The sequence below is a fragment of the Bos mutus genome, chromosome 25 (assembly GCF_027580195.1).
Source record: "Bos mutus isolate GX-2022 chromosome 25, NWIPB_WYAK_1.1, whole genome shotgun sequence".
Taxonomy (NCBI): Eukaryota; Metazoa; Chordata; class Mammalia; order Artiodactyla; family Bovidae; genus Bos; species Bos mutus.
Genome location: NC_091641.1, coordinates 41643703 through 41757684, shown reverse-complemented (window position 1 = coordinate 41757684; position 113982 = coordinate 41643703). Strand labels below are relative to the sequence as shown.

The 113982-nt window shown below is 57.8% G+C and overlaps 7 protein-coding genes and 1 long non-coding RNA gene across 20 annotated transcripts; 4 read left to right on the top strand and 4 right to left on the bottom strand.

Annotated features, from left to right (window-relative positions):
* The first annotated feature begins 11574 nt into the window (after positions 1-11574).
* Positions 11575-31629, top strand: FAM234A (family with sequence similarity 234 member A). Of its 4 annotated transcripts, none has more exons than XM_070362724.1 (13): positions 11575-11674; positions 22981-23028; positions 23314-23611; positions 27246-27446; positions 27640-27831; positions 28511-28641; positions 28835-28967; positions 29111-29240; positions 29542-29682; positions 29898-29973; positions 30077-30232; positions 30505-30607; positions 30696-31629. In XM_070362724.1, exons 3-13 carry the CDS (start codon positions 23347-23349, stop codon positions 30905-30907), a joined length of 1740 nt encoding a protein of 579 aa, XP_070218825.1. In that variant the 5' UTR covers positions 11575-11674; positions 22981-23028; positions 23314-23346; the 3' UTR covers positions 30908-31629. The 4 variants fall into 4 exon arrangements, with proteins under 4 accessions (XP_070218825.1, XP_070218828.1, XP_070218826.1 ...); XM_070362727.1 differs by having other exon boundaries at positions 11576-11674; positions 27327-27446; XM_070362725.1 differs by having other exon boundaries at positions 11587-11674; positions 22981-23032.
* Positions 31630-32788: 1159 nt separating this feature from the next.
* Positions 32789-40093, bottom strand: RGS11 (regulator of G protein signaling 11). The gene is given in 18 exon segments (XM_070362728.1): positions 32789-33221; positions 33295-33377; positions 35061-35199; positions 35277-35364; positions 35456-35571; positions 35646-35712; positions 35715-35758; positions 35866-35927; positions 36002-36031; positions 36830-36898; positions 37920-38001; positions 38119-38195; positions 38355-38413; positions 38527-38578; positions 39179-39285; positions 39390-39440; positions 39519-39615; positions 39989-40093. Coding segments are annotated over 18 exon segments (1395 nt in total). The 5' UTR covers positions 40052-40093; the 3' UTR covers positions 32789-33112.
* Positions 40094-42122: 2029 nt separating this feature from the next.
* ARHGDIG (Rho GDP dissociation inhibitor gamma) lies at positions 42123-44799 on the top strand. Its single transcript, XM_070362176.1, has 6 exons — positions 42123-42491; positions 43554-43733; positions 43804-43887; positions 44120-44196; positions 44276-44339; positions 44423-44799. The coding sequence occupies exons 1-6, from the start codon at positions 42419-42421 to the stop codon at positions 44620-44622; spliced, it is 678 nt and encodes a 225-aa protein (XP_070218277.1). The 5' UTR covers positions 42123-42418; the 3' UTR covers positions 44623-44799.
* Positions 44800-44843: 44 nt separating this feature from the next.
* PDIA2 (protein disulfide isomerase family A member 2) lies at positions 44844-47996 on the top strand. 2 transcript variants are annotated; one of them, XM_070362175.1, is made up of 11 exons: positions 44844-45187; positions 45752-45958; positions 46038-46171; positions 46245-46382; positions 46456-46572; positions 46650-46775; positions 46844-47041; positions 47122-47242; positions 47319-47500; positions 47614-47724; positions 47847-47996. In XM_070362175.1, the coding sequence occupies exons 1-11, from the start codon at positions 44962-44964 to the stop codon at positions 47919-47921; spliced, it is 1635 nt and encodes a 544-aa protein (XP_070218276.1). In that variant the 5' UTR covers positions 44844-44961; the 3' UTR covers positions 47922-47996. The 2 variants fall into 2 exon arrangements, with proteins under 2 accessions (XP_070218276.1, XP_070218275.1); XM_070362174.1 differs by having other exon boundaries at positions 44844-45958.
* A 332-nt stretch (positions 47997-48328) lies between these two features.
* Positions 48329-86551, bottom strand: AXIN1 (axin 1). 5 transcript variants are annotated; one of them, XM_070363029.1, is made up of 11 exons: positions 86299-86551; positions 81559-82519; positions 62587-62727; positions 60276-60372; positions 59470-59607; positions 55612-56141; positions 55009-55179; positions 52740-52985; positions 51299-51406; positions 49661-49828; positions 48329-49033 (listed from the first exon to the last, which is right to left on the bottom strand). In XM_070363029.1, exons 2-11 carry the CDS (start codon positions 82434-82436, stop codon positions 48907-48909), a joined length of 2604 nt encoding a protein of 867 aa, XP_070219130.1. In that variant the 5' UTR covers positions 82437-82519; positions 86299-86551; the 3' UTR covers positions 48329-48906. The 5 variants fall into 5 exon arrangements, with proteins under 5 accessions (XP_070219130.1, XP_070219132.1, XP_070219131.1 ...); XM_070363031.1 differs by having other exon boundaries at positions 55612-56138; XM_070363030.1 differs by lacking the exon at positions 86299-86551 and adding an exon at positions 85947-86085.
* Positions 63852-70001, top strand: LOC138985632 (uncharacterized). Its single transcript, XR_011462684.1, has 4 exons — positions 63852-65666; positions 65887-65957; positions 69449-69672; positions 69756-70001. It is a non-coding gene; the product is annotated as an uncharacterized lncRNA (long non-coding RNA).
* A 10538-nt stretch (positions 86552-97089) lies between the features above and the next one.
* On the bottom strand, positions 97090-99817 carry MRPL28 (mitochondrial ribosomal protein L28). Of its 2 annotated transcripts, XM_005886841.3 has the most exons (6): positions 99663-99816; positions 99188-99485; positions 98487-98639; positions 98053-98187; positions 97877-97963; positions 97090-97490 (listed from the first exon to the last, which is right to left on the bottom strand). In XM_005886841.3, the coding sequence occupies exons 1-6, from the start codon at positions 99707-99709 to the stop codon at positions 97383-97385; spliced, it is 828 nt and encodes a 275-aa protein (XP_005886903.2). In that variant the 5' UTR covers positions 99710-99816; the 3' UTR covers positions 97090-97382. The 2 variants fall into 2 exon arrangements, with proteins under 2 accessions (XP_005886903.2, XP_014338779.2); XM_014483293.2 differs by lacking the exon at positions 98487-98639 and having other exon boundaries at positions 99663-99817.
* A 1216-nt stretch (positions 99818-101033) lies between these two features.
* On the bottom strand, positions 101034-110319 carry PGAP6 (post-GPI attachment to proteins 6). Of its 4 annotated transcripts, none has more exons than XM_070362268.1 (13): positions 109893-110319; positions 106384-106561; positions 106115-106301; positions 105507-105601; positions 105072-105340; positions 104674-104993; positions 104192-104282; positions 103988-104111; positions 103457-103593; positions 102881-103059; positions 102663-102809; positions 101795-101911; positions 101034-101442 (listed from the first exon to the last, which is right to left on the bottom strand). In XM_070362268.1, the coding sequence occupies exons 1-13, from the start codon at positions 110005-110007 to the stop codon at positions 101146-101148; spliced, it is 2256 nt and encodes a 751-aa protein (XP_070218369.1). In that variant the 5' UTR covers positions 110008-110319; the 3' UTR covers positions 101034-101145. The 4 variants fall into 4 exon arrangements, with proteins under 4 accessions (XP_070218369.1, XP_070218368.1, XP_070218367.1 ...); XM_070362267.1 differs by having other exon boundaries at positions 106109-106301; positions 109893-110318; XM_070362266.1 differs by having other exon boundaries at positions 105507-105634; positions 109893-110318.
* Between the last annotated feature and the right edge of the window lie 3663 nt (positions 110320-113982).

Genomic DNA, 113982 nt, shown 5'->3' with positions numbered 1-113982 from the left:
AGTAGTAGCGGTGCAATCCTATACGATGTGGAATTTTCCCAGATCAGGTACTGGACCCTTGTCCACTTCACTGGCAGGTGATTCTTAACCACTGGACCGCTAGAGAAGTCCCAGATGCTACCTTCTGATGTGAGGACCAGCTTTTGTGTATAAAGATGGGATTTTTCAGTAGTCATATTTGAAGCCTCTGACTGCAGTCCCCAATACCCAAGTCATCCAAGGCTTTGGAATCAACGGTGGGAAGCCGTACTGACATCTCACCACTGCTCTCAGTAGCCGCATCACGGAATTTGCACTTCTTGCCCCACCAAAAGGCTTCCCTTGTTGTCACTGAGGCCTGACATGACCATGCATGCGCAAATCAGAAGCACAGAGGAGTTATATTCTATGTGATGAAACTTAAACTTGGACCAACTGGAGGTATAATTTGGCAAATTTTTGACTTTTCCCATAACACTTCCAGCACCCACTGGCTACCTAGAGCCCAGGAACAGTCCTCTGGGAAAGCAAGGTACCCAGCATAACACCACGAAAGAGCAAAGGCCTGACACTGAGTCGGGGCAGCGACGCCTGCTCATTTGTGCTCTGCTCCTTCCATGCCTCACTGCTTTCCTCCCATTCCTAATTCCCTGCAAATGAGGCCCTTAATAAAATAGTACCAAAGCTTTGCTGTCAAGCTCTGCTTTCTGGGGAACTAAAGCTAAAACAGCACTAAATCTAGATTTGCACTAAAGGAATGTATAAAGGATGCCATTCAGAAAGAAAATTATCTCAAAAGACAGTCTGAGATGTATAAAGGAATGATGAGCAAAAAGGAAAAAAAAATGGTGAACATGTAAAAATGAAAACAAAATCATATATATAACATACACTGACCTCACACACTTCTTTGGAGCAGTTCTGAAGTTCAGAGCTTATTGTCTTCAGGGTTACTGTTTTCAGTAAATCCCAAGTAAGACTGAACTCCCTGCTCTCGTATTGTGTGTATCTGTGTTGCTGTTTTTTTTTTTTTTCTTCAACATTGCCCAGAACTTCACCTCAGTGTCTGCGGTTTCTTTCTGTCCCTTCCTGCTCTAATTAGTGGGATTTTATGCAGCATTAAGATATTAATAAATCTTAGTTTAAAATTCTTCCTCAAAGAATGCATCAGGCCTACCTAGTTTATACTGGTGAAAAAACTGGTTTTCAACTCAACTTTTTATTTCACACTTTCAAGTCCTTTTAATTAGGTGCTCTAAGAATAGGTCACCCTGCTTATTTAACTTCTGTGCAGAGTACATCATGAAAAACGCTGGGCTGGAAGAAACACAAGCTGGAATCAAGATTGCCGGGAGAAATATCAATAACCTCAGATATGCAGATGACACCACCCTTATGGCAGAAAGTGAAGAGGAACTAAAAGAGATGAAAGAGGAGAGTGAAAAAGTTGGCTTAAAGCTCAACATTCAGAAAACGAAGGTCATGGCATCTGGTCCCATCACTTCATGGGAAATAGATGGGGAAACAGTGGAAACAGTGTCAGACTTTTATCTTTTTGGGCTCCAAAATCACTGCAGATGGTGACTGCAGCCATGAAATTAAAAGACGCTTACTCCTTGGAAGAAAAGTTATGACCAACGTAAATAGCATATTGAAAAGCAGAGACATTACTTTGACAACAAAGTTCCGTTTAGTCAAGGCCATGGTTTTTCCAGTGGTCATGTATGGATGCGAGAGTTGGACTGTGAAGAAAGCTGAGTGCCGAAGAATTGATGCTTTTCAACTGTGGTGTTGGAGAAGACTCTTGAGAGTCCCTTGGACTGCAAGGAGATCCAACCAGTCCATTCTGAAGGAGATCAGCCCTGGGTGTTCTTTGGAAGGAATGATGCTAAAGCTGAAACTCCAGTACTCTGGCCACCTCAAGCGAAGAGTTGACTCATTGGAAAAGACTCTGATGCTGGGAGGGATTGGGGGCAGGAGGAAAAGGGGACGACAGAGGATGAGATGGCTGGATGCCATCACCGACTCGAGGGACATGAGTCTGAGTGAACTCCGGGAGATGGTGATGGACAGGGAGGCCTGGCATGCTGCGATTCATGGGGTTGCAAAGAGTCGGACACGACTGAGCGACAGAACTGAACTGAACTGAAGAAGAGGTCAGAACAGCAGGCAGCATAGGGAAGCTGGTGCTTCTTAAGCCCCTTCCAGCAACCAGTCTTCATCCTCTGGCAGCTGGATCTTGCTGGGATCATGGAAGCAGTTGGATTCCATGATGGGGAGGCCATTGGCCTCTGGGTATTTCACAAGCCTCTCAGCTTCCCGGCAGGCCCACTGCTGCATCCTGTAGTCAGGCAGATAAGCCACATTCAACCCAAGTTTTTAAAGGAACAGATCATTCCAATCCACAAACCTCTCCAAAAAATATAAAAAGGTCACTGCCCAGTTCTTTCTGTGAGGCCAATAGAGTCTTAATAACAAAACTAGACAAGGATAGGAAAATGAAATGTGGTATAATCCAACCTCATTCATTAACATAGAGGCAAACATTCTACACAGTATCAGCAAGTGAAATCTAGCAGCATGTATAAGGGTAACAGACCATGAAAAAATTGGTTTAATCTAGGAATACAAGGATCAGTCATCTTTAGAAAGTTAATGGCATTTATTGCTTTAAAAGATTAAAGAAAAAAAAAAGATTAAAGAAGAAAAACCACATAATCACCTTAAGGGATGCAGAAAAAAAAGCCAGTTAATAAAATTCACTACACATTGATGATGTTGACAAAGAATAAATCAATTGACCTGAGAAAGAAATGAAAAACTTTATTTAAGTCAATTTGAGGATTATAGCCCAGGAAGAGCATCTCAGAAAACTCTGAGAACTGTTAGAAGTCAAGGAAGAGTTATATAAATTTTTTGAGACAGAGGGATGTTCATCAATGACATATTATTGACAATTTACATGGTAACCAGATCTAAGTGTCATCATGGCAGGTCATGTGGCCCTATACAAGATCAAGAATGTTATCTTTTAAGGAGTTATCTTGTTGGTGCTGGGAGAATGCTGCTCTTTATGGTTGAACTGGTATTCCATGAAGGGGAAGGCTGGTCCGTGTATAACACAGATACACAATGCACAGTATGTGGGAAGAGGGGGCCAAAGGGCAGACAAGAATTTTTCATGTTTAAATTTTTCTTGTCTTGTCATAAAATATTAATTTTATTTCACAATGGTATTAGGAAATCAGGAATAGAAGAAAACATTTCTAACCTGTTTTAAAAAAGAAAAATTAGTCGCTCAATCGTGTCCAACTCTTTGTGACCCCATGGACTCTAGCCTGCCATGCTCCTCTGTCCATGGGATTCTCCAGGCAAGAATACTGAAGTGGGTAGCCATTGCCTTCCCCAGGGGATCTTCCCAACCTAGGGACTGAACCTGTGCCTCCTGCATTGCAGGCAGATTCTTTACTCTCTGAGCCACCAGAGAAGCCCAAACCTGTTAAAGAATATCTAAAAAAAATTTTGAATTTTCTCAGAATATAATCATAGCATCTGAACAAAGACCATTTTCTTTCTTCTCCTTTTGAAAGGTTGCTGTTGAATCACGCGAATACACCGGGATTCTTGGCCCCCGGAGGAGAAGAATTCAATCCAGGGCCAGAGACGAGGCTTGATCGCTCAGAGCTTTTGTGTAATAAAGGTTTATTAAAGTATAAAGGAGATAGAGAAAGCTTCTGACATAGGCATCAGAAGGGGGCAGAAAGAGTACCCGCTTGCTAGTGTTAACAATGAGGTTATATAATCCAAAGAATGTCTGGAGGTTGTAAAGACCTCATCAGACCTACTCCCATAATTTACATTTTAAGATAACAGAAGGTTGAATCCAAAGACTGTCCTTAGGCAGGATACATTATTGTTATATAATCCTAAGGAATGTGGAGAAAGAAAAAAAGTTCGTCCTTTCTTCCTCCTTGAGAATTCCAGACCCCTCTCTCCTTGGGGACCCCTAGACTCCCTATCAATCTGCCTAGGAACTGACTCTCTCATTCCCCCCTTTTCTTTTAGGAGAATTATGTTGCCTACGGAAAAGGGGCGTCCTTCTCGTTACATAACTGCTTCCGAGCTGACAAGGGGCGTTGTCCCTAAATTGGTAAAGCAACATATTCTCCTAATCCTCATATTAAGGATATCTGATCCAGGGGCCCCAAATAGTTGTTGGAGGAAGCTACAGCAGTAGCAGGAGTTTGAGCAACCATTTGTAACTTAAAAGCTTTCATGCGGCTAGAAACAAATCCAGTTATACAATTACAGATGCAGGCAACATAGTCATTAAAACAAGTTAAAATCGAAATTAAAAGTCACATTATGTCCATAGTTAAAGTACAAAGTGTTGCACCAGTCCATTTTAGGGTTGGTAGATGTCATCAGATGAAGAAGAGGCATCCCATGTGATTGTTGTTGAAGGTATTCACAGACTTGGAGAAACTCTTTTCCTTGAAGTGGGGATGTCCACCAAGGGACGCCTTCCACTGACGAAGAGGGGAGCGCTCCGCAGACCCAGCAGTTAGACTGATTGTGGAATGTAGCATAGGAGTGAGCCCAGGACAGGAAGACATTGTCTTGAGGATCCAAGGGCAGACTCAGGATTTTTGGAGTCAGCAGAAGTAGACTCACATAGATTATCAGGCCCATCCGCTGCCCTTTGCTTAACTCTAGAGCTCGGGTCAGAGCCAAAAGCTCTGCTAACTGAGCACTGGTTCCCTGGGGGAGAGATTTTGCTTCCAAAACCTGTTCAGCAGTCACCACGGCGTAACCTGCTTTACGCCTTCCATCCCGAACAAAAGAACTGCCATCTGTAAATATTTCCATGTCAGGATTGTCTAATGGGGTATCCTTTAGATCCTCCCGAGCTGCATAGTTCAAAGTTAGGAATTGAAAACAATCGTGATCAGGTGTTTCATTTTCCTTCTCAGGAAGGAAAGCAGCAGGATTTAAATTTCCACAAACTTTAAGCTTAGTTACTGGTCCTTCTAACAACAATGACTGATACTTAAGAAGCCTACTGTCTGTCATCCAAATATTAACCTTAGAATTTAAGATTCCACTCACATCATGAGAAGTCAGTACAGTAAGGTTTCGTCCATTAATTATTTTTAAAGCTTCAGGTGCTAATAAAGCCACTGCCCCAATTACTCTTAGGCAGTGGGGCCACCCACGTGAAACTACATCTAATTCTCTGCTTAGATAAGCAATAGGTTGCTGGTGAGGCCCTCGGGGTTGTGTCAAAACTCCCAATGCCACACCTTTTCTTTCAGTGACAAACAAATTAAATTCTGACCCTGTGGGCAAGCTCAGAGCTGGAACTTGCAGGAGAGCAGTCTGAAGAACCTTAAAAGCCTTTTGAGTTTCTGGAGACCAAACCAGTTTGTCGGTTTGGGCCTGCTGAGTTTCAGCTATAAGTTTATATAAGGGCCGGGCAAGTTCCCCTTAACCCGGAATCCAAATGTGACAGTAACCTGTGATTCCCCAAAATCCTCTCAATTGTCAAAGTCATAGGCAGGGGGTGATTTAGTATAGGTTTAATTCTCTCAGGGCCTATGGCCCTAGACCCTTCTGATATGATTAGGCCCAGATATCTAACCGATTGTTGACAAAGCTGAGCCTTTTCTCTTGATGCCTTGTAACCACAGCCTGCCAGAAAGTTTAAGAAATCTTCTGAGGCTCGCGAACAAGCTTCCTCTGTCTCAGCACAGAGCAAAATATCATCTACATATTGTAACACCACTGCTTCAGAGCTATTAAAGTTTTGTAGATCCCGTGACAAACTTTGTCCGAATAAGTGAGGAATGTCACAAAATCCCTGGGGCAAAACTGTCCAGGTTAACTGAGAAGCTGGCTGCGTAGGGTCTTCAAAGGCAAATAGAAATTGACTTTCTTCCACCAAAAGCACTGAATAGAAGGCATCCTTTAAATCAATTACTGAGAAATATTTGGCCCATTCAGGAATTTCAGACAATAGAGTATAAGGATTAGGCACCACGGGGTGTAAAGGAACTACAGCCTCATTTATTATTCGTAAATCTTGAACTAGTCTCCATTTACCATTCGATTTCTTTATACCCCAAATAGGAGTATTGCAAGGACTGTTACAGGGAATTAATAGTCCCTGCTCCTTTAAATTTTTGATGATGGGTTTTAACCCTTCCTTAACTTCAGGTTTCAGTGGATACTGCTTCTTATGTGGAAATACGTGTGGGTCTTTGAGCTTAACAACTACAGGAATAGCATTTTGTGCTCGACCCACAGATTTTCCATCAGCCCATACTCTAGGATTTACATTTTGTTCAACTAAAGGGAGAGAAAGGAAGGGCTCCATATTCACGAAAACAGAGGCATGGACTTTGCTCAGTATATCCCTTCCCAAAAGGGGTGAGGGAGATTCTGGCACGATCAGAAACTCGTGTGAAAACAGCACAGAATCCCAGTTGCAAGATAAAGAATAACTGAAATAATACCTTTTGGCTCATCCAGACAGTCCCATTACGGAAGCGGATCAGGAAGAAAGTGGGCCAGGGGCTTCAGTAAGCACAGAATAAGTTGCCCCAGTATCTAAAAGGAAATCGACGGATTGGCCCCCCACAATTATTAATACCCGGGGTTCCTCAGGTGTAATTAGGACAGGAGCTTGTGTGGGGACCCCCGGGCACCTTCAGTCCTGATTGTCTTGAGAGTCCGACCCGGAGACCTACGCCTCTGGGGGCGGTCTCTCTTCCAGTGTGGTCCTTTGCAGACCGGACATGGAGCCGGGGGCGGCTTAGATGCCTGAGGGCAATCCCGCTTGAGGTGCCCCTCCTTTCCACAGTAATAGCAAGCCCATCCCTTTTCACCTGGGCCCCTCTGGGCATTTTTCTCAGGCTGTTTAAGAACGTTTTTCACAGCCATGGCGAAGGCTTCCGCCTTTTCCTTTGTCTTTTTTTGCCTTTCTTTCTTTTCCTCATATTCCCTACCATAATAGACTATCTGAGCCAGTTGTAACAGAGTATCTAAAGACTGATTTGGTCCATACGCCTGTTTTAATAGCTTACTGTGGATATCTGGAGCCGACTGAGTGAGAGATCTATCCTTTAAGATCACTTTTCCCTCTTCACTTTCGGGATCAATCTCAGTGAATCTGCGAAGGCCTTCTCTCAGTCTATCTAGGAATTTACCAGGAGCTTCCTTCTCCTCCTGTTCTATGTCTGCCAATTTGCCATAGTTTAAAGGCTTAGAACGCGCCTAAGTCCTTCAAGAATACATCTAACAAAATGACTCTGATCCCATCTTCCTTTAGCTGTGTTGTGGTCCCAGTCTGGTTCTATAGTTGGGACCGCCTGATTCCCAGTGGGGAGGGCTGCTATTTCGTTCTCCCTCTTCCCTACTGATGCATTACCAAGCCATTCATCTCCATAAGCAACCGCTTTTTCCCAAAACTCAGTCTTTGACTCGGGAGTCAGCGTTTGTCCCAAGATATACATCACATCCTTCCAAGTGAGGTCATAAAGCAGAGTAACACCTTTAAAGGCTCTAATACATTTTTCTGGGTCCTCTAAATAGTCTCCCAGATCCTCCTTGATTCTTTGTATTTCTTGATAAGAGAAAGGCTTATTAACTCTCACAGACTGATTATATCTCCTGGTGGGTGTTTCATAAAGACGCAACAGCTTGTGTGGCTGTTCCTCAGTCTCTCTGGCTGCTCTGCACATATGATCCCAGGGATAGATTGGAGAAACCTGTTTTTCCTCTTCTCTTTGTCTCCTGTCCTCCATCTCATCTCTTACTTCGATGGTCTGAGTTTCTACTGAAACCAGAGTAGTCTGAGGTCATACTGAGATAGGAGTTGTTTGGACCTCCACGTGGGCAGTTTGAATCCCAGTTTGGAGTCCCAGGTATGGGGGCAAAGTAAGAGGACAGGAGGGAGCTGAAGGTTTCACGCCCAAATCTATACCCTTAGGACATAAGTCTGGCATATTTCGCAGACAGAAAAAGGGCAACACATATGCTACTTCTACCCATTTCCCTTGTTCCTTACCGAACCGGTCTAATTGTAGAACAGTATTATACTTAAGAGACCCTCCAACTGGCCACCATTCGCCGTCCTCCAATGGATACCGCGGCCATGCAGTATCACATAGGAAGAAAGACCAGGTGTGTCTTCTTTAAGCCCTGGGGATCAAATCTATCCCAGTTTTCAGGATACAGTTCAAAGGAGTGAGGCTGGAATTGTTAGCTCCCATCTGTAAGAGAGAAAAAAAGCGACCAAGGCCATTTTTCTACTGGAGGCGTCCCTCCCTGCTCTAGATGGGGGTGTAGACAGACGTTACACCAAAAGCTTTTTCTTCCTGGTTGGACTTAGTCTGTCCCTTACTGACGCAGGCGCAGTACTCGTCCCTCCCGGTTCTACCACCGAGATGGGGTGGGGATGTACCAGGGGTAGACTTGATAGCATCCCTACTTGACGTCCAGCTCTTCACCTTTAACCTTGCTTGCCTCTGATGTCACCCAGAGTAAATCAAAGTAACCTTCCGGAATGCCTCCCAAGCTAAGACTACTAGGGGAAACATTCGTCACCTGAGTGCCTGTGCACAACGCTGAGTATTTCCTGACTACAATAAGACCGACGCGAACATAAAACTGAGATGTTCTTTCCAAGCATCACCACACCAGTATAATAGCCTCCTCTGATCCACTAAGAGCCGGCGTTACCAAAGAAAAAAAACCCATCGCAGTACCAATCTGAGTAACCTTTAACCTCAGAGATGTTCTGGGAGCTAGAGCTCCATCTAGCTTCCGAACTTTCGATTCCTAGCGAGGCTAGGCGCTTTATTGGCTACCAATCCAAGTTTGGGACCTAAGCCACAGTACACAGTAACAGTATAGATCACAAGTCCCTTGAAAGTCTATGATCCAATAGATTAGGTTAGTACTTCTAATTCCCAAGGAGTTATGAAATGGTCAAAGAGACCGAAAAGTTTGACTGAGAAAGGAGAGTTCGGTCCACACGCTTTGCCCATTTCTGGTCGGTTCCCAAAGGAGACATTGGGTGCCTCTTGGCATTGGCAGGTCGGTATAACACCCCGACAGGTTTCTGCCATAAGCCCTATGAGATCACTGTGGAACTGCAGAGCAGGGCTCCTTACTTGCTTCTCGCAGGGCATGCCATTCATTCTCACAAGCACACGGTAGAGTTAGTAAAGCACAGCAGAAAACGTGTTCGCTAAGAGAACAAAGAACTAAAGCTCCAAGCATCCTTACCTTGTCCTGAAGGATCCTGGACGAGCCCCCAAGATGAAAGGTTGTTGTTGAATCACGCGAATACACCGGGATTCTTGGCCCCCGGAGGAGAAGAATTCAATCCAGGGCCAGAGACGAGGCTTGATCGCTCAGAGCTTTTGTGTAATAAAGGTTTATTAAAGTATAAAGGAGATAGAGAAAGCTTCTGACATAGGCATCAGAAGGGGGCAGAAAGAGTACCCGCTTGCTAGTGTTAACAATGAGGTTATATAATCCAAAGAATGTCTGGAGGTTGTAAAGACCTCATCAGACCTACTCCCATAATTTACATTTTAAGATAACAGAAGGTTGAATCCAAAGACTGTCCTTAGGCAGGATACATTATTGTTATATAATCCTAAGGAATGTGGAGAAAGAAAAAAAGTTCGTCCTTTCTTCCTCCTTGAGAATTCCAGACCCCTCTCTCCTTGGGGACCCCTAGACTCCCTATCAACCTGCCTAGGAACTGACTCTCTCACTTTGATCCTTAACTCTTTATTCTCTTTATTGTAACTGCTGTCATGTGGCCCCAGCACACCGGAATACATACTGATCCCAGAAAGAAGCTATGAGCAAATAAGACTTCTCTCCATTTCCCAGTGCTCCAAAAAAAGCCCTAGTCCCCTGAGACTCTTCACATACTTAAAAGAATTGCGTCAGGGCTAAGTCCCTTCAGTAGTGTCCAGCTCTTTGCAACCCTATAAACTGTAGCCCGCCAGGCTCCTCTGTCCATGGGATTCTCCAGGCAAGAATAATGGAGTGGGTTGCCATTCCCTTCTCCAGAGGATCCTCCACACCCAGGGATGGAACCTGGGTTTCCTGCATTGCAGTCAGATTCTTTACCATCTGAGCCACCAGAGAAGCCTGGTGGAGAATTAGGTCTGTAGTTATTTGTCTAGTTAATTGCTGTGATTCAAAAATATAATAACTTGCCTTATCTCTCTGAGAGGGTCAAGTAGTTACAGCCTGGCTTGTGTGCCCAGGTACTGAGGAGAAAGGCTGGTTATCTTGATCCAAGTGTTTACATTTCAAGGATAGTGAGGTCCAGGAGTCTTAAAAGTCTAGACGTAGGAGCCTGGGGCTGCCTGGGTCCAGAGAGATTCATCTACATACTAAAGGACTCAAATCTGGAGGGGATCCAGATCCCCTCTCCGAACAGATAGAAGTGATTTTTCTGAACCTCTCAACTGCATAGCATGTGGCCACTCAAAAAAGACAAATTTCCATCTGTTCTCAGTGGGCTGGGTGGGCATGGGGAAGGCCTGTGGAGGGTGTTTCATAGTTACTGTTATTGTGGGGTAATTGCAGAAGGCAATGGCAACCCACTCCAGTACTCTTGCCTGGAAAATCCCATGGGTGGAGGAGCCTGGTAGGCTGCAGTCCATGGGGTCGCTAGGAGTTGGACACGACTGAGCTATTTCACTTTCACTTTTCACTTTCATGCATTGGAGAAGGAAATGGCAACTCACTCCAGTGTTCTTGCCTGGAGAATCCCAGGGACGGGGGAGTCTGGTGGGCTGCCGTCTATGGGGTCGCACAGAGTCGGACACGACTGAAGCGACTTAGCAGTGGGGTAATTAATAAAAAACCTAATTTAATGCGTTGTGTGAGCATTAGGACAAAGTTAATAACACTTAATATTAAAAACCCAACAGAAACCCATGCATATATAGATTTTTAAAAAATATGGCAAGTGCCATTGCACACTGCTGGGGGAAAGAGGGACTAATTCAATAAATGGTACTAGGAGTGTTGGTTATCCAAATAGGCAAAAAATGAAGTTACCTATTTAGCCCATACTAAAGCTATTCCAAACTGAATTAAGGACTTAAATGTTAAAATCAAAACTTTAAAATGTGAGGGAGTAACTTGGGGTAGGAAGGATTATTTAAACAAGACAAAGAAGGCACTTATCATAAAAGACTGGCACTTTTTATATTGAAATAGAGATCCATAAAGTGAAAAGACAAGGCGCAAAACGAGATACGTAACGACACAAGCAACCGACAAGAATTTAACATTCCTGAGCGCTAGGAAACAGTACGGAAACACACCCCACTGAGAAGAAAACTGGACCAACGACCAGAATAGGCACTTCCGGAAGAGGAAGCGTCGGCGAACACACGGAAAAGCTACGAAAGAGGCTCAACGCGCAGACAACCGCGGAACCGCAGCAGAGCAGCCAAAGCCCCAGGTGCAACTCGCCGGGCGGACCCGCACCGCCGTCGTCGTTGCTCGGCAACCATGCGGCCGCAAGGCGGGGCCGGACCTGGGGCGCTTCCGCCTGGCCCGCCCCACCCGACCGGAAGTGACGCCAGAGGCGGGCCCGAGCGGCCTGCGGCGGCGCGGCAGCAGCTCCGGCAGCCTCGCGAGGGCGCGGCGGCAGGTGAGTAGCGCGTCCTCGTCCTCCTCGCGCGTGCGCGCCGCGGGGCTAGCGCGGTCCTCCTCCTCCCTGCCCGCAGATTGTGTCCGCGCCGCCGCGGGGTCCCAGGAGACCCCAGCCCCCAGGGCCCGATCGTGCTCGCGCCCAACGCCCGGCATTGGGGTCCGCGCTTGTCCGCGCCGCCCGGTGGGTGGAGGCGCTCTGAGCAGATCCGACTCCCGCAGCCCAGGCTTCAGTTCACCCTCAGGACAGGATTAACTTCCACCCCTCTTTAGCTGCTCGGGAGGCGAGCCAGCCATTGCTTCATGGGTTGCCTGGGAGTAATTTTAAAATATGCTAAGACACGATATCCGTGAGCTGCCGCTACCCACAGTCAGAGATCCACGTCCTGTTACTAGGACAGCGCCTGTCAGACGACCGGCCCGGTAACCAAAGCTCAGCTGACGGTTACTTATCTATGGGGTGATCGCTGTCTGCAGCCGGTCTTCTAAGCAAAAGCAAGGCAGAGTTGAAAAGGAGGAAGAACGCTGTCGTCTGTGAGACTTCAGCTCCCCCGTGAACTGACCGCCTGGGAACTGACAGGCAAATCCTTGCAACCCTGTAATTTCAGCCGAGGAGCTTGTGCGATGGGCTTGCCTCCTCCTAGGCTGCAGATTGCCTGGAGAATTCCATGGACAGAGGAGCCTGCCAGGCTACAGTCCATGAGCAAAGAGTAGGACACGACTGAGCGACTCACTCACTCAGGCTGCTGATACCTTGAGCCTCACGCAGACCTCTCCCCTCCTCTCTTGCACTTTGACTGTGAGCCTGAAGTTACAGCAGCTCAAGGGAACTCAAAAAGTGCCGGGGAGAGTCGGGGGCGGGGGGGAGGCATGGTTGTCTGTGCTGAGGATATAGCACTTACCAAGGAATTCCTGTTCTCAAGGAGCTTCAATTCTATGGTAAGATACAGATAGTAAGTACAATAAGTTAGCTAAATTAGGAGCAGGAAAGGGTGAAATGAAAATGGCCCTGTTAACAACCAAGTGAAGATTTGCTTGGGCATTTTACCAGTTCTGTGAGCCCATGTTGCACTGGTTCTAGTGCTTTCGGCTTCGAGTGTCAAGCATCTATTAAAACTAGTTCAACCTCTGGAGGGACTCCACTGCCTTTCATTTAGGAATGTCCAGGGGACCAGAAGCAGATGGGGCCAGCAGCTTAAATGAGACCATCAGCATCTGATGATGGCACATGGGGTCTCACTAGTATCACCTCACGTAACTCTTTAATCTGTTTATGTGTTGGCTTTCTTCTCAGGTTCCTGACTCTGTCCTACCTGCTTGTATTAGTTATCTGCTGCTCTGTAACAAATCAGCACAAAGTTTAATGGATTAAAACATCAAACATTTATTATCAGTTTCTGTGGGTCAAGAATTCATGAGTGACTTAAGTGATTATGGTTCAAGGACTCTCATGGGGTTGCAACCAAGGTACTGGCTGGGGCCACAGTCCTCTGACATCTTGATTGGGACTGGAGGTTCTGACTCCAGGATAGCGTGCTCACTCAAGCCCTCAGTGCCTTCTGGGCTGTTGGTTGGAGTCCTAATATCCCAGCTTGGGGGGCTTTTGCACAGGGCCCATGGCCTCCTCGCCTCAGAGCAGGACGTCAGAGAGGAGAGGATGGTGAAGCCACCACACCTTTATGAACTTGTTTTGCAGTTTTGCTGGTTCTCCCGCCACATTCTATCCGCTAGCATCACTAAGCACAAAAGACTTCACCTTTTTATTTTTTAAAAAAACAATATGACCAGGGTATATTGGATATACCTAGAATGTATCCGGTGGGTCTCTAACATATCTAGGAAGCCCCGGTCTAAGCAGAATTTTGGGTGGTTCTGGGTAGTCATAATGGGAAGGAAAGTGTTTTAGGGAAGTTTTAAGGGGCATAGTAGGCATTTATTTATTTACTTACTTATTGGCTGTGCTGGGTCTTTATTGTGGCATTCGGGCTTGGTTGCTCTCCAGCATGTGGGATCTTAGTTCCTCTGCCAGGGGTGGAACCCACGTCTCCTGCATTGAAAGGCAAATTCTTAACCACTGGACTGCCAGAAAGGTCCTCAAAGACTTCACCTTGAAGGAAGGCACATCAAAGAGCTTGTGAACTTATTTTAAAACCACTTCTATGGGAAGAGTGCCTCTGTAATTCCGGTTGGATCCTAACCCCTGTTAGCTAACTAACCCCTGTTAGCTAACTGATAGCGATGGCACCCCACTCCAGTACTCTTGCCTGGAAAATCCCACGGACAGAGGAGCCTAGAAAGCTGCAGTCCATGGGGTCGCAAAGAGTCGGACACGACTAAGTGACTTCCCTTTCACTTTTCACTTTCATGCATTGGAGAAGGAAATGGCAACCCACTCCAGTGTTCTTGCCTGGAGAATCCCAGGGACAGGGGAGCCTGGTGGGCTGCCGTCTATGGGGTAACACAGAGTCAGACACGACTGAAGTGACTTAGCAGCAGCAGCAGCTAACCCTAGACAAGGAGCTCTCCTCAGAGTTATCAGAACCACAGTCAGCTTGTGGAAAAGTGCATTTACCCAGAGAAAATCCAGGTGCTCTTATAGAAAGAAGGAGTAGATGTCAGGTAGTCAAACTGACCCCGACATCTGATACACGCTATATATTTTAAAGGAGGTTTTAAAAGTCACGTGCTCCTGCACAGTGTATATTTCAAAATAAACTGTTAATAAATGCATTTATGAAAAAGCCCACAAAAAGAAACACAACAGCAACAAAAAATGCATTTATGAATTACTCTTGCAAGAAAAGCTGACAAGCAGAGCATAGGAAGAATTGGACATTTATTGACAGGTGAACGTGTGTGTTTATTTTATGCCATGCACTATGCTTTATCCTGGGAAAACAAAGGCCACAAAGAAGGGATACCCTCTGAAGTTTCTGCCATCTGGGGCAGGTCTCACCGGTGGCTCAGTGAGTAAGGAGCAGTGGCGGGTGCGGACGGGGTGGTCTGGTTTGAGTGGGCGTTTAAGGCCTTACGACTGAGGGAACAGTTGCTTGGTGTAGGGTTTGGGGAGAGATGACACTACAGGTTGGCAAAAGCCAGGTGGTGAAAAGACCTGCAGGCAAATTGTGAAGGGTTGGTCAAGAGTTTCAAGCAGGGGAATGATATAATCAGATGTTTTAGAAAGATGTCTCTTGCAGCATGAAGGCAGGGTTTTTTTTGTGTTTTTTTTTTTAATCAAGATTTGAGATGACTACAGAAATCCAAGTGAGAAATTATGAAAGTATGACCTAAAGTAGTTGCTGTTGGTAGGAGAAGCTAATTGAAGAGCTAAGTCAGAAACTACAGGGTTTGTTGGTTGTTTCGAAATGTACCAGATACCTCGTTCAAAATCAGTCTTTATAAAACCCGCAAACTTGGTGAATTTTGTTCCCTCTCTCACTGTGTTAAATCCTTCATGGAATTTGGATATGGTGTCCGAAAAGAAGAAGAAGAACACTGATTCCTAAATGAATAACCAGGAAGTAGATGTTGAGAGAGCAAATGGCATGTCTCCACAATCGGAGCAACTTTTTTAAAAACTGGAGGTGGGGCATGGTGGAGAAGAGTGCTGGTCTGTAGACGGAAACGGTTGGCTCTGTTAGAAATCACTGAACTGGGTGAGAGGAAGGATGGGGCTAGGGCTCTCTGCGTTCACGAATATCTAAACGTTTGTGTGCCAAAAGCTCTTAAAAAATAAGTAAATTCAAGTGAGGACCAACTTATAGGATTGATGAAAGGTGATCACATAAGAGTTATTCTTTATCGTCTTAAAAGCTCTGCCTTCCCTAATGTGAGGACAAGAAGAAACACTGGTTTGTGGGGGAATCAGAGGAAATTCAGAGAAGGCAATGGCAACCCACTCCAGTACTCTTGCCTGGAAAATCCCATGGATGGAGGAGCCTGGAAGGCTGCGGTCCATGGGGTCGAGAAGAATCGGACACGACTGAGCAACTTCACTTTCACTTTTCACTTTCGTGCATTGGAGAAGGAAATGGCAACCCACTCCAGTGTTCTTGCCTGGAGAATCCCAGGGATGGCAGGGCCTGGTGGGCTGCCGTCTATGGGGTCACACTGAATCGGACACGACTGAAGCAACTTAGCAGCAGAGGAAATTAAATCTGCCTTAGAACTCAGGTAAAAGGCTTCTTCCATGTGATTTTATGGATAAATCTGCAAAACCTTGTTCTGTGCTCATCTGAAATGCAGGTGGCTAGTCCTTCTTAGCTCACTCTTAGGCAGTGTTCCAGCCACCCTCACCCGCTCTGACAGGTGTGGTCTTGAGTCTTGTGAAGGAAAAGGATTGTGCTGAGGTCTGGTCCCTAAGCACTGACCTGCCTGTGAAACACTTGTCTTTATCCGGGAACCGTGAATGATCTTAAAATTTGACCTCATTTGAAAGCTGATGAAGGGCGTCGTCTTTGTCTTGAGATTATTTGCTTAGTGACAAGAGGAAATAGTTGTTCGGCTGTAAACAACTGAACACTGAAGTGGGCATTGTCTGACTTCTGCTTTGCTCAGCCGAAAACCCAGTTTGCCCAGTTGGGTTCTGTGGGCGTCTCTCACATGCATACCTCTGGTTGAATGCTGTTGGAGCAGCCCTGATGTAAAGACATTCCTAGGCCGCTTGTGTGTGTCACAGCTGGCTTTGGGGACAAGCCTTGGGGCACTTGTACGTAAGGTGGATTCATGATTACAGGTCAGGAGGTCTGAGCACCAAGACAAGCTCTTGAGTGAAGCTTTCTCCCCACGTAACTGACACTTACCCAGTGTCTGCCGTGTGTTTGGCACCGGGGAGTCTGCCTGCCCTAAAATAGCTCCCGGTCAGTGGCTGCGGGAGGAGTATGATGGGCGCTTTGAAAGAAAAAGGCCGAGTTCTCTGGTGGAAGGTGGCCCGCCCGGTCCATGGGGCTCGCGCAGAGCTTCCTGAAGTTTGACGCGGTCCAGCCGAGGCTCGGAGGATTGAGAGGGCCTCCTGGCAGGGGACCCAGCCCCACAGAAGACTTGAAAACCAGCCCCCTTACTGGTCAGGTCACAGCACGGCCAAGTGAGCAAAGGCAGTGGATACACGATTAGATGCTGTGTGTTCTGTCCTTTATGATTCCTGCGCCTTTGAAATATAAGCCCGGTGAGTGTGAATTAGGGGGAGAGATGCCGGTGGAGAGAAGTCTGCTTCCCCCTCACCCCCACCGTAAGAGTCTCGCTGGACCTGATCAGTCCTCGATTAAACCTTTTCCTGGTTTAATCCAGTGACAAAATCCTTTTGGTTTCTCTCACTAACTGGTGAAGCTAAAAGAGTGAGGTTAATCTATAGTCAGAGTTTTTCCTGAGTTTTCCCTGCATGTTTTTCATGTTTTCTAATTCGCAGTTACCTTTGATTAAAATAATATCTGCTTTGTGAGGCTGTCACCCTCGTAAGGTCAAGTAACAGAAGCAGCTATTCCTGCATGAGTGGAGGAAGGCGGTCTGTGTCTCCACCAGGACTTCTGGGCAAATACCAGCGGTGCCTCCTTCCTTCTTCCCTCACAAAGCAGACTGTGCTTCCATGTTCTGAAAATTCTCAGCTAAAACCAGAGTTAAGATTTTAAGGCAGGCAGTTTAAACAAAAATTTACTTACTTTAAGCCAATTTTTAAAAATATGCAAACAGCCTTTCTGTTTGAAGTGCTTAATTTTCAACGTCTGACCTCTTTGAATCGTAGTCTGAAAATTCCTTTAAAAGAATGCTGTGGGGACTCCCCTGCTGGCCCCAGTGGCTAAGAATCTGTCTTGCAATGCAGGGCACATGGGTTCGATCCCTGGTTGGGGAACTAAGATCCCACAAGCCTCTCTGCACAACCAAAAAAAAAAAAAAGGAATGCTGTAAATTTGAACATTTTAAAATTGGGCAGGGGGTGGGGGTGGGGGACACGTTTCTTATTAAACTCCTCTAAAATGATCTCTCCAAAAAGAAGTTACCAAATTTTAGTTTAAAAAGTTAAGCCCCTGCTTTCATAATCCCTGTAGAATTGTCAGGTCTTTGTTGGGGCAATTCTCCCTTGTTAGACTCTTTGTTAGCCTTGTTAGACTCTGTGCTTTCACTGTGCATCAAAGTTAGGGTGAAGCTTTTTTATTTTTGACTTTTCTGTTGTCTCTGACTCAGTAAACTCTTCTCAGAGAAAGAACTCTTGGAGGAAAAGGAGTTATTTCTTTTCTCCAAATACTGCATCTTCTTGCCCCTCCAAATGTTAACTCTTGCTGGGTGTTCTGTCCTTCCCTGCTGGGCGGGTGCGAAGATTTGGCCTTGAGCAGACACACCCAGGGGAGCTGGGTGAGGCTTCTTAGTGCTGGGGGTGGTGGCAGGGCAGGCGGCTTTGAAAAGCCTCACACAGTGATTGCGTGTTTATCTCAAGCAGGTGATTCTTAGACTCATACCTTTTACCTTAACAGATATCATCTCCATGCATTTTCTTTCTTAACCTCTCACTTTTCCCTTCATTTCTTTTTTCTGTTGGTTTACTTCTGTAGTTATTTGGGAAGCTCAGAAGCATCAGGAGAAAAAAAACCCAGTGACCGAAAATCCTGTGAATCAGCTTGATTTCTGTCGTTAAGTCCCAGAGCAGCTTAGAAATGACAGAAAAGGACAGGGCTGCAAATGAGGTCAGGATTCAAATCGCTGAGCCTCAGGGCCTTGCCCTTTATTATCTTTGCTTTCTCTGTTGTATCCTAACAGCTGTTACTTGAGGTGAAACTGAAAGTCACTCAGCCGTGTGTGACTCTTTGCGCCCCCATGGACTATACGGTCCATGGGATTCTCCAGGCCAAGAATACTGGAGTGGGTAGCCTTTACCTTCTCCAGAATCTTCCCAACCCCGGGATCAAACCCAGGTCTCCCACATTGCAGGTGGATTCTTTACCAGCTGAGCCACCAGGGAAGCCCAAGAATACTGGAGTGGGGGTAGGCTATCTCTTCTCCAGTGGATCTTCCCGACCCAGGAATTGAACCGGGATCTCCTGCATTGCAGGCGGATTCTTTACCAGCTGAGCTATCAGGGAAGCCTCATTTGAGGTGAAAGCGGCTTCATTCCTTAGGTGTCCGTGTGCCCAGCGTGGGCTGTGCTTTCCTTCAGTATCTATTGCCGTGATACTGATGAGGATGCGTACACAAGGCTCCCACGTTGTTTTGCTGACGTAAAAAATATGCATTCCATGCCCAGGCTGGTCTGTCTTTCCAGCGGGCCTGTTACTGAGAGCCCATCGGTGGGGGGCTGTGGGTCTTTCCTGTGTTGGCAGGTGAGGGCTAGTTAATCAACACACCTGGGTTTGGGCTTCGTTCCGGGGTTAGGGTTGCAGAGGCTTCATTGCGGTATTAGAGGCAAAAGACCTGTTAAGTTTCTCTTATTCCCCCTTTGTGTGGAATTGAACCAGAGCAGCTGCGACCTGAAAGAGACTGGAAAAAAGCCTGACGTTCACCGACTGACTGATCCGGCTCCGGGGAGACTTTGGGCACTGTACTCTGCATCTGCCAGGCTCAGGGGTCGGGCTGACACCCTGAGCCACTCTCAGCGCCTTCAATTGTGAGCGGTGCTGTGGGCACCCAGGCCAGGTCCAGGTGTACCCTTGGCTTTGGGGACCCTGGAGCCCCGCCACGCCCTCACGGGCTCCCCTCCTGCCCAGGCAGGCCCTTCGTGACCTCAGGCACCTGTGCTGTCTTCTTCGGGGACTCGCTGTACGTGAGCAGCAGAGAACCAGAGGGACGTTCTCCCCATGGTGGGGAGGGAAGTGATTGCCGTGGGGGGCCTGCAGAAAGGCGGTGATTGGTTTGAAACAGGCGGGGGGATGTTGGCTGTTCTCAGAGGTCTTTGCAGAAACTCCACTGTGGTTGATGTTCTGCCAAGAACAAGCAGAACAAAGCACAAACAGTTCTCTGACTCTGGAGCAGAAGCCTGGAGATCAGGCAGCTCCAGGGCGGCGCCAGCACTGGCAAAGCTCTGACCCCACCTTCTTTATTATTTTTTAAACTGTGTACTTGGAACTAATTATAGGCTCACAAGATGTTACAGAAAGCTCGCAGGGCTGGCCCCAGCGCTGGTGACGTCCAGCGTGGTGTCGGAGGCGCTGTGGTGCAGACCCGCCTCCCCCGGCCGCCAGCCCCGGCATGCGCTCCCTGGTCCGGGGGTGGGGGGGGCTGTCGGCAGGCAGCGCGGTGGGCGTGTGGACCCCCCCACCTGACAGGAGAGCCCCGCCTGGCCAGCCCTAGGGACCCAGGAAGGAGGAGGAGTCCAGGGAGTGGTTTAGAGTCTTTCCCCAGTCTTCCCTCTGTGGGTGGTTTGTTTCCAGGTGAATCAAGTCTTGTACTTGGTAAGGTTTCTCTCCTAAGAACACAAACCTTCCCCAGGAAGGAACACAGTATCCTTCACCTGTTTGTTACAAAGTATCTTTAACTTGGAACTCTGTTAATGATTAAAAGGAGAAAAGTTATTCAGAGTAACTAGAGTCAGCTCTTGACTCAGGGAGGTGCCTGGAGTTCTGGCTCCTAAGGGAGAAAGGCAGCAGGGCGGAGGGCCAGCCCTGCTCCGGCCTCCAGCCAGAGACACCCTGGGCCCGCCCCGGCACACTGTTACCTCACAGGAGCTGAAACGGCTCTCGAAGACGCTGCAAGGTAGAGCTCAGTGTTTCACTTTCCGGAGTGGCTTACTAGTGGCCCCTGAGCCATGTGTGCAGGCTCTGCCTGAGGTGAGGGCGGTGGCCTTTGGCCTTGCTTGGGGCCTGTGTGGTGCACAGCAGGATGGAGAGCCTGTGCTTCCGCGGGGCTAGTCTGTCTGCGCCTGCAGTGCTGTCTCCGGACTCCTCCAGGGCCCTGTTGGGAGGGTGCAGGGCTGGAAACGGGGCCAGCCCAGGGGGTGGGCGGTCCACAGTGGATGCACAACCGGAGGGGTGACCAGCTTGTCCCAGGAGCATCCCACTGAGAGAGCCCGAGGCAGAGCATGGTGCCAGCGCCGACTGCCCCCAACTGTGGGCCCGAAGAGCCCCGGTCACCTCAGGTCCCTGGTGCCCACCGATTTCTGAGTTTGGCTCTCCAGCTCCCCTCCATTCTGGCACTGTCTGTGTGACTTAGCCACTGAACCATGCAAACAACAACCTCTTTCCAACAAATTCTCTTTCTACCAATATTAGCTGCTGTATTTTGGCAAACAGGAACCTTGGGTGGTGTAGCGAGGTCGGATGGGTACCTTGGACAGGACACCAGAGAGCCTGCACCTGTCATGGGCCGCAGCTCTAGGGGCAGGCGGTAGCCTCCTGAACATGGTTTTTCATTAATGGTCTTTAGACGCTGGGAAGGCTTACGTGTAAGAGAGGGATTAGATGTGACTCCACAGCACAGAATCTGGGCCGGGAGCTGGTCTCGGAAGGCAGATTTCAGCTCGCAATACCACAGGTTCCCAGCAACCAGGCCTGTGCGTCCCTGCCGTCTGCAGGCCCCACACCATTTCTGTGCCACCGCCCGCAGGACAGCAGTGTGCTCAGTGTCATCTAATACTTTCCTTTAGTCAACTCACTTTTTCTGGGTTTAATACACTTGACGAGAACTGCCCGCGGGGTCGGGGACACAGAGCTTGAGAGGGGGCCGCATCCCAAGTCCCCAATGGCCGGGGGGGCCGGGCACAGCACCCGCACCCTGACTCCCAAAGCTCTGCTGCTGCTCCGGATACCAAAGCGGGGCTGAAAATGCCCACCACTTGGCAAAAGAGGTAAACCTCCCAGCATGAGGGCGCCCGTTCAAAACACCGGTGTTGACGACCTGTCTGTGAGCCGGCTTCCCAGACCCTCTCTCCTAGCGCCCCCCTCCTCCCCTGCAGTCAGATTCTGGGCTGAGAGGAGGCCCTGGTCACAAGCCTTGCTCCATTTCCTGTGTCCGGCTCATTTCCTTGACAGGCTCACTTTTTCACGATGTGAAAACTCCTGTCTCAACATTGAGGAGAAGGCACAGACATCTGGTTTTTTCAGTTGTGGTAATGTACACGTAACATGGAGCTTACTATCAGTGACATTTAGTACACGCGTGAGGTCTGCAGTCATCGTTACATCACAGGACAAAGCAACGCCCGATAGCAGTCGCCTCCCCTGCCCCTGGCACTCACTCACCTACTTTCTGCCTCAAGGGAGCTGCCTGTTCTGGACACACTGAAATGAAGCCGTTCAGTGTGTGACCTGTGTCTGCATAGTCTCACCAAGGGAGTGTTCACAGCTGTGTAATACTCCATCACGTGGGCAGACCCGTGCTGCTTACCCACCGCCTGTAGAGAGACACTGGGGTTGTTCGAACCATGAAGCTCTGAGCCTCAGTGTGTAGGGGCTCTGGGTCTCCTGGGGGGGCGCCCGGGAGTGGCGCCGCTGGGTCAGACCGTGGCCCCGTGGCTGACCATCCGAGGAGCCGCCAGGCTGCCTCCACGGCAGCTGCCGCGATGCCCGCCCCCTCAGCCGCACACGACTGTTTACCCAGGGTCCCCACCTCCTCCTCCACGCTTACATTTTTTCACTTTATTACTAAAGCCGCTCTAGTGGGTGTATACACAGGTTTTTATTATATAAATAGAGAAAAGCCATTAAAGGGGGAAAGTAAAAAGTTTATACAGGGAATCGGCGCTCTCTGTGGCCTCTTCCTGCTTCCCTCACCCACCCCGTGGGAGCCCGTCACACCGTCCTGGTTTTAACCTCCAGCAGGGCCTCCCTCTCGGGCAGATGAGGATTTCACCCACTAAGACCCTGTGATCCCCCGCGTCCTCTCAATGTGATCTGTGTCTGTTAGGACACTGGTTTGGCTGTTTAAAAAGAATCAAAATAACAAATACCTGGCCTTCCACAAGACGGAAGTGTGGGACTTCCCTGGTGGTCCCGCGGTTTATCTCCACCGCAGGGGCTTGGGTTCGATCCCTGGCAGGGGAACTGAGATCCCACGTGCCAATAGGCATGGCCAAAAGCTAAAATAACAGCAGTGTGTTTCCTTCTCACACAACAAAGAGCTCGGGGCTTGGTGGTGGTGGTGTGCAGCTGTCAGTGGGTCACCTCTTCAGAAGGGTTTTCCCCTGTGTTTTCCGAGCCAGCCTTCCCGGGTTGCCTCCCTGCCCACGCCTGGTGCACTCGGAGATGGGGCAGGAAGGAGGGAGGTGGCCGACACCCTCATTTCCAGCAGCAATCAGCTTGCCGCTCTGTGTATCAGAAGCTGAACCTGTGCTCTCCGTGCCTTTAGCACGCTAAGCCTCAGCCTCCTGAACACTGTTCCCTTTCGCAGGGACGGACGCAGGCCCCAGCAGGTCTCACCCAACGCCCAGGTCACACCGTGAGTAAGCGCAGCCCCTCCCTGGGGTCTGGCCCTCGCTTGGGGCAGGCGGGAGGCCAGTCAGAGGTGCCTCAGTTCATGGTTAATGTTTAACGCGTGCTCTGCTGTAGTCTTGCCTAGCTGGCCTACCCGGGTCAGCAGGCGGGAGCCGTGGTGTCTGCTGCCTCTGAGACCACAACCTCCCGGTTCAGAGCCCTTCTCCAGAGGAGCCGTGATGCTGTCTCCTGGCTGATGGGCCACAGCCACGCCAGCTCCTGACCGCCTCTCCTTCTGTCGCCACTGCAGTGGCCGGGAGGTGAACTCAGGGATGTGCACACGATGACGGACGGCAAGGACTTGGAGGCCGAGATCCACCCGCTCAAAAGCGAGAACAGGAAGGTACCAGAGAACACGGGGGCCCCGGCAGGAAAGGAGCCCCGCGGGACGCCGGCCCCGCAGACTCGCCTCTCGCACTGCCGGACCGCGGCCTTCTTCCTCTCCCTGTTTGCCTGCCTCCTCGTGGTGTTCGTGGTCTCCTTCATCATCCCGTGTCCGGACCGGCCGGTGTTGCAGGGGGTGTGGAGGATCGATTACAATGCGGCAGGTGTGGGCGGCGGGGTCGCCAAGGGACCCCGGGTTCCCTGGAGTCTCAGAAACGGGAGTGCCCTCGGGATAGGGAGTGGGGTCGGGAAAAGAAAGGGGCCCGTGTGGTTACTTTCCTGACTTAAAAAAAGATATTAGCAAGAGAGCCCTGGCAGAATAGATGCAGAGAAGGCCGTCCCAAAGGTGAGAACCAGGCCGCTGGTCTGCTGTGGGCCTCCTGCCGGGTTCCAGCCCTCCCTGCCGTCTGGTGCCCATGATTTGGGCCTGCAGCTGAATCTGCTTCCTGGGCACGCCCCTGCCCACTGGGTGCCGTCCCGCGTCGGGGGCCTGCGTGCTCACAGCCTAGCAGTGCTGCTTTGAACAGACTGGAAGCCCTCTCTGGTGGAATAGGGCTTCCCTCATAGCTCAGTTGGTAAAGAATCTGCCCGCAGTGTGGGAGACCTGGGTTCAAACGCTGGGTTGGGAAGATCCCCTGGAGAAGGGAAAGGCTACCCACTCCAGTATTCTGGCCTGGAGAATTCCACAGACTGTATAGGCCTTGAGGTCACAAAGTCGGACACGACTGAGCAACTTTCACTTTCTGGTGGAATGAGGGAAATTTCTTCCATGAGCCCCACTTACAGTCGGTTCTGTTCAGAATTTGGTGCTTAGTTTTGAGAGCGAGTGGTAACATGTGCTTCTGTGTTGATTTTTATCGGGTTTACTGAGAGATAATTCATGTATCATTATATCCACCTGTGCTGAGCGCATGACTTGGTGACTTTTAGTCAGCTGAAGGCCTGAGCACCTGGGCAGCTGTCTCTGCATCCAGCACTGAGACCGTCCCCTCATTCCTACCCGGCTCCTCGCCGTGGCCTGTCCCCACCAGCAGCTCCTGTCCACATCCACTTGCCAGTCCTGGACATTTCACGTGAATGAAATCCTGTAAGACGCGTCTTCGCTTCTCTCACATGAGTTCATCCGTGTTCCTTTGTGTGGATAGGGTGTTCATCCACTGACCAGCTAGTGACCATTTGCATCATTTCAGTTCCTGACTTTCATGAGTAACACTGCTGTGAACATTTGTGTACAAATCCTTGTGTGGACATGTCCTGTTTTTCTTGGGAAGACCGGCAGCAACAGGGTTGTTGAACCTCACACTAAGTCCGGTTTGACTCCAGTCCCTTCCAGGCCTCCGTTTCATGTCCCCACTGGGCAACGCTCGTCATGGTCTTTGCCGTGTGGCCTTCCTAGTGGGTGTGAAGTGGTGTCTCACTGTGGTTCGCGTTTCCCTGGTGGCTAGCAACGTTCACGTGAATTATCGGCTGGTCTTACTCCTTCTGTGGTGAGCGTCTATTCACATCTTCCGCTCACTTAAAAGTATGATTGTCTTATTATTAACACAACATTGTTAATCAAATATACGTCAGTCAAAAATTTTTAAGGTTTTTATATTAATATCTTCCAAGTACAAGTCTTCCGTCACATATATGATGTGTGAATATGTGTGACTCATCTGGGGCTTGTCTTTTCATTCTCTTTAGGGTGTCTACTGAAGCACAAAAGTTTTAAATTTCGATGAAACCAAATGTATCCATTTTTAGTGTGGATTTATGCTTTTGGTGTCTAAGAACTCTTTGCCTAAGTTACGGCCATGAAGATTTTCCCCGGGTTTTCCCGTTATAGTTCTCGCTCTGCCATTGAGGTCTGTGATCCACTCTGAAGTTGCCCACTCCCCCACCCGCCCACCCAGAGGGCACTCGCGTTTTCAGTCCCTCTGGCGGGAAGCTGCTGCTTTCTGATCTTACCGCCTGTGGTCCCCGGCTGACGCAGGGTGGGCAGCCCAGAAAACTCTGGTTATGTGTCTTAAATCAGTGCTTTTCCAATAATGGGGGAGAAGGCAATGGCACCCCACTCCAGTACTGTTGCCTGGAAAATCCCATGGATGGAGGAGCCTGGTGGGCAGCAGTCCATGGGGTCGCTAAGAGTCGGACACGACTGAGCGACTTCACTTTCCACCTTCATGCATTGGAGAAGGAATGGCAACCCACTCCAGTGTTCTTGCCTGGAGAATCCCAGGGACAGAGAAGCCTGGTGGGTTGCAGTCCATGGGGTCGCACAGAGTCGGACACAACTGAAGCGACTTAGCAGCAGCAGCAGCAGCAGCAGCTCCAATAATGTGCGCCTTCAGTCTGCTCCCAGAGTCCTGAAATGGGAGCTTTTCACAATTCTATCTCATTTTACCGTTATTTTTGGAGGAGAGGGTTTATTTGCCAAGCTCTTCACCACTTAACTATGAAAGTCTTTTGTCCGGTATTCAATTTTTATTTTTGTGGTAAAACACATATCACCAAAAAAAATTGCCATTTTAGAGTAAACAGCTGAGTGGCGTTCGTTCAGAAGACCGCGTGACCATCATCGCTTTTTCAAAACTTTGGTCACCTCAGAAGTTCTATAGCCGGTGCAGGGCGCCTGTCCACCCGCCTTCCCGCCCAAGCGCTCCCGCTGTCTGAGCTGCTTCGTCTCTGGGGGGGGCCTGTGCTTAGCCCCTCACGGGACTGGAGGTGTCTTTTGTGACTGAGGTGTCTTTTGTGACTGAGGTGTCTTTTGTGACTGGCTGACTACACTCGAGGCTCATCCATGCTGCAGCCTGATGCAGAATTTTGCTCTTTTTTTATGAGTGAATAACAATCTGTTTTATGGATGGATCACATTTTGTTTATTCTTCGAACCATGGACACCTTGCTTATTTCCATGTTTTGGCTTTTGTAAATAACGCAGCTGTGAACGTTCCTGTACAAGTGACTACTTGAGTCCCTGCTTTCGGTTATGCTGGCTGTTCACCCAAAGAATGGGAGTGCCGGAGCCCAGGCTAATTCTGTGTTAACTTTCTGAGAAACTGCTGGGCTGTTTTCCATAGCAGCTGCCACATTTTACATCCTCAGGAGCGAAGGACAAGGGCTCCGGACCGGAAACTCCGGTTTTCTTTTATTTTAATAATCGCCGTCCTAACAAGTAGGAGATGGTGTCTCCTCACGGTTTTGGTGTGCTTCCCTTATTACTAGTGGTGTTGAGTGTCTTTCTGTGAGCTTATGGGCTATTTGTACATCTTGTTAGGAGAGACATCTTTTCCAGTCTTTTGCCTATTTTTGAGTTGGGTTGTTTTTGTTGCTGTACACTCTGGATCCTCCTCGTCAGGTGCGCAGTCTGCAGACGCGTCATCCCTCTCTGTGGCTCTTCTTCCCCCTCTCCTGACAGTGCCCCCGATCAGGTCCAGTTTGCCTGTTTTTCCCTCTTGCCTGTTTCTTTTGTTGGTTTGCCCCAATGTTTCTTTTTCTAAGAGTTTTATAGTTCTGGCTCTTCAGTTTAGGTCTTTGATCCATTTTGAGAAAATTTTTGTATCCGGGGTGAGGTAAGGGCTGCATTTCATTCCCTTAGATGTCTGATTTTAAAGCATGTAGTTTGTCGTCTGAATCCTTGAATGGAGGAAGGGTAGCCCCTGTGAGCATGGACTCCAGATCCCAGGCTGATTAGGGCGGGCCTCGGCCCTGATACAAGGTGCTGCCCAGGTGTCCTTAGCACCTGGTGCCCCCTCTGGAGGGCATGGGGTCGCCAGCCCACGGAGGCGGCACTGCCCTGCTTCCCTCCATGCGCAGCCGCACCCAGCTCCGGTCCCATGGCACAGAGCGGGGCACGCCAGGCCTGGCCTGGGAACGTGGCTGGTGTTTCCTTTCCAGTCGCCTATGACTTTCTGGCCGCAGAAGACGTGAACAAGGACAAGATCCAGGATATTCTCTTTCTTTATAAAAATACCAACAGCAGCCGCGGCAATTCCAGCTTCTCCTGTGCTGATGAAGGTACGTTTTGTTTTTATCCCAAAGCTGAGCACTCCCTGCAGGAGGAGGAGGGGTCCCCTGGCCTGCTCGGGGTTTGGGGAGGCAGCTGGCGGAAGTCCTGGACACGCCCACATCGCCCCCTCCCTGTCTGACCCCTGGGGCTCGGGGCCAAGGCCCGGGGTCACGCTGCAGCCAGCGGCTGCCCTCCCTCCAGGTTTTTCCTGCCCCTGCACCTTCGTGGCTGCTGTGTCCGGGGCCAGCGGCAGCGTCCTCTGGGAGAGGCCTGTGGCCCAGGACAGGGCCTTCGTGGAGTGCGGCATCCTGCAGCCCAGGGGCAGCGCGGCGCCCTCTGCCTGCGTCGTCCTCGGCAGGCCCGGCTCTCTTGTTGCCGTGGACACGCTCACAGGTGGGCTGCTCCCTGCAGCGGGCCCCCTGGGCTCGAGGGTCTCAGGGCTACACACTCCTCAGGGGTCAGCTCGCCCTCCCCAGGGGCAGTGAATCTGGACAGGAGGGAAGGCCTGGGCTTGGGGGTCGTGAGGAGTCACACTCCATTGTCCTCCCCTCCAGTGCGGCTGCGGGCACCTGGGGCTGGGGCAGCCAGTTGCTGCCCACTCGCGGGGCAGGTGCAGGTGCCAGGCCAGGTCCAGGGGGAACAGGGTGTGCGCAGGTCCATCTCAAGCCGCGAGGCGCACACACGCCTTAAAGACAATAGGCCCAGGTCCCCTTCCAAGGCCCTGAGGAATCCTGCACCTTGACACTAGGGTGGTTCAAGGTGGCACTTGCTTTATAAGCTGTGGTTTTAAGGACAGGCCGGATGTGGGCAGGTTGTACCTGGGTCAGACGCCGTCAGGTCAGCACCTGCAGCCCCCGGGTCCCCACCAGCCTGCACCTTCATTCTTGCCCGGTGCGTGCATGTGTGTGACCCCAGAGAGCAGCAGTGAGCCATGCCCTGCCTACCTGGGAAGGGGAGGTCCACATCGGCCAACCTGAAAACACGAGGCGGGCAAAGGAGGACACCGTTGACTGTGCCTGCGGGCCACCCAGCGGTCACGCACACAGCGCTTGTGTCCTATGTTCCGTTTCAGGGAAGACCCTGTGGAGCCAGCCTAGCAGCTTCGGGGGAAATGCGTCCGTCCTGAGCCCTCTGCTCCGCGTGCCTGACCTTGACGCCGACGGGGCCCCGGACCTGCTGGTCCTTATCCAGGAGGAGAACCAGGTACCGCCCCATCCCAGTTGTGCGGCCTCCCCATCGGGGCCTCGTTCGGGGCCCTGAGACGGGCAGAGAGCACACTCCCCGCCAGAGCCGCAGGCGCAGCTCTGAGAATGCGCAGGCAGCCCCACAGCCTCCAGCCTCAGCCCTGGACGCCCCGCCAGCGGCCTGAGCCCCGTCTCCTCCGCTTGGGCTGCAGGTCAATGGCTCCATCTACTCAGGTGGCACCGGGCAGCAGGTCAGCCCCCCAGACAGCCTGGGTGTGGACGGGACCAGCGGCTCCATCCTCCATGTCACCAGGGCGGGGGCCCACTACGTCCTCATCCCCTGCGGTACGTGGCGCCCACGGCCCCAGGATGGCCTCCTACATGGGCCTGCTGGCACCCGGGCGGAGACGGGTGTGGGGCTGGCTGTGCCTCCAGGGATGCGAGGGCCTCACCCGCTGAGAGGGGACAAGGCTTGTCTATGTTCCCAGGCACTGCCCTTTGTAGCCGCTCCGTGAAGGGCCTGTACGAGAAGGTCAGCAGGAGGGACAGCCCGCTCAAGAGCGACCCTCTCTGGGAGGACATGCTCAGCGCCGCGTCACACAGGCTGGTTGTGCACAGGTGTGGGGAGCGAGGAGCCGTGGGGGGCACAGGCTGTGTGCCAGGGATCTAGGGTCACCCTGGGCTCAAACTCAGACACTTGGCGCATAGAAATGGAATAAAAACTGGGAGAAGATGGGTCCCCCCAGGCTTGCTGGTCCCTGCATCCAGCGAGGGTCTTGTTATCCTGAAACTGGAGAAGCAAGAAACGTGAGGCTGCGCCCTGGGAGCCCCACAGGCGCCCCGGGGAGTGGGGAAAGAGGACGAGGAGCATCCCGCCCACCCCTGTGGGGCCCCCACCCCACCCCTCCCACCCCTGCAGCTCTGGGGCCATCCGCTACTTGATGAACGTGCCAGGGAAGGCGGGCGATGACCTGCTGCTCGTGAGCACCGAGGCCTACATGCTGCTGGACGGGCAGGACCTGACGCCCAGGTGGACCTTCGGGACAACCCAGGTCCTGAGGTATGGGGTCCTTCTGCAGGGAGCCGGGCCCCCCAGCCTGTCCCCCTGTGGAGACCTGGGGACAACGCCACTGCCTGTCACCTGGTGCCACCCTGCTGGGGGGGGGGGCGGTGAGACCCCCCTGATGACAGCAGCCCCTCCTCGCTGGCATGCCCCCATCTCGGGCACCTCCTCACAGAGGCCCTACATGAGCCCCCTCGTGGCTCTCCTTCCAGAAAACCTGTTCTTGGCTACTACAAACCCGACACCCCAGCCGTGCTTGTCGAGAATGGGACCGGCCCCGACAGACAGGTCAGCGGCACCTCCTTCAGCCTCAGCTCTACTCGCAGCTGGGAGCAAGACCAGGGCCCCGCGAGCCGCCCCCAGGGCTGCAGCCTGTCCTATGCCCCGACAGGTGCTGCTCCTGGACCTCGGCTCCGGGGCCGTCCTGTGGAGCCAGGCCCTCCCGGGCCTCCCTGGGGACCCGCCGTCCGCCAGCCTGCCCACCGCAGACCACCGCTCCGCCTTTTTCTTCTGGGGCGTCCACGAGCCAACTGACTCCAACCAGACGGTAGAGTCTTGGGTTGTGGCTGACAACATGGGGCAGACCCAGTGGCTGGGGGCGTGCAAGGAGACAGAATCCCCTGGGGCGGGCAGAGACGAGGGGGACTGGGAGGACGGGGGGTAGCACCTGGAAGACCCCGAGAAGGGTCAGGCAGGGAAGGGGGGCAGGAAGTGGGTGCAGTGCTGGCACTGGTGTTTCCCGGGACCCCAGAGGACACAGCTCCGGGCAGGGCCTTGGTGGTGAGCGTTGGCCTCACCCTCCACCCCGCACTCACACAGGAGCCTGGAGCAGCTGGGCGCCGCCTGTACATGCTCCACCCCACGCTGCCTGGCGTCCTGCTGGAGCTTGACAACGTCTCCGTCCCCATCGTCGCCTTCCAGGGTGAGTGCGCCCCCTGTGGGCCCAGGCCCGCCAGCTGCAGGAGGCACGCGCTGGCCAGCCCCCCGCCCTGATTGCCGTGTCCCCGCAGTGGTTCTGCTGGAGCCGGGCCGCCACGCTGCCTGCATACTCCTGACGGGCCCAGCCAGCCCCAGCCCGCCCGGCCTGGTCTCCGTGACCAAACAAAAAGTGCAGGACCTCGTCCTGGCCGGCAGGGTGGTCCACCTGGCCGAGGGTGGCGCCGAGAGCGACCAGGCCGTCCGGGACCGGCTCTCCCGCCTGCGGTACCGGAGCGAGGCCTAGACAGGCCGGCAGAGCCCACGGGGAGGAGGCCGCTGCGGTCACACGTCCCGGGACGTCGGTCCATCACTGACTCAGTCTACGTGCTGACTCCTGACCCGGCCACACACTCTGCACGGGTCCTGCCACCCCAGGGACACTCAGGTCCTCACTCAGCCCCCCGTCCAAGCCCCTCGGGGTTTCCCTGGGCAGGGCCCCGGGCCGACAGCAGCTCACCCTTGCCCCTCCACGCCTGGCCAGAGACACAGCCGCCTAAGTCCCCAACCCCCTTCGGTCTGAGCCTCGTCTTCTCTGCACTGTCTCCCGGGGTCACAGCTCCTCAGGGGGTGGTAGGCCACTCCAGACCCCCACATGGTTGTGGTGAGTTGCCCGGACAGCCCGTGACAGGGCGACGAGTAATGGGCCTGGCAGGAGGATGTGCCGTGTGGAGCTGTGAGTGCCCTGAGGCCCTGGCTCCACATACCTGGCTCCACGTGCACCCCTGATGCACACCAGGGCTCCTTGTCCCTCAGGGGTCCCTGCAGCCCTGACTGTGGCCAGCGGCCCCTCCTTCCTGGTGCTGGGACATCTCCCCACCCCAGATGGTGTCACCTCTGTGCCTTGTTCGCCCCAGACTTCCTGGTGCTGTGGGGCTCCGCCGTGACCGGACAAGAGCACGCAGCCTGATGGCCCTGGGCACCTCGGGAAGAAATCAGAGTAAACACTGGTTTTGCACCATCGGGAAAGCCCTGTATGTGCCTGTGTCTCTGCTGAATCAGTGGGAAGTCTGTCTAGAGGGAGGGCGTCCAGCACCCAAACTGGCTGACCAGTTGTGGGGGGCATCCAGCACAGCCTCCAAGTGCGCCTCGGGGCCCTGCTCACCCAGAACAGGGCAGGGGCCTGGCCTGTGGGTGCACTTCCCTCTCTGGGACCTGCGAGGGGTCCCCTAGCCACCCAGCAGGAGCAACCCAGGCAGGAGCTTCAGTGACTCGCGGGTCTGGGCACAAAGCAATGGGGCCATGTGGGGAATCCTACAAGAATTTACTAAAAGTGTTTATATGACGAGCCTGCTTCCAAAACCAGCTCTGCTTCTTGCAAAAGCCTCGGGCATGGCAACGCGGCTGGAGTTGAAGGGGTGCATCCCTTGTTCCTGTGAGAAGCCACAGAGCCCCCAAGGCCCAGAGCAGAGCTCACACCGCAGAGAGAGGAGCCTGTCCCAAGCAGCGAGCAGCCTGCAGGCCTCAGGACTGTGTGCCGGCAGCCAGGAGTCAGGGCCCAGAGACAGCCTCCCCCGTGCACCTGGGCCTGTGAGTGAAGCCGCTGTGCCCGTGGCCACTGCGCTTCCGGGGGCTGTGGCTGGCACTGTGCTCCCCACAGGGGTGCCTTCAGGCACAGCTGGCCCTGGAGACCTGGGTTCAGCACCACCCGGCCCCCTGGAGAACTTGGCATCCGTGTGGCACCAGAGCACAATATTCTCGCTGGATCTCCCCCCAAGGCCCAAACCCCAAGTCTGCAGCCTGAGCTCTGCCCAAGGCCTGTGGACTCTGCGTACGGGACCCTGAACCCACAGCCTCTGACACCCAAACTGCCCACTGCTCACTTCACCAGCGATCGCCGCCTCCACACCACGCGCACACGCACCACCAATGGGACCACAGCACCGCGGGCTCAGAGGGAGGGCCCGGAGGCCTTTATTTCTGTGCTGGAGGCAGGAGGGTGTGGGCCGCCCTGAGGGCGGTGGCGCTGCCCCTCCAAGGAGCAGCTGGACCTTCACCCCGAGTCTGGGGGGCCTTCCGGGTGGGGAGCCCGGGTGTCTTTCCCCAAAAGCTCTGCTGCCCTGGCCATGAACCGGGCCCGGCTTTCCGAGGACCAGTGGTGCTGGAGCAGCCTCTGTGCAGGTCAGGAGAAGCCCTGGAGGCAGGGAGGCCCAGCGGGAGGCCAGGCCCCTGCAGGCTGGCGCCCCTGCTGGCGACCACCTGACTGCGCCCGGAGTCTCTGGCCGGGTGGGCGCCAGCACAGGACACCCGGACCTGCCATCTCGTCTCCGCGCAGGGCACCCCTGCCCTGGGAATCAGCGCCCCCAGGGAGGGTGTGACAAGGGAACAGGACGTTGCTGGCCCTGGATGCTCAGGGCCTGCGGGGACGCCTGCACAGCGGGTCTCAGCAGCTGCCAGGGCCCTGGGTGGAGCAGCTGACAAGGGCCAGATGGTGCCCCCTCCCCCAGGCCCCCTAGGTCTCCCCATCACCATCTCCACCCACGGGCTCCCCAGAGGCCGAGGCGGGAAGGAGAGCAGGGCTGGGGCTGGAGTGCCGGGGCTTCCGCATGAACGGGAACACCCTGCGGGCGAGAAGGGGCCTGAGCGCTTGGCCACCGGCCCCCCGCCCGCTGCCCCGGGCACAGCCTGGCTCACCGTCGCTTGGTCTCCAGGGGCACCACAGCCTCTGCCCGCAGGTCTCTGTACAAGTCTGACTTCAAGAAGCGCGGGTAGGAGTCCTGTGAGAGACAGCATCCCGCCCTGAGCCCTTCCTGCTCCTGCTCAGCCATCACGGCCGGGCTCACCTGGGGCCGGGCCTCGGACAGGGGCCTCCCCCGCCAAGACCAGCTCAGACTCGGGGAGACTGGCCCCCATCAGGCAGGAACCTCCGGCGACAGGGACCCGTGTCCCTGGTTCTCTGAGGCCCGCAGAGAGAGGGTGAGGGCGTGGGCCAGGATGACACAGGATTCAGTAAAAAGGGACAGGAAGCTATGAACCCAGCTGCTTATGTTTCAAAAAGAAAAACAAATACACATTTACATTGTTAACTTCAGGTGGAGGAACAGGGATATAAACGATTCAGTGGAAGGTACTTTGCTTTATAGGTTAGATTCTGAAGCAGTGCGGATGTTTCACGTGATCATAAAATAAACAAGTGATCTAAACAAATATTGAAAGTGAAGCGGGGACAGGTGAAGCTGGGCGTCAAGTGGGTGACATCACCCTGACCTCACGTAACCAAGCATCCGAGGGGCTACAGCCAAAGGACCAAGAAAAAAAAACAGTAAACGACTTTCAGTGACTTTGAGTGGTAGCGCTGTGATCCTTGGCTCAGCTACTGAGTAACTCTAGAGGAAAAACGGTACCACTGAGAACCCAGATTTTCAGAAGGGGAGTGAGAAGAAAGAGGTTAAAGGAATGCTATAATCGTGATTCCAAAGTAGAAGCTTCAGTACGAACTCCTGGTGTTTTATTTCAAACACGCCCTGATTCTGTCCACCGGAAGGCCTGGTAACCATGACTACCCCTGACGCTACCGACCAGTCTGGTTTGCAGGTCAAGGCTTCCGAATGCCACTACAGGGGGAAGGCCAAGGCCTCGGGGAGCTGCTGGCTCTGGGGCAGGATGGCCCCATAGAAAGGAAGGAAGCACCACAGGTTTCAGACACATCAGAGGACTCGAGAGCAGCTAGCCAAGAGGGGGTTTCTGCACCTCCCATGAGATGAGGGGCCCAAAAGCCATCCCATACAGTGAAAATGTGAACAGTGGCATTAAAAACATCCCGACATCACCAACTGCCCTCAGCAGATACCAGGGCTCCAACCGCCTATTCTGAAAAGTGGTAGAGGAGGAACCAAGTCCATCTCTCCGTCCTGTCTCTCCTCTATGATCGGCACCGCTGGGCCAGCAACGTGGAGAGAGGAGGCAGTGGTGTGTGAGACTGAGGGCCTGGGTGGGGCTGTCAAGGTGGGGCTTCGCCACGAGAAGAGACGGCTGGCCCTGCGTCCCTCCTGAGTGGAGAGCACGCAGCCACCACCTGTGCAGCAGCAATAAAGACCCAGCGGAGTGAAACATAGAAATAAATTTAAGATCCCATTGTGCCACACCTGGAGATGCTGCTTGCTGTAGCTAAGACCCGGTGCAGTCAAATAAATAAATAAAAGTAAAAAATATTTTAAAAATACAAAAAAAGTAAATAAAGAACACTGTTGGTGTTTGGGATGTGAGGCTGGCCTCTGTGGCCACATTGAAAGGAATTAGAGGTGGGCATGTCCTTTAAGGGAACTTCCTGCAACACCTACAGACTGGGAGTCTGGAAATGGCTTTCAAGTCAAGGAGGGCAGTGGGCAGGAGGGGCGGTGAGTCTGGACAGGCCTGGGCTGCAGTCTGACCCCAGCTCCCAGGGGGGTGGGGACACCCACCTTTTTCATCAGCAGGTAGATGTGCCTCTGGGCGTCGTCCAGCACGTGGCGGTGGGGCTGGGTCAGGCCCGCCAGAGTCTGCTCCATCGTCCGGCTGTCAATGTTGACCCAGCGGGCGGCGCCGGGGGCCAGGAACTGCCTGTGCGGGGGCGGGGAGCCTGGCAGATCAGGCCCGCGGGGCTGCCCACGGCTGCCACCCCAGCCCGCAGCACTCACTGGTACACTGCGTCCACCAGGGCGGGGACCTGGGCCTGGCCTCCGTGGCGCAGCTCCTCACAGGCCTCCCAGAAGCTGAGGTTCTCGGCTGGGGGTCCAGGCACCAAGTCAGGCCCACCACGGGCTGCTGGGCATCTGGGGTTGGGGCTCAAGCAGGCAGCAGGGTGGGGGCTTCTCACCACTGAACTCTTGCCCGAGAAAGTCCATGAAGTGGGCCCGTCCCACGGGGTCTTCCAGGAGCTCCCGGAAGCTGAAGGCCCACTGCTCCACACGGAGCCTGGTGGGCATGGCCACGCTGGTGAAGGGCGGGCGGGTCAAGAGTGTGAGGAATGGGGTGGGCACTCCTGCACCCCTGGCCCACCTGCTCACCTGGGTGCGTTCATGGCCCAGTAGGCATCGTCGTCTGTGACCCAGGGGTTGCTGGGCAGGCACCCGACATGATGGGGTCATGTGGCCCATGCTGGCTGCTAAACTTCAGGTACCTGGGGGTGGGGTGGTGCCAGGGCTGCTGCAGGGGGGCTGTGGGGACCAGGGCGCAGGGGGAAGGGTCTGGGCTCAGGGTGCCAGCCGCCACCCCCATCCCACTCACGCCTCGAGGCAGGTGGAGGACTTCACCCGGGCTCGGCCCAGCGCCCTGCGTAAGCACTCGACCTAGGACAGGAGGCCTGTGAGGGAGGCCAGGCCTGGGAGCCGCCGGCCCCCCGCCCTCTCCTCCCCCCACCTACCTCCCGCCTGTAGAAATCCAGGGTCTTGGTCTGCAAGGGGCCGGTGGGCTGCAGTTAGAAGGCAGGCCCCTCTGGGGCCTGATGTCCCACCCCTGGCCTGCCCCTCAGAGCCCCTGCCTCTATTGCAGGGTCTGACTTTTCAGGAAGCTCCCTGGGGCCCCAAGTCTGGAGGTTCCAGGGTGTTGACCAAGCCCTTGGATGCTCAGAGCTGCCTGAGGTTCCTCAACCGTCACTACTTCCTGCTTAAACGTACCACGGGGAGGGCAGAGGCATGGCACCCCCAGGACACCTGTGATCTGACCTTCCCTCTCAGCTGACTTTGATGGAAGTGATAAAACCGTGACCACAAAGCATGATTCTTAAATCGGGAAGACCAGAAGAATCTGCCCTGTTTCGGGTGTCATGGGATCTGACTGAGGACTCAACAGCGACCAAGTTCAGACGTGTGTCCTGGTCCAGTCATGCTCTGGAGAGCGTGGTTCTTTCTGCCAGGGTCCCTTGGGCCCCTAGCCCTGCCCACCCCCTCCAAGGCCCTGCAGACTCTGATGCTGCCCTGGCTGGGGGAAGCCCCCCGACCATAGGGCCCGCTGTACTCACTTCCACCCAGGGCAGCAGGTGGGAGGCAAGAGAGAACAAGTTAGCAGGGGACTGAGGTGGGGGCATTGAGGCAAGGAGCAGAGCAGAGCAGCCGAAGTGACCGAGTGCCAGGACTGGCTGACGGACAGGTGGGTGGGCAGTCCACAGCAGGTCCCCGGTGGTGAGGGGGTGGGGGAGGTGGGGGCACATGGGGTGGGGTGGGGGGCGGGGGCGAGCCCGCAGGGCCCTCACCATCGGCACTCGCCCGGCCGTGCAGGGGCCCCGTCCTGGCCCCTGCTCCAGCACGCTGGGGGCCCCTGGCTGCAGAGACAAGAGGAAGTGGGGACACAGCTTGGGTGGACTGCAGAGACCCTCCTGACCCCCGAAGCTGAAGCTCCGACCGTGTCACCCACACCAAGGAAACGTGCTCAGAGGAGCCTGGGCCCCGTCTCCTCTCTGCGAGCCAAGCCCACCCCGTCTCCTCTCCTGCCCTGACCCAGCTCCTCAAGTGAAGCCCATGATCTGCCCCAGGCCTCTCGTCCTTCCTCGCCTGGGCCAAGCTCACCCCAGGCTCTGGGTTGCTCAGACCGGAACCCCGGGAGGCCCTGCTGAGCCCGTGGGGTCCTGCCGCCCCACCACCATGGGTGCCCACCCCGTGGGAGGTGGCGGCTGCCCTCCCAGCTAGTGGCCCAGGAGCCCTCATGGCCCTCAGTCCGCTGCTCGGCCTCGGCCACACCCGCCCGTGCCACCTCCCCGTCCTGAGTTCGGGACCCCCAGGTGGAGGGTTAGGGGTCATCTTCCCGGAGACGCCAGCCACACCTGATGGAGTCATCACGCCCCCGGTGCCTGCTCCCGCGGGGACGTCCCCCAGCGCACCTACTGTGGTCGGCTGGCACTGCCCGCACAGCTGATGGCCACCAGGCTCTCCAGCGGGGCCTCAACCCACCTTCCAGGCCCCAGGCCAGCGCCCCAGGAGCCTCTGGCCTGCAACCTCAGACCTTCACGCTGCAGCGAAGCCTGGTCCCCACTTGCCCCTCAGAGCCTTCAGGTGACCCCACCCCTCACACCCCCCCAGGGCAGTGTTGTCCTCGGTCAGATTCCTTAGACCCAGAGAGAAGCAGGTGTGCCCTGGTCTGCGGGCAGGGGCGGCTCAGGCCTGGCCTTGTGACCTCTGGGTTGTGAGGAACCACAGAAAGAGAACTTCCTATCACCCGACAGAACCCCTAAAAGCATGTCCTTCCCAGGGGTCAGAAAGCAGGTCCTGCTCAGCGAGCACATGAGGCAGCACACTGACCCTGGGCAGGACCCCACGGCTGTGCAAGAAGCTCCCCCAGGGGCTCACCGGGGGCCTGTTCACCAGCCAGTACGTCTGCTCCTGGCACGCGATGACCAGCCTGTCCCCCTTCCTGCGCTGCTTAGCTGCCCTGGTGGGGGTGGGCGAAGATGGAGGGACACCGTGTCCACGCCAGCAGCCCCACCCTCAGGCCAAGGCCTGGACAGTCCCGCATGGGAGGGGGCGGGGGCAAGCGGGAGGGCCTCACCGCAGCTGCTCCCGGGCCTGCATCATCACCAGGTCCCATGCGTGGTTGATCTTCCTGTGCAGCTGGTGGTAGTGCTCCTGGGCAGGGTTGAGGTCTCCAGTGGGACCCTCCCTCCTGCGCCCAGCTCTGGGGCTCAGACGCCCACCTCCCTTTGAGTCACCCCGTGTGCTCCAGGGCCTCAAGTGGGGACTGGCATCCCCAGGCTGGCTTCAGCCTGTGAAGGGAAGGATGCCCACCTTCTCGTGGTCCACCAGGGTGCCCTGCTTTCGGATGTTCTTCTTGGCCAGGTAGATGGCTGGAAGGGCAGGCACGGGCTGCAGAGGAACGTCGGCTCCCCTCCCCTGCAGCCTCACACCCAAGGCCACCAGCCCGAGGCTTCACCCGGGCTGGCCCACCCCCCTTACTCACCATAGTCCAGCTCGGCGGCTGGCCACAGGGTGCTGGTCCAGAAGTAGGGCGTCTGGCAAGGGGCAGGAACAGAGGCTTCTGGGACTTTCTGGGATGTTCTGTGCCTTCCCCACCCCGAGAGTTTGTCCCCACCGTCTCAGCTCCCTTGGGAAGAGACTGGGCCAGCTGGGGGGCATCTGTCGACCACCCCCAGGCTCAGCTGACCACCTGCCATTCCCTGACTCCAGGCTTCCTGCCCAGGACCCTGATGCAGTTGCTGTGCTGGGGTCTGGGACTGAGGGCAGGTCCTGCCGGGGTCCCTGGTGTGGCCAGGAGGGGGGCCCCATCATGACTGAGAACACACACTGAGATGCAGTGCTGCCTTCTTCAGGGCCCTGACGGTGGGGGAGGCCTCAGGACCCGGGTAAGCTGGCGGGGTCCTCAGCAGGGACCTGAGGGGGCCCCCCTTAGGGGACCCTGCTAAAGGTTCCTCCTCTTGACCTGGTCTTTCTGTCATGGGGACACTTCCAGTCCAGGCCTTTTGGGGAGTGGCCAGCGGACCACCAGACGGGCAGTGCTGCTCCAACCACAGCCCCACCCCTCCCTGGAGTCCCCGACAGGGTTGGGGGTGCAGCCACGGGGGGCGCCCCACCTGCTCCCAGTCCAGGCTGACCTGGAATCTATAGGGCGTCTCATCGGGCCGGAGCTCGAGGCGGCGGGGGTCGCGCAGCGGGTAGAGGTAGCCGTGCTGCACGAGGAGGCTGCCCAGGTGCAGGGCCTCTGGGAAGTCAGGCGGTGAATTCTCAGGGGCGGGAGGAGCCAGCGGGCTTGGCCCCGGCCCCAGGGCCGCGTGGGGCGCAGGAAGAGCACCGACGACCCCTTACCATCCTCCGCGATGGAGTACTTCTGCATCAGCCACTCCACGATGTCGCTGCCTGCGCGGCAGACGCCGGGGTGAGCCGAGGCCTCGGCGGGCACCCCACCCCCCCCACCCCCGCCCTCAGCGGCCTCACCGTTCACCGCGTGCGGGATGACGGTGACGAGCAGGCGCTGGCTCCGCATCCTCACGCCCTGGTCGGGGTCCTGCATGGTCACGACCATCCGCTCCATCTGCGCGGAAGAGGTTGAGGGGCTACGGCGGCCGGCCTGCCCCACCCCCAGATCCCGATTCCCAGGAACCGGCCGGGACGCGCCGGATCAGTGTGCCGGGAGATTAACGCGCACTGATGGTGCGATTTCAGGCCAAGGCGGAGCGCGGAGGCGCGGGGCCGTGGGGGTAGGGGGGCGCGGGCGAGCGGCGACCCCAGCCCCAGGGTCTCCGTCGCCCCACCCCGCTCGCACAGGGCCATCGCCCCTGACCCGCGGCCACACTAGCGCGCTCGCGTAGCGGCCACACTCGCGCGCACCCGCACTCACTGCTCTCCGGCCCCTCCCGGCCTCGCGTGCCAGGAAATCGGGGGGCGGGCGGGACCCCGGCACCCACCTTGCTCAGATGCGGCCTCTGCACGCGGGGGTGCCCGCCGAGGGGCGCGGGGCTAGCGGCCATAGCAAAGGCAGGCCGGGCGCGGCGAGGGTGTCCGCGCGCCCCGCCCCGCTCCGGCCGCCGCCCCGCCCCGCCCGCGTGTTCGCCCGCAGCGGCCTCGAGGTCTGGGGCTGGGGGGCGCGCGGGCGTCAGAGCATCCGCCTCAGGACAGGCTCCCCTCACGACACGAGAAACCGATGTCCGTGGGGACTTGCCTGGCGCTTCGAGGGGGTCTTGGCCCCACCCGGACTACGTGGGGGATGAGAGAACCGGGATTAGCTGGGAGGAGGTTCAGAGATGGACGAGGACTCGGGAAAGGCTGGGGCGCAGATACAGGAGAGGACTCTGGGAGGGGAGCGACTCGGGAGAGGAGACGCGGGGGAAGGCGCCTTAGGTGGGGGTGCTGTGACCCCTCCTCCATACCTGCTGGGTGCCAGGAGGTCAGCCGTGCGGGGGCTGTGGGGGCTGGGTGAGGGGTCGAACAGCCTCACAAGTGTCCCTGCAGTTGTGAACCTGTGCCTGACCCCCGCGGTGCTCCCGGGTTGGGGGGACACTGTTGCGTAGGGGTGCAGGTGGGGGTCCTTGAGGCTTGGGGAAGACTGCAGGCAGCACCCTTCCCCTCAGCTGCACAGGGGCCTGAGGGGGCCTTTGGAGAGCAGAGACCCCACCCAGGTTACCCTGCGGCTGTGGGAGACTGGGATGGGGCTTTACTGCAGAGAGATCTCAGCACCTGCTCCTGAGATTCGTGGGCATTCTCTGGGCTGAGGGCCCAGCCTGGCCATTTCTCTCCCTCCTCCAGCATCTTGGCTTCCCACACCCCTTTGTTGGGGCTTTTCTAAAGTGTGCAGACAGGTCTATTTCTGTTTTTTAGGTGCTGGGGGGTGGAGCAGGATGTTGGCATTGGCCTTTGGCCAGAAGCCTCAGTCATGGCGATCTGAATCCATTTCCACTGCTGGCGAAACCAGGTCCAGGATGAGCTGGGGAGGGGCCTAGAGGAGGCTCCTACCCCTCCAGGCATCACTCTCCCCTAGATCCCAGTGAAACCCACCCACCCAGCCCCACCCACATTGGTCGGGTCAGGCTGACCGTAGGCCTACCTAGCTGTCCTCTTCCAGAGAGGTTGAAAGCCACCAGAGGCCACAGCTGTCCCCGGTCTGAGGACAAGTGGCCTCCTGGGCCCCTGCAGTGGGGGAGGTGGGTGGGATGTGACCCTCGAATGGCTGGGGAGATCCTGCCTCGGAGAGATTGTAGGCAGGTGGGCTCCAGGGGGGACAGTCCCCGCCCAGCCTGCGTGCCCCCAGCACCACGGCCGGCTGGCCTCCTCCAAAGATAGACGCTCCTTTGGGCAAGGGCAGATCTGAGCTTTGGGTGTCCTCAGAAACGGGGTGGGGGGGTGGACTCAGGGGTGTAAGGAAGCAGGGGGACTCCAGCTGGTGTTCTGCACCCCCCAAGCTGACCTACAGGGCCCCAGCCTGCAGCCCAGCTCACCCAGCCCCCGCCCTGCTGACCCCAATCTGCCTGCTGCAAGGTCTGTTTAGGCATCGAGACCAGAGAGCCCTTCTGTGTCCCCTCTCAGCTCTCCACCTCCACCTGTTTTGAATCAGTCCCTTTTCTCCCCCTACCAAGGACAGGGGCTTCGGGAGCACAGAGCATACAAAGGCCCCTCCACCCAAGCCGCCCTGGCACAGCTCGGTCAATAAACACTCGCATCGTGGCGGGGTGTCTCACTGTGTGGGGGACCCCGGCCCTGTGTGTGGACGCTGGCCCGTCTGCGCTGACGCCGGTGAACCTCTGGGGTGCGCAGCTCCCCCACCCCCCGAGGCTGGGCACACTCCAGGGGTCCCCTCTGCCCAGACTGAAGCTCCAGAGGGTGTAGGAGGAGGGGGGGCCCCCAGGTGCGGCCTGCGCTGCCGTCAGGTAACAAGAGCCTGGGGACTTGTGGGGGGGACGCACCTGCTCCCCTCGGCGCCCCGGGCCCCAACCGCCCCGCCTAGAGGGCTTCCCCGGAGACTCCCCAGACTCCCGGCGGCGCCGCGGGGGTGGGGCCGCCCTGATGGCCAGAGCGGGGTGCAGGCGGGGCGGAAGGCTGGGACCGTGACCGCGGCCGTGTGCGTCTGTGTCCGCGGCTGCCGTGCGGGGTTCGGGTGCGCCCGCGGCGGGGACGACCGGGTGCCGGCGCCGAGCGGGCGACACGCGCGTCTCTGCGGGGCTGCGCGGGGTCCGCGGAGCGGCTGGGGGCGCGCGGCGCGGGCGCGGCGCTGGGCGCGGGGGGCGCTCCCGGCCGGGATGAGCTCACCGCAGTCGCGCCGGGGCTGAGCGCCGAGCCGGGCGGCGGCGGGGCGGGCGGCGGCTCCTCGGCGGCTCGGCGGCGGAGCCGGGCCGCGGGCCACCATGCTGGGCCTGGACGCGTGCGAGCTGGGGGCGCAGCTGCTGGAACTGCTCCGGCTGGCGCTGTGCGCCCGAGGTGAGCGGCCCGGCTGGGGCCAGGGCGGCCACGTGGGCGGGGGGCTCTGGGCGGGGGCGCTCAGCCCAGGGCGGACCCGCTTCTCCCCCGCGGAAACTTTGGGGGCGCTGGTGGGGACCTTGCGGTGCGGTCCCCCCGCCGCGCTCTGGAGAGGGTGGGGGGCTTCTCCCAGGCTAGACAGTCATGGGGCAAGGGGCCAAGAGGGGGCGGGTCTGCTTGTGAAGCCAGGACCGCCGGGGGCCCCTCTCCCCGCGGGAACCTGCCCCTGAGGTCCGCTCTCCCTTGGGTGGGGCTCGCGCCCCTTGGGGAGGGTGAGAAGCCCGCAGAGACCCGGGCGCAGTGGGCAGGGACTCAGAGACCCGGCCCCAGGGCACCATGGGAGCCGGCTCCCGGGACTGTGCAAAGGACTGGGAGTGACCCCCATTAAGGCCTGGGGACTGGGCTCAGCTGACAGGGTCTGGAGTCACCTGGGGCGGTGGCCTCAGAACATAAGCAGAGGGGTTTGGTGAGAACCAAACATTGTGTGGGGCATTGTGTGGGGGAACCCCCTGCACCGCGGGGAGGCATTCAGGGAAGCTAGCTCCCGGCAGTGTGGTGGGGACCCAGAGCTGTCCCAGAGCGCTGTGGGAACGGGGCCCAGGGGCCCTGCAGGGCGTCGGGGAGCAGCCTCTGCTCCAGAGATCTCAGTGGTCAACACTCTGCAGTGTGGACCCCGGCCCCCAGGGCTGCTCCCCATCTGGGCCCTTCCCTCTCCTCACCTTTGGCCTCAGAGTCAGGGAGGGGCTCTACATGAAGGGTCGGGCCAGGGGAAAGTGGCTGGTGCCTCCAGGGGTCCATTGCCTGTCTCTGGGAGCCTCCTGCACTAGCCAGGCCCCTCCTGAAGAGGCTGGGCGTGGATGCTAGTCTGCATCTTCCTGCCCACCCGGCTCCCAGAGCCCTCACCGGCTGCCTCTTCAGTCCCCTCCTTTGGGCGGTGGGAGGCCCAGTTGGCCATATGGCAGGCTCCAGCAAAGGCCAGGGTCAGCTGGCAGCAGCTGCTCACACGGCCTCCCCAAACCCCAGTCCTCCTGACTGACAAAGAGGGGGGGCAGCTGCCACCGGAAGAGGCGCTGGACGAGGCTGTGCCCGAGTACCGGGCCCCGGGGAAGAAGAGCCTCCTGGAGATCCAGCAGCTGGATCCGGACGACGAGAGCCTGGTCAAGTACAAGCGGGCCCTGCTGGGGCCTGTGCTGCCTGCCGTGGGTACGCCCACGCCCTGGGCCTGGGGGGAGGGCGGGATAGGGGCACCTGTAGACTCGTGGTTTCTCTTCAGATCCAAGCCTGCCCAACGTTCAGGTGACTAGGCTGACACTGATATCTGAGCAGGCCCCGGGGCCCATCGTCATGGACCTCACAGGTAACTCCCAGATGCCTGGCACAACCCTGAGCCCCAGGCAGGGACCTCACAGGTAACCTCCTCTGCAACTGATCTTTGGGGTAGAGACCTGAGTTCATCGCCATGGACCTCTTAGGACCCAATCCCAAGTCCTCAGATTGCAGAGCCCACAGACACAGGCCCCCCATGGGGGCTCCGGGCTCAGAGTCTCATCCTCACAGGAGTTCACACTTAACTGCACTTTCCCTAACAGGGGAGTTGGCTGCGCTGAAAAACCAGGTGTTTGTCCTGAAGGAGGGTGTTGATTACAAAGTGAAGATTACCTTCAAGGTGAGGGCGCTGTCATGGGGACACCAGCCAGCCCCAGGCCCAGCCCCAGAAGTTCCCATTAACACTGTCTGTCTCTCAGGTCAACAAGGAGATCGTCAGTGGACTGAAGTGTCTGCATCACACCTACCGCCACGGCCTTCGAGGTGAGGGTGGGGTGCAGGGAGCAGCGGGGGGCGGGCTTGGAGAGGGGCAGAGGGCAGCCCCCAGTGCCCTCATTCCCCCGCAGTGGACAAAGCCGTCTACATGGTGGGCAGTTACGGCCCGAGCGCCCAGGAGTATGAGTTCGTGACTCCGGTAGAGGAGGCGCCCCGAGGCGCGCTGGTGCGGGGTGCCTACGTGGTCACGTCCTTCTTCACCGATGACGACAGAACCGCCCACCTGTCCTGGGAGTGGGGCCTCCACGTCTGCCAGGACTGGGAGCGCTGAGCGCCCCGCCCCGGGGCCGCTTCCCATTGGCCCCCCCGCTTCTGTCAGCTGCTGCAAGGGACCCCTGAGCGTTCCCCGGCCCCTCAGTGGCCATCCCCCCACCCCCTGTCCTGTCCCAGGATGCCCCCAGGCCTGGCACTGTGCCCTGAACAGCCCTATTAAACGTCGCTCTGCCTCGGTGCCCTTGGTGTTGCCTGTCTGCCTCCCCTCCCCGGCGGGGGCGGGGGGGGGGGCTCCTGGCCTTATCTCTCTTGCGACCAGGCCTGGGTGCCACGTGGCGGCCGCTGCTTGGCCCCCCGCCCCCTTATCTGCCCCCGCCCCAGGGGCCCCCGCACCGCCATGGATGGCCAGTTCCTGCCGGTGCTGGTGCTGCTGCTCGGGGCCTCAGGCCTGTGCGGACAGGGGCTGGGGCCTAGGGGTCCCTTGGAGGAGCCCCCAGAGGAGAAGCCCCCTGAGGAGAAGCCCCCCGAGGAGGACCCCCCGGAGGAGGATGGGGTCTTGGTGCTGAGCCGGCAGACCCTGGGCCAGGCCTTGCAGGAGCACCCAGCCCTGCTGGTGGAATTCTGTGAGTGCCAGGCCAGCATGGCTGGGGACCCTCAGGGGCCGCCTGGGTGCTCTGCTCCTCCCTCGCTGTGCTCCTGGGGCTCCATCAGAGCCCTGGGGCAGAGCTGGGCCTGGGGTCCAGCCTCACGGTGGGGAGGCACAGGTGCAGGGGGGATCCAGTCAGTGTCCCCCAGGCTCTTCCGTGAAGGGCCAGCCAGCACTCAGGCTGGGGTTGTACAGCCCATTCACAGGCAGGAGCCACTCCCAGCCGGCAGGCCTCCACAGGCAGATGGCGGGAGCTGGCCTCATGGGTGGCCATGGAAGATCCATCCCAAACCCACTCTAGGGACAGTGCTGGCCACTGCAGTCCCACTCGGGGGCCCTCAAGGAGTCTGGCCTCCGGTGCTTGGACTCTGGCCGAGGCTCAGGTGGGCCCCTGACGAGGAGGGTGTAGACTGGACGTGTTGCTCCCTACCGGATCTCAAGCGTGGAGCTGGCCCCGAGGTTGGCCGGCTCTGGCCAGGCTGGAGCAGGGGCTGTGGCGGGGGTGGTGAAGGCCTGGGGCACTCATGGGTCTGTCCTCCAGATGCCCCGTGGTGTGGGCACTGCAGGGCCCTGGCCCCTGAGTACAGCAAGGCAGCCGCCCTGCTGGCAGCAGAGTCGGCCAGAGTCACGCTGGCCAAGGTGGATGGGCCCGCGGAGCCAGAGCTGGCCGAGGAGTTTGCAGTGACAGAATACCCCACGCTCAAGTTCTTCCGAGAGGGGAACCGCACACACCCAGAGGAGTACACTGGTGCGGGGCGGGCGAGGGGGCGGGCGAGGGGGCGGGCAGGTGGCAGAGGCTGGGCCTCAGCTGAGGGGAGTCTCCGCAGGCCCCCGGGAGGCTGAGGGCATCGCCGAGTGGCTGCGGCGGCGGGTGGGGCCCAGCGCCAGGCAGCTGGAGGACGAGGAGGACGTTCGCGCACTCACGGACACCCGGGACGTGGTAGTCGTCGGCTTCTTCCAGGTGCGCTGCGGGCCGGGGCCGGGCCTGGGAGCAGGGTGTGGGCCCGGCGGCCTCACAGGCCCGGGCCCCTCAGGACCTGCAGGACAGGGACGTGGCTACCTTCCTGGGCCTGGCCCAGGATGCCCTGGACATGACCTTTGGCCTCACCGACCGGCCGCAGCTCTTTCAGAAGTTCGGCCTCACCAAGGACACAGTGGTCCTCTTTAAGAAGGTGGGTCAGGCGGGCTCAGGGAGGAGCCGGGGTGGGTGCGTTGGCTCCCGCTGACCCGCTCGGCGTCGTCCAGTATGACGAAGGGCGGGCGGACTTCCCGGTGGACAAGGAGCTGGGCCTGGACCAGGGGGACCTGTCTCGCTTCCTGCTCACCCACAGCATGCACCTGGTCACAGAGTACAGCAGCGAGGTGAGTGGGCTGCCGGGCAGGTGCGGGCGGTGGGTGGCGGCCGTGGGGGCCTCCACGAGCTCCACCTGCCCCTGCAGACGTCCTCTAAGATCTTTGAGGCCAAGATCCTTAACCACCTGCTGCTGTTCATCAACCAGACGCTGGATGCCCACCGGGAGCTGCTGGCAGGCTTCCGGGAGGCGGCTCCCCCCTTCCGGGGGCAGGTACTGGCTGGGCCTAGGGGCTGGGGTGGTGGGGCTGCGGGGAGCCCACGCGGACTCCCTGCTGGCAGGTGCTGTTCGTGGTGGTGGACGTGGGTGCCGACAATGACCACGTGCTCCAGTACTTTGGCCTCAAGGCCCAGGAGGCCCCCACCCTGCGCTTCATCAACATCGAGACCACCAAGAAGTATGCGCCGGAGCATGGGGCGCCGGTCACCGCTGCCACCATCACAGACTTCTGCCGCACGGTCCTGGGTGGAGGGGTCAAGGTCAGCGGTGGGTTGCCCATGGGGTGGGAGCAGCAGCTAGCGGGAGACCCCTGGTGAAACCCCTGGCCCTGTTCCCCTAGCCCTATCACTTGAGCCAGGAGGTCCCCCCAGACTGGGACCAACGGCCAGTCAAGACCCTCGTGGGCAAGAATTTTGAGCAGGTGGCTTTTGATGAGACCAAGAACGTGTTTATCAAGTTCTGTGAGTGTGGCTGTGGCGGGTGGCGGGCAGAGGGTGGCGGGGGACCTGCTGGCTGTGCTGACGTGTCCCATCCTAGACGCCCCGTGGTGTGCCCACTGCAAGGAGATGGCCCCAGCCTGGGAGGAGCTGGCCGAGAAGTACAGGGACCACGAGGACGTCATCATCGCCGAGCTGGACGCCACAGCCAACGAGCTGGAGGCCTTCCCTGTGCGCGGCTTCCCCACCCTCAAGTACTTCCCAGCAGGGCCTGGTCGGAAGGTGCGGCCTGGGCTAGGTCTGGGTGCTTCCACCCTCGGCTGGAGGTGGGCGTGGCCTTGGAGAGTCAGCCTCGGGTCCAGGAGGCGGGGTCCCCAGACCATGTCCCTCCTCAGGTGATTGACTACAAAGGCGCCAGGGACCTGGAGACCTTCTCCAAATTTCTGGACAGCGGGGGCGAGCTGCCTGCAGAGGAGCCTGCAGAGGTGCCTGGAGCCGCCTTCCTGGTGGGTGTCTGTCCCCAGGCTCCAGGCCTCGGGCCAGTCCTCTCGAGAGTAGCTGTGGGTGGGCATGGGCAGGGCTGGGCGGAGGGTGTGGCACCCAGCTGGGTCTCTGTGACCCTTGCCAGGAAAAGCCAGGAAACACCACGGAACCCAAGGACGAGAAGCCAGAAAACACCACGGAGCCCAGGGACGAGCTGTAGCTGCCCGCCGTCAGCACCCACCCAGGAGCCGTGTCCGGGCCCGTGAGAGCAGCCGTGTGAATAAACAGCTCTGGCCCTGGACTGTGTGTGGTTCCTAAGAAGGGCAGCTCTGGTCTTGGTTTGGCTGGATTTCAGCCCCTGGGGCCTCTACATCCTGGGTGGGGCCTGGCCCTCCTGATGGGCACCTAGGTCCAGCCTGGGTCTGCAGCCTCACCGGGGCAGAAAGGAGGCCCACAGCACTGCTGCTGTGTTGGCCCTGCCCTCTCCCCCAAGCTGCCAGCGTGGCTCTGTGCCCCGCCACCCCATGCCCCATGAGGCTGGGCCCGACCTTGAATGCTGCCTGGGAGGCAGGGCACGTACGCCAGGAGCCCAGCAACCATGTTGGACAGCTGCAGTCCACAGCCAGGGAAGGTTCAAAAATGGTTTTATTTCATTATCCAAGTACCTTTGAAAAGATAATTGTACAAGTCAGCGCATGAAAAACGGGCTCAGGGCAGCCCCCCGCTGGTGCGGGCCTGAGAAATGTACATATTTACAGGGGCCCTGGGGAGGGCAGCCCGGGACCCGCTGAGCCAGCTCGGGCCTCGGTGCTCGGCGCCGGGCCCACACAGTGGCAGGCCAGAGACAAGCTGGTTGAAGGCACTCGGTGACATGGACGATGGACAGAGGCCCCGGAGCCCCTGCACCCTGGCTCTGGGGCAGGCCACGGCAGGCAAGCGCCAGGGGCATCCGCTTAGCAGCACGGGGTCGCTGGGCAGGGTCTCCAGGTGGCCCCATGGCGGGCTCCCCACGGGTGCGGGCTAGTGCACATCTCTGGGAGGAGGCGCCGCAGCAGACTCCCGCCCTCCTGGACACAGAGGGACCAGGCGGGCTGCCTGGACAAGCACACCACCCTGCCAGCAGCTGCACCCACTGCACCCTCGAGAGCGGGCGGCCTGGCACGGGCCCTCGTGGAGCCCGGAGGGTGCAGCGGCCAGGCCGCCAGTCAGTCCACCTTCTCCACCTTGCCGATGATCTTCTCCTCGAAGACGGGCAGCACAGCCGTGTCCTCACGCACCTCTTCGAACACCACGCCGCACTCGAACTCGTCGCTCACTTTCTTGAAGTAGAACCTGTGGTCGGGAGGAGGCACTGAGGGTGGCGGGGCCAGGCAGCTGGGCGGCCGCCCCCCAGCACCTCCTGCAGGCCCGTGAGCTGGCCCTGGTGCCTGAGCGCCGGTGCTAGATACGTGCAGTGACCACATGCGGGTCCCTGCCCCGGCCTCTGCAGGGAGGGGTGGGTGGGCTCAGGGTCCCCGTTCCCTCCACTGACTACTGCATGCACTCGGCCCTGCAGTCCAGGCCTCTCCAGCGGCAACAGCCCCCAGTGGGGTTTCTCGGCCACTTGGTGGACAGAGGGAAGCACTCAGGCAGACCCTCTGTGGGCTGGCCCCAAAACAGACCCCACCGGCCCCAGCGTGTTCTGCAGTGCCCCTAGGGGCCTCCAGGGCAGACCTGCAGTAGGGCCCTGGCTTCCGCGGTCCCGTAAAAAACGCCTGGTCAGGAAGCCAACACAAGGCCGGCTCGGGCCACACCAGCATGGGTGCCCTGGTCGGCCTGCAGGACCTGGGCCCTGAGCCGAGGCCACACACGCCTCACCTGTCGCAGGGTACGCGCCAGCAGCCCACGGCCAGGCAGACGGGGTTGGGACTCAACGGGAGGGGAGCACACGGCTCTGTGCTGCGAGCCCCAGCCTCTCACCTGTAGTTGCCCTTCTTGGTCAGCAGCTCCTTGAACTGGCCCAGGGTGACCGCGCGGCCCCGCACCAGGGTCCGGTAGGGGATGGGCTCTCCGCAGAAGTAGTAGGCCACGACGATGCTGTCGCATGGCTGGGTACTCCCACCTCCCGCCTTCCTCTGTGATTTCGTCCTGAGGGCCAAGAAGCATTGTGACCGCTGGGGCTGGGGCCCTACCAGACGCCCCAGAAGATGCCGGGGCAGAGCCTGCAGGGTGGGCTGCACCTCACTCGGAAACGCCGGGTGTCCACAGGCCCCACTGCCTACCCCGCCCAGCCACGCCCACCCCTGGGGGCTCGCCCTGCACACTTCCACGCTGTGCCAGCCCGGACCGAGACGCAGACACCGACAGCAGCTATCCGCCACTGCTGCCACCTGCTTCGAAGCCCTGGTCTCACTGTGGCCTGGCTGGCCTGGGGGGCGGACCTACCACCCAGACCACATGAAACGGGCTAGCAGGCTTCTCAGGAGGACCCCACGGTGGGCGCCTCTGCCAGGCGGCTCAAGACAGCCAGCCCCTGGCTCTGAGATAGCAGGCTGGGTGGCTCGGCCCATGTCCCTGTAAAGCCACCTTCAGAAACATCCCAAGGCCAGGGACTAGACATCAGAACCGCTGGACCGGAAATGGACCCGCCTCACAGCAGAGAGCTGCTCACAAGACCAGAGGCGGCAGCCGGCCCCTTCTCCAGAAGGGACCGAGGCCCACAGCGCCTCCTGCACGGGCAGCGAGGGGCTTCCTCTCGACGGGTGGCGCTTGTGCCCTCCTGAGTCCTGTCCAGTGACTGCCCCAGCTGCCCAGTGGGCCCAGGAGCAGCCCTTGGCCCTGGCCAGATGAGCGGCCAGTTTTGTGTCAGGAAGGCCCTGAGTCATAGTGGGCTCTCCTCTCCGTGGGGATCCACCACACTGGTGCTCCTGGTCACACAGCAGGCGGTCACCTCAGCTGAGTGGCCGCCCCCAGCTTGAGCCAGGCTCCTGATGTCTGCTTCCCTTCCTTCGGTCCTCTGACCTCAGGCCTGGCCCATCCCAGGAGCCGCCTGGGATTCCCAGGGGCTCCATTCTCTACAGAAGAGCACCCCCCAGAAAGAGTAGCAACGGGGAGGCTCAGAGCTGGGCCCTCGGCCACGCATGACAAAGGACTGGGGGGTCGGCCGGCATAGGCTGAGTGGGGGCCCCTCTTTCTGCTCAAGGACAGGGTGGCCCGCGCTGTCCACATACGGCCCTCAGGCCTTGGACGCCCAGCCCGGCCCGTGTGCACGGGCATGGACCACGAGTTCCCACGCGGCACGCAAGATTAGAGCCGGCTCGCTGTGCACACAGCGCCCGGGGCCTGTGCTTTGGTCAGCAGTGTACAAGGGAGTCAGGGCCGCAGCCCTGAGCCCATCACACCAGGCAGGTCACTGCAGCGAGGGCCGAGGCCTTGTGCGGGGCGTGAGGCCTCGTGCGGAAAGCGCAGACCCCTCTCGGGCCTGTCGCTTGCTGCCCCCACGTGGACGGCCAGGGCTCCTCTCACAGACACACGAGCAGCCCCAGCTCTTCAGGCGCAGCGCCTGAGCTCCCGTCGCGGGCCGGCCGGCACTGGGAGGACCCAGGGGGGCGCACGTACTCTGTCTCGGAGAGCTCCAGGTCGGACACCGCCGGCACGGCGCTCAGCACGGGCGTGCACGCTGGCCTGACGCAGCAGCGCCCCCGCTGGATGACCTCCTGCACATACCTAGGGAACAACGCGCAGTGAGCCGCCGCCCGGGCCGGGCCTCCAGCAGCGCTCAGCTCAGCCACGCTCCACAGCAAAGAGGAGGCGCCTGCTGCGCGGGGCCGGCAGGACGGCAGGACAGCAGGCCCTCGTGGTTGTGGAGCTGGAGGTCAGGGCTCCGTCAGAGCAGGCGGGACACCGGCGCTTCTGCCCACCAGGTCTTCACCAGGCGGACCTCAGTCTCTTGAAACCCGCAGGTGCCTGCCACTCCATGCACTCAGAGGAGCCTTCGCCTCCAGAGGGGAGCAGGCCCCAACCTGGCCCTGCAGCTCAGTCACTGCCAGCTGAAGAGAGCACACCACCCACCGCTCCTGTCCCAGGGCCATCCACCTCGGGTGCGACGCTCTGTGGCCCTGACGTGACTTCTATTTTGACCGCCCTGGGTGGGGTCACCCCAAGAGGAGGACGCAGCGGACCTCTGCTCTGGGGTCTTTGCTGTCTACAAAAGGCACACATGTCCTGGACCGACCAGTGTGGAGCGCCCGAGCCGCCCCTGTGGCTCAGCTGTGTCACAGCCAGACAGGACCTGCCACTGGGCAGGGCCCGTGGGCGCTGGCGCAAAGAGCAGACCAAGGACGCAAGACCACAAGCAGGGAGCCCTGCTGGGCAGGCGCAGCAGGACGGGCCCGCTCGCCCCAGTACCCTCCCGGGCAGCCCCACTGCTGCCTTCCACCCTCCAGCTCACGGGCTGGCCCGCCGGGCCTCAGGCACCGCCCTCACCCCGGGCCACGTGGACCAGCAAGACCTCAGCGCGTGACACGGCTGCTGTAAATGGGGTCACCTTCAGTGACCGGGGACACGCATGGGCCTCCCGCAGGGCGGTGGGCTGGGGCGGGTCTGCACCTGGGCGCCGGCTTCCCCAGGGCAGCACGGATTCTGCAGCGAGGCCCCGGCCCCAGGAGCCCAGCTGACTGAAGATTGGACATGGGGACCAGTAACACCCAGGACAGTGTCACCATCCAGCGACCACACTCACATCTCCAGGCCCTCAGAGCCCAGACCACCCGGGAAAGTGACTGCAAAGGCCCCACTGCCAGGGTCCAGCGTGGAGGAATGACCTGCCCCACGAAGGGCTGCACCGGCCCTGACAGCCATGCAGGGCGCCGTGAGGAGGGCCGCGGGGCTGGGCTCTCAGCACCGAGAGTGAGACACCAGGGGTCCCCTGCGTGGCTGGGAACAATTCAGGCCCCTTCGCGGATGCAGTGGGCCTCAGCTGGCACCCTCAGCGCAGCCGCAGGCCAGCCGAGGTGCAGAAGGGCTCCCACCCCGGATGGATGCTGTGAGGACCACGCACCTCTGCTTCGAGGGCGCCTTGCTGGCCCTCTTCTCCTCCTCCTCCAGGCGCCGGCGTGCCTCCTCCAGCTGCGTCAGGGGGTTGGGGGCAGGGTTGGGTGGCATCGTGGGGTCTTGAATGAAGAGATGCGAAGGCTGCACCGAACTCCGGAGCTGGGCACTGACCCAGGGGTGCACCGCCCCAGGGCGCTCAATGGACAGGGGCCTGGAGCTCTCGTGGGCCTGCTGCTTCTTAGCCCCGGACGACCTTCGGGGGCAAAAGAAGCAGGTGAGCCACGCCCAGGCTCTGCACACCCCCCACCCCTGATGCACGCCTTTCTGGAGACCTGCTCTGCACTGTGCTCATCGTGTTCTGAAATACAAATCATACCCTGTGTGGACACTTTCTTAATGTTTCCCCACGAAGACTTCTTTTACATAAAGGTTTTTTTGTTTTTGAAAAGTATTTTGATATTAGAATAAGTGTTCTTGGGACTTCCCTGGAGGTCGGATGGCTGAGACTCCCAGCCCCCAATGCAGGGGGCCTGGGTCTGATCCCTAGTCAGAGAACTTGCTCTCACATGCCCCAACCAAGACCCAGGGCAGCCAAACAAAAGCTTAACCTTTATCGTTCCTTTAAAAATATAAATAAATAAGTGCTCTTTGTTAAAAACTTGAAATGTTCAGGAAATTCTAAGAAAAAAATAAATATGACTTAGCGATAGTCACTCGGCACATTCAGCGTATTTCCTTCCCCACTGAAAACACCTGCCATGGTTGGCATGATTCTGACCACGTGCTTTTTCCTGACTTTCCTCCACGTGATGCCACCTTCCCTGCCATCAGATATCAAGAACCTACATCTGTGTGACCTGCCATCACTCAACCACTGCATGGAATTCAAGTGAAAACATTGCCTCTCTCAGCTGGACTAGAGGCCTCAGAAGGGGGGCATGTCCCCAGGAGCAAAATGAAGGAATCCCAGGAATGGCACCCTGGGGGAGGGCTGATTCAGTGCCTGTATGATGTGACCTGCCCCATGGGGAGGTGGACTCCTCCTAGAAGGACCCACGAGGCCCTCAACTCCTCAATTCCTGCTCTGTGCCCTGCCTCCAGGCCCACAGACCCCAGAAAGGCCTGCACGATGGAGCCCACAGTGCACCCAGGACACTGCTTCTGGACTCGTCTTCCCACGGAAACCCTCCAGCTGGGGTGGGGCAACGGCCAAGGAGCGAGCCACCGGGACAGGTTTTGTGAGTACAAAGGGTCTGGACCCAAGAACTCAGGACCAGGCAAGTCCATGGCTGGCCGGCCCCAAAGCCCAGGCCCCTGCCCACCCTGCCCCCACCATGAACAGGAAGGGTGACACTGAAACCGACATGGAGCCGGAGGAGCCGGAGCAGAGGCATGTTCTCTGGCAGTTGGGGTCAAGGAGGCCAGATCCAGAGGCTCCTCCTGGAGGGACAGCCACAGGGCTGTAGGATCCTGCCCAGTGGGGCGGCAGCAGCTGACCCCACCACTGGGCACTCCTGCCCGGGACACTGACGTTGTCACCAATGCCCACCCTGTCACAGGGCCCACACAGGGCAGGGTTGACCTCACGCTGCCATGGGCTGGCCCTGGTCGAATGGGCACATGGCCTGCAGAGACTGCTGCCTGGCGCTGACAGCAGGCTCCAGAGATGGCAGGGACTCAGAGCCGGTGGGGAGGGAAACAGAGCCAGGGGCAGACACAGCTGGGGGTGGGAGGACTCAGAGCCAGGGGGAAGAGGACTCAGAGCTGGGGGGAGGGGAGGACTCAGAGCTGGGGCAGGGGGCGCTCAGAGCTAGGGGGTGGGGGACTCAGAGCCGGGGCAGGGGAGGACTGAAAGCCAGGGGTGGGGGGACTCAGAGTTGGGGGGTGGGGGACTGAGAGCTGGGGCAGAGGAGGACTGAGAGCCGGGGGTGGGGGGACTGAGAGCCGGGGGTGTGGGACTCAGAGCAGGGGGTGGGGGGACTCAGAGCCAGGGGTGGGGGGGACTCAGAGCCGGGGGTAGGGGGATTCAGAGCCAGGGGTGGGGGGACTCAGAGCCAAGGGTTGGGGGTTGGGGGGACTCAGAGCTAAGGGTTGGGGGTTGGGGGGACTCAGAACTGGGGTGGGGGGACTCAGAGCCGGCAGTGGGGGGGTGACTCAGAGCTGGGGGTTGGGGACTCGGAGCCGGGGGGTAGGACTCAAACTGAGGTGGGAGGACTAAGAGCCAGGGGAAGGGGACTCAGAGCCGGGGGGGTGGTGACTCAGCCGGGGGCCCTCACCCGTGACCCGCCTTCCGGTGCCGGCTGATCTCCTTCTCGCCCTCGATGATCCACTGCATGATCTTCTGGTTCTTCTCCGCATCCTCAGACGGGCCTGGCGCCTCTGTGCTGCTGCTCTTCCCCAACTCCGCCTTCTTGGAGTTTCTCTTGGAGGTCGTGCCCACCTTCCCACTGCAAGAGCAAGGCCTGGTCACTTGCTACTTCAGCCAGCCCAGGCTGGATGGCTGGCCGGGACCCGCAGGGCTGGGGACGACAGCCCGCAAGGGCCCTGCCTGCACGTGGGGCCTTGGCCACACTCCTGCAGGCGCGGTTGGGCTGTATTGGGCCGACTCTGTGGACGGAAGGTGTCCAGGCAGCTCGGGCCCAGCCACCTGTCCTCACCCAGACACCACCCCCGAAACGGGCTCATCCAACCCAACGGTACTTCAGGGCTGGAGCCCCGCGGCTGTGCACCCAGGCGTGCACTCCTGCCAACCTGCTCTGGCCCTGGCTTAGGGACTCCTCAGGGGAACTCTGGCCCGAGGGTGGCACGAAGGACCCTTCTCCGGGGCACACCACCTGCACTGACATGGGCCAGGGCGGGGGATCGCTGCTCACACTCACCCGTAGGCCAGGCCGTCGCCACCGGCAGGGGGGGCACCCGTGCTCTCCACATGGCTGCGGGGCTTGGCTGCGTGACTGTGCAGCTCCGGGCCCCAGGCGAAGCTGCCCGGGACCCGGCGGGCGGCCTCAGCCTCAGCTGGCTCCTTGGGCCGGGCCGCGCCGTGGTGGCCGTGGTGGTGGCCGTGTCTGTGGAGGTGCAGCCCAGTCGGGTCCAGCTTTGCCCCCAACTTGGGCGCATGCTTTCCATGCCCGGGCATGGCACCCCCCAGCATCCCAATCTTGGGCACATGCGCGCTGTCTGGGGAGCGGTGACCGGGCCCCGGCGACTGGCAGCCAGGCGTCCTCATGACTCGCTGCACGTGCTCGTCCAGGATGCTCTCGGGGTTCTCCTCGTGCGCGTCCCGCAGCCCTGTGCAGCCCACGTCCGCGTAGCGGGAGGGGAAGTGGTGCCAGGCCGGGGCCGAGGGCAGCTTATGGCTGGCGCCCTGGGGGCCAGAGGGCATGTCGCTGTCCTCGCCTTCCTCCTCCTGCTGGAACAAGACAGCATGGCACCTCTCGGCACTGGCTGCACCGTGGAGACCCCGTGCTTGGGGACACAAAGCACAAAGGCCCGAGCCCTGAGCTGGGGACAAGGCCGGGCCAGCGAAGTGCAGGAGGGGCCGCCCGATCCAGAGTGGCCCCGAGCCCCGCGCCAGTGTGGCCGAGCTCTGGGAGGACAAAGCGCATGGGGGCTGGCCTGGGCTCCCCTCCCTGGTGCGGGGACAGGGCCACACGCCACGCGGAGGAGGGCACAGCACCAGGGCCGCACAGACCACCAGGACACCTGGCACTGCTTCCACGTTAAGCTTCTCAATAAAAATGTTTATCTTTTTCAACTGTTTTCCTACTCCTCAATTTTACTGCCGTATTTTCCATCATATTTTCCCAGGAAACACTGCCCCTATACAGAAGAGCTCCCGGTTTTTCCTTATCTTGCTACAAGTGTTAATAAATTATCACATCAAACTAGCAGAACTTCCTTTGACTCTGAGAGTTGCTATAAGCAGACCTGTAAACATACACATTCAATCACTTCAATCCTGAAACACACAACTGACGTTCACTGTCTAGTCTTACTGAGTTGCCCTGAGCAGATGCTGAGAGACTGGATGACTGAGCCACCCTGCGCTACATGAACAAGCCCCCAGGAGTCCCCACAGGACGCCGCACCGCTGTGGAAGTGCCTGCGGTCAGCCAGACGTGCCGCCAGCTGTGGGCACCACAACTCAGAAACGGCACCCAAGAGGACAGGCTGGGAGACAGGGGCAGACGGGGGGACACGCAGCCCTGTGGGTGAGCTGGGAGCCATCCTAGAGAGCCCCGGACGCTGGGCTCTGCACCCTCTATCGCTACCTGGACCCTGGGTTCCTGCACTCACCCTGTCCCCACCCCGACCCTGGTGCTCCGTGGTTATCAGGGGGTGGGGACTCGGGAGACCCGCACCAAGGGGCACCCAGTATTGATGCCATTCACGCCCTCCCAGGGCAGCAGACTATAAAATACTACACATTTACGTAACCCTTCAGCACTAGTTTTCATTTTCTTCTGTTCTGATTTTCCAAGCTTTACAGTAAACTTTAATTATTAAAAAATTTGTAGGACTTCCCAGGTATTCCAGTGGGTAAGAATTCACCTGCCAATGTGGGGCACACAGGTTCGATCTCTGGTCCAGGAAGATCCCACATGCCATGGAGCAACTAAGCCGGTGTGCTCCAAGTACTGGCTCCATGAGCCACAATTAGTAAAGTCCACATGCCCTAGGACGGGTGCTCCCCAACAAGAGAAACCGCTGCAGTGGGAAGCCCATGCACTGCAACAAAGAGTAGCTCCTGCTTACCACAACTAGAGAAAGCCCACGCATTGCCAGAACACCCTGCTCAACCGAAAATAATTGATTACTTAAAAATCTGCAGTGGGAATTCCCCGCAGTCCAGCGGTTAGGACTTGGTGCTTTCACTGCAGGATTCCAGGTTAGATCCCTGGTCAGGAACTAAGATCCCACAAGCCGCAAGGCATGGCCCCAAAAATGTCTGAGCTATTACTCGTAAAAAAGGATTCTTGTTTATATCATGGTTCACATAGCTTACAAAATCACTCCCGGCAACAGACTCAAGACCACACGGCCACTGCTGGGCAGTGAGCCACCCCCTGGGGCGGAGGGACGCCCCTGGGAGCCGGCCAGCTACACCCCCGAGGCTGGGAGCCGGGACCCAAGGACTAGGCGTGGCAGCCCTCCTGAGCCTGAGGCCCTGAGCAACTGACACCGGACGTTTGCTGGGACACGTTCGGTCACGTCAGAGAACACTGCCGGGTCCAGCCCCCTGAGAGCTCGTGGGCTGCAGGCACAGCCGTCCAGCGCCTGCCAGGGACGCGGTGGGAGAGCCTCAGACGCCGTCAGAAGGCTGGGCCGCCTGAGTGCGCCCCTCCCACCCGACGCCACCGGCCAGGACCACATGCACACAGCCTGAGCCAAGGCCGGAAGCACAGCAGCGCATCACAAAAGCCCAGGTCTGCAGTGAAACCTGCCAGTCTGCAGGTTTCCGAAACTTCTTTCACGAAACATTACGGCTTGCCTCCTGAGCCTGTTTTAAGCACTGTCGATGGCAACGCGCTCAGGACAGCCTCACAGAGAGGCAGTGGTGGAGATGCTGCCAGGGCACACGGCCTCCTCACACGCGTGACCCGGGCTGAGTTCCGCCAGTGCACTGGCACATGCATGAGTCTGGTCTGCATTTGTTCTAGGCAGCTCCCAGGAGGCAGAAACCCTCAGCTCTGACGACTAGCGCATCCCTAACCCTGCCCGCTGGTCATGCCCTCCTGAGCAGTGATGGGGCGAGGGCCTTGGGCATGCCTCGGGCTGCACCTGCCCTGCCAGGAGGCCATGCCATCGCCACATGGCGGGAGGGAGAGCAGGGCACGGTCCCGCGAGGCCCCTCATGGCACAGCACGGCCTGTGACCACCTCATGCTCGGGGCTGTTTCCGGTACCTCCAGGGGTCCACGGTCCGCCCCGCGATGAGATGTGCCTGCTGACTCCGTGTAGGGAAGGCAGGGGAGCCCAGCCTGTGTCAGGGCCAGGCGACTGCCCACCTGCCAGGCCCCTCACCCACCCTGACGGCACTGCCCTCAGTGGTGGTGCACGGGGCACCCCTGGGGAACATGGAACCCGAAACAGAACCCCCTCGGGTTCTGACAGGGTCCGGGGAGGGCTCAGGTTCTGCAGTTTAAACAGGAAGATCGGATGATTGGTAGAGAAATAATTCCTACAAGAAAGTCACATTTTGAGTTTCAGATATTGAACAAAATACTGAGAAGAGAATGAACTCCCACCCTGAGAGGCCTGTGTGCCAGAAGCCTCGAGGCCCACAGGTCCGGGGGGCGGGGCACATGAGGGGGACGGGGCGGGGGCACGCCTGTCACAGCACCTCTGCCCAGGGGCCCCTCGTGTGTAGAACGACACACGTGTGCAGCAGCCAGGATGGGAGAGCGCCACCGCAGGCAAAAAAGACAGGCATGCAGGCCCCTACAGGCAAAGAGTTACAGCAAATAGATCGGGTGTGCTGAGACTGTCAGCTCCCGGAATTCTATCAGAAAGGCTACCAGCCAGGAAACGAGACAGACAGAGCTGTGTCACTGGTCAGAGCCTCAGGCTGCCCTGCCCGAGGGAGGCCATCTGGGCTCCACGCAGCAGGGAGGGCGCGGAGCAGGACGCAGGCCTCCAGCCCTGACCTGTCCGGCTGGTGGGGAGATGCCCTCCACTGCACGGAGAAGGCCAACGCCTCAGGGGCCCGCTGTGGCCCGCGCCACAGCAGCCACTCACCATGCGGACACGCTTCAGCCGCTCCTCCAGCTCCTCCTCGGCCTCCCGCGTCCGCTGCACGGCCTCCAGGCGGTGGATGAGCTCTGCCGCGAACTTCTGGGGCTCCACGCGGACTTCCTTTGGCATTCGGTATGTGCGCTGTGAGGAAATGCCACAGTAAACCCTGATACACCGTGGTGAGCAGGGCACGGTCTGCACTCTCCTCCCTGCCCCGGGCTGACCGGCGGGGATAAGCAGACACGGCTGCCTCCTGCCTCCCACGACCATGGGTGAAGACCCTGAGGAGGCCGGGGGCTACGCCTCCTCGGGGACGGCTACCCTGGTGCCCACAGCCCAAGGCGCCCACCCGAGGCTGCCAGCCAGCCCTGGAGAAGGGCTTCATGTGACTGACCAGCCAGCTGTGCAGAAGCATCCAGCTGTGCAGACCCCTGAGGTCGGGGCTGAGCCCGGGCGCCAGAAGGGCAGGTGCTCTGCAGCGCCCACCCTGCACCCAAGGGGCAGCAGCACCCGACACGGGAGGGGGGCCCGGGCCCTGCACCCCAGACGACTGACACAGAAGCTGGGTGCAGGGAGGAGCCGGGGAGGGAAGGGGGAGCCATGTTCAGAGAATGCAATTCCACGCACGCCTCACAGCAGCATGCCGCACAGCTTTGGGGGCGGGTATGAGCTATAAACTGAAATCACTTCAAATCCAAAACACTTGTAAGCAGAGCGAGAAACCCTGTACGCAGTTACCCGGACCCTCCAAAGGACCACGGGCCACCGCCCCTCGGGTGGGAGCAGGGCGCACGCAGGCGGACACTTACAGGAATGTGAGGTAGAGGCACCCGCCCGTTGGCCTGGACGCTTTCCTGCATCTCCCGGCGGTGCTGCCTGCGGGTCCTGTAGGGTGGGACTCCATCCCTGTCAGAGAGACACTCCTGTGAACATACACAGGGCTCGGCCACGGCCTCTGGGAGCAGGCCCGCACGGCCTGTCTCCTGAGCTGCACTGGCTGAAGACGACTTTGCATTCTTAAAAAGAACGGGACGGGTTCCTGAATCCTGCTTTCTTCCAGGATAAGACAGTAAAGCAGCATAATCTGTCAGATGCTCAAATTTGTTCTCTTGACGTGATTTTAGTTACAACCCTTCTGAAGACTGATGTAACCCGTAAGTCAAATCACATACTGCCTTTAAAATGACTAAGCACTTATCTGAGAAGCATCTGACTTGCTCGCCTCCTGCTCTCTGGTACCCGTCTCCCAAGGACCTGAGGGGTGGCCCCCTGACAGCCCCCAGCCTCCCGGGTCTCCTGCAGGGGGAACCCACAGTGCTGGCGGTCCCTGGCCCCTCACCTGCTTCCCACGCACGGCCCGCGCTGACCGCTGCTCGGCCAGCAGAGGCGCCCCAGGCACACGGTGCTCGGTGTGCCCCAGCCTGGCCCAGGCACACTCAGCCCAGTGCGAGGGAAGGGCGGCCCTGGTTCGGAGCAGGGCATAGCGGCAGGGGTGCTGGGTGCCCCAGGCCTTCAGGACCCCAGCTGGGGCCACAGTGCAGCAGCGGGTGCAGGGGTCCAGGGGGCTGGGCCTCAGGGAACAAGAGCCGCGGTGCATCTGGACGCCCTCACAGGTCAGGTGTCCTGAGCCCCGTGTGTGAGGCTCATGTGCTCTGGCCGTGCACCTAAAGTCTACGGCTGGGAGGCCAGGCGATGTCCATGGAGCCTGTGCCCAACGGCACTGGACCACGAAGCCCTTTGCCAAGTGGAGGCGATGCTGAGTTGCCAACAGAAATAATTCAGATGAAACACATGATCCTTTTTTTTGCCTCATATATTCAGTATATTTAAATATCTGCCACAATTTTACATTCCAAGTTCTTAACTATTCCTATATTTTTGAGTCTCAGTGTAAACCAAGATGAACAGAGTATCGGGGAAATTCTTTTTGTTGTTTTAGATCTTCCCTTTAGCAAACATATGTCCTTCCCTTAGAAAGAATTAAGAGATTAATTGACATTGTAGTAACTGAGTTTTGGGGAAGAGAACAGAACGCGTGCTGTCAGCCGCTCCCGGGGGCTCTGAGGGGCACAGCTCGTTGGAACCCTTTAACACGACATTTTATATTCATGGCAGGTAGTGCTGAAACCCCAGTCATATCAAGTAAGTTGTTAAAAACATCAACATTTTCTATGAAAGAGTCAAAACAAAGAAGAACGTAATGATGAATGCCAACTGCCCCAGGATGACGCCCCCATCTTGTGGCCCCCAACAGGAGGAGAAAGGGCTCCCGATGTGCCAGACACGGGGCTGTCAGACCAGAGCCAGACCTGGGCAGGCGGTACGAGGCGCCAGGAGACAGGACAGACCACAAGGCAGGGCCACAGCACAGAAGGACCCGGTCACCTGCAAGGACAGGCGAGCCGGCCTTTTCCTCCTCACTGAAGCCTGTCTGACCTCCAGACACCACGCACGGCAGGGACACAGTCCCCACAACCCGCTGACAGGGTCAGGGCCGCAGCCCACATGCCATCGCAGGGGTAGATGCCCACACACCTGCCGGCTCCAAGCCAGAACCTCCCTGTCGGGGCAGAGAGACAGCAAACGGTGTGTGACTGAACGCAGGCAAGCCTGACGCGCGTGGGCGGTGGAGTTGGTCCCCGTGTGACCCCAGCAGGCAGACAGGCCATGCCCTGGCGTGACATGGGCAGGTGTGACACCATCACATCCTGACCTGCGCCAAGGTCCCTGAAGTCATTGGCAAACTAGAGAGAAAGGTGTCAGAAGTGAGCACTTTCCCCAGGGGAGGCATCCCTGGACAGGGGTTCACGCCACCCTCGAGGGTGCAGAGGCTCCTGTGGCCCTGGCCGGCCGGCCGGCACAGAGCCACACCGAGGGGACAGCAGGCCCTGCCAATCGGGTAAGACGGCTTCCAGATCACAGCGGGGCGAGCACAGAGCAGACGACTTGGGGTGGCTGCCCTGGACGCACCGCACACACCAGCACCACTGAGACCAGGGCTGGGTGCCGCCAGGCAGCTCTGGCAGTCTCGCCTGGAGGGAAGCAACTGAGGCTCTGGTCTGCAGGAGGGTCTCCAGGAACAGCCCCCGTGGTGCTGGGGAGGGGGCGGCGGGCACTTACACGCTGCTGTCGGTGAGGGACAGGCTGTCAGCGTCGCTGGACAGGCTCTGCTGCTCGCTGTCATTGGCGCTGGTGGCGGGGGCGAGGGCGTAGCCAGAGTTGACGTAGTAGGGGTTGACGGGCTCCCGCCACGATCCACACCTGCCAATAAGGATGTATGTTAGCAGCCGCCAGGCCACGTCCCCGCGCACTGATCCTCTTCAGGATCACCTGCAACACCAGCACGTGGAACAGACCCAAAGCATTCAGAAGAGACAGGGCAGAAGAGGCCGCGGGTCCACCCCGCCCCCAACCCCGCGCTTCCGGGGAGACGGGCACCCCACGCCGCCCCTGTGCAGCTGGGCAGCCGTGCCCGTGAGCACAGCTGCACACACGTGCTCTCTGCCGGTAACTAGAAATGGCGCCAGCTCCGCGCCCCCGCCCCTACAGCGCTCTGCCGCAGACTCACGGACCCATAGAGCGCACCCCCCCGCCCGCCCCGTGCCACAGCCGTCCTCGAGGGCCCCGGCCAGGCCTCCGGGGCACAAGCCTGAGCACTGGCACAGCGTGGACGAGCAGGGGCGAGCACAAGGGCCGTGGATGTGAGAGCGGCTGCCATGCTGCCCTCTGGGACATCAGTGCCCATCCCGCACCCCCTGGGCAGGACGCGCCACCATGGGTCGCCGAACTAGCCAGAAATTGACACTAACAGTTTGCATTTCCCTGGTAGATGGTCAGCAGGGGGAGCATTGAGATGTCACTTAAGTTAATTCTTTCCTCTTTAAATGACCTGTTCATACTTTGTATTTTCTGTTAGGCGGTTTATGAGTTTCTTAGTGATTTACAGATGTCTTTAAATATTCTTGAACTTCCCTTGTGGCTCAGCTGGTAAAACATCTGCCTGCAATGTGGGAGACCTGCATTCGATCCCTGGGTTGGGAAGATCCCCAGGAGAAGAGAAAGGCTGCCCACTCCAGTATTCTGGCCTGGAGAATTCCACGGACAGTCCACGGGGTCGCAAAGAGTCAGACACAACTGAGTGACTTTCACTTAAATATTCTCACTATTAACCTCTGGTTACAAATACGTGAAAATACTTCCTCCCTAAATGTCACTTCTTAACTTTGTTTATGTCGATTTTGGTATTAGACAAGTTTACTTCTGTGAAATCAGACTTACCAATCTCTCCTTACAGATTTTTTTTTTGTATCTTACATAGGCCAACTTTCCTCATTTGACAATCGTAAATATATCCCTTAGTTTTTCTCCAAATACTTCAATATTTTTTAAGATCTCTACCTAAAATATGTGCATGTAAAATCCACTTACTCCTCTGCATCAAAATGGAGATCCAGCCACGAGCACTGAGCACCACACCACCACCGTGTCCTGAATCCCCGCACACCTGACCCCACACACGCCCCCCTTTCTGGAGTCTCTGTTATGCTCATCCTGCGAAGGCCCTGCCAGTCCCTTGCAGCTGTGGCTCCCCGCACCACCTGCTCTTCCCTGAGCCCCCTGGAAGCAGCGGTGGTCAGTCCCCAAGGGTCGTGTGAAGCGGGGACATGACGAGGAGGCCTCTGAGGGCTCTGACTGCAGCCTCATCCTGGTCAGGGCTCTCGTGAACGGCAGCCACACTGGCTCTGGGGACCCGTGTGCTCGCTGCAGAGAAGGGAGCAGAGTGCTTCTGCATCCATGGGGCCCAGGGGGACGCCGTGGTGTGAGCTGTGGATGCTTGGGGAAAGGCCAGCCCACACCCTGCTACCTCAGAACGCCAGTCACGCAGGACGCGTGAGCTGGGCTGGGCCAGGCAGTATCGCTGGAGAGACCCCAGCGAGCAGCCCACCTCCCCGGGGCCACGCACACAAGCAGAGTGGCCACGGCACCTCCAAGATGGTGACAGTGCTCACGACTTGCCCTCCAGCTCAGGACCCGGGCTCATTACCCCACATCACGGTCCTCCTGAGCCCCCAAAGCAGCCAGGTTCCTGCCAAATGAGGGCGGGCACAGGGCCCAGAGGCTTCGGGGAAGGGACAGGGGCCGCCCTGGGCCCACATGAGCGCTGACGCAGAGCCCACATCTGCAGCACCACGCTCTCCCTAAATGACACTGCTATTCCTCTGGCTGTTTAAACACAAACCATCAATGCGATCACCAACACAGCCACTGCGCTGGAATTCAGACCACGGACAGCTGAGTCGCCCCTCCATGTCCCCCTACCTCAGGGCCAGCACCTGCAAGCCCCAGGCCCTCACCTTTCCCGAGAGGGCAGGATTGAGCCTGCAACCCCAACACCTGCACGGGCTGCCTGTGCCCTCCTCCGACGGGGCCCAGGAAACCCAGCTTTGAGGTGACAAGCAAGGAAAACATGGGTTCTTTCCCCAGCGTCCAGTGCTGAGCAAACCCTAGCACACACACAGCTCCACGTCCAGACACACGGGGAAGAAAAGTGAGTGGGGAGAAAGAGAAGGAGGGGCCGGCAGTGAGGCCAGCCCTCGGGACAGGCGCCACAGGCTGCCGCAACACAGGAAGCTCTGCAAAACGTCACCCGGGGGCCGCCGGCTGCTCCCCACAGGACAGCCGGAACCGGAACTCAGACGCGGGATCTAGCGACACCTCCGGCCTCTCTGTGGCTTCCAGACCTCACGACAGAACCCGCAGGACCCCCCGGCCTCTGGGGCCGCTGAGTGCAGGACTCCGCCCTCCACACTTTCCCTCCAACACTTCCCGCGTCCTTTTGCTTCTGTCTCCTTCCTGAGCAGCTGCCTTCCCACGATCTGGTCTGACAGTTCTTCCTTTTAATCGCTTCTCCGGTCCTGCTGCGTTCAGTGTGGCTACAGAGTGGATCCACCGGCTCACTGCTTGCTGTCGGTCATGGCTGTTCTATACTTTGTTCCTCCTTGCCTTCTTTTGGAATACTTTCTATTTTCTGTCTCCTTCCTCTAATAAAGTAGCCCTTTCACTGTTCTTTCAATGGTTCCTTCAGGGATTACAACAGGTACCCTTGATGCATCAAGGTCCAATTAACTGCATTCTACCTGTTCCCAGGCAACACATGGTCAGAGGTAACTCCACTCGGGAGTTCCCTGGCAGTCCAGCAGGTAAGACTCTGCACTTCCACTACAGGGGGTGCACGTTCGACCCTAGGTTGAGGAACTAACAGCCCACGTGCCACATGGAGCAGCAAAAAAGAAAAAAAAAAAAACAGAATTAACTCCACCCACCTCCCACACACTCATGTGCTGTTGGCGTTTGGGTTTTGGATCCATGTGGTATCTTAACCCCAGGAGACATCACCAGTCTTGCTTTATCCTTCAACAGCGGCCTGGAGTCACCACACCCTCCCCTGTCCCTCCTGCCTGAGAGCCTGAAGAACACCCTTCAGTACATCCGTGAGTACAAGTGCTGCAGCTGACACTTCCTCAGTGTTTGCTGGTCTGAAACTGTCTTGATTTCCCCTTTATTCCTGAAGGGTAATTTCAGTGGGCTGAAATTCACTTTCACTGCTTGGTAATCCTTTCAGTTTCTGTGGAACTTCGTAAGCTTTTGACGGGGATGTAAACAGCAGAGACTCGGTGGGACACAGTCTGGTAGTTTCTAAAACTTAAAACAGAGTTGCCGTAGGATCCAGCAATTTCCCTCCTTGGTAAAAGCCAAAGGACTCAAGAGCAGGGTCTCGGGAGAGCTCTGTGCCCCCAGGCCCTGTGCAGTGACCCTCCTGGTCATCACCTCTGCAAGCCCCTCCTGGGAAGGCGAGGCTGGCCCGGCCCACACCTTCCCCACCCAGCCTCTAGACCTGGTGCCCCAGGCCAGAGCCCAGTGACCTGGGACGCAGGGGCGACAGACAGACAGAGAGCAGCAGGAGGCAGAGCGCGGACCCCTCCCCTGGGCAGGAGCGGCCTTGAGAGCCATTCCGATGTCCCAAGACCCAGGCCACAGCCGCATAATGACTGTCCAGTCTTCAGACGCCCACAGCCTGTCCCGCTGGGACACTCTCAAGGGCCCAGACGGCCTCCTGTGAGATCCCGGCAGGCGCTTCCAGGAGCGGCACAAAGGCGATGCCGCCACGCTTCCAAGAACGTCCTGCAGGCTGGTCCAAATGCCAGCGGCAAACCCAGTGCCTGCCAAGTTTCTACTCTAACTTCACTGTTTTCCTTTGTAATTAAGAGATGATCTCGTGAGACTCCCCTGGTGGTCCAGTGATAAAGAATCCGCCCACCAACGCAGGGCACGCAGGTTCAATCCCTGGTCTGGGATTGAACATGCCGCGGGGCAACTAAGACTGTGCACCGCACCTACTGAAGCCCTCATGTCCTGCAGCCTGCGCTCTGCAACAAGACGCCACCGCCAAGAGAAGGCCAAGCCTGACAACTAGCGTAGCCGCCACTCGCTGCAGCTAGAAAAAGCCTGTGTGCAACAACCAAGACCCAGTTCAGCCAAAACTAAAAAATTATTTTTCAAAAAAGAGGTGATGAGTGGCAGAGATACTTTAGGATGATGCACATTCTATTCACACCCGTCGTTTGATCTGCGTGTGCTGGGAGGACGCACCCTTGTAGCAGGACATCTACCTGCTGTGCCATCCTCTTAGCCCTGAGCAGCCCCGCCCCACCCTGACGGGTCTTCACCAGGCAGGCGTCTAGAGCCTGTGATCTGTGCTGTGAGGTGGCCTCCCGGTCCCACACGCCTTTTATTTACTTTATGACCCTTTACTTATTTTTATTACCCAACTGGCACACCGCACCCACTACCATGAATGAATGCTGAATTGCACAACACGCCAAAGGGCATCAGAGTCAAGACTGAACAGTAACAACAGAAGGATCTACGCTCTGTGGAAAAGGCAGGCACGGACTGGGCGTGGTGGTCACGGACGCCACACCCCGGCCCCCCACAAGGCAGGCAGTGGAGGACCCTGGCCCCAGAGTGGCCCCCAGGGCCCATATGCCCTCACCACTGCTTACCAGCACTTGACTGTGGGCAGGTTACTCCTGCAAAGTGGATTGACGATGGCCACCTCTTTGAAAGGGGTCCGAGCACCCTTCAGGAGCACACAAGGGGATGTCGAGCACCCGACGATGCAGAAACCGCTAGACTTAGACGGGCCAGCACGTCCGGCACAGCATCCCGCACGTGGAGCGGGATGAGGCTGGGGGCTAAGGGCTGCAGGACGGAGATCCCCCCTGACTTCCTGTAAGATGCTGAACACAGCAGATTCAAGGCGCTAAGGTCAGAATCCATGCTCAAGGGAGACCATGCACTCCTGGCTTGAGAGATTCACGGGTCAGCGAGGGGGACTCCCTCTTTGCCACGATTCTTGTGTGCAGCTGTGAACACCAGTAACTCTTTGCGATAAACCAGCAACTCTTTACAACACCTGCTAAAGATTCATGCTGTGAGTGACATGGGTCAGGGCCCATCTGTGCAGGGAGGAGGCCACACAGATGCCAAGAAGATTTGAGAGGGACCCAGTGAGAGCACTTCTCACTTATCTGTATTTTTCAATTTTCCTGCACCAAATATACTTCTTATATAACTTTTGCAACGTGTCCCTGGATGTTCATTGCTGCAGAGCAGTTGAAATCTATGGAACAATATACGTGAAGAGCACGCTGAAAACTGTAAAGCACCGCAATTGGAACTCGCCAGCAAGAGCTCAAATGAGGGATGAACCGGAGCAGAAGCCCTGCTCATCTCTGCTCTGCGCAAACACTGCACATTTACATCAGCTTTTCTCTGCACAGCAGGCTTCTCAGACAGCAGAAATCCTTCAGGGCCTGGACTCACACAAATGCTTCACATCAGATCTTTAGATTACATGGATCTGATGAAGAGGAACTCCATGTGGCAGTATTTAAAAAGTGTAACAAAAAATGTTTCACAGAATCTGCCACCGTGATTTTTTTTTTTTTTTTTTTTGGTATTCATTTAAAAAAATTTTTAGTTGAAGAAGAATTGCTTTACAATGTTGTGTTGGTTTCTGCCATACAACAACGCCAATCAGTCACACTCCCCACCCCACCCCTCTAGGTCATCAGAGAGCACCAGGCTGAGCTCCCTGTAATTAGACAGCAGCTCCCCACTAGCTGTCTGCTTTCCACATGGTCAGGTATGTGTTTGCCACTATGATTTTTAATGAATCACTCTCACTCCAATGACAGGGTCAGCATGCATCTGGCACTAACCTCCCCTGGAGACTTCAGCCCCTCACTCCAGCTTCTGATGGCTCAAACAGAAGCTCCAAGGAACGGGCTGGTCACTCTTCGCAAATGCGAATCACCACCATCAACATGCAAGAGCGACACCTCCCAACAAACTGCAGGCTGTTCAGAATAACAGACAGAGATGCTATCTGTCAACCCCTGAGGTTGCGCAAATCCAGCTAGGGACTCCAGACATGGGCTCTTGATGAGCTCAAAATCACAGATCACGTGGCCAGCCCACAACCTCTTTACCACAGGCCTGAATCGATCCCCAGTTCACAACCTAAAGCAGACGGGAGGCTGAGGGCTGCAGTTCTGAGATCGCACAGAACTCTGATGAGGAGACTAGTTATCGGGATTGAAGCTACAAGACCAAATCAGCAACTCTGAAAACATGGCTTTTCAAAAATTAAGATCATGCACTTATGAATCTAGTCAAACTCAAAACTCTGTTCATAAAACAGTACCATTTGTTCCCTTGAAGTAATTCAGAAACCAGAAATTCCAAGCCTTGGGTAACCCTCTTCACTTCCTAACATCACCAGGTAACTCTCGTTGTTTGCTATTGTTTAGTCACTAAGTCATGTCTGACCTTTGCAACCCCATGGACTAGAGCCCATCAGGATCCATGGGATTTCCTAGGCAAGAATACCAGAGTGGGTTGCCATTTCCTTCTCCAGGGGATCTTCTCGACCCAGGGATCCAACTCACGTCTCCGGCGCTGCAGGCAGATTCTTTACTGCTGAGCCACCAGGGAAGCCCCAGGTAACACTCAACCTTCTTTAAGCTAACCACGCGTTTGGCAGCCCCTAGGCCCGAAGGACACCCTTGTCTGCCTCCCCTGACTCAGCACATGAAGTTTGCCGAGAAAGTGAAAACCTGAGGGAGAACTCAGACTCTTCAGGTACTTTGCTTTTATAAGTTATTTGATTTTTCCACTGATGAAGTTTTCTTTCACAACGTTTCAAACGGATTTTCTTTTTAAAGGACTTTTACCGTATCCAAATGAACCTGCCCTGACCACCTTACAAGAAAGCCCTACCAGGCAAGACACAGCCCCTGCTTCCACTGCACACAGGATGGACTCTGGACTGCTCTCACTTGCCAGACTCTTTGTTCACCACGAAAATGTGTCACCTTTACATTAACTCCAACAAACTGCACACGGCACCACAAAACTTTACATTCCAAAGCAGAATTTCACAGCACCAACGTGCAAGCCTGCCATTTCGTCGACGCTGGGATGTCGAACAGTGTCCCGTCACTGGCCTACCTCAGCTCAGACTGCCCCTCGGAGCACCGCGCCAGGCCTCATCCGGCCCCTTCAACTCTGCCGTCTCCGTGCCTGTGGCCCTGGGGGCTGCCTGGAAGGTGGGGCATGGCCACGTCGCTGGGAAGCCAAGACCAGCAGAGAGTGGGAACCCCCGTGGGGCGGGAAGCCCCAACAAAGGGGCACCTGGGGACCTGTTCTCTGCCCCCAGGAAGAGTGTCGGTGGCATAGCTCAGACACGGGCCCGTGCAGGGCGGACGCGGAGGCCAGCAGCTCACACTAAGGGAGGTGAGCCAACACGTGGCTGAACCCATCTGCCGTGCGCACCGAGTAACACAAGGTCCACCAGGGCCCCGAGTGTGCTTCTCATTTAGGTCACAGTGAACCCGGCCATAATCCACCCAGCTGCCTCTGTCACACGGGAGACACGCAACAATACCTAGAGGGAGGAAGCAACAAAACCCAAACTCAACGACACCACCAGAAATGCTGACAGTGATTAGTAAAGTCACCTTTATACCTGAAAAACGAACATATACACAATGGGTCTGGAGTTCATACTCAACATAAACCATATTCTGTGTGATGGACCTCATTTTTTAGGTCACATACATTTCTCTAAAGAAAATTCCTACTTTACAATGTATTTAACGTTGAAAATATAACAATATGTTCGTATTAATTTCTATATTCATAAAGATGCTTTGGAAGGGCACACAATTATTCAGATTATTTACCTTTGAACAATATTGAGAGGGCAAATGGGGTGAGTGTGTGGACAGAGAAGGACATTTGAGCTGTATGATCCACGGAGCACTCACTCTGCCCGTAGGCAGCTAAAGGCACATCCAGAGAAACAGGGATGCCCAACAGGACTCATCTCTTCACAGATTTTTCTGTTTTTTTGGCTGCACTGCATGGCATGTGGATTTTAGTTCCCTGACCCGGGAGCAAACTACCACTTGCAAGACCAATGAGAAAAACAGACAGAAAGGTTTTCATGTGTTTTAAGGCACAGAGGGGCTTCCCTGGCGGCTCAGTGATGAAGAACCCACCTGCAATGAGGAGACGTGGGTTCACTCTCTGGGTCAGGAAGATCCCCTGGAGAATGGAATGATCCCAGTATTCTTGCCTGGGAAATCCCATGGACAGAGGAGCCTGGCGGGCTACAGTCCATGGGGTTACAAAAGAGTTGGACTTAGTGAGTCAACAACAAGGCACAAGTGCTACCAGGGAAATGAGGTCTTAAGGGGCTAAAACATGAGAGAAAAGAGAAGAATAGATGGAGAAGTCAGACACAGGGTCCCACTTTTCTCCTTGAGGTCCTCAAGCAGTGACCTCCAGGCTGAGAATGTGATAACTTCAGAATTCCTACATGGGCGTTTCAAATGCACCAAAGGTGTGGACGCTGGTGCAGACCCCAGGCCTTCAGCTGGGATCCCAGTGGCTATCCTAAAGGGATGACTGGTTCCGGCTGGTGTAAAGTGACAAGTCCCCACACTAAAGGCCAGGTAAGCCCTCACTGGAGAAAAATGTGATTGGGGTCCTCAAGTGATTTCTTAATCTGTGTCACGTACAGAATCTATGTCCAGTGTTTAGTAAAAACTGCCCAGCATACTAGGAGGCAGGACCAGCCAACTCAAGAACATGAGAAAAACAGACAATAGAAAAAGAACCACAAAATACCCCAATTTTAAAATTACAGGACATTAAAATGCATGTGATGAACATGTTCATTAAAAGACAAGCTTCTGAGAGAGTCTGAGCAGAAAACTGAATATTAAAAAAACAAAAAGAAGAATCAAACGAACACTAAACTTGAAAAATATAACAATTGAAGTTAAGAACTCCACTGCTGCTGCTGCTAAGTCGCTTCAGTTGTGTCCGACTCTGTGCGACCCCATGGACGGCAGCACACCAGGCTCCCCCTTCCCTGGGATTCTCTAGGCAAGAACACTGGAGTGGGTTGCCATTTCCTTCTCCAATGCATGAAAGTGAAAAGCGAAAGTGAAGTTGCTCAGTCGTGTCTGACTCTTAGCGACCCCATGGACTGCAGCCCAAGAGGCTCCTCCGTCCGTGGGATTTTCCAGGCAAGAGTACTGGAGTGGGGTGCCATTGCCTTCTCCAAGAACTCCACAGACAGGCCTAATAGTAGACTGAAGAGAAACGAGCCGATGGTAGACAGGTCTGGAAAACATACATATGAAGCACAATGGGGGAAAAAAGACAAAAACTACTGAAACAGTTTACAAAAGAGAAAAGGTCTGGACTTCCCTGGCAGCCCAGGGGTTAAGAATCCGCCTGCCAAGGCAGGGGACGCAGATTTAATCCCGGTCTGGGACGACCCCAGAGGCCAAGGGCAGCCAGGCCCGCACCACAGCCACAGTGGCCGCTGCAGGGAGAGCCTGGGCTGCGGGCAGGGCAGTCCTGCCTGCTGCAGCCAGAGCAAGCCCGTGGAGCAAGAGACGCAGCACAGGTCTCTGAACAAGTGCGAGTTAGTCTCTTCAGTCGTGTCCGACTCTTTGCAGCCCCAGGGACAGAAGCCCACCAGGCTTCTCTGTCCATGGGATTCTCCAGGCGAGAGTACTGGAGTGGGTTGCCATTTCCTTCTCCCGGGGATCTTGCTGACCCAGGGATTGAACCCAGGTCTCCCGCACTACAGGCAGATTCTTTATCGTTTGAGCCACCAGGGAAGCCCAAATAAGTACAAGGTTTCAAAAAGTATAAAATAAATAAATAGAAATATAAGTGGGGCTCTGATCCCATAGGATCACTGCCCTTGGCAGAAGAGACCAGGGAGCTGTCTGTCTCCACCGGGACCTAGTGAGAAAAGGCCCATGCGCAAACCTCGAGGGGAATGGGACAGAGGCTGCTTTGCTGCTGGTGCCTCGGCCTGGGGCCTCCAGCCTCCAGAGCTATGAGAAGAGTCTGTCACCCAAGTCCCCAAGTCTACCGTATTTTGCCATGGTGACCTGAGCTGACTCACATTCGGGTAAGAAGCTGGACGTGGCCACCCTGGAAAGGCCAGGGGTCATGAGACTGCCAAACTTAGTTTTCGGCCTTTTAGTGTTATTTGAATTTTTCCTTCTTTTTTTTTAATGAAAATTAAAATTAATTAAAATACTGGTATAATAGTGCAAACATTAAAACCTAAGATCACACTTAAAGGAAACATTTATATGATCCTTTTATTTATTTTATTTTGTCTCATTGCTTTATTTTTTTATATTAACCTACGAACTTTATTTTTGTCTCATTGCTTTAAATTGTTTTTAGCCACAAAGTTTGCTTCATTTCAATCTCCAAACAATATTAAAAACAATACATGGTTTTTGTTTGCTTATCAAATGCAATCATGGATTAAACTGTTGAAAAACAGAATATAAGCTCATGTATAAGCTACTATTTGATAGTATAATTAAAATAATGGACTACAATAGACAGTTATGCTGCTGCTAAGTCGCTTCAGTCGTGTCCGACTCTGTGCGACCCCATAGATGGCAGCCCACTAGGCTCCTCCGTCCCTGGGATTCTCCAGGCAAGAACACTGGAGTGGGTTGCCAATTCCTTCTCCACATATGATCCTTTTAAAAGACAAAGATATGCTTTTGAAAACTGCATATCATCCAGACCTTCCTATGATACATTTTTGTATATATTTTAATAATATATTTTCTAGTTACAAAAATGTATGCTTTATAGGAATTTGGAAAATGTAGAAAAACCAAATGAAGAAAACAGAAAGCCTATATTCTCCAGCCATACAAAAAAAATCCCTGTACAACAAGCCCTGTGTCAGATCAGATCAGACACCAAGTGAACTATATTCTGACTGCGAGCTATTACTCGCAGTGCTGCATGCAACGTGCTTTCTGATCATTTCTAAATATCTCCTTAAGAGAAGACTGAAAATGAGCCAGTGATTCAGAGAGGACTGATTCCAGACGAAAGCATGTTAATGACTCCAAGGACACAAGGAAGGGTGTTCCCTGGTGGTCCAGTGATGGTCAGGTCTCCCGGCTCTCACTGCCGAGGGTCCAGGTTCAACCCCTGGTGGGGGAACTAAGACCCCATAAGCCAGGCAGTAGGAGCCTCCTGGCCCTGGGGGGCTGAGGAGGGTGTCCACCGGGCCACACCAAGCAAGGCTCGTTGTCTCTATCCACAAAAACTGGTGGAGTTTGGTCCAAACAAAAGAGCGGAGTCCAGCTGCTCCCAAGGTTTTCACTGGTTCTGAGAAGGGATGAGGAAGGGGCAGGCTGCAGCCCCTCACAGACAGACACGAAGCCCTCTGCACGACCCTGGAGACTACGTTTCTTTTCACTAAGTCAGAAGGCACGCCTGAGTTCTGGGAAGGAACTGAAGAGATTGACTGAGTTGTTTTCTCAATCAAACATTTTTTGGAATTAACGGGCCCTGGGTGCAGCCTGAGTGGTTCACAAAAATGTGCGTTTGTACTGATGTGACACGGGGGAAAAATAAAGCAACGCTGGTTTTCTTACTTACACACACACACACACACACGTACTCAGCCTCAAGGTGGACTGAAGACAGAATTATTAGGCCATCTGCCTTTTCCCTCACTGAACAACAACCACTTGGCCAAACTCCACCATTTCTAAGGATGCCAGGTAAACTGGTGTAAATGAAGTCAGGATGCTAGAGGAGACTAACAGACAGTGCGTATGAATCAGATGCAAGTCTCCGTGACGCTAACTGGCACGCAAACCTGAGAACCGGCTGATCCCTGGGCGGTGGACACACAGAGACGCACACGCCCGGCCACCCGCCTGCCCAGGCACCTCGATCTGGCTGCGGCAGCCCCACGGGCCACGGTCCCTGCAGGCACTCCCCTTTCATAAAGCCACTGCCGCGGAGCACGTGACAAAGGGGCCTCTCCATCTCCGAAGTCCTGAGCTCTGCTGAAATCTGTCATCAAAGACTACAGAGTTCTGTGGGACTGAAATAGAGAAAATACTTTTTGATTCTCCTGCAACTAGCTCATGAACTCTCACTAGCCAGCCCCCCCGACCGACAGGCACACGAGGCACACACAGTGTATCGGCACTGTGACCAGGTCTCCCGTGGACACGCGAAGTCACAGGAGCCGGGGGGAGTCCACGCGTCAGGGAGGAAAGGAGCGCGTGCCAGACCGGCATCTAGAAACGATCCTTCTGGGCGTGGTGGGGGAGAGACTGGGGCAGAGACTCAGCTAGAAGGTTCTGTGGTTGCAGGAGGTGGCGGGCGCCACAGCGAGAAGCAGAGGGCTGAGCACACGCTTGGCCAGGGAGTCTGGGCTGGTGGGCTGGGCTGGCCAGGTGGGCTGGGCTGGAGCTGGTAGATGGTGATGCTACTTCTGTAGCTAAGGATGGCAGCTTTGGGTGCCTCTCAGGATACACGATTAGTAAAACTGCAAAGTGTCACGATCTGAAATCGCCTGTCACCTGGATGAGAATGTCACCAACATCGAGCAGACCAGTAAGTTCAGATGACAACGAAGACACAGCAGGATCTGAAACTTCAAGCACTTGCTGTGTGCGCTGGACACCTGCTGCGTGCCGGCACCACCACGGACCAGCTCACGAGCCTCCGTGATAGCCTCATCTGGCAGGCCCTTGCTTCATCCTCCTCATGTTATAGGAAAACTCAGAGAGGTGAGGCAACTCTCCCACCATCACATAACCAGGAGAAGGGTGACCCCAGAAGATACAGCCAGTGGAAAAGGCATCAAGCGAGGGGTTCTTAAATTAAACCACTGAGCTTAATTAACCTTCTCCCCATCTAGCCCACAAGGTGACTGGAAAGATCTATAAACTCCTGTCTTTTTTGTTTGGTTGCACTGCCCAGCTTGTGGGATCTTAGTACCCCAACCAGGAAGTGAACTCGGGACTGCAGCAGGAGTGTGGCGTCCTAACCACAGGACCCCAAGGGAATGCCCAGTAAATTCCTGTCTTGAGAACCCCACAGCTGCACACTAAAGTATGTCTAAAAACATTTCCAGTCACCAACCTTGGGATCATCTGTTCAGTTAAAGGAACTCATCCAGGTGGACAAGCCACACACCTGGAAGGTGTAAGAAAAGGCAGCAGGGCCATGTTCTCTTCCTAACCTGCATGTCCCAACTGAGAGTGAGTAAAGCCTCAGCAGCAGGAAAAACGAGGGGGAAGGTTGCAGGGAGAGCCACACTGCACAAACGAGTCACCCTCCATCCAAAAGATCTAAGAATCCAACAGTGAAGAGTACTTGCACTTCACTAGTGCAACGGTGGTCACGGTAAGTGACGGTAAGTCACTTCAGCCATATCTGACTCTTTGCGACCCTGGGGACTGGAGCCCACCAGGCATGGGATTCTCCAGGCAAGAACACTGCAGAGGATTGCAGGGCTCTCCTCCAAGGGATCGTCCAGACCCACGGATCGGGATCAAACCTGTATCTCTTATATCTCCTACACTGGCAGGCGGGTCACTTTACTACCAGTGCCACCTGGGAAGCCCTGAAGGTCAAATTAAACAGGCTGTCACCAGAATCCCTTGGATAGCCAGGAGATTGAACCAGTCAGTCCTAAAGGAAATCAACCTTGAATATTCACTGGAAGGACTGATGCTGAAGCCGAAGCTTCAGTACTTTGGCCACCTGATGCAAAGAGCTGACTCACTGGAAAAGATTCTGATGTTGGGAAAGATTGAAGCCAAGAGAAGAAGGGGACAATAGAGGACGAGATGGTTTTGATGGCATCACTGACTCAATGGACATGAGTTTGAGCGAACTCTGGGAGATGGTGAAGGACAGGGAAGCCTGGCGTGCTGCAGTCCATGGGGTTGCAAAGAGTAGGACACGACTGAGCGACTGAACAACAACCACAGCAGCAGGACCAGTGTCCTGAGACCCCCGTCACCTGGGCCCCCGCCACCCCGAGGATAGAAGCAGCCGGCCCCAGAGTCACCGCCCCACCCCCGCGCCATGGGGCTGGAGCTGCAAGAGAAACCCCAGAGCAACCTCACTTTTCTGCCTTCCACACAAAATGACACACATTTGGGTGCTTCCTCTTTTTACATTTCTCCTTCTTTAAGCCATTACCAGAACACAGTTGACAAGGCAACAAACAGGTCAGGCAGTTCCTCAGTGTGGGCAGTAAGGGCTGGTCATCCGTCCTTCACCAGACCCACGAGTTACTCCTGCTACAAGCATCATCCGCACTGAACTCTCAGCCCACGGCCACCGGGACCAGCGCTGACCAGGGGCCTCACTGTCTGCCCCACCCAGAAGATGTAAGGAGAGAGCAGGTGAGACCCTGTCCTCGGGCAACTTCTCAACCAGTGAGGAAGGCAGTAAAGAGAAATGGAAAGCATTCGCCACTTAGACATTAAAACCAGCAGCAACATAAACAAGGTTCTGCTGTGGAGCAGAAGGAACTGTATTTGATATCCTGAGATAAACTGTAAGGGAAAGACTATATAAAAGAATGCATATACAGTATACGTATAACCGAGTCACTTTGCTATACAGCAGAAATTAAGACAACGCTGTAAGTCAACTATATGTCGATTAAAAAAGGAGAGGGGCTTCCTTGGTGGCGCTCTGGTTAAGACTCCACGCTTAACCACAGCAGGGCACGGGTTCGATCTCTGGTCAGGGAAGTTTCACACACTGCATACTGTGCCCCAAAAAGGAAATATGTTTTTAAAAAGAGACAGAGAAAAGAAAACCAGTGGCAACAGATAAGTGCAGGTAGTTGAAGGACTGAAAAAGATGGCCTGACTTCAAGCCTGACCAAGCAGGCCGAGCCCAGCCCCTGGCAGGCCAGGCCAGGCTTCCAAGCCTGTGGATGTCTTACAGGCCCTGGGCCCCCAGGCCAAACCACTCAGCAAATAAATAGCCAAAACACCTGTGCCATCAGACGGCCCTCTGCCAATTCACACCAAATTTAAATGCGGGTAGGAACCAACCAAAGTCAGTGCAGAGTTCCACTGACAACGGGCCACAAAGACCAGGAAAATTTTCCGTACAGAGAACAGCAAACCAGCAAGGAATTTAATGACCCCTCAGCCCAGGGCTCCAAATGACCCCAGGGGACTAGGTTAAGTGCAGAAAACAGCAGGAACACCCCTGTTTTCTCAGTTCTGACAAAGACCTATGGAAAGGGCTCTCAAGTCAGCAACATGAAAAACAGCCATGTGAGCACGTGAAGCCAATGAGGAGCGGGCAAGGAGCGGGCACACAGGCAGCCCCACCTGGTACAGGGAGCCAGGGCAGCCCCAGCAAGCGTAGCTGGAGCGGCCTCACGTGCAGGGCCCGTGGGGCCGGGGAGCTCAGCTCTGGAGCCCCTTGCTATCGTTCTGTCCCAGACAGGCCCTCCTGACACACTCTCCAGCAGCGGCCGCGCTGAGATGGCACGTGCTGCTCCTCCGGCTGGGCAGCGGGGGCAGGCACCAGCACCCACTCTCTTTCTCCCTCCCCGCTGGACAGGGCGGGGCGGCCCTACTTGGTAGGAGCCCAGGCACCGTGATCAGACTGGAGTGGGCCGGCCACACGGCAGCCCTAGCCGTGGGGAGCAGTTGTTTACAGAACATGGGAGCAAAGCTGGCCGTGGTAAGGCAGAGACAGAGCAGCACCCAGAGAAGAGCAGTTCCTGTAAAACCGACCTCCCACATGAGCCAGCACTCACGATCCTAGATGTTCTACCCACAGGAGATGGAAACTCACGTCCTCGCAAAAACCCCCACACAGGTGTTTACTGCAACTGCCCAAAGCTGGACCCATCAGGAAGTCCTCTAGCTGGCGAATGGATACGTACACTGTGGTCCATCCAGAGAGTGGAATACTATTCAGGGCTGAAGCTATGAGCTATCAAGCCACGAAAGGACACTGAGGAACCTTAAAAGCATATGACCAAGTGAGAGAAGCCAATGTGAACAGGTTACATACGGTCTACTTCCAATTACATGGCGTATAGAAAAGACAAGACCGTGCAGACAGTAGAGATTAGGATCGGGTTCATCCGCTGTTAACAAATGACCACTCTGGTAGGGGCGCTGATGGGGTGGTAGGGGGAGGCTGTGCACATGTGGGGCAAGAGCACATAGGAAACCTCTGTACCTTCCTTGCAACTGTGCTGGGAACATAAAACTGCCCTAAAAGACAACAAAAACAAAATCAAGTCTTTAAAAAAAACATGGCTGAAGTCAGAATCACACCGCACCGGAAGCTGGGCCTGCGCCGGACTTTCTGTCTATCTGGGTCAGCCCAACGCCTTCACTGTGGAAGCCGGGCGGGCTGGGTTTTCTGTGACTCTCAACCTCATGGGCCCTAACCGCAACCCCTGTAAAGCGAGCGGACTGTGCTGGACTCCACAGCCTGTCAGTGCTGACGAACACCGGCCCTGACACAGGAGGGCGCCCATCCACACACCCACACAGGCAGCCCCGGGAGGGCGCGTCCCAGTGCAGGCAGGGCTCGGGGGCGCCAGCACCTCCACGTGCCTGAGTCCTCACAGCTGAACATGTTCCCGCAATCGGACAGTAAAGGGTACATACTACGAACAGAGCAAACTGAAGAGAGAAAAAACAAGGCTGCTGCTACAACGGGCCCCCGACCGAGAACTGGGAAGTGTGAGGGGCAGCACGTGGGAATTTCTAAAATCAGAAATCAGAATTGAGCTCAATTTGTTTTCCTCTGCAGCCCAGGCCTCAAATATAATCCCATTTTAAAACTGTTCTAATCGAATACGAAAACCTCCGCGTTAGGTTCTAAAAGCTGTTGTCACTTACTGCCTTCCTTACCAGGGTAATTTTATAGTATATTCTGTCCTAAAAAGATTACTTAATCCATAAGGACAGTGAACAAAAGGTGTATAAAGGTGCACAAAGATTACCTCAAACACTGTATCTTTTTTCATCACGTCACTTAAAGAATATTTAAACCCTGAAAAAGTTTAACACTGTGTTTGTTAGAAGTGGCCAATCTCTCTGCCACAGAAAGCCTGGAGAGGTGATCTGGGCTTTTACCGCCTCCACAGGAGAGCCCAGCACCCAGGGATGCATCTGCAGATCCGCGATTGAATCCGCAGGGCCACAGAATCCACGGCTTTCAGTTCTGCAGGCAGGAGTGTCCGGGACCCCCTACCGACAGGGAAATGAGTGAGGACGCGAGCGCCCACCGACATTGGCTATAGGCCCCAGCTCCACACCAAACACACTTCCAGCAAACTGGCACACTTCCAAACTGGCAACGACTTCCGGAGAGCACCACTTCACGCCTCCAAGGCTGCACCGTGCCCCATGCAAGGACTGATCGCAACTGGAGAGAGCTGGGAACTGAACACACAGCAGCACAACCCTTTCCTTGGCGGGCCCAGGAGGTGCACAACCAATCCTGGAGCCCCCGCTGCAGCCACAGGGAGTTCCCAAGGTGCTCGGACAGCCTGCGGCACAGCAGCCTCCTCGCCACCACCTCCCAAGCGGCCCGGAATTCCCTCCATACTGATGCACTCAAATGTCCTATCAAGCCAAGAGGATCAAGTCTGCCACATAAACCCACCTTCTGTGCAAAAGAACACAAATTTTACTACTAAAGGGTAAGCTTTAAATATCATATGACTCCTAAGAGTTCCAACATTCCTAATGACTTACAAAGCCACATAGGCTAGGCTGTTCTTGATAGGTCAGTCAGTCAGTTCAGTCGCTCAGTCGTGTCCGACTCTTTGGGACCCCATGGACTGCAGCATGCCAGGCCTCCCCGTTCATCACCAACGCCCAGACTTTCCTCAAACTCATGTCCATCGAGTCGGTGATGCCATCCAACCACCTCATCCTCTGTGATCCCCTTCTCCCGCCTTCAATCTTTCTTTATAAAAGTGCCCTCAAAATACAAATATTAAAAACATCTAGGGGGGACTTCCCTGGTGGTCCAGTGGTTAAGAATCCGCCTTTCAATGCAGGGGACTCCGGTTCAATTCCTGGTTGGGGAATGAAAATCCCACATGCCTGGGGCAACTAAGCCCCCGGGCCACAACTACTGAGCCCGTGGGCCCAAACAAAGATCCCAGCAACTAAGACCTGATGAAGCCAAGCAAACAAACAAACAAACAAACAAACATCCGGGACTTCCCTGGTGGTCCAGTGGTTAAGAATCCGCCTACCAATGCAGCGGATTTGATCCCTGGTCCCTGAAGATCCCACGTGCTGCGGGGCAACCAAGCCCGTGCACCACAACTACGAAGCCCACGAGCCGCAACCAGAGCCGCCACCACGGGAGAAGCCCGGGCCCCACGGCTGGAGGGCAGCCCCGCTCGCCACAGCCAGGGGAAGCCCAAGCACGGGAATAAAACACACACACACACACACAATTTTAAAAGAAACGTAAAGACACCTAACACACGAGAAGGTATCGTGAGCAAAGACCAGCCCCACAACTCACCCCGGCTCCGGGAGTCCACCCACTCTGGCTGAAGGACAAGGCCTGTCCCTGGCTGCTTCTCCAGGTCGTGGAGGTGGGCACAGGACTGCAGGCCGCGGGTCGACTCACCTGAACTCTCTTCCTTCGCTGTACCGTCTACTCGAGGAGGCCCTCGGGGCGGCCGTCTCCAGGAGCAGCTTCTGCGTGAGCCTGCCGGGCGGAGCAGGGTCCCGGCCACTGTCTTCATCCACCTCCCGGTCACACTTCCATTCCTCGTCTTCGTTCAGCGTGGGCAGGTACCCGGGGACACCCTTCCCTGTCCCTGACCCAGAGCTCTGGTCACTGCAGAGCTTCGGGCTCTCCGAGCCTGTCCTCGTGTACTCCAGGTAAATGTCGGACTTGAGGAAGGAGGGGTAGGTGTTCTCCTCCATGGTGGACTGGACCTCCGTCTGCGCCTGGTCGAACATGGCGGGGTCGATCTGCTGCTTCGAGATGCAGTCCTTTATGAAGCTCTTGGTGGCGGGCTTGGTCTGCCGGGACACAATGCCGTTGTTATCAAGGATGTATTTGCGGTAGATGGCTCTGGCCAGCTTCAGCCTCTTCTCTTCATTCGAGTCACAGGGCTCCAGTTTTCTGAAGCCGCTGCAGGCAAACCAGAAGTCCAGGAGGTCGGCACAGTCCTCCTGTTTCAGGAAAGTCCTAAACAGGTTTATGCCGTCTTGATCGTCCAGCAGGGAGTGCAGCGACTCGGCCCACTTCAAGTACGGAGGGGTGGGCGACGCGCTGCCCTCAGGCTCGTACCCCAGGTCCAGGTCCGAGCGCCTCGGAGTGGCTGTGGAAGTCTCCCCTTTAATCCCAGCGCCTTTCCCAGAGCAGAAGCTGTGGCTGACGGGCCTGGGGTCTGTGGACACCAGTTCACCCTCCTCACCAGGCACTGGGGGTCGGGGGGCATCTTCGGTGAAACTTGCTCCGAGGTCCAAGGGGAAACCCTGCTCCTGGATATTCATTTTGGGACTCTGTGCGTCAATGAACAATGAGCGCTGCACCCTAATACATCAGTACTTACGGCTCCAAAGTGAATCAATCTGTCCTGTTGAAACCATTAAGAGGACAAGGATTAGGAAAGGTGGGTCCATGGAAACATGACCACAGAGGTTTTCTCACCACAAGACTCTCAATGATGCCCTCCCACTCGAACTCAAAGCCAGAAACTCAGTTTAAATGTTCAATCCTTTGTCACAAGGTTTTGTACTATGTTAGAACAATTTCTGTAAACTTTGCCAACTACAGGAATGCCTCTGGCACAAAGAAATCGATGTCCAGAACACAGAGAGCGTCACTACCCTTGAGGGTCCTTCTGTGAGAACAAAGAGAGACTACAAGCCTGGGGACCCTCCATCCTGAGCTGCTACAGGACTGCGTGGCCAAGCCCTCTCAAGCTCCGGAAAGGCAGGAGGGCTGGAGCAGACACAGGAGCTTCTGGTCCTCCCAGCTGTGCAAAGCCAGGTGAGAGCCAGCCCCTCACGAGGAAGGTGAGGGTGTGTATCTCAGCGTCACAGGGCCGCTGTGATGCGCAGACATGGCACTCCACACCGAAGGCTGGCAGCCATGTTGGCCCTCCACGCTCTTCGAGCCCACGGCTGCTCTGCTTCTTGCTTTCCACCGCTTCACACTGAGTGTCCCCACGACCCGGGCAAACACACAGCAACTGGTTCTTCTAAGTCTCCACACACCCCAAAGAGCAGGGAACCTTCCAGTGAGGAGCACAGGACGCTGCTTCCGTGCACAGGGGCCTTCTCACACCGCTGATGATGTGAAGGCTTTTATTTTTTTTGGCCACACAAGGCAGCTTGTGGGATCTTAGTTTCCCAAGCAGGGAATGAACCCAGGTCCTCAGCAGTAAAAATTTGGAGTCCTAACCACTGGACCACCAGAGAATTCCCATAAACAGTCTTAAAAAAAGCTTCCATCAGACATGCTCTAGACTTGAAAACCTTGCTTAAAAGGAAAGTGTCCTTCTGACAGCAAATGGCAACTGAGTACTCTGAGGAGCAGAGAGGGTACCGAGCAGACGAGGCCCAAACCCTACTAGCTAAGGAAGCCCGCGGCTCACAGGATGCAGCTAGGGAAAGTAAAGGCCACGTGACTCGCCCTCTCGGAGTTAGGGAGCCATGGTTCTGTCTCTGCTGCTAGAAGCCCGTCTTGCACAAGGGAGGGCTGCCCTGTCAGGGCTCTGCCACAGCCTCGCGTCCTGTCCTCCCTGACACTGAGCCCACGGGCTCAGGCCACACCTCCCAACCTGGCCTGCTGGATGTAGGTGGTCTGCCTAGGAGACTGGAGAGAAGCGTGATAGGCCCAATCGCTGAGAGCGCTGAGCAAGTCAGAGGAGCAGAGCAAAATCCAAAAACCTGGCACCAACACAAGGCACAGACCTCCCAGCCACCTCTCCACTCTTGGGCCCTGGCCTACATGCAACCTGCCCCACACCTGGTCTGCACACACTCGCCTGCCAGCAGCTGCCAACACCTCATGGCACCCAGAGGTGGAGGATGGGTCACAACTATTGTCCTGCAGCTAGTGACTAGCCTACCGGGTCGGCTGCAATCTCGGCCTCGGCAGGAACAGCCTGCTTTCTCAGGTCAAGGCCCACGGGCTGTGACAGCTGCTGCTCACAGACCACTTCAACTGCAAGGTCACCTCCTCTGAACCCCATCGATGGGGACTGAGCACCTCTGAGGTCTCCACACCAGCTCCCGGATGCTAGCGCCCTCTTGTTGGGGTCACCATCTCAGGAAGGACCCACACCTGGTCCCCTGAGCCTTACTGCTGGAGATGCTCTGTGGTTCACTTGCCTTGAGAAAAAACTAAGTCACTGTGTTCTAAGGGGAAGCTGATTACAAGTCATGTCACTTTCTCTTAAAGTGCTGATGTCTTCCAGGTAGATGACTTGGAGCAGCCTGGTTTAAACGTTCTCTGCAGGGCCTACAGGATCTGACACAAGGTCTCTCAACTAAGGGGCACCAACAAACATGTAATTCATGAACATTAAGGAAAACAACACTCGGCACAGATGTGGAACATCAGCCTTCACGGGTGCTGAAACAGCAGCAAATTCAACATCGAGCTGTCTTTTCATTTGGGTGAGAGCAAGTCCCCCTAATCATTTAAGCTATCTTCTCATAGCCCGGAAGAAACGTTTCTTAAAATTCACATCTGCTTTTGCCTGTCAACTGACAGGAGTCCTTCGGTGTCCCAGAAGCACAAGAACATCTCTCCACATTGCTGCTGTTATGAAACGCGCTCCCATTACTGAGATCTCCGGGTTCCCAAGAAGAAGCATGGCAGGCGTTCAGCGTGCACACGTACACACCACATAGGAAGATGCTGCCTTGCTTCAGATTAGAGTCACGGACCCACAGGCACTGGATCTCGCCAACAGCCTGTAACCACCTTCAACAAAGGGGACCCCACAAAAGGAATCTACAACTCTGATGCCTCATTTACAATCTCCTTCAGTCACTGCCAAGGAGCACCCCCTGGGTACCACGGCAGCCAGCTCAGAGCTGTAGGCGTGTGTATATTTATTTATTTTACTCAAATGCAACTTTTGAAGTTTTGATTTATGTGAAGTATGGAAACAACAGAGTGTGACTCTGACATACTCCCAACTGTCCGTTAACTAAGGATTGTCCTAAGGATTGGGACTACAGCTTTCCATGTAATTTATTCCCCCACCACCCAAATCCTCAATGACCAAAGAAACCCAAAAAGTCCACTTAGCTTTCCTGAAACCAGAAATCCAAGAAACGTCAACACTGGCTAGGAATCAGACAGAAACATACATGCTGTATGCTTTCCCATCCTTGTTCCTGAATACGAGTTCTTAAAACTGAAACCCAGATAGTGCTATCTTGGGAGGTCAGGTTTAGATGTGTGTGTTCTCCAAAACAAGGCCTGGTCCAAGGATGTCTGAGGGTCTCCCTGAAGCAGCAGAGAACAGAAGTATGAGCACAAACAAGGGGCCAAGATGCACAATCACTCTTTATTAATTATCTTAGAGACCAGCTGAGAAAAATGCCCAGAGGACTAACGCATTTTTCTCTGCTGTGCTCGATGCTAAACTATGAGCGTCACTGCCCTGACTGTACAGCTCTGGTTTCAGAAGGGACTCAGTTCCCATGAAAATGGAGAGCAGAGGTGGACTCTAAGACATACACCCGGGAGAGAGGCAGAGAAAGCTGGGGGGTGAAGCATCTCCCCGAGGGAGTAGAGCCCCTCAAGCAAGCCAGACCACCCGGCCTCAGGCTCTGCCTCACGGGGAGTGCTTCCTCCGGTTTCAGGTTCACTCACTCCTACTTTTTGGTTGGGGGGGCGGGGGTTGTACGGGGAGGAGAAGGGACCCTCCGCCATCCGCCTTATCCCCAGGATGCTTCTGCACCCACCACCCACTCTGCCCCAGGCCCACGGATCACAGCACCGCACTCAGCACCATCCAATCAAACACATCAGCTGCACACCTCAGCCTCCTCCCGGAGGACCTTCCTTCTGAGAATCCCGAGTATTCCTCACTCCTTTCAGCTCACCCAGAGCAAGTGGCTGCCCGCTGTGAGCCGTCCACCGGCCCCAGAGTCAACAGGGGCCGACCCCTCGTCTTCGGCATCAGCAGCGAGCACCCCCTCCTAGACACACCCGCCCTCGCAGCGGTGGGCCGCACGCCTCCTCTCGCGCTCCGAGCCCTCGCGGACCCGGACCTGCACGCCCCCCGAGCCCCTCTTCCGGGTCCCGCTCCCGGCCCGGCCCGCGCGGCCTACAATGGGCGCCGCACAGGCCCGCGCCCCTCAGGAATGCGCGCCCGGCCGCGCGACTCACCCGCGCGGCGGCGGCGGCGGCGGCGGCGGCGGCGGCGGCGGCGGCGGGGCCCCGGGCCCGGCTCCCGGAGCGGCGCGGCGCGGCCCATGCGCTCAGCGGCGGCGCCGCGGGCGGGACGCGGCGGGGCGCGCCCCGGGCGGCCCCCATCGCAGCGGCGGCGCGGCGGCCCGCAGGCGGGCGCAGGGCAGGCCGCGGGGCCGCCGCCAAGGCCGGCCGCGGACTCCCGCCGGCCTGCTCCGCGGGGACGCGGCTCCGGCCCGACTCCGGCCGGTCCGGCGGCGGCGGCGGCGGCGGCGGCGGCGGAGGAGGTAGCGGCGGCCACGATCGCTTCCCCGAGCGGGGAGCCGGAGCCCAGAGCGCCTAAGCCCAGGCCGGAGCGCCCCCGCCGGCGCCGCCCGGAAGTGCGGGGGCGGGGCCCGGAGCGTCGGGCGGGGCCCGGGGCGCGGGGCGTGCCGAGAGCGCGGGGGCGGGGCCGGGAGCACCTGACGGAGCCCAACGCGGGGACAGGGCGAGGAACGCGCGGCGCGGAGCCTCCGGCGTGGAGGCGGGACCTTGTGGGCGGGGCCGAGTTGTGGGCGGGGCCAAGGAGGGGGGAACCGGGCGCAGAGCGCGAGACCGAGCCAGAGCGCGAGACCGAATCCGAGCGCTGGGAAGGGCCTGGAGCCTGGGGGCGGAGCCTCTGCCATAGAGGCGGGGCCTGGGCGTGGGCGTGGGCCCTGAGCGTGGAGGCGGAGCCAAGTGTCCAGGCGGACGGGAGGCGTGACGCAAAGCCTGGCCAAGCGGACCTCAGCGGATATGTCGCTGGGGGCGGGGCCTTAGTGTGGGCGGGGCCAAGACGCCGTCGAACTGCTCTGGTCCCCTGGGGCTGTGTCATTAGGGAGGGTGGCCCGAGCGCCCAACGGAGAGATGGCCCTCAGGCGGCCCCGCAGACGCACGCCAGGTCGGAGCCCTTTTCTGCTTCCCACATGGTGTCCACTGACCCAGGGCTCCAGAGGTCAGCACCCCAGTCCCGGCCCGCCCAGCCGGGCTGCCACGCCCTCCGAGCTCTCTGACCCGGAAGACTCTCGGAGGAGAACGGCCACTGACTGCCCCTGGCACGGAAGAAGCAGGTGTCCAGGAGTTGGACAGTTGCAGGGCCAAGCCAGGCTGACCAGGAGCTAAGCCCCGAGTGACATACGGCCTTTTGGTCCCCCTTCTCCATGCCTACTGCCTCCTGGTCAGCCAGGACCCTGAGAAGGTGGGCTTGGGCTCTGCCCTCCCTGAGTCCCCGTCAGGTCACACAAGAAGGCATCCAGTGAGTGCTGGTTGTCACTAGGGCGGGAGCTCCAACCTCCAGAAAGAGCTGTGGGCGGAATGGCCGGGGCCCCACCCAGCTGGTCCAGGTTCGGGGTTCCACTCAGGCACCATCCAGGGTCCTGGCAGGGGCTTCACTTCCCACCACTGCCCCACGGGTACCACTGGCCCAGGCCAGCCTGAGAGCAAGGGCTTCCGGATGTCCCAACACCTGCATGACAACCCCCTCCCCCTCACTGTTGCCATGGCCACCCTGGCCTGATCTGCAAGCCCCACTGGCTAGCTCCTGGGTTGCCCACCTGTCACCAGCCCCTCCCAGAGGAAAGATGTAGGCACCAGGAAGTGCTGACTGCCCCCCACGGAAGTGTCCCTGCAGTCCACCCCCACGATCATCCAGGACCTCATCCTCCAGCTGTGCCACGTCAGACCGGGCACCTTGAGAAATGCTCCCAGGGGCCCCAGGGCCTGGCTAGTACCCCCTTGTACACACAAGGAGGTTGGAGCTCAGGCCGCACAGGGACCTGCTCGCGTCCTCCAGACCTGGGGCCCCGTATCCCTCACCTGTCCCAAGCTGTCCCCAGCACCCCCCGTCCCTCTGTCCTAGGCTGTCCCCAGCAGCCAACCTGCTCCCTGGAGCCCTCACAGTCTTCAGGGCTCTTCCCTGGCTGCCTCTGGTCACTTGCCCCCAGTCCCTGAGGTCATCTCTGATGCCACTACCTCTTCCCAGGGACACTGCTCACCCCCACTGCCCGCTACGAAGGGAGGAAGTCCAGGCTCTGGGCACTCCCCCACCAGCCAGCCTCCTACGCAGCTGCCCACGGCTGGCACCTGCCTGAGGTGCACAGCACGGAGGCACCCCAGCTCTAGCAACCAGCTTCCTAGGGCTCAGTACAGCCTCCTCCGACACCCAGGCTTTCATCCGTGAGGGAGGAGGCCACAGGGGAGTGCCCCAGCCTGCCGATAGCCCAGGCCGCCTCTGAGGGCTGTCACCACACCCAGGACTGGCTGGGTAGGGGCAGTGGCTACGGTGGGTCAGCACCGCAGAGGAACAGCACTGATGAACCCAGCTGGACCGACTAGGGTCCTTGTGACAGGTGTCACTCTCTCACATCCCCTGGGATGGTCCCAGGCTTCCAAGGGCTGGTACAGGAGATGCCTTTGCAGCCTCTCCCTGGCTCTGTTCAGCTGCAGAGCCTTAGAGGCAGAGTGGGTGGGCTTCGTGGCACAACAGGGTCTGTGTGGGCTGCAGGAGTCCTGGGTAAGCTGGACAGACAGCAGGGCCTCCAGGACATCGGTCCTCAGGCTGTCTTCCCACCTCCAGACACGGGCCCCCAGTGCTTGCCTTGGTTCTGCAGAGCTGCTGCTGTGGCCAGGCCAGGCTCCCAGGGTCGTGTCCACATCCATCCTCCTCCTGGCCCATGGCGGCAGACGTCCCCAGGCCCTGGGACCAGAGCAGGGCCCTCGCACCTCCGGCTCCTCGGGGCCCTCACCCTGTGGGGACAGGAAGGGAGTCAGAAAGCCTCGAGGAAAGGCTGCAGCCTGCTTCCATGGGCTGTGGCTGTGGGCACTCAGGGCGGGCATGGGGGAGCCCACAGGAGGGAGCTCAGGGAGACTCTGGAGAGAGGGAGGCAGGGAGGGCAGCCCCGGGGGCCTGTGCTGGAACAGGGGTGGCCGGTCAGAGGGACTGCGTCAGCCACCCAGAGCTGTGATCAGACAGAGCCGTGGGAGCCTGGGAACAAGGAAGTGCAGGCTGGAGCACTTTCTCCTACAGAGGGCCTTTCCGATGCACCCTCCCCAGGGGCAGGAATCTGCCACCACAGGCTTTGATGTGATAAACTGTGGATGACGTGTGTTCAGGCTTTCCAGGAACTAAATGAAAAACTTAAAACCAGAAAAGAAATTATTTTCTTCAACTTAAGACATAAAAGGAATATTTGAAACACAGTGAGCTCTGAAGCCTTATGGGTGTTTGTTTGTCCACTTGGCTGAGGAAGACCATTTATCGTAAGAAATGATTCGCAGGAATCATCCATGATTGACTGAGGAGGCACGTTGAGGGGCATCAAGCCTGATGCCACATGTGGGGGACGAGCCCCCGGGATGGGCTACTGCTCATAAGGTCCGCACCCTCTCCTAGGAGAGGAGGACGAGGAAGAGGCTGCTCTGAGTCAGCCTTGTGGAGGCGGTCCCGCTTCACAGGCAGAGCCTTTTCTGGGTTCTGCGTTTTCTTGCTCCTCTGCCTGGTCACAGGTGTGCATGGTGGGGGTGGACAGTGGGCAGGCAGGTGAGGACCCGAAGTGGAAGGAGGCCTTGGCTCATTCATTCTGACGAGGGCACGTGGACTTCCCTTCCAAGAGGCGGCCCCAGCCACAGGGGCCACCTGCCTTTCCGGCAGTGAACTTGGCCCCGGCGACTCCATATCTTGTCCAAGTGTGCTTTTTCCATCAGCTCTGAGCTCAGGGAGGGGGTGGGGGGAGGAGGTGTGCCCCCATCACAAGTTTGGCAAAGGATGCGGAGTCGTCACACCGAGGGCATGAGATACACACCAAGTAGAAAGGCTCAGAGCCCACACACACGGTACCCGCCTGGGTGGATGCAGAGGACATGCCTGTAAAGGCAGGAAACACCCCAGAACACCCACGCTGGAGGGGACAGGGCCGGGCTGGGGTTTCTTCATGCGTCAGGAAGAAGGTCCACAAGGACACTAACTGTTGTGATCTCAGGAAGGCCAGCAAGCTCTGCAGCAGGCTATCTTCCCATCAATGGTTGGTACAAATTAATCCAACAGAGTGAGACAGGTGCAGGGGAGGACCTGGGGCTACGGGACAGAGCTGATCCCTGAGGCAGTGTCAGACTGGGTGTGACTGCTATGGTCGCCCCGAGTCAGTCCTAGGACCGGCAAGGAGGTGCGCCTCCTGGGCCAGCCGGCTCCATGGCCGCCCGTCTGGGCCTTTCTGAGCCCAGGCTCGGCCTCTGACAGGTCCTCCACCTCTTTCCACCTGTGTCCAGCTCCTCTCGCCCTTCATACCTGTGGGCAGGCGTGTTCTTCAGGCTGGCATTCTGCATCCCTCTTGCTGCCTGGACTTCTCTCTCCAGCCTGCAGCCAAAGCTGCCACAGACAGGTCAACCAGTAGCCACCCCAGCCTAAGTGCCAAGCAGGGAGGGCAAGGGACAGGAGCAGGGTTTTCTTCAGACAAGCTGGCTCCAAGGCCAGTTCAGTGGCACAGCCGATACTTTCTGACCCTGCTGCTTTCTGTCATCCAGTCCCAGTGGCCCCCACTCCTAGGAGATGCTTCACCCTACCCCGGCCTCTCTCAGGCCAGGAGGTCCCACCCAGAGTGAAGGAAGCATTCCGAGCACCCTGCCATTGCAGGCATTCTCAAAGACAACCAGCCGCAGGGGTCACCTGCTTGTTCCGCTTGCTCGGAGCCCCAAGTCGCAGGCCCAACAAGCCAGCGCCACGCTCGTCCCAGGGTCCCTGAACAGATGACTCACCCAGCAAACCTGAGAGCCCCCACACCCCTGCTGGCCCCTAGGAGTCAAGGGCCAAGTCCCAAGCCAGCACACTGGATCCCAGGGTACCCTCCACACGTGCCCAGCTCGGGTCTTACCCTGTGTCCTGAGGGGGTTGCATCACTCCAGGTCAAGGGGCATAGCAGGGCCACCCTCCTGTACTGCCTCTCTGGTGGATTCTGACCACAAGGCTGCCTGTTAGGCTCAGGGACAGAGGCCAGGTGTTGAGGGTTTGATGTCCAAGGTGGCTCCCGACAGCCACTGGGGCCTGGGAAGGAGGAGGGGCGAGCAGCACCCCCCACCCCAGCTCCATACCTCCCCAGCTTGGTGCTTTGGGACCCCCTGTCCAGCTCCCGCCTCCCTGGATACTTGAGCACCTGCCTGCCTCAGGCCAGCCAGAGTCTCTGGGCACCTCCCTGAGCCAGAGTGCCCTCCTCAGCAAGTGAGGGTGCCGACCTGCTGCTGGCCTCAGAGGTCTGTGTGCAGCCCTCCATGAACAGGCGTAGGCCATGAGCTGGACCCTACGCTGGCCATGGTCCAGGTCGAGTATCTCAGACACGTCACCAACAGAGGACTGGCCTCCCAGCCCCGCCCACTCCCAGTGCTTTCCCCAGGAGCGGCAGATCCAGGCAGAGGGGCCAGGTCCCCGAGGGACGCCCGCCCTCCTGCTGCACTGACTTCACACCGGGTGGACTGGCACCTCTGTCCTCCCTGTTCCCTGTCCCAGCTGCCCCATCCCTGAAGTCCCCTCCTGGGGCAGTGAGAACTCACACCCATCTGTTGGTTATCCCTTCTCCTTCGGTCTGACATACTTCATTCCACCCCCTCGAGCCTGCACGGTCCGGGGACCAGGGCCACTCCCCAAGCTCATAGCTGGGGACTGGTGCCAGGAGATGGGGAAGTGTGCCCAGGTGGACCAGCTGCCCTCGCCCACACCCACGCCCTCACTTGCTGTCCCTCGATGTCTCTCTCGGCTGCCTAGGAACCCTGCGGCCACTGCGGCCCAGTTATAAGTATGTGATTATGTATGCCGGGTCCCTCTGGCCCCTTTGTTGCTGCAGAATCTGTCATGGCAAACAAAAGTGCACTGGATTAGCCACAGTGGATTAAAAGATTTGCTTCTCAGAGTTTACCTAATAACCTAACAATCGCACAGACGGAGGCTTTGAACCTCCAAAACACGCTCGCCAGGCCATCTGGGAGCTCGCGGCCTCTGCGGGCAGCAGGACGACCGGGCGCTTTCAGGCGCCTCCGCCTGTCCTCACGGCGGGCTCGGCCGCAGCGGGCCTGAGCCCTCGGCTCCTGCCAGGTCCATCTGGGCCAAACACGGGGACGAGAGCAGACCCGGAGAATGTGGAGGCCCGTGCTGGGGGCCAAGGCCCAGGGAGGACCGACTTCCAGAGGGCCTGCTGCCCAGGGCTGGCTGCGGGTGGTGGGTACCGGGCCTCGCCTGCGTGGGCTCAGCCCCCAGGGTAGCACGTAGCACACAGCGGCAAGGACACTGCAACATGGAGGGCGGCCGTGGCCGGCAGGTGACACGCCGGGCTCCACCACGCCATGGCGCACGGTCCCGCTGCTGGCGCCCCTCAACGCGCGTTCCTGCACACACGCGTGCACACGCGCACACATGCACACACATGAGCGTGTCCCTCTTTGATCTCCAAAAGACACTCCATTTACAAGCTCTTAATCACAGCTGCCTTTTCGGGGCCTGTCCTCTGAAGTCCCGAGTAATGGGATTTGGTGCTTCTGATCCATCTTGGGCTGACCGCTCCCGTTATAGGTGGACATTTTTTCCCTTTTTTCCGCCTTTTTTTTTTTCTTCTTAAAAAAAAAAAAAATGCTCCTGCAACTGCATTGCCTTGACATGCCTGTTGCCTAGCCCTGGGAGCAGTGGCCGGGAGAGGGGCTGGGCGGCCGTTACGCCCAGGGCCCTGGCCAGTTGGGGGTCTTTGATGCCGCCTCTATGTGAAATCTGCCGAGAAAGACCCACGAGAGCGGTTTCCTGGACCTCGGTGCGCTGCGATTCGTCCTGCCTCGTGCCGTTCCCTTTGTCTCTCTTCCCATGACCCTTCCTTGGGGTATCTGGGGAGAGGGTCCCAGGGTGAAGGTGCAGAGGGCGGGGTGGGCGGAGGGCTCTGGGCTCCGCCACAAGAACAATGGGCAGCAGGGAGCGCGTCCACCTGTCTGCCTGTCCACCCGTCTGTCTGTCCATGCGCCCGCCCGGCTTACCTCACCTGCCTGGCTCCGTGCGCCTGCTCCCGCCCCACCGGCCCGCGCTCCGCCATGCTGGGCCTGGCCGTCCGTGAGAGCACTCTGAGCCACTCCAGGAAGCGGGTCCCTGCTCTTGGCCACTGTGTGGCTGCGAGGAAGAAGCGTGACTCTAGGCTGCAGCTCAGGCTCCCACCGCCGATTGGCTGAGGCAGGGACCAGATGACGGCCTCGGAACCCTATGGTAGCCATGGCAACCAGCCCCTTTAGACACCGCCACCCCCGAGCCACTCCTGACTGCGGAGGGAGCAGGCGGCACCGCTGGTGGGCCCATGCCAGGGTCCCCTCGGAGGGTCAGGTCAGACGTGGCTGGGTGGTGGCTGCTCCTGCAGCAGCCATTGAGCGTGTACGTGTGTTGTGCACGTCCAGCATGAGGGGCTCCCTGTCCCTCTCTTGAGACGTGTCTCAAACCACTCCATGCCCTTCCTGATACCCTGGCAGTGGCAGGAACAGTGTCCATGCAGCCCCTACTAAGAGGATGACTTCAGGTCAGGCTTGCACCAGGAGCTGAAGGCCAGGCCCACGCTGGTGAGAAAATAATGGGTGAGGGCAGCGGAAGCGGGAGCCGCAGGAACTCCCCACCCTTGAGGGAAGTCCAAGCTCTCTCCACCTAGACTACAAAGGGCCTGCCAGCCTCATCTCTGCAGCCAACCCCTCCTCCGCCCTTTGAACACACTCATGTGACCCCAGCACAGCCCTCCTGCCCCAAAGACTTTGTGTGCCTGTCCGACAGGACCAGGGGACTCTTTCCAACCCCAAGGCTTTGCAGCTGCTCTTCCCAGGGCCTGTCCCCAGCCTGCTGGCCTCAGCAAGGCCTTCCCTGAGGTCTCAATGCCACAGCTTTCCAGCAAGGACACAACACACCATCACTCCAAGGACCGGCCCTTCTGGGTGTTACAGGGCAGACAGCATCCTAGAGCCACCCAGACCCCATGTTCCTGACAGCCTATGGTCTTTCCATGGGCTGCTGGGGTCAGCACCACCTTGTCGAGGTCCCCGTGAAGGCCACCGGAGAGCCCTGGGCAGCCCAGCCCCACCTGCTGAGCAGAAGATGGAGACTAGAGGCCAGGCGAGGAGGAGCAGGTGTGAGCCTCATGCCCCAGGAAGAGGCCAGAGTTGAGGCAGACCCTGAGGAGTCCACTGCCAAAGCCAGAGGGTTCTGGAGTCAAGGGGAGTGTGGGACAGGAGCCCAGGGCTCACACACTTGACGGAACAGAAAGAGGGCACGCTAGACTGGGCCCAGAAGCTGCTTGTCCAGTACCCTAGATTCATCCCACACCTCTTCACACTGGCCTGGCTCCACCCCACGCTGCCCAGTCTCCGAGCTTCCACCCCCAGCCGTGGGGCCTCCTGTCTGTGGACACCTAGCGCAGGCAGAGCCTGTCCAGGGGCAAAGTGCAGGCGGGGGCTCAGCGCTGGGCCACCTGGGGCTGCTAAAGGGGCTCCAGCCTGTTGCCAGGGAGCGCCAGACTGCACAGGTTCTTCTGACCCCTGCAGGGCTCTGCCTTGGGGGCAGCCAGCGGGGGTGGGAGCTGGCTCAAGGGGCAGCGATGAGTGTACAGGCTGGGTGGGTCCCAGTGCGTGTGGATGCCCCCACGGCTCCTCTGACTCCCCCGCACCCAGACAGGGCCCAGGCTGCCCTGTGCAGATGGGAAAACTCAGGTGAGACCCTCCTGAGGGGCCCTGCCCCTCTTGACCTAGGGTATCCCCTTCTCTAGGGACTCAGGGACGTCAGAAGGAGGCAGTGAGCTCAGCATGCCACACTGTCAGGGCCCCACGGCTGGTCCCAAAGGCCCCTCCCTAGTCCAGAGCCACTGTGATACTTCATCCTCCTGCCCAGTCCAGCAGGGAGCCATACTGGCTGAGCTCTGCTGTCAGGGAAACACAAGAGGAGGGTCGACCCAGCTGGTGCAGACAGGGGCATGGCCAGCTTGCAGCTAGGAGCTAGTGCAGGACAGCTCCGGTTCCTGCAGGCTTGACCTTCCTCGGTACCACTGCAAGTCCTGAGGGGCTGCAGGCCCTCGGCCAGGGCAGAACCAGAGGCTCAAACAGCAACACGTCAGGGGTGTGGCTGAGCGGGGCAATGGCAGCTCAGGGGCCCTCAGCCTGACCAGGACTGGCAGTGGGACACGTGGAGGGCAGTCCCTGTCCCCTTACCACTTCGCCCCCCAGACCAAACCCACAGGCCCAGGGGTGGCTTCCTAGGGGCCGGGCAATGAGTCTGGCCTGCAGGGAGAGCTGCAAAACTTCTCTGGAGTCAAGGGTATCAGGGAGAATTTGACGAAACTGCTGTTGCACCAGAAGAAAAGGGCTGCACTCAGACCCCACCGCCAGCTCGGCCCCAGGTGGCGGGCAGGCTAGTGACCCTCTCAGGACATGCCAAGCTCCTCCCAGTAGCCAGCAGAGGCCTCCCAGGACCCACCAGTACCCCCCAACCCACAGCCACTGCTGGTACCTGGCCCAGCCCCCACCTACTCAGGTCACGTACCCTATACCAGTGCAGGGTCCCTCGGGGGCCCAGGAATGACCCAGGTGCCCCCTCGGCTATGGCCTTAGTTGGAGCAGGAAGGAGCAGGCCAAGACAGAAGTACCAGAGTTGAGGTCAGTGAACGGGGAATGTTCTGGGTAGACATCACAGGGGACCCAGGCAGAGACTGTGGCGGGGGAGACCCTGGACATGGGAGGGAACGTGGCCTGCCCAGATCACCCCCAGTCCACCAAGCTAGGGGCTGTGGTTTGGATAACTGGGCTGGACGTTGCGAGCCCACAGAACCGGGCCAGGGGAGAGTTGGGCACCATCAGCATTTGGTAAAACTCTTAAAAAATTAAAACCAATCACAAAACAGGGGTAGGACACATGGGGTCTCAAGGTCCATGGAGGAGATAGGGACTGGTGAGACCTCCACGGCACTCCCGCTAGGGCCCTGACCCCAAGGCACCCCCTAATCCTGGATGACCTCACCGGGAGCCAAGGGTCTCTAGGGCCCTCCTGCAGCTATGCCCACCAGCCAGCTGCAGGCTCTCTTTGGTCTCCTGTCCTATAAACATAGCCCAGGTGGTGTCACGTCCACGGCAACCCCCCGGGGAGCCTGGTACTCCTGGTGGTCCAGTCAGCCACAGGACTCGGTCAGGGCACCCACTTGTCCTCCCAGAGAAACCTGGATGGGCCTCAGTGCTTAGGACTCCTGGGTAAAGGTCAGCAAAGAGGGTCATGGCCCCCAAATCTCAGATCAGGAGAAGCCTCAGGTACCTGGTCCAGCCTCCCACTTGGAGCACAGCGCCCCCGCCAAGTTCAGGCTGTGGGCCAGCGGAGGAGAGGCGCCAACGTCATAGGCGGCCTTTTGAGCATGACAAGGAGGGGCTGCCAGAAGCTGCAGCCTCTAGGCTTGCCCCGCAGGACACCCTTTGCCCCCGCACCTCCCAGGGCTGGTGGGGGTGCTCACCATGCCAAAGGCCGAGCTGGCACAGACCCTGTGCAGCCACATCCAGAGCCTGGCCATGGCACCTGGCCTCCGCTCTGGAGGACAGTCCACCTGGGCAGGGCTGTGCAACGGGGGGAGGGGCAGCACCACTCTGTTCCCCCGACGCTGGGTTCTCCACGAGAGACAGGACTGAAGCCTTGCACGCCTGGGACCACTACCCACCTGAGCTGCGTGCCAAGACCACCTCGGCAGGGAGTCAGCTTGATCCTCTAAGCAAAGCAGCACACACACGACCTGGCTCAGACTTTACTCACACTGGCCCCGGAGGGTGGTGACCCTCCTCAACAGGGCCCCTGCTGCAGGAGGAGGGAGCAGGGAACCACACAGGCAGTAAGATGGCCCCAGGCCTCTGGGGATCCTGGGACGAGACGCCTCCTGGGGCTCCCACAAAGCCCACCCTAGCCAGGAGCTGCATGGCCAGCACACAGCCATGGGTTCACCCACTGCCCATGGGCGGCTGTCACCAAGGCCCCAGGCTCTGTCCACGGTGCTGAGCCTGGCTGTCAGGCCCAGGTCCCCGGGCAGCTACGTCCTGTTGGCTCTTTTCTGTACCACAGCCGGCTCGGACAGCGCCTGCTGCTGAAGCTGCTCAACCAGCTCCTCCACGTAGACCTTGAACAGAGGCACGGGGTCCTGGAGGGGCAAGACAGGTCACCATAAGGCGCTCTGGGGAGGCCGAGAGTCCAGCTGCTGCTGACCAAACACCAGAGGCATCAAGCATGAGAGGACTGGGCCTGGCCACAGGGTCAACCAGGCCCACTCACCACACACTCGCCCCTAACCCAGAGGACAGTGCCCTGTCTCGGGGAGAGGGGCACAGGATCAGGCACCTGCCCCTGGCTTCCCTGGAGAATAAAGGCAGAGGGAGAGGGCAGCAGCTACCATGTGCCACAGACTCCTCTAAGGGACAGACAGAAAGGCCTCCGAGTGGTACTGGGCAGACCCTGGGGAATGCCAGGCAGTCAAAGCAACCAGTGGCACCAAGCATCCAGCTCTCACTGGTCTTTCCACACGCTCACCTTCTCTTCCAGGAGCCTCTGCTTTTCCACAGCCTCGTCCAGCGTCAGACCAACCCACTCAGCCTCTGCCTCTGGGATGACAAACGCCTGGGCAGGCAGAGACAGGCTCTCAGTGAGGTTCAGGCAGCCAGCTGGGGGACCCACGAGGAGCAGTAAGTAAAGGCTGGAGCCCTGACCTTGTACTTGTCATAGATGGCCGCTCTCCGTTCAGGGTCATCCGGGTGCAGCTGGGGGTCCTGTCGGGCGAGCCGCAACAGCATCCCTCGCTTCAGGTCCATTCCAAACTTGGAGCACAGGTCCTCCTTCGGGGTCTGGCAGGAGGCACCGCATGGGGCCAGGTGCTGAGGGCAGGGCCCCGCCCACCCCAACAGCTGGCCCCTCCAGCTTCCTCCCCAGCAGCTGGCAGCCCCCAGGCCAGCCTGGTGCAGTACTTTAGGCCATGTGGGCAGCCCTCACACCCAGGCCGGGAGAGCGGAAGGTCTAAGAGCAGAGAAGGAGGTAGCTGTGCTTCCCACGTCCACAGTAATTGACTCCCACCGGGGTGTCCATTAAGGGACATGGTCCCCTTTACATCTCACCAGGGACCCCAGCCTGGTGCTGATCTGCTTGCCTTGAGGATGTAGAAGTCAAACCCGTAGGCCTCGTCAATGAGGTCCAGGGTGCGCATGGTCACCGTCACAGTGAACCTGGTGTCCAGGATCTCACTGTAGAGCTCACGCTGGAACAGCTGTGGCTTCCACACTTTCTTCACCCTCTTGGAGAACTGCAGATGTGGGAGGCTTGGTGAGCCCTGCTGCTTCTCACCACACCCTGGAGTGCAGGGACCACTCCCACCCAGACTCTGCCCGGGGTGCTGGTCTTCATTCCAGACACAGCACACACAGCTGTATCCCGTGGTTCACAGGTCATTCCAAACCAGAGACCAAGGGGCCAAGGGCAAAGAGACGCCAGCCTGGGAGGCCTTAAAGACACAAAGCCCCCAACCTCAAGCTCCCCCCAGAGGCAGCACCGCTTAGCAGCAGACTCAGGAGACCTGATTTGAGGTGAATCTTTGGCGGCAAGCTGACAGGTGACCTGAAACCTCACCCCCAGCCCTTCTCAACACTCAGGGCTCCTCCCATCAGTACACTCGACTTGGCTGCCAGAACTGAGACTCAACTCCTGAGCACAACTCAGAGGGAGCTGTCTCTACCACACTGTCAGGCTCTCTCCCCGAGCGGTGGGCGCCCTTACACTGTCCACGTTCCCCAAAAGCCCACGAGGAGCAGGGCAGCGAGACCGCGGAAGCACGGCTCCAGCCTGCTCACCCACCTTGTCGTTGCTGACGTATCTGTGACCCTTCAGCCAGCCCTCGCCGCCCCAGAGCCCCAGCTGGGACTCCGGGGGGTAGTGAACGGGAATAGGTACGTCCTCCACGCGCTCCCGCTGCCCGTTCTTGGGGTTGATCTTGAATTTGGCCCCGTGCGGCCTGAAGTGCACGGGTGTGGGTGTCCGCGCCTCCTCCAGAGAGCGCAGGTAGTGCGCGGGCAGGCGGGAGTAGATGCCCTCGCGCAGCCGCAGCCGCTTCCACAGGCCGACCGGGACCTTGTGCAGGGGCATCGCGGCGAGCCTGGCGGGAGGCCGGGGCCGCCGTCACGCGCGCCCGGCAGGATGCGGGCCTCGACCATACCCCTGCTCCCGCGATATCCCCGCCACCGGCCCAACCCCCCGCTCGGCCCTGACCGCAGACGCGTGATCCAGGCTCTACCCTGCAAGACCCCGAACCCAGACCTGCCGCAGCACCTACCTTACAGAACCCAGGCCTCGCCGGAACCGGAAGTCGCGCCGAGGCATCGGGCCCTCCACCCGCCGCTGACTGGCTGCAAAATCTGTCGGTCTACCCCTCCTCGTCCCGCCCCCTCTCCCGCCTTTAGGGACGGTAGAAAACTCCCTGCGGAGAAGGTGGCGGCTCTAGGCACCGTCGGCAAGTACGGCCCGTTTCCAAGGAGGTGGGACTTGTCAATCTCGGTCTCACCTTCCCGCCTCCCGGAAAGGGCGCAGAGAACAATGTAAAAACTCTTGCCTTGAAACATCATTGTAGAATATTAAATTCACCAATCACAGTGAAATCAGAGCTACAGAAAAATACGTTTTAAATGTCTTGAAAAATCTTCCCCTCAAAATATTGCATATAAATATTTCCCCTTCACAAGCCAGCTCCGGTGGCCAAGTCCTGGGTTTCTGGAGGAGCGGGAAGCCTCCGGGGAGGCCACAGCCTGGACAGGACTCAGAAAGGAAGACGCCAGGAGGTGGGAGGGCCGCGTGCCCCTCACCTTGGGCTCAGCTGCTCACCTTCCCACGGCCCCCCGTTTGGGCCCCTCAAACAGACAGCAGCCCCTTAGGGAGGCTGGGCCGACAGCAGCCCTTACTGGGCGTCCCCACAACCGGAGAAAGGCTGGGCCAGGTTTCCAGGAGTCCCCTCCCTTCTGTGCAGTTGGGTGGAAGGTGGCAGCCATCCCTGCTCTCCCGGGAATACAAGGAGATGCTCCCTAGACAAGGGCCCAGAACCCAGGGCCCAGTGGGACACAAGCTAGGACAAGGTGTGCCTTGTGGGCTCAGCGTCCTGAGAGCTGCTTGGCAGGTTCCTACCCAGGAAGCTCATCTCAAAACTGAGAGCCACAGGAAGTGAAGGGGGAGGAGTGGACAGCCAGAAGCCAGCCTCCCCCATGCCCACCCATGGCAGCTGGCCATTACGGACCCCCAGTGCCATCAGCTCCATGGTTAAGTGTGGTCACTCCTTCTCAAGGCAAGTGTGTCAGCACGGGGTAGATCCATGCCCAAGGCAGGCTGGCATTCAGGGCACAAAGGGTCAAGAAGCCAGAGGCCCACGGGAGGCAGGTTCAGGGCTCCTCTGCCCACCTGGGTGTCTCACACAAAAGCCTCACAGGGGAACTGGGCAGTGGGGGACTCCCACTCCACATCTCCCTTCAACCATCCCCAGGCCAGGATAACCCACAGCCTGCTCCCACATGGTACTTGTGCTCTCCAGGCAGCCTGGCCCTGGCCCCAGGGGCCCCTACAGACTCCAGCTGGGACCTGCAGAGGGACCGAGTCAGCTGGCAGCCCGCAGGCACAGGTATCTGGGGGTGTGGTCCTCCATCAGGAGGGGGAAGCCAAAGAGTGTGCAGGGCAGTTTTATTCAGTTGGAAATGGATCTCCATAGGGTCCCTCTCCCTCGGTCCTGGCTGGAGGAATCACCAGAGCTGCAGGTGACCCGCCCCCGCCGGCTGTCATGTCACTGTGTATAGCTCGTCCCGGTGGTTCTTGCAGATTTCATAGTGGCAGGTGAGCTTCTGGGCGCAGGCCCAGGGCTCGGCGTGCTGTTCCCTTGGCGGCAGCAAGAAGGCTGCGCTCCCTGCCAGCAGCATGTGCCAGATGCTGTGGGTGTAGTAATAGTTTTCGCTGGTCATCATGGAAACATAGATGGTGAGGGCCAGAGCAGCCATGGAGAGGCCGGGCAGGAGGTAGAAGACCCAGCGCTGCCAGGAGGGGGGGTAGCAGTGGCGCCGGCGCCCGCAGCGGTATACCTGCAGGAAACCACACGGGTATCTGCACGGAGCTGCGGTCATATCTCGGGGCGCTGCCCAGGGCTGCGAGTGTGGGCTGCTTGGAGGGGTTCAAGGGGTGCCAAGCCACACTGGGCCCCTGTGGGTTGCCGCTGGCAGCCCTCGGTGGGTGTGGAGAACACAGATATCCAGGAATGAGAACATGAACGGAATGAGGGGCCACACTCACAGACCCAGGAATGAGAACATGGACGGAACGAGGGGCCACACTCTGTCCTCGCAGGGTGAGCAGGTATAGGGAGCCCACACTCTTGTACCCCAACTTCCAGTGGAGGGGGTCTGGGCAAGAAGCCTGCCTGCCCCAGGTCCTTACCCACATGGTAACCATGACCACGATGGCAAAGAGGCAAGGCCCCATCGTGTTCCAGGCGGCCCTGCGGTCCAGCTGCAAGGACATGGCGAAGATCAGAGCGCCCAGGATAAAGAGGACCTGGGCGAAACACAGGGACGATGACGGGTCATGGGAGCCCCAGGCCAGGGTGTCTTTGATGGCACAAGGTCCAGCAGGAGCAGGCGGTGTGGGCCCGCTGGTCATCCCCATGTCCCCCCGTCGCCCCCAGCACCCCTGCCAGCCCCCTGCAGAAACCGGCAGCCTGTGTCCTGCCCTGCTGGTGGGGAGGAGGTAATCCTCTCCCAGGTCCCGCACTGCTGGGATCCACTGGTCCCGCGGGTCCATCCACAGGTGTATTTCTAATGCAGTTTTTGTTGTTGTTGGGCTATGCCGCACAACTTGTGGGATCTTAGTTCCCCAACTTGGGCCCAGGGTAGTGAAAGCACAGAGTTTGAAACACTGGGCCACCAGAAAGCTCCCCACAGGGGAGTTTCTGAAGCATGGGCTTGTCCAGGGCACGCATCTCCAGCAGCCAAGCCCTGAAGTGTTCTCAGTACTGGGGCTCCAGGAGCAGAGCTGCCGCTTCCTGGGGAGGTCTGGTCCAGGTCTGGGGCTCCGGGCCTCCTCTCTGGATGAGGCCTGGCCTAACCTTGCCCACCACATCCTTTCCTGGCACCCTCCGAGCAGCCAGCAGTCCCTTCACAGCTAGAGGCACCTCTCCCAGTACTGGTCAGATCAAGAGGTTTCCAAGGGCAGCGAGAAACCCCTTTCTGGTGTCTCCCTTGACACGCTGTGCACAAGGGCCTCCGCTCTCCCAGGACCCAGACCCAGGAATCAGGAGGTCACTCACGTATTTCAGGGACGCCTTCAGCCGGGCCATGCAGAGGACAGTGACCCAGATGGACACTCCAGAGCCCAGGAAGTCGCAGTACTGCAGTGTGTCATAGTTGAGAATGCAGAGCACAGCGTCACCCGGCTGATCGCAGGCGTGGTAGAACTGTGGGCCGAGTGATGAGCGACAACCCAGCCTCCCACCTCCCCCCGACCCCGGGGAGCGGACGGACTTACCGTGGAGAAGAACATGGTGTAGGCATAGACCGAGGCCTCCACCAGGAGGCAGCGGTGCACAGAGATGGCAATGGGGGCCAGGAACATGAGGTTGCTCAGGGTGAGCAGGAGGGTGGCTACCTTCTGCTGGGCCAGAGTCTGGGCTGTGCTGTTGTCTGTGCAGCTCCATCCACGCCAGCCTGTGGGCCAACGCAGCACTGTGGGTGCCAAGGCCGGGCCAGTGTGGCCAGGCAAGGTAGTGGCTGCTCAGGAACCTCAGGGCCTACTCCATGCCCAGAGCCTTGAGGAGGAAACCCTTCCTCACCCCACAGCGGGCCAGGACAAGTGTGGGCAAACGGAGGCCAGTGTGGGCAGGTGTGAGCACGGGAAACCAAGACCATAAAGCAGTCCCATCTCCGGGGGTGCCTCCGTGAGCCCACACAGGGGTTGCGGGGCATGGCAGGCTGGGGAAGGAGGCGGTGGCCCTCACTCTTCGGGGCGCCCCCCAACCTTGGCCGAGCTGGGGTGGCTGCCAGAGAGAGGCCCAGGGCTGAGGTCCACAGGCACAGGCGGAAGGCGCATCAGGACCATCCCTACCTGCCCTGCAGCTGCAGCCCGCATACAGGTAGCCGTGTCTACGCAGCAGAAGGCACTGGCCGTAGGGTCCGCAGTCGTTCAGGCAAGGCACCAAGTACAAGGTGGTCTCCACAAGGACTGAGGCCTGCATGCACTCCCTGCGAGGAAGGGGCCCCAGGAAGGCTGGCTGCAGAGATCTGCTGGCCAGCCCTGCTCTGGAGCTCCCAGAGGGTCTTGGACACCTGAACTCAGAGTGTTCAAGTCCCCTGGGCCCCAGAGGACTGCAACCACAAGGGGCTCTGCAAGGCCAGGATGCCCTCTCCCTGCCTGCCTGAGCCCCCACCTGCCTGGGCTGGGACCAGCATCCCCGCTCGTGTCCTCGCTCTCGGAGCTGCCACGGGAGCAGTGGCTGGGGGGAGAGAGGGACCCCGCAGGAGGCAACTGACCCGGCACGGCTGGAGGAAGACAGGTCACCCCCAAACTGGAATGCAGGCAGTCCCATCCACAGGCCTGACCACAACCACTTGGCCACCTGCCCCCAAGTTTACTTACTCAGGCCTCTCGGGGCAGAGGACCTGCAGGGAGAGGTACCAGTTGTCTGTCTCTGGGTAGGGGATGCTGAGGTTGGCTGTGGGAGACGAGGCACTCAGGGACAAGGGGTAACCCTGGAAGAAGGCTGCAGGGAGGAAGTGGGAAGGCCCGGTCAGAGGCAGCCAGATGCCTGCCAGTCCCTGGGCCAGACGCGCCTCCCAGTACCTGTGGTGCAGTTGAGCGAAGTGTTGAAGCTGAGGAAGGGCGAGCCGGCGGTCACACAGGCCACCACCGAGGTGTTGCTGGCAATCACGGTCTGGAAGGGAGGCCGGGCAGGGTCAGTCCCCAGCCTCCACCTCACGCTCACCTCTGGTGCTAAATGCTATTCTCTGTGGCTCCCGCTGGCTTAGGGCCCACCAGGACTGTCCCCTCCAGGCCAAGGGCCCCAGCCTCAGCCTCTTGCCCCCATGCAGCCCCAGCCTGCCAACAGGGACCCGCTGCCCCCGGGACAGGCCTCCTGTTTCTCAGTTGGCACCTATGCCAGCCCGATGCCCTGCCAGGCTCACTCTGTTGCCAGAAAGGCCACCCCGACCCAATCTCCATGTCAAAGTGGGCACAGGAAGGCCTGAGCAGTCCTTGCACCCCAGGAAGGTCTGAGCCCCAGGCCCCGGGTCCCAATCCCAACCCAACCTTGAGGATCAGGGTACCTGGTTGACGCTCACGGAGATGCTGAGGGAGCCCCCACTGTCCATGCCCGTGTTAAGGTGCAGTTTCATCACTGAGGGCATGTCCGACTGCACGAGCACCGAGGCCCTGTCCAGGGGCCGGAAGCGCACAGACACCACATCCATGTCTTCCCGCAGGATGGGGAAGCTCCTGAAGCAGAAGGCGCCGCTGCCTGCCTCGCCACTCTGGTCCAGGTCCTGGGTGTTGGGGCTCAGGGGCGGCGGGCCCGTGGAGGCGTTGCTGCTTTGGTTCGGGCTGCTCTGCAGAAGGCGCTGGAGGTTCACAGTCCACGGTCTGCAGGCTGTCAGGACCACAAGGGGCTCAGTGCAGGCAGGCCTGGGGATGGAGCGGGGCAGAGCCACCTCCCCGCACAGCCCACCTGTGAGGGCAGCCACGGCACTAAACGTCACCAACACGCGGGGCCCCGCCAGGCTCTTGACCGTCACTTGCAGCCACCGTTCCCAGGGTGGTGAGGGCAGCAGCAGGCGGCAGGCCGTGGTGGGATGGCTACAAGTGAGCACCTTCTGGAAGTTTCCTGGCAGGGTGGCCGACCCCACGGTAAGGTGCACAGGGCAGCCCAGGCTCCCATTGGACACACAGCCCTGCAGCTCCAGCCGCAGCTCCTGGGTGTGCTTGGGGACGAAGACTCTGCAGCCAAGGCGACACGGCCTCGCTTGGGCTCTGCAGCTTCGGCCTGCCCCCGGACCCCATGCTTAAATTCACCCTCCAGGGTGGGGGCCAAGACCTGGACCCCCCACCTTTTCACCTGCCCTGAGGCCAGCAGGGCTGCCCACTCCAGCAAGCCTGCACTTACTTGAGGTAGCTGGGCTGGGAGAGGAGGACTAGTGGGAGGGGCACGTCAGGCTCCAGGATGGACATCTCAACCACTCGCACGACCAGCATGTCCGGCTGGAAGATGTAGGCACAGGTGGGAATAAAGTCCTGAGGAAAGAGCAGGGACAGGCAAAGAAGGTGGGGGAGGGCTGGCCCGGAGGGATCGGGGATGGACCCAGGGGGAGGGGTTGGAGCAGATGGGGCGGAGTTGGAGTAGATGGGGTGGGGCTGGCCCCGAGGGGGCGGGATTAGAGCAAATGGGCGAGGCTGGCCCAGAGGGGCGGGGATGGACCGAGGGGGAGGGGTTGGAGCAGATGGGGCGGGGCTGGTTCAGAGGGGGCGTGGTTGGCCCTGGAGGTGGGGTTGGAGCAGATGGGGCGCGGCTGGCCCAGAGAGGAAGGGATGGACTGAAGGGGAGTGACTGGTCCAGAGCCGGCGGGGCTGGCCCAGAGAGCCTGGGGTTCGGGGGCAGGGCTGGGCAGCAGAGCCCTGAGCAATGTAGGCCCTAAGGAGGTGAACAGGGACCAGTCATTCGTGCACTGAGCGGTGCTGCCCCCCGATCCCCAGAGGGAGTGCTCTTACCTTCACCTCAATCTTATGGGAGGAGGGGGGCAGGTGGGCGGCCACAAACCAGTCCCCAGGTGCTGGGTAGGAGACATTGACAGAGGCGTTGTCCTGCAGCATCCTGAGGAGGAAGGAGGGCTGCACCGAGGTATTGTTGGCGAAGCTGGTGCCCAGTGGGTTGATGACAGGAGGGGCGCCGTAGCGGAAGTACCTGGAGGCAGGGAGAGCGGGGAGGTCTCAGGTGTGGCCCTGGGCGGCTCCAGCAGGCAGGCAATGAGCGGGCTGGCACCTACACGGTGGTCTCCACGTTGTTGCAGGTGGGGCCGCTGCCCCGGGTGACCTGCAGCAGCCAGTGCAGCAGCACCGTGTCCGGGGGCACACGGAAGTGGAAGAGCCGGGCGCTGCCGTACCAGTTGTAAAAGGCCAGCTTCTGCGGGGCCTGGGAGAACTGCTCTGACACCAGCCTGGAGTCTGCAGAGAAGACACTGTCAGGCAGCCAGGGAGCCTGGGAGCCCTCCCCTGGGGACAAGATGGAGAAAGGGGGAGGGCGGAGGCCCTTCTGCCTGGCCTGGCCTCAGAGAAGCAGCCAGGGGAGCCATGGAGCCCCTGGGATGCCTGGCACACCAACCCCAACCTGGGAAAAGTCACTGTTGCCCCCGAGCCCCTGGTGAGGGCCGGGGCTCAGAAGCTTTCACTCAGGAATCACATTCTCACCCACGTCTGTACATCCATCTTCCTAACCCCTCCAGCCCTGCCAGCAACCTCCAGCTCACAGGCTCAGTTCCCCAGATCTCTGCATCCCACCCACCAGGCACCCCGGATCAACAAGTCCCACAGGCCCCAACACCAATCACATGTTGGGTCAACATGAGGTCAAGTGCCTCAGACCTCAGAAGCAGGAAGAGCCCCCCTCAGAGGGCTGCTCCTCTCCACACTGCTCACAGCCCCTGGGGCCCCCCACCGCAGCCCTGGCACACCTGGGGCTGAGGGATGGAGGGTGAAAGGCACAGGAAGAGGTCAAGGTGGGAGCCCCATCCCTCCTCCCATCTGCCCTGGGCACTGGAGGCCAGGACACACCCCCACCTCCACTGAGTCTCCCCAGTGCTAGGATCCCTGGTCCTGGTTGCAGTGGACAGGGCAGGGCGACCAGGTCCGGAGGCTGGCTGCCTGCTCAGGCCATGACTTGGGGTATAGGAAGAGCCGCTGTCCCTCCTCACCCAGAGAGGAGGCGAGCAGAGACCCTGTGTGTGTGTTGCGGTGGAGGGTGGCGGGGGGCACCTAGGCTGGAGCGGCTGCTTCAGTGGGCACAAGCCCCTGCAGAGGGGCACAGGGACAAAGCAGGGGTTGGCAGCACACAAGCTAGCGGCCTATGCCCCACCCTGGAGCCCCCCAGTCCTGGCAGTGTCTCCCAGCCCCTCACTTCCACGGCCCCTCTCCCCAACACACTCTGCAAGTTGTCACCCAAGGCCCCCTCCTGTCACACCAGCCTTTCCAAACCAGCTCTAAAGGTCTCTGGAGACCCCACCCTGGATTAGGACCCTCCTAGGAGAGTCCGTTAACCAGTACAATCTCGTGTCTGGGGCCCATGGCATAACCATCTGCCCCACGAGGGGGCCCCACCTTCCAAAAACAGGCCCGCCCCAGTGCTGTGTACAGGGGTGACTAAGGAGGTGCCCGGGCTGCTCAGCAGGAAGCACTGCCCCACCGCCAGCTCAGGACTTGTTCGCGGAGTGACCTTGACCGTCCCTTCCCCTCTCTGGGCCCAGCTTCCTCTGAGTTGGGCGAGTAGGACAGCACCTCCCTTCAGCTGCCCCTCCCTCCATGGTTAATGGATGTTAAAGTGCTTCGGGAAGAAACACACTGTGAACACAGCAGGGTGGGGCCACCCTCTCCTCCCCCTGCCCCACTAGGAGGGTGGCAGCCCACAGCATCCCAGCAGTAAGCCCGGGGCCCCTCCAGGTGGGCCAGGTGAGCAGGTGAGGGAACCGGGTGAGCAGCTGGCTCTCTTGCCAGCCTCCTGACTCCCATGTAAGCACCTTGAAAAGAGATAGCAGCCCACTTGCAAAGCCATCTGAGCTCCCAGGAGCCCAGTATGGGGGCTGGGCAGGGGTAGGCACCACACAGCACAAGCACCAGGCTTTCCAGGTATCTGCTGGTCACCAGGTTCCAACTACCGGCTCTGGCCTGAGTGCCAAGAGACTAGGAGCCACTGAACTAATATAAACTTCTTCCTGCTGCACCATCCCCCCACTACCACCACCATGGGATCACAGGGCCTTAGAGAAACAGTCAGCTGCCGAGCACCCAGCTGCTCTACGTGGCCAGGCAGGAGAGGTCCAGCTGTGGCGTCCAGCCCCTTGCCTGAGAGGGGCTGGGTCCTCTGGCTCCCCGGCCAGCCCTGGACACCTGCAATTCAGCTGGTGGTTGTAAAGTCTCCTCAAGGTGCACAAGAGATAAGACCTCCCACTCCCGGGGCCACCCAGCCCCTCCATCCCATCCCCAGCCCTGCACCCCGACCTCCCTGCCCAAGACACCCACTCCATTATCTTGGTGAATGTACCAGGCCATTCACACATCCGAGCTTGAAGTGGAAGTTACATTTCCAGTATCAGGAAGCACCAGCCACATGCATACTTGCTCCGCCCACAACCCCCTCCAAGGACACAGGGTTGGGGGTAGGAGAAAGAAAGTCCCTGAGCCTGTCTGGGGACCCTAGTAAGGGGATCCTCTAGTACATCCTCCAAACCAGCATAGGCACCCAGTGCGGAGACCCTGCCCACCCAGAGACCCCAGAAGCCAGGATCACACAGAATGCAGGATCCGTTCAGGAGGGGAGCGGCTGCCCCAGGTTTTCCATCTCCCTACCAATGACCAGGGAGAAGGAAGAAAAGGAGAAAGTAGGGGTGGCAGTCCCCAGTGGAGCGCTTTCATCAGGGGCCAGCCTTGGGGAAACTGCCTTTCAGTTCAAGCTAAGCCAGGCTCAGAAACCAGAGGCACAGCCCTCAGAGAAACAGGAGCTTGGAGGAGCAAGATCTCAGAGAAGGGTGGGGGGATGGGCTGGGAGCCACCCCATGCTGTGCTGGATAAGCTGCCTAATGCCTCCTGGGGCATCTGGGCCCTCCCAGGCCCGCCAGCAGGCCATCAGAGAGCCCAAGGCCACAGAAGTCATGTAGTTTACTCAGCACCCCCAGTCGCCACCCAGTAGCACCTTCTGATCTAGCCACCCCCTTGAGCCTTTGACTGCACCCGGGTAGTGGTCACTGTGAGAGGCGAAGCCATGAAACACACCTGGCTGCGACTCCAGGATCTAAGCAACTTTCTCCAACTCTGCCCCTCTCCCAGACCAGATGGCATCCCGGAACCCCACTGCCCAAGGTTTCCTCCTAGGGACTCGCACTCCCACCGCAGCCCTTGGAGTCCCAGGAGAGTCCCCCCCAGGCCGTTCAACCTCACCCTGGTGCCCGAAGGTCCTACCCGGCCAGAACGCGTTGGGAGGAGGAGGGGGAGGAGGAAGGAAAGGAGAGCTTGCTCCAAGGGGACAGTCTGGCCGAACCTGGCCCTGGGCACAGAGGAAGGGGAGAGGGCGTCCTTTCTATCAGATCGCTCTCACACTCGGCGCCCTGCAAGGGGGCGCCCTGCGCCCCCAACACGGTGTGGGGACCTGAGGCCTACGTCCCCGCCAGGTGAGCGCACAGGTGTCCCCAGGTGAGTCACAATCCCGGACCCGCCCCCCCCGGCCTCTTCCCCCCCGCGCCCCCGCCCGCGCCCCGGGGATGGGGCCCGCGGGTCCGCGCTCGCTTACCGCTCTTTCTGCCGTCGCCAGCGGCGGCAGGCGGGGACCGAGAGAGCAGCAGCAGCAGCAGCGACATCGCCACCGCCACCGCCGCGCCCCCGGTCCCAGTCCCAGCCCCGCGCATGGCTCCGCGCTCGGGCAGGCGCTACCCGGCCCGCGCACCAGGCCGCCCGCCCCCGCCGCCGCCCGGGCAGCCACCGCCGCCACTGCGGCCCCCGCCGCCGCCTCTGCCCAAGGCTCCCATCCTCCGGGCCGGTCCCGGCCGCCGGCGCCCCGGGCACTTCCGCCTGTGAGGCCCCGCCCCGCCGGAGCCCGGGCTGACAGGGGCGCTGGGTGAAGAGCTGCCCGGGGGGCGCGCGTGGAAGGCGATCGGAAGGAGGATGCGGGACAGAGGGGCGACGCGGGGCGGTGACGTGGGGCGAGGGAGGGTGACACGAGGCGGGGTGCGACGCGGGGCTGGGGCCGTCCCGCGGACCAAGAGGGCGCGCTGGGAAAATAGGTCAGGACTGAGCGGGAACGTGGGTCCGCCACTGCGCACAGAGTAGCGGAGGCGGGGCGGGATGCGGTGCAGGGTCGCGGGACACGGGGGGCGGAGTCGGGGCAGAAGGTGGCACCGGACCCAGAGAACCGCGGGGGTCTTGGTTCTGAAGCAGAAATGGTGCGGCGTGGCTTGGAATGCGCAGGAGATTCGGGGCGGCCGCAGAGCGCCCCACATGTGTCTGGGGGCACCCGGGTCGCTGCGTGACTGGCTGGGCGCAGCGGGAGGTCCGGCCTGCCGGCGGCCGCTCCCGCCTCCCGGATCTGGACTCCCCGGCGGGCCTCCCGGCGCGCCACACCACAAAGGCTCTACGAGTGCGGGTGAAAACACTTTCATGGAAAGATTAAGAGGCTCCTGCACATATTTTGTACACTGTGAAGGTGGCGATTCGCGTCGGTGGTGCGAGTCACTCCTCACCCTTGACCCCGGGGTCTGTTCCAAGAGATTAAGGATTTCAGCGTGAAGAGGAAACGGTGAAGGGACTCCAGAGAACTTAGGGAAACTTTTTTAGCGTCTAGGGGAAGCGAAGACTTTTCTAAATATCACCCAGGAGACTAGAGGCAAGACTGAGAAATTCAGCTAAGTGCAAAACTGCAACAAACTCACAAAAAGGAAGCCTCAAACTGGAGGACACTTGGACTTGCATCACAAAGAAATCTTACTGAGATTACTAACAATAAAGAGCTCCTACAGATAAATAAGACACACCAACCGGGAAACCACAGATACCAGTAAGGAAATACCAATAAGGAAACCACTGGAGAAGATTCCTGCAAAGGATATGCAAATTTCCCTCCTTAGAGAAAGGCAAAATGAAAAGCACCCAGAGGCCTTTTTTCTTTGACCTAACAGATCTGCAAAAAGCTGATTGCAGCGCCCAGACTTTCTTAGGTTTGCTGAGCCTCTGGGAGCCTCACCCTGCCACCGCTGTGCATTTTCCCTGCAGAGATGGTCGCAGAAGCATGAGCTTGCATGAGTGCAGCCTGCACCCAGATACCTGTCATGAGGGAAAGGGGCATTTGAATCACGGGTACCCAGATGGAGATTCAAATGCTGTGATGGTATAAACACTGATCCAGTGGGCTGAAAATCCAGAAGCTCTGTGTACTGGTTGGAATGGTCTAGCAGGAGGACCGTTAGCAGAAAAAAGGAAAGGGCAGAATAATGTGTTCAGAAAGCTCCACTTTTTGTAGGAAAAAAAATTGTTTAGTTGGTATGTCTCAAAGGTGGAGAATGCCTAGAAGCATCCAGCAGTTGGTGCAGGAAGGGAAGCAAGTGGCTGAGGACTGGGAGGAGGGGTTCTATCTGTTTGAATTTTTTGAATTTCAGTGTATGTGTGTCTGTGTGTTTGTGGATTTATGGGTACGGAGAGAGGAGAAGCTGACCCCTGGAGCCCAGTGCCACTGGAGGCTGGGGGGAAGGGAGGGATGAGGTAAGGTGAAGGGGGAGGAGAAAGCCCCAGGTGTGAACTCTTATTTATTCCTCTGGAATCTGGGCAGGGCCTCTTCACCCAGGGCTGCTGGGGGCTCCCAGGTTCTCAAAGAGACGAGACCAATTACGGGTTTTGCTGAGCTTCGATTTTAGTGCACTGTACTGACCCAGATCACGCAGGGACAGCAACTGTGGTTAGCACTGAGCCCCGAGGTCTGTACCATCTGAGACCCATCCCTGCCCCAGGCTGGGCTCAGCGGTGCCCTCAACCCTACCCGCTCTGAGGGTCACCTCAGTGAGACTCCAGCACCGAGCTCCCTAGCAGGCAGGAGGAGAGGTGTCTGTGTTTCGTCTGAGGCGGGGAGCTGGGGGGCTGGGGGGCGGGGGAACTTGCAAATGGACCAGAATCAGAGATCTCTGCTAAGTAACAAGAGTCTTTATAATAGAAAGGGCCCACCTGGGGGCCTCACTTGAAGATGGAAACAGGCCCTTGTGGTAGGAGGTTTCTGTATCCTACCTCACAGTATGTGGAAAATTCGAGGTAATCAACTGTTAAGAATAAAACAATAAAAATATTAAAAGGAACCTAGAACACGTCCCTTAGAATACAGGTATGGGAAAGCCTTTCTTAAGCAAGACAAAGAACTGGGGAACATGAAGAAAAGGTTACTTATTTGACTACACTTTAAAAAATGTTATGTGGGACTCCTCTGGTAGTTCAGTGGGTAAGACTGCCGGCCGGTGCAGGGTTCACAGGTTCCATCCCCCGTCCAGGGAGATCACACGTGCTGTGGAGCAGCTACTGAAGCCCATGTGACATAGAGCAACAGGAGAAGCCGCCGCAGTGAGAAGCCCAAGGCTGTGCTCCTCGACAGAGAGGAGCCGCCCTGCTTGCCGCAACTGGAGAAAGGCCCTGTGCAGCAACAACACCGGCATGGCCAAAAAATTAAAAAACAGATTCATTTAAAAAACGTTATGTAATTGTAAAATGGGTAAAAGGAGAAAGGATCCACGTCATCAAGCCAAGTGGAAGGAATCATGTGCTGTGCAAGTAATAAAAACCCACCTGAGATAGAAAGGGAATTCACACACTTAAGAAAATGTTGTAGCCACACTTTCCGGGAAACAAACTCACTCAGAAGGATAATGCAGATAGTGGAGTGCAGTTTATTACACCAGCGGGCGCAAGGCAGAGTCTCCTCTTAGCCAAGGAGCCCGACCAGTTTTTTGTGAAAATCTTATATACCCTAAGTGTACGTGCCCAAACCCACCTCCCCAAATTCCCTGAAACTAGTCTGAACAAAGGAAAAGAAAGATACAATCAAAGTTAACCTGTGATTCATATGCCTTAAGCCTAGGTAGTTAACAGTGGACAATAATCAATAGGCCTGTGGTCATATCCCAATAAGCATAATAGAATTAATGATTCTATTTGGTTACACAGATAATTAGGGTATTCTTTTAGGCAATGGAGAGTCTAGGTACGAGTCCTGGGGCTCTTTCATCCCTGGGGTCTGGTTTTCCAATTGGTACGTCGGTTCCATAGATACTGGGCATAGAGCTCAAAGTCCACAGTCCGGCCCACGATGGAGTCCTGCTTTCAAGATGGAGCCTGTTCTGTCTGTTTCCTCCTTCACCAGCACCCCTGTAAGCACGGGTCCCCATTTCCAGTACATTTCAGTGTTGCCACCGATGCCTTCAGGAGCAGCTCACACTGCAGCCACAGAGGGCAAGTGCCCGCTCCCTCGCCTGAGAGGGGACAGGGTGTCTTGTCTTCCCTTGTGGTCCGTTTGCCTGCTAGTGGACCAGCTACATCTTTCTTGTCGTCTCCTGTCGATTGCCAGGGTGTGGGGTGTTTCCAGTGTCTTCTTTCCTTCTGGGCCCTTTTTGAAGGAGGAAACAGAGCCGGACTCCATCTTAGGCCAGGCTTCAAACACTAGGCTACACGCATGGTCACAGCCACAGAGGTGCCTGTGATTGTGGACCCTTGGGGCTCTGTGAGGGGACGGTGCATAGACGAGGACCTGGATATCTCAGGAATTTTCGCACAGTTTTCCCACAGATGGGTTTTCCCGCACGGGCTTTCTGTGGTTGCAGAGTCTGGGCTTAGTGGCTCCACAGCCTGTGGGA

Coding starts and splice junctions, on each gene's coding strand:
- MRPL28 (XM_005886841.3), bottom strand. CDS start 99,709: ATGCCTCGGCGCGACTTCCGGTTCCGGCGAGGCCTGGGTTCTGTAAG. Junction 99,486..99,662: donor CGAGGCCTGGGTTCTGTAAG/GTAGGTGCTGCG, acceptor GCCTCCCGCCAG/GCTCGCCGCGATGCCCCTGC. Junction 97,491..97,876: donor AGAGGCTCCTGGAAGAGAAG/GTGAGCGTGTGG, acceptor TTGCCCCTCCAG/GACCCCGTGCCTCTGTTCAA.
- ARHGDIG (XM_070362176.1), top strand. CDS start 42,419: ATGCTGGGCCTGGACGCGTGCGAGCTGGGGGCGCAGCTGCTGGAACTG. Junction 42,492..43,553: donor GCTGGCGCTGTGCGCCCGAG/GTGAGCGGCCCG, acceptor CCCAAACCCCAG/TCCTCCTGACTGACAAAGAG. Junction 43,734..43,803: donor GCCTGTGCTGCCTGCCGTGG/GTACGCCCACGC, acceptor GTTTCTCTTCAG/ATCCAAGCCTGCCCAACGTT.
- AXIN1 (XM_070363029.1), bottom strand. CDS start 82,436: ATGAATATCCAGGAGCAGGGTTTCCCCTTGGACCTCGGAGCAAGTTTC. Junction 55,180..55,611: donor GGCGACGGCCTGGCCTACGG/GTGAGTGTGAGC, acceptor TTGCTCTTGCAG/TGGGAAGGTGGGCACGACCT. Junction 49,034..49,660: donor ACCAAGAAGGGCAACTACAG/GTGAGAGGCTGG, acceptor TCCCGACCACAG/GTTCTACTTCAAGAAAGTGA.
- FAM234A (XM_070362724.1), top strand. CDS start 23,347: ATGACGGACGGCAAGGACTTGGAGGCCGAGATCCACCCGCTCAAAAGC. Junction 28,642..28,834: donor TTATCCAGGAGGAGAACCAG/GTACCGCCCCAT, acceptor CTTGGGCTGCAG/GTCAATGGCTCCATCTACTC. Junction 29,974..30,076: donor GGACCGGCCCCGACAGACAG/GTCAGCGGCACC, acceptor ATGCCCCGACAG/GTGCTGCTCCTGGACCTCGG.
- PDIA2 (XM_070362174.1), top strand. CDS start 44,962: ATGGATGGCCAGTTCCTGCCGGTGCTGGTGCTGCTGCTCGGGGCCTCA. Junction 46,172..46,244: donor TAGTCGTCGGCTTCTTCCAG/GTGCGCTGCGGG, acceptor CGGGCCCCTCAG/GACCTGCAGGACAGGGACGT. Junction 46,383..46,455: donor CAGTGGTCCTCTTTAAGAAG/GTGGGTCAGGCG, acceptor GGCGTCGTCCAG/TATGACGAAGGGCGGGCGGA.
- PGAP6 (XM_070362265.1), bottom strand. CDS start 110,007: ATGCGCGGGGCTGGGACTGGGACCGGGGGCGCGGCGGTGGCGGTGGCG. Junction 105,341..105,506: donor TCCCAGCCCAGCTACCTCAA/GTAAGTGCAGGC, acceptor CCTTGGCTGCAG/AGTCTTCGTCCCCAAGCACA. Junction 101,443..101,794: donor TGGTCATGGTTACCATGTGG/GTAAGGACCTGG, acceptor GGTTTCCTGCAG/GTATACCGCTGCGGGCGCCG.